The sequence below is a fragment of the Melanerpes formicivorus genome, unplaced genomic scaffold, assembly GCF_026170545.1.
Source record: "Melanerpes formicivorus ecotype bairdi unplaced genomic scaffold, bMelFor1.0.p_v2 SCAF_2, whole genome shotgun sequence".
NCBI lineage: Eukaryota > Metazoa > Chordata > Aves > Piciformes > Picidae > Melanerpes > Melanerpes formicivorus.
Window position 1 is genome coordinate 59,562,707 of NW_027142354.1, and position 141,478 is coordinate 59,704,184.

At 49.4% G+C, this 141,478-nt stretch overlaps 3 protein-coding genes and 1 long non-coding RNA gene across 11 annotated transcripts; 3 read left to right on the forward strand and 1 right to left on the reverse strand.

The window, feature by feature from the left end:
* Positions 1-570: 570 nt before the first annotated feature.
* On the forward strand, positions 571-16,439 carry PPP2CA (protein phosphatase 2 catalytic subunit alpha). The gene is made up of 7 exons (XM_068163513.1): positions 571-898; positions 11,820-12,029; positions 12,497-12,670; positions 12,845-12,934; positions 13,368-13,529; positions 14,505-14,623; positions 15,677-16,439. The coding sequence occupies exons 1-7, from the start codon at positions 797-799 to the stop codon at positions 15,747-15,749; spliced, it is 930 nt and encodes a 309-aa protein (XP_068019614.1). The 5' UTR covers positions 571-796; the 3' UTR covers positions 15,750-16,439.
* A 9,204-nt stretch (positions 16,440-25,643) lies between these two features.
* On the forward strand, positions 25,644-35,310 carry SKP1 (S-phase kinase associated protein 1). Its single transcript, XM_068163586.1, has 6 exons — positions 25,644-25,750; positions 28,325-28,421; positions 31,237-31,310; positions 32,419-32,562; positions 33,182-33,322; positions 34,046-35,310. The coding sequence occupies exons 2-6, from the start codon at positions 28,325-28,327 to the stop codon at positions 34,079-34,081; spliced, it is 492 nt and encodes a 163-aa protein (XP_068019687.1). The 5' UTR covers positions 25,644-25,750; the 3' UTR covers positions 34,082-35,310.
* A 1,591-nt stretch (positions 35,311-36,901) lies between these two features.
* On the reverse strand, positions 36,902-109,997 carry TCF7 (transcription factor 7). 6 transcript variants are annotated; one of them, XM_068163527.1, is made up of 12 exons: positions 109,308-109,997; positions 109,134-109,200; positions 108,684-108,790; positions 60,352-60,484; positions 56,969-57,059; positions 53,082-53,168; positions 51,252-51,362; positions 50,874-51,036; positions 50,264-50,371; positions 47,163-47,211; positions 45,074-45,146; positions 36,902-40,452 (listed from the first exon to the last, which is right to left on the reverse strand). In XM_068163527.1, exons 1-12 carry the CDS (start codon positions 109,521-109,523, stop codon positions 40,152-40,154), a joined length of 1,506 nt encoding a protein of 501 aa, XP_068019628.1. In that variant the 5' UTR covers positions 109,524-109,997; the 3' UTR covers positions 36,902-40,151. The 6 variants fall into 6 exon arrangements, with proteins under 6 accessions (XP_068019628.1, XP_068019638.1, XP_068019647.1 ...); XM_068163555.1 differs by having other exon boundaries at positions 40,204-40,315; XM_068163537.1 differs by lacking the exon at positions 53,082-53,168.
* A 96-nt stretch (positions 109,998-110,093) lies between these two features.
* LOC137453898 (uncharacterized) lies at positions 110,094-115,798 on the forward strand. Of its 3 annotated transcripts, none has more exons than XR_010990481.1 (3): positions 110,094-110,270; positions 112,480-112,622; positions 113,446-115,798. It is a non-coding gene; the product is annotated as an uncharacterized lncRNA (long non-coding RNA). The 3 variants fall into 3 exon arrangements; XR_010990480.1 differs by having other exon boundaries at positions 110,129-110,439; XR_010990479.1 differs by having other exon boundaries at positions 110,129-110,342.
* Positions 115,799-141,478: the final 25,680 nt, after the last annotated feature.

Consider the following 141,478-nt stretch of genomic DNA (forward strand, 5'->3'; position numbering starts at 1 on the left):
GGACTGGACGATCAGGCTCTCCGGGCAGACACGGGGCAGGCTGGGCTCCCTGTCCCCTTGCGGGGGAACGCTCGCACACCGGCCGGTGTCTCTGGGGCAGGGCGCGCCGGTACCGCAGTGCCAGGCCGGCCGCAGGGGCGCCCACGCTGCCGCCTCAGGGCTGGGGGCGGGGCCCAGGAGGGAGGCCCCCGCCCCTCAGCAGCAGCGCCGCTCCCACGCGCCGTAAGCGCAGCGAGCCGCCGAAGCCAACGGGGCCGGTGCCCCGCACAGGGACCGTGACACACACACCCCGGCGGGCGGGAAAGGCCCTTCCCGCCAGCCCCCTTCCCGCGCCTGCGCCGCAGCCCCTCGCTCGCATGGCGCAAGCGCCGCCACTTCACCCGCCCCCCGCCGCTGTGTGCCGCCGTCAGCGGTACAGGCGCAGACGCGTCCGGGCTCCACTCGCCGGCCGGGCCGGTCCTCCTCGTCCCTAGCTGGCGCGCAGGCGCCGTCCCTCCCGGAGCCCGCGCAAGCGCCGCTGCCTCTCCCAGAGCCTCCCTCCCCCTCCCCGTAGTGGAAGCCGAGGCGGTGACGTCAGGCGCGGCGGCCATTACACGGTCTGGTGCGAGGCAGCGGGCGGTAGAGCTGCGGGAGTGGGGAGCGCCGCGCCGGCCGCCGCCACTCGCAGTGCTCCCGGTCGCTTCGCCGCCCGCCGCTCTATCCTGCCGTGTCGCGGCCACCGACGTTGGGAGAGTTGATCGCAGGGGACCTCCGGGGTGGTGTGGCCGCGGCAGCCGGTGAGGTGGGGGAGAGCGGGATGGAGGAGAAGGTCTTCACCAAGGAGCTCGACCAGTGGGTGGAGCAGCTCAACGAGTGCAAGCAGCTGTCGGAGGGGCAGGTGAAGAGCCTCTGCGAGAAGGTGAGGGACCGCGGGGAAGCGGCGGGGGCAGCGGCCCGGTCGCGGCGGGGAGGCGGGCGCTGGAGGAGCCCGCGGGAGCAGCGCGGCCTCTCGGCGGGAAGGCGGGCGGCCGGCAGCCGGGCGAGGCGCCTCTGCGCCGGGTAGGTGGAGCGGAGCGGCGGGTCGACGCCTCGCGGAGGGCTCCGTGGGGGTGGCTGGCGCCGGAGCCGCGGCGGGGCCAGCCGGAGGGCCGGGAGCCGGGCGAGCCGCGGCCCCTGGGCGGGCGGATCCGCGCCCCCTCTCGCCGCTGCGCTGGGAGCCTGGCTCCGCCTCCCGCCTTTTCATCGCCTCCTAAAATGGCGCCGCTGCCGGAGAGACCCCCGAGCGGGGCCGCCCTCCCGGCGGGGAGCCCCGGCCCTCCTCCGCCGCCGTTTCTCTTCCTCAGGCAGCGCTTGGCGCAACCGCCCCTGCCGGGCTCGGCTGCCGGTCCGGCCGCGGCTGGCCCCGGGCCACAGCCTCTCGCGGTGCGGTGCCAGCTGTACGGCGGCCCTGGAGCGGAGGTGCTTGCGCTGATCCGCCGAGAGCTGCACGGGGCGGGGAGCTGTGGCTTGAACGCAGCGGCTTGAGTCTTGGTGTTTGTCGCGATATGTGTGAGAGCAGATGCGGTCATTGAGAGGGAGATTGCACCTGGGACTTTGGCTCTGCTGAATAAGATTGTGGGTTTCGTTAAACTCAGAGAATAGAGAGAATCCTAATCTTCTGATGACGACTGGAAGTGGTGTGATTTGAATGCTGGAGGACTGTGTTGATGGAAGCATGTCTCAAGGGAGGCTGTCTGCCTGCCACAGGAAGGAATCAGATTGCTTTTGAATTGGGCATCCTGCCTACAAATACCACAGCGTGGTGTTTTGGGGTGCTTCTAGAAGACTCTCTGTTGACTTAGTAACTATCTTGCAGTGGTTTTGGCCAGACAGGTTCTTGCCCGAGTACAACTTTCAGTTCACACCTATTCTAGCAAGTTACAAGTGTTGCCCTTTGGTACAGCTTGTGTGTTTCCACGTTGTGAGGCAAGCGAGTGGCAGTGTCACTGCCTGCCTCTTTCTCATGCCTGTGTCTAGTGAGAGCAGTCCAGCTTCTGGTGTTGCTCTGTGGAGAGCTGTGTATTCCCCTTCCCATCCTTTAGAAGCTGATGCTAGTGCAGGATCCTGAATACCCCAGGAGGGGCTCTATTAACCTGAAGAAGGATGGGGAATATAGAGAGAGCTGTCAGTGTGCTGAGTTCTGTTGGTAAGTAAGGAGTAGGCCTAGCATCGGAAGTTGCTTGCAGAAGATACTGTCATCGTCCTTGTGCAAGGCATTTTCACTTATTCCCAGTGAAGAATGGCAGGGAGCTGTGCTTCTGGTTAAATGTGTAATGCTCATCACCAAAATCACAGCAGATGAAGGAAAGGTCACAGCCAGCTGTGTGCTAACTACTGTGCTGTGAGATGGCGACAAGCATGCCCGAGATAGTTCTGCCCGGGTTGCAGCCTGACAGTGCCTGACGCTGGATGGGTGTGAGCCAGCTCCAGACCCGGGGCAGCTTTCTCTGAGTAGCTGCAATTCCCTCTCGGATGGGTTGGCTGTTGTGCAGGGCACAGCCACCACCGGGCTGCTTGTGGTAAGGAGGAGAACTGCAGATGGATTCCTTGGGCATTCCTGCTGGGGTAGTTGTGTTTTTACGTGGTTGGTGTTGCAGAGAACTTGAAGTCTAAGTTTTCCATCAAGTCATCTCTGCCCCTCAAGTGAAAAGGCCTGTGTGTGACAGCAGGGTGTTAGGTGAGTCCTGTGCCCTCTTGCTGAGGGGCAGCATTGGCTCTTACCACTTTCCATTCTTCTGTCACTGATTGCTGTAAGCTTCATGGAGCAGTGCTTCACGTTTGGATTGTCCTGGTAGTTTTGTGGGTGTAATCACACCCAAAGGTTACATGTTTCCCTGAACACCTTGAGGTATGAGCAGTGTCAACTATCCCTGTTGTTTCAAAGGAGAGAGAAAGACCCTGCTGGGTCTGAACTGTCATTCACCCCACTGAGCTGTAGATAGGTCTAGCTGCAAGAAATAAGTCTGTGTGAGGATTTTCCCCCAGAACACTGTTGGATGGGGTGATCTTCCTGGCTGGTACTTCTTGATCTGCTGGGACCTTGTGTGTGCAGACTGGTGCCTGTCTACTAAGAAGAAACCGAAGGGTTATCAATACTGCATTTCAGTATTGATAAAGAGCTGTTTACAAATGTGATAATGACGGCCATCCCTGCACCCCAGTTACTTCCTTAGTGCATCTTACCTTGTGCCTGGTTACCTGGGTGCTGGTAACTGGGCAAAAACATCTTCTAAGCCTGGGAATAGTTTGTAACCATGAATAATACATAATACTTTTACAGATAATTTGAAAACCATGAGCCTCTGAGTGGCAGCTAAGATATCCCAGGCCTGACATGCCGTGTATTGTATGTTCTGTTTTGTGCCCAACTGTGCGTGCTTTGCTCAAGGATTTGATGTTGGGGAGGTGCTGTCAAACCATACACCCTGTGGATGCTGTTGCATACTGGCATTGTTCATCCTGTTTCTTCTCTGCAGTTGCCAGGTGAGGGGTTTCCCCTGGCCCTTTGGAATGGAAGGATGCTGGTTTGGGGTGTGGGTAGAGCCATGGTCTTGTCTCCTCAGTATGGTGTGTGAATGCTCTCAGTCACAGGCAGTGGGGGAGTGGTCCATTGCTCAAGAAGGTGAGATGCCAGTCTGAAGATGCACAAGGGAATGAGTTGAATCTGTGGATAGTCTCCATGGGTTATCTCAGAGGGTGCATAGTGCATGTGGCAGCAGAGTCTCCTCTAGAAACATCAGTTGGTATTTCAGTGAGTTTGAACTGGCACACAGCTTTTAGAGGGTGGCAGTTTGGTCGTACGTGCTGTGTGCAGTGTGGAGGTCTCTTGCTGTGCACTGGAATTACTAGCAGGATGTGTCTGAAGAGACAGAGCTGCAAACCAAATGTTCTGCTGTAAGTGAAGGGCTGGTCCCCTAAAGGCATTCCAGAAACCTTGGTTCCAGGCCTTGTCTCTTTAAGAGTAAGAGTGGTCTTGGTTACATGAGCCTTTTGGTTTGTCACCAGCGCTGCTTTTCTCAGTGCAGATACCTCTCTGGGCCACACTGTTCTACTGTTCTCTGATAGGTGCCTGGACAGTGGCCTACTTTTCTCTCCTTTACATTGTTTTTTTTTTCCTTATTTTTGCAGAACTTCCACCATTGGTTAACATCAAATCTTCCAAGTTAGATTTTCTGAGCCTGGCTGCAGGTGAGGACTAACCATACATGCATGTACTCAGCTGCTTGAACTCCTTCAGCCTAAGTGCCTTAGTTCTGGTAGGGCAGTATGTCACTGAAGCTTTCTCTTGGCTCAGAAAACCCCTCTGTGATCAAAGTTCAGTTCCTCTGATGCACAGGACTGGAAGTGTTGTGGATCTCACTCCTGCCTTTCAAGCTTTTACTTCCCTAAGATGTCTGCCCCACTTTTTTCTCAGAGCGAGGCGCTCAGGTATTCCCTTCAGCCTCCTCTCATTTGGGGCAGTTGCCTTTCTTAGCAGATTATTTTTCACCAGAAGTGGATGTTTCAAGCAGTCCCCAGCTGTGTTTGCAGGGCCCTTTTCTTTAGCTAGCTTTGCATTCCCATATCTTTGTGTGTAACCGTAGCAGTCTTCATACAAAGGTGGTGGTAAACATACTGTTCTGAGTGTGCTGTAACTGAACTGAAGATCCTGCCTCAACAGAATTCCCAGCTAGTCAGAGCTCCCATGCGGTGTGCTGAGTTCCACTAGCTCTGTGTCCCTCCACCTCTAGCCCTAGGAGAACAACATGGGTGTGGAAGGTGCAGCATTTCAGTTCCTCCTTGCTGCTGCGCTGGCTACTGAGTTCCCTAACAGGGAAGCCCCTGAACTCCTCCTGCCCTCTGCAGTGGTTTCAGGGACTGTGGGAAGCCCGGAGATGGCTTAGGACTCCTTTGCTGTGGTTCTGTTGAATGTACCTGGAGATCAAGCCATTGATGGACCCACAGACCTTCCTTCTCTGAAGTTGCAGGTGTATTGTGGAAAGCTCTTTTGGTGACAGTTTAATAACTGTGTTTTAGATGATTCTGGAACACTCGAACAGAAAGAAGAGCCTTTCATTCCCAGTGTTCTGTGGGTGGGAGTATGAAATGGGAATGGCCTCTCCACACACGAGGTGTGGGAAGCGCCAGTCTTGCCAGCCTCCTCACCTGCTCCTGGGGAGGCAGTCCTGCATCTGCCCCTTCCTGCAGCAGTAGCAAGCTGCTGATTTGATGTTTTCTTTCAGTCAAGTTGAGTAGTGTTGGCAGCATGGTGGGGTGGGTTTTGTTGTCCCAGTTGCATTAGTTGTGATCCAGTAGGACAAAAGATGGTTTTGTGTTATTTTAGAAGTTCTTTTGGGCATTGCTTAAGGGAACAGAAGTAAGCATTTGTAAGTCAGAGCAAGCTTCTGTTTGAGTTCTCCTGATTTAAGGCTTGGGACATGGAGGAGGACAGCAGACTACAGGCTCATTCAAACATAGCTGTGGTGTGGTTGTTGCCTTTAAGATGCGATGACGGTGCTGCTCTGTGTCATCTGGGTTGCCTTAAACAGTGCAATAACCTAACCTGTCTGGCAGGAGTCACAGAGTTAAGCCTTGTACAGAAAGCTGTGTGAAGGGATTCAGAGGAGCTGTGAGAGGATTTCCATCCTCACTCAAGGACCCTTCAGCACTACTCCAGTATTCAGTAACACAGTTGTTGGCTTCAATTCCTTTTCTGCAGGCAGTATGTCAAGGTGGAAAACCAGTTTATTGCTGGCTAAAGAAGAAATGTGGAGCTCAACTGCTCAGTAATCAAGGCTTCACTATTTCCATTGGGATTATTGAAGATGCCTTCAAGTGCAGGTGTTGCCTACCTGTTGGTTGATGTTGAGGTACATGTCTTTGGGTTTGAACACTTGGCTACACCAGTTGATATCCTGACCCTCCCTTCAGCATGGCCTTGCCTAGCTGTGGTGGGTGATACTTGAGCCTAAGTGTTGAAAACCATTTGCATTTGCACTGTGTTGGACTTGGGGATATCAGGCACTAGTTTGGGAGTAGCTTTAGGCTCTTTCTTTTTTTAATGACCTGAATAATACCAAATGGATGCAGCTTGTTCTGGAGCAGCCACTGAAGACCCTCTCTGTCAGCTTCATGCGTTACTACCGTCGGTGTGTGTTGTAACCCCTGGAGAGGGGAAGGCAGCTGGATTTCCTGAGCTGCTTCTCCTGTATTTAAAATAACTAAAAATTGTGGCCTTTGTGTTTGTTTTTTAATTCAAAGTTAAGGGCACTAAGATCTGTAATACGAAGCAAAATGACAACATTGAGATCTTTCAGAACATTCCCTTCCTGTCTTCATTTTCCATCTGATCTGGTCAACTCCTAATACTTAAACAGCAGTCTCCCTTCTCCCAAGCTGGCTCTGAGGGCTCTCCTTGCAGTTAGGCTGAGTTGTGAGACTGCTGCTGCGTTTTCCACATTGAAGTATTGAGGGGGCTGCCCGGTCTGGGAGCAGTGTCAGCCCTTTCTAACACAAAGGCGCTGAGGCTTGCTTGGTAAAGGCTTAGTGCCTGCATGCTCCTTTGCAGACCTTCTGCAGTTTCCTGGAGCAAAAGGGAAGTGGTTGTCTTTTTGATCTGGTCTGGCATAGGATTGTGTTCTGTCTGGCTAATGTCTTCTATCGAACTGGTGTTCTGTAGCAACAGAAATGGCTCAAAGAGAAGGGAGCAATTGCAGCTGAGTTGTGGAGCCCTGAAGGGGAAGGGTCCTTGCTGAAGTACAAAACTGATTGAATTTTACCCTCCTTTTGGTTAGTTCATTGCCTGTGCTTGCTCACTGGCAGTCACTGACGCTAAATGAGAAGCTACTAAACGTTATTTTTGTGCACTTCAGTTAAAACTTTTGAGCTGGCTTGTTAGTCCTAAGTGCCCTATCCCGTGGAGATGAAGGGCTGCCAGGGTAGTTACCACGTCGTGACACAGGCATTCCCAGGAGCTGCACCCTGACTCTTAGACCAGGCATGCCTTGCCTTCCTTTCCTGAGCTCTTCACCTGCGGTAGTGAGAGAGGGCAGAAATTGAGGGAAATGTGCTAGTTACAAAACAAGGGAGAAAGCAGAGCAGTTCTCTTCTGTTTCAGCCCTGGGTTTTCCCAAGTATTTTGCTGCTGTGGCTTCTATGTGGCTGCAGATCCTGGTTTTACTTACTTTGGAATACTGAATAATTAAATGTCAGCATGGAGCTTTGTATTCTAATTGTGTTTCTACTGGCACATTCACATTGAACTCCTTAGTGGCTTCCAAAGCTCAGCACGTATCAGTTTCTCATTTGTGTCACATGTAATCCGACTGCAGTCCTACCTCCTTCATAGAGGGTGCTACTGGAGGCCTCATTTCTCCAGTTGGGAGGGGAAGCCCTTCAGTTGAAGTAGACAAAGGCCGGTGCAGAAGACTTGCTGACTTCAATGGATGACTTTGCTTCGAAGGGGAATCTCTTCCAGTCCACAGTGTTTGGCCAGCTAAAACCAGTGTTCATCCCAATTAGCTGATCCTCGTGCCTTTAGTCACATCCTGGGCATCTTGACGACAGGAAATGAGGGGTGTGTTTGAAATCTTGGGCCTTATCAAAGTGTCCGTATGGTAACTACAGATACCTGGGGCTTTTGGTTAGCCTGGATGCTCTTCACCATGCTTTCCTAGACAGCATAGTGGGCTGCAGGGGTAAGCCCTGGTCAGCCAGGAATGACAGGTTGCCATCTGCAACCGGGCTTGGGAGCCCTGTTGTCTAATGAAACCAGTGGCTGTTTGCTTTGCTGAGTTAGCAGCCCTCTTTTGATAAGCACTTTCTAGCAGTGGTTTGCTGCTGTGCAGCACTGCCATGCATTGTCCTGCAAAGCCACAGGAATGGCTCTCAGGATAGATACTTGGTTTGACTTGTCAGAGCTCCTGATAGAATGTATAGCAGGAATAACTGAGAAGTATCTGGTATGTTCTGGAAACACAAAGGAATTTGAGTACAGATGAATTCAGAGGATGTTTCAGAAATGGACCACTTGAAATTAATTTCATGAGGCAAGGCTGATGTTGCTCTGCTGGTGAGGGGAACTCGTCTGTCCTCGGCACGGAGCCAGTTGAGAAGCACAGGCTGCCGTCCATCCGTTCTCTGGCACTGAACTTGGAGGCTTAGCCTGTGACATACAGGATAAAAATACATGCAAGGAAGGGAGGAACAGGAGAGGATACCTCTGCATCCATAACAACCCTTGTGTCTCATTAAATAGAACTGAAGATCTGAACATCATAGGGTAGTAGCTTTAATAGGCTAGTAAGAGGGGTTTTCAAATTCTTATCCCTGGCTGTTCATCACAGAAAGCAGAGTTTACACCTGCATCTTGCATTGTTTTCAAACAGTGAAGCTAATCTTTGCATTTTAAGAGCAGTGTTTTGCATCAAGGATGAGCTTTGTGAATGGAGGCAGCAAAACAGTGCTCAGTGCTCTCTGGCCTGTGGAGGAAGTGCAGCAGTCCAGGAAGAATTGAATCTGAAGTACTAGTTTGTATCTTCATGCAGTGCTGCTTGCCTTACCGTTTGTTGTTTGCTTCTGTGTTTAAATCAATATTGGTTTTATTCCTCTTGTCTTTTGGGATGGTTCAAATTGCCTCTGCCCAGCAAAAGAGCTGAGTAAGGCCACGTTTCAGATACCGGGTGGGAATGAATTGCAGTCAATGTGACTAAGCTGAAGTGTGTTGGATAAGGGCTTGTTGTTTGAACTTTGAGGCTGCTCTGAGTAAAATACGTGACTTCCCACCTCAGCAGCTCTTGCTTAGGACAGCATTTTACTGCTACTTCTGCTCTCATTGTGCAGCTGTCCTACAGCTGTGGGGTTTTTGCGTTAGTCTTATACCTGATTCCTTTACTTCAAAACCCCAGTGACCTATTGTGCTGCTCCAGATCACGCTCATTGTTTTTTCAGCACTACACACTCAGATTTCAGAATCAAGCACAAATGGATACAAATTAAAACTGGAAAAAAACCACAACTATTACTTCAGTTGGTAAATGCTGATTTTGCAGCCGGTACAAAGAAAGACTGATGCAAAATCGTTGTGGGTGTAGTAGTATTTGAGTGTGTAGTGCTGAAAAAGTAATGAGCGTGATTTGGAGCAGCACAACAGGTCACTGGGGTTTTGAAGTAAAGGAATCAGGTATGCATCTCTTCCCTAATTCTCCTTCATCTGGTGGTTTGATCACAGGTACTGTCTGGTGCTGAAGGCTGGTGAAAAATGCTCTGCTGCATCCTCTCCCTGAGGAAGTTTGGGACAGCTGCTGGTGTGAAGCCCAACTGGTTGAGGGGAGGGACAGGGAGGGAGGTGCATGGTGTGGCTGAGCAAGTAGCATCATCATCATGGATCTGGGAGAAAGGTTCAGTAGAGAGGGACTGGAACCAGATGAGGTTGCAGAGGGTGGTGTGTGGTCCAGGACAAAGGCAGGATCTCAGACACACCTCAGTGGTACCCCTGGGAAACGAATTGTGAAACTGTGACATCACAGGTGCAGGCTGTTTGTTGTTTTACCAACTTGAGGGGTTGTTACAGCATTTTTTAATGTCCTTTTAGAAGAATTGATGCAAGGTGGAAGTTTGGGGTGTGGCTGATGGGCCACTGGGTGGCTTGTTCTCAGGGTGGTGTGTTTTCCACCGCCAGCTCTGCTGAAGCTCTTGTGTAGAGGCAAGAGCAGTGCTTAAGCCCTTCACTGTATGCCACTGCTGGTACTATGGGACATTCTGGACTGAATGGATGAAGCAGTTTGTAACACAGAACTTCATGGAACTTGAAAACATAGAAATAGTGAAATCCCTGCAGCAGGGATTTGAATGAAGGTTGCTGTTTTGCAGGCTGACCTGGAACAGTCTCTTTCCATCAGAGCAGCTGCCTGACGTACCTGCGCGCGTGGTTGTGCACGCAGCTGAGCGCAGGATGAAGGAGCAGCAGCACTGGTGCTGAGAGCTCTGCCACTCTCATCTCAGGCAGCATGATGAAAAATGAATGCTGCATTCTTTGTGCACTGCTTTCCATGTGCTCAGAAAAACTGGCAGTGGAGATCATTCTCACTGAGGAGTAGTTTTGACAGCGCAGCACCACAGGGATCTGCAGTGTTCCTGGTCAGGAGAGTTAAGCTGGTAGCAGTGTCTTAGGAGAGGCTAAGGCTGTTAAATCTCCTTCAAAATATCTGGTGAGAGTCAGTGCATTAAAATGAACTTAAGTCAGGCTATCTTAAAATAAACCTACGCTTTTAGCACTTGGCACAAGCCAGCACTGACCTGTCGTTAGCGCTGGGCACAGCACGGGTGGAAACTCTCATGAGATGCACTTAGCTGTGTGCCCTGTGCTGCCGTACCTGCAGCTCTGTCGCGCAGGGTGCTGAATCCCCAGCCCGTCCCTGCACTTCTTTCCAGTGTTGAATTTTCATGAGTCTCCATCCTTCAACGTGGTGGTGTGAGCACTTTTCTTGTTTGCAGTGGTGACTCTGCTGGTTTGCCTGGACAGTGAGACCGCTTCAGGGTGGGGGAGTTGTTGATCGCTGTGCAGCTGGTAACTTCATGAACAGGGTGGGAATTTGGATGCAGCAGCGTGTTCCTTAATAGCTTGGCTTGTGGCAGTCCCCAGCATTCAATGTTTAGATTTTTACTTCAGATCTTTCTTTCCTAACCTTTTAAAATGGCATGCTCTTCAGATTATAATGAATTATTTCTACTGTCAGAAAATATTTCTTTCCCTGGCAGTCCCCCTTTCTCTCCCACCCCCTGGCTTTAGTTGTCAGGTTAGGTTTGAGAAAATGATGAAGATCTCCTGTAAAATGAATGTGATGTCGGGCTTCCTTCTGCCTCCTACACTGGTGTGTGCCTCAGAGCATTTTGGATTCGGTGTAACCCATGCATAGGTGGTATTGGATGCTGTTTCTGCAGGTCTTGTAGACACCTTGTTGTGAAACAGAGTATAGTTTTTGTATGTTCCTTTGTCATTCTGGTCACAGGTAAAGAAGGGATCCTTTTTGCACTGCAGCCATGGTGGCTGAAAGGCACTGAAATCTGGTAGATGTTCACTTACAAACTTGTTACTATTTATATTTCTAATACCCTCTTGATGTAGAAAGCTGCTGTGGCTTGTTTGGGCACTGCTGCAGAACAAACTAACAGCTGGCAGAGGGAGGGTGCAATTAAGGAATTCTTGCCTTATTTCAGTGTTACCTTTCTGATGCTATATTTAACTTGTGCTTCTTCGTACAAATTGGCTTTGTCTGCACCTTCTCTGAGCACAATGTGGTGGGAAAAGTGCAGAGGACAAAAACGTTGCTTTACTTTGGCTGAGGAAGGCACAACTTGCTGTTGCTCCTGTGTGCTTGAGCACAAAACTTGTTCAGAAAGCTTGTGCAGGCTGTCACCAGCCCTGCCGTTGTGAATACCACTGGGTGTTGGTTACGGTCTTGCCTTTGCTTCATGTAGGACTCTGTCTTTGCTTTCAGAGCAGGGTGGATGGATGTCAAGCAAACAGTCCCCTGAAGTGAGACTTTAGAGTGTATGACTCCCTGGGGGCTTGTCTGTGCTCACCTCCCCAGGGGAGAGTGTGGTTTTGGGCCATGCCTGAGTTCAGGATTTTGAAGGGCTGGAGCAAAGATGTTGGCGTGATTTCTAGACTTAGCTTTTCTTTCCTTGAGTGCTTCAGACAAAGAAGGGACAAGACTTGATGAAGAAAGCAGGTAGCAAAGAGCCAGAAGTGGCAGAGCATGCTTTGAATATGTGACTGTTGAAGACACATTCACAGTTCCTGTTTCCCTTTTGTCTGACAGGCTAAAGAAATTTTGACAAAAGAGTCTAACGTGCAGGAAGTCCGATGTCCAGTCACAGTCTGCGGAGATGTCCACGGCCAGTTTCACGACCTCATGGAACTGTTCAGAATTGGAGGCAAATCACCAGACACAAACTATTTGTTTATGGGGGACTATGTTGACAGAGGCTATTACTCAGTCGAAACAGTCACATTGCTTGTAGCTCTTAAGGTAACTCTTTCTTCTCAGCTCTACAGCTCTGTATAAACCCTGGGTAATGACCATGCCGACCACACCTGGTGTGCAGCAGTGAGCTGCACTGCATTGGTGGTACAGTGGTGAAAACACAAGTGGTGCTTCTCAGTTTTCTCAGATGCTCTCTAAAATGAGTGCTCTGTTCATTGTTTTTTTGCTTGCCTAAGCAGCACTCTTAAGAGTTTGCTTGAAGAGGTGAGCATAATGCCCACCTGTAGTGATGTCTTCTAGTAACGATGGATAAAAAAGTCATAATTAAGCTCAAAAATATTTGGCTGCTGAAGATTTGGATGAATTATCCTTCCTTTCCTCAAAGGTAATAATTGAATTTTCATCTCAAAGAAGGGCTTGGGTTTATTGCTTTATGATGGGGGGCAGGGGGTGCAGATTCTCTCTTTTGGGAAGAGAGGTCTTCTGCCTCTAAACTAAGCCCTTCTCTATAGGTCCGTTACCGCGAGCGCATCACGATCCTCCGAGGGAACCACGAAAGCAGGCAAATCACACAAGTATATGGCTTCTATGATGAATGTTTAAGAAAATATGGAAATGCAAATGTTTGGAAATACTTCACAGACCTTTTTGATTACCTGCCTCTAACTGCCTTGGTGGATGGCCAGGTAGGTTGGTATTGACAAAATTAACTGTTGCTGCTAGCGCTGGATTTTGTCATCTCTCAGCTTGAGAGAATCTCTGGCAGATATGCTGAATGTGTATAATAATGTGTATATTAATGCTTGCATTTCTGCTAAACAGAACTGCATGGATCAACTTGATGTCTCTAACTCTTGCAGATTTTCTGCCTACATGGTGGCCTCTCTCCATCAATAGATACACTGGATCACATCAGAGCACTTGATCGCTTGCAGGAAGTTCCCCATGAGGTACTGACAATAACTCTTGAGATCCATGATTCAGCACGTACTTGGTCTTTGAGTAGACAGCTGGAAAGTGAAACTCAAAACAACTTAGCAACATGAAAGTGTCTGGCTTACTGTTGTGGTCTTTTGAAGGAAAGGGTAAGGGAGATGTCTTGCCTGAAGAAACGTGCCGTGTGTGCCTGCAGGCTCATCAGGCATGACTGAATGAGCTCAGAGGGGCGAATTAGTTCTGCTTCAGGTGAACTACCTCTTAGTATTTCATGTGCTGAGTGCACCACCTCTTGCAGCTGACAGGCTTTTTTTAAGTCTTAAAGGGGTGCTGCAGGAAGTTATGCTGCAGGAAGTTGTGCTGCAGGAAGTTGTGCAGGGCTGGTCCATGTGCAGACTTTTCCTGAGGTGGGGATTTTTGCACTCTGAAAGGTCTCATCTCTCGTAGGGTCCCATGTGTGACTTGCTATGGTCAGATCCCGACGATCGTGGTGGCTGGGGCATTTCTCCTCGAGGTGCAGGTTATACATTTGGACAGGACATTTCAGAAACCTTTAACCATGCTAATGGCCTTACGTTGGTTTCCAGAGCTCATCAGTTGGTAATGGAGGTAAGCATGGTGGCTGAGGTGTTAGCTGGTCTGTGAGTGCCGTGCTCTGTGTGTCAGAGATGTGCGTCTGATGCTGTCACAACTCATGGGCCAGATGAGAGTCCTCCAGAAGCTCTACCTGGACAATACTGACGTGCTGCTAAAGGAGTTTCTCAGTTTGACAGTGGAGTAATCTTTACTTTGGCCTTTTTCCAGAAATTGTACAGTAATACCTCAGAACAGACTTCATTAGTAGATGCAAGATGAGAGGTTAATGTCTTCAAACTGGAAGAAGGTGGATTTAAATGAGACATTGGGAGAAAATTCTTCCCTGTGAGGGTGGCGAGGCGCCGGAGCAGGTTGCCCAGAGATGTTGTGGAGGCTCCAAACATGGCAGGTGGGGGGGATGTGGAACTAGATGATCCTTAAGGTTTCTTCCAACCCAACCCCTTCTATTATTCTGTGATAATAGTGTGTGGTATTGTGTTTCTGTGTAGGGAAAAAGGCTCTTAAATGCTGAGTGCCCTGGTAAGAAAACGCACCTCAATGGGTGCTGCTCCTCCTTTCACCTTGAGTGTGTGCTTTTGTTCTTAGTCTCTTGATTTTCCTGGCAGCTGAGATTTTTAAACGTCTCACAGGTAGAAGACCTTTGAATGCCTCTGTATTCTGATTTGATGATCTCAGGTGAAGATTCAGAATAGACTGTGTACTCCACAATTGCTGGCTTAATGATGTTACCCTGATGCAAAGGAGAAACATTTCTGAGGTTTTATTCAGTGTCTCATGCTTACCAGGAAGCAGCAGCACATGAAGGCCAAAATTCCCTTTTACCCTGTTTCTGTCAAGAAGGCAAAGATACAGCCTGAATCTTGTTTAAAGTGAGCCTCCCAATGCCACTTGTGGTTTTGCACACTCCAGAGTCAGTCAGCAGCCAGGTGGTCCTGTGGGGTAGGACAAAGGGGCTGGCTGTCATAGTTGCTGTGTTTCCCTCTGCAGGGGTACAACTGGTGCCATGACCGGAATGTAGTAACAATTTTCAGCGCTCCAAACTACTGCTACCGCTGTGGCAACCAGGCTGCAATTATGGAACTTGACGATACTCTAAAATACTCCTTGTAAGTATGCTTAAAAATGAGAGCTGCAGTGCTTGTGAGGGAGCATAGCTGCTGTAGCAGGGAGCATTGTGTTGTGGTGTGGGTAGCTGTAAGCTTTTGGGAGGTGAAGTGAAACTGGAATTGTTGGGTTAGTTATATGTGAAGTCTTGGAGTCAAGCACCTGGAGCAGTTGTTGGCATCTCATCTGTCAGGTTAAAGTGAGACTCCTCATTTGGGTTCTGTGGAACTGGAATTTAATGAACTATTACACAGAGGTGTGTGAGAGCAGGATTGCACTGTCATGGGTGAGATAATCATCTCCTGTCTAGGGCAAGAGACTTCTGGAAGCTTGAAATTCTTAGGAGGTTGGCTTCTTTAGGGAGGTTTCTAATTATCTACCTCAGCAGCAGCTTGACTAGTGAACAAGGCAAAAACTGTGTAAGCTGCCCCACTTGACAGCTGCTGGCGACCCTTAACTCTCTACAGTCAGACTTCTGTTTGACCACTCTGAGTCTTCAGAACTAAGACTTCCTTCTCTCCAGTCCCTTTGTAATGATCATAAGAGGAGTTCAGGATGTGGGGATTACAAATATGTACTAGTAGGAGGAGTGGAAGGAGCTGAATGCTTGTCCTGGAAGAATCTGGGACCAGAGTAAATGGGCTTAAGTTGTGCCAGGGAGGTTTAGGTTGGATATCGGGAAGATACTTTTCCTACAAGGAACAGGCTGCCCAGGGAGGTGGTGGAGTCACCGTCCTTGGGGGTGTTCAAGGAGCATGTGGATGTGGCCCTCCACTATATAGTGTTGTGGTGGTTGGGTTAGGGTTGGACTTGATCTTAAAGGTCTTTTCCAGCCTTAATGACTCCATGAGTCTATGAAGTCAATTCCTTGCCTCACTGCCGCTGTGAAGCCCTACAGACCACACCTGGTGTCAGCTGAACTCCTGTTCGAATGAGCAGCTCTGCTTTGCAGCGTGCCGTTTGAACTCCTGGTTCAGCGTGCATTGTAGCCCTGCTTCGGGAAGGGGCTGTGTCCCTGCCTGGACGCCCTGCTCCAACCAGGGTCTGTGTTGCAGCTTGCAGTTCGACCCGGCGCCGCGCAGAGGGGAGCCGCACGTCACCCGGCGCACCCCAGACTACTTCCTGTGAGGAGCTGCCGGGCCTGTGGAGCGTCGCCGAGAGCCGCGGCTGGAGCTGGGGAGAGGACGGGCAGAGCAACAGTAACTCCAAAGTGTCAGAGAAATCCCTAACCTTCAAACTCGTTTTTCACATGGACCAAAAGATGTGCCATACAAACACAGAGCCTCTTGTCGACAACTGTGACCACTTAGAATGAACCAGTCCATTGCATGCTGAGCGCCGCTGTCGGCCGGGAGCCCCTCGCTGGCGTCGCGCTGTTTGTAGTTACTTTTGCTTTCTCTGAGAGACTGCAGATGATAAGATGTAGACATTAACACCTCGTGAATACATTTAACTTCCCATTTAGCTATAGCTTTATTCAGCATGACTGTAGATAAGGGTAGCAGCAAACAATCATTGAAGCTTAAACATTTTTGAAGCAAGTACCGAGGCCTCATCCTTGTTCTGAAGCTGTTTCATTTTCAGGGATACTGTTTAATTTAATTGTATGGATTTATTTGTTTTTCATTTTGGTTTTGTTTTGGTTTTTTGTCTGCACTCAGTTCCCTTTTCCACTCTCTGCCCTGCCATATTGTCCCTTGTACTTGTCCAAGGATAGTGAATTACTTTGAACAGAACTGTTTTTTTCTGTAAAACAATGTTGCTGCAGGACAGAGCTGCAGTGTTTTTCATAATAAACTTGTGAACTAAGTATGGAAACCCCGTCAGATTCTACTTGCATCTCAGGTCAGCTTGTTTCACAAACTCGCCTGCTCCTCTGCCCTGTTGAGTTCTGTCCCTGGGAGGTGCCTGGCCAGAGAACAGAGCTCGCTTAGCGCTGCCATCTTGGCCTCTTTCCCCCTGGGTGCTTTGCTGAAGAGCTCCAAAGGGAAGCATCCAGGGGCACTTCGCTGGTGGAGCGTGGCTGTTCTCCCGTGTAAAGTCAAGTCTGAGCCATTGACAATGTGGGTGCTAATACTGAAAATCATTTTCTGAAAAACTAAGAATAAAGCCAGTTTTGTAAGCATGAGAAGAAATCACTTGAGCTTCAGTACAGTGTGTGTGGCCTGGGCTGCCAGTCTGAATCACTGCTGTGTGCTTTATCTTCTCTTCTCTCTTTCACAACTTAGTCCTGGGTAATTTTCTTCAAAACAAATTCTGATTTTTATTTTCCCCCCTTAAGGCTTCTGCTTGAATTCCATTGGGTGTATCTTTAAATGGCATACCTGCTTGTTTTAATGGAAAGCTTAAAGCTTCAGATTCCTTGGGCACAATGTAGATGCTGCAGCACCTCTCCTCCAGAGACAGGCTGGGAGAGTTGGGGTTTTTCAGCCTGGAGAAGAGAAGGCTCTAGGGAGACCTTAGAGCAGCCTTCCAGTATTGGAAGGTGGCTACAACAGGAGAGCTAGAGAGGGGCTCTTTGAAAAGGCCTGGAGTGATAGGACAAGGGATAGTGGCTTCAAACTGGAAGAAGATGGATTTGGATTAGACACTGGGAAGAAACTCTTTCCCCTGAGGGTGGTGAAGCGCTGGAAGAGGTTGCCCAGGGAGGTTGTGGAGGCCTCAGCCCTGGGAGTGTTCAAAACCAGGTTGGACGTGGGCTGGTCTAATGGGGGGTGCCTATGCCCATGGCAGGGGGGTTGGAACTGGATGATCTTTAGGTTCCTTTCCAGCCCAACTCCTTCTATGATTCTTTTATTACTTTTTTTAAATACTGCTTGCTTCTAAGGGGAAGTCCAGAAACTGTCCAGCTTGTTCCAGACAAGGGTTTGGGGCTCTCTTGCTCTTCTGCTGGAGGATTTAGTTCTCTAACGTTGAGGGAAGGTGCTGCATTTCACAGTGCTGCTTCTTCCCTGTTCTGCAGGGCTGGAGTGGTGGTTTGCCTTCAGACCTGTCCTGTAGGTTGGGTGCCAAATGGCTTCTGCAAGGGGCTCAGCCTCCTGCAGTTGGATCTCTTGCAGGAGGAAGTGCAGACTAAAAATGAGTCCATCTGAAGTGTCTTTCTTTAGTACCTACAAACTCCTTTGCTGTGGAGTTCACTCTGAATTCCTTTCCCTTGCCATTCTCTAAGTGCTTCTGTAGACAAAACTCCGTGCCTCAGTCGACAGCCTTCCTTCACCAGTGGTGACTCTGCCCTACTTTGTGTTCCCAGTTGTTAACTGCTGCGGCTCAGCTGCTCTGAGGGAGCAGGCAGCTCACTTCTCTCTGTGCCCAAGCACAAGCAGCTGTCAGTGAAGCACATGGAAAGCGTCCAGAGTCACCTGGGCTGCTGCGCTTTCCTCCCTCCTTGTGCTGTGAATGGAGATCTCACTGAAACACGAGTTGTGAGCACAAAGTGATCGCTCCGGTGGCCCTTGGCCACTGGCAGTGCTAACCAGCCAAAAACGTGGCTGGGAGATTCAAGAAGATAAAAAATCTTCAGCTATTTATTAGCCTGATTTATTGGCAGCCAATTGAAGAGTTTTTTCTCTTCAGAGTGATGGTGCTGGCTGCAGAGGAATGAGCAAAATGAGGGCTGGTGCTTGGTTTGGAGAGGAGTGGGATGTTTGCTACAGGACAGGGAATTCCATGGGCTGTGAAACAGTAGCTGGAAATCCCATCCTGTGGCATTGCAGAGGGGTTTTAGGCAGGACAGTTGTATACAGTGTTCAGGTGAGGAGGGCTGGCATGGGTTGGAGTTGTCAGGAGGCAGGAATGGAACTTGACACTGATCCATCAACTGCTCTAAAAACTTACTTGTTTGTCTCAGAATTTGGGTAGAGTTGGTAGAGTCCTGGTGTTGGACTGGTGGAAGAGAGCTCTGAGCTGTGTGTTGTTTTACCAAAGTTCCACTTAAGGCCACCCCATCCCTTGGCCACCCATCTGAATGTGTGTCTGGCTGAAGCAGGCACCTTCCATTTGTGGGGGCTGGGGGTCATGCAGTCAGACATTTCTGCACCAGAGAATATGCAGCAGCTCTGGTTCTGAAAGGGGAAACCAGAGAGAGCTGAAGTGTCTCTGCTTGCCTGGTGACTGGCAGGTTGTGCTGTGTGCTTAGATGGATCCTGCTGGCCTGTGGCAGATTGTTTCCAGCTGCTGGCATCCACACACATTTCATAGCCCTGCTTTGAATGCTTGGGCAGAGCTCCCTGCTTTAGATCTGATACCCTGGAAGGATACCTGAAGAGGGACACAAGACACTTGCCTTGTTATGCCCTGTGGCTGGACATAACTGCTGCTGAGAGCTTTGGCGTGTCGCCTGCCTGCTTAGTGTCGAGTGTCTCTCTGGAAATGGGAGTGAAGAGAACTCCTTGAGAGTTACTGGTACCAGGGGATTCTTTACAGCAATAAACTCAGAATCCTGGAATGCACTGGGTTATAGGGGGCCTCCAGAGGTCATCTAGTCCAACCCCCCTGCAGTAAGCAGGGACATAGAATACCAGGTTGGAGGGGACCTCAAGGATGATCCAGTCTAACCTTTCAGGGTAAGGGTACAGTTGAAGCAAGATAGCCCAGCACCCTGTCCAGCTGGGCCTTGGGGCACCCACCAGCTCCCTTGGGAGTTGATTCCAGTGTCTGATGGTCTGAATGGTGAAAACACTTTTTTTCTGGCATCCAGTGGGAGTCTCTCCAGCAGCAGCTTGTCCTCATTGCCCTTTGTTGTCACCATGGGCCTCTGTACAAAGGGAGTCTCCCTCCTCACAACAGCCAGCCTTTATGTACTTGTACATGGTTAGGAGGTTTCCCCTAAGCCTTCTGCAGGCTGATACCCAGCTCTCTCAGCCTTCCCTCACGTGGCAGGGCTGCCAGGCCTCAGATCATTCTTGTGGCCTTTCTCTGGATCCTTTCCAGCCTGTTTAGCCTTCGTGTACAGCAGAGACTAAACCTGTGCGCAGTGCTCAAGGCGCAGCCTGCCCAGTACTGAGCAGAGTGCGACAATGACATCTTTATCCCTGCTGGTGACACCCTGATCGATGCAGCCCAGCATCCTGTTGGCTCTCTTTGCTATTGCAGCTCACTGCTCACTCATGCTGAGCCTTCTGTACCCTGAGACGCCCGGCTTCCTCTCCCCAGCGCTGCAAACGTGTGCAAGTGTGGCCAGCGACCGCTGTGCTCTGCTGCCCTGTTTTAGGACGAGAAGGGAGGGCCCTGGAGGAGCCTTGTCTGGGCAGACCCTGCGGCATTCGTTCCATGCTTGACCCGCTTTGCAGGCAGCTCCTAGCCCTTGCCTCTGCTGCCTCTGTCCTCAGGGCAGAGGAATGCAGCTCACTGCTGCTGGAGCAGGGATCTCTGCTCAGGAGAAGTGGTGCCACAGCTCCCTGCCAGCGTGTTGTCCTTTCTGCCCCCTCTCCCTGGAGGTGGGTTCCGTGTTTCTGCTCAGAAGCTCATCCAGCTTTAGTTGAGCCATCTCAAAAAGGAGCTAAACTGACCCTGGCCTCCTGCAGTCTCGCTTAGAAATGCTTTGAGTTAGCCTGGCTGCTTAAGCACGCTGTGCTCATTCCCGTGGACTTTGGAACCTCACAGTAACTGCTCTCTGTCATCTGTGGCACCAGAACCGGCCTGGAATCTGCTTTTTGGACTCTGGACAGCTCGAAGGTTGAAGCCCAGAGCCACAGAGCCTTTTGCAGCCAAGCCTCCTTCGCCGCCCCTCCCGTCTGGCTCTGCAGGGCACTCGCCGTTTCAGACAGTGCTCCTTCCAGTCCTCCTTAGGCCGTTTCTAAAGCAAGTCCCCCCGTCCCCTCCGCCCACGGAGCACGGCTGGGGATGAGCCTTGCTGATCGCTCCCCGGTGCCTCGCAGCGGGCGCCGGCGCCACCGCGTGGCCGTGCCCCGTGCGTCCCGGGCCGTGCCCGCGGGGTCGTCACAAAGGCTCAGCGGCGCTCGCCGAACTGCGCGGCCATAGGGCCAGCAGCCTGAACAGCCTGATAAAAATCATGGAAGCGTTTAAGCTGGAAAGGACCCTTAAGGTCATTGAGTCGAGCTCCTAACCCAGCACTGCTGGGGTGCTGCAGACACACCGACTGTGGCTTGTGTTTCTGGTTGTAACTTTCTGTTTCCTTCCTCTATTTTCAGTCTTTCAAAATACCTTGGATCCCTGTAGTTATGTAAGGGGAACGGGACTTTGCTAGAGGAAGAAAAGCTGTTAAGTAGAAGAGCTGGTGTCTGCTGGACAGGCTCTGGTTGCTGAGCTGGGTCAGTCCGTGGGTGTAGCTGAACTCACCCCAGCAGCAGGCTGTCCCTGCTGGGGCACAGCCTGCATGGAAGGCAGCATCCTCTGACACCTCTTTTGGTCAAGTGGCAATGTAACACGCTGAGAACAGCAATTTCCCCCTCTTCTGCTGTGTTGTGAGATGCTGTGAAGGAGGGGCATGTTGCTGTGAGCTCAGCCCTGTCCTGCCATCAGTCACTGATGTTTTCTGGCTTTACACTGAACCAGTGTACCCCTGCTGAGGGGGTTCCTGTTCCTGTTTTACAACGTCTCACCCCCCTACGTGTGGCTTAGGGTCTGATCCAGACTGGCTTGGTCACACCTTGCCTTCCACCTGGCTCCCTCCTCCAGTAGCTCTGGGATCCTCAAGCTCTTGCTGGCCCCTCTCTCCCTGCAGCTCAGGGAATCCAGGCTGAGTTCTGTGATGCTTATGGTTGGACTCCATGACCTTAAAGGTGTTTTGCAACCTAAATCATACCAAGTTTCTCAACTTGTAAAAGGAGCAAAGCAGAGATCTCTCAAGCCTGGCTCTTGTTAGGCTTTGACAATCTCATGTTTGTGCTGTTGAAAAATAATCAGGGTGTTACCTCCAGAGCTCTAACCACCACTTGCAGAGGAAGTCCCACCAGCTTCTCTGTGGAAGTGGAGGATGTGAGGTGCTCTGAGGGGTGGGAGGGTACAGCAGTTTTGCCTGAGAGAAACCGCCAGGAAGAGACTGCAGGGCTCTGGAGTGGGTGCAGGGCTCTGTGCTGGAGGCTGTGCCCTGGTGCTCAGCCTGCTCCAAGCCCCCTCCCCGGCGGCTGCGTGGCTGCTCAGCTGGCTTCACCTGCAGCCCAGGGACACTGGGAGAATGCAGGTCAGAGCTGATGGATCAGGGAACTGTTCAATCAAGCTTGCACTCATCTCAGGCGCTGCAGCCTTTTCAGGTGTTTGCTTTAGTGCTCAGCTTCCCCCTGCCTCCTCTGGGGGCGGGGGGAACTCCCTGCATTGTACAGTACCTGTGGTTGAGACATGGTGTGATGCTGGGGACAGACTTCTGATCAGGGCCTGCTGGGACAGGACAAGGGCTGATGCTTTGAACTCTAAGAGGGAGATCCAGACTGGATACAAAGAAGAATTTTTTTGCCCTGAGAGTGGTGAGACCCTGGCCCAGGTTGTCCAGGGAGATGCCCCATCCCTGGAGCTATTCCAGGCCAGGTTGTCTGGGGCTCTGAGCAGCCTGCTCCAGTTGCAGCTGTCCCTGCTGAGTGCAGGGGGTTGGAGTGGATGAGCTTCCAAGGGCCCTTCCAACCCGAAGCAGTCCACGGTTCTGTGATTCTCTCTGCAGCTCAGGGTAGCAATGCTTGGGTTCAGGATTATTTGTGCTGCAATCATCACCTCTGTGCCTAGCAATCGAACTGGGCCACCCAGTTTTGGAAACATCCTGTTCTTTGCCCTGCAGGCTCGCTGAAAGATGAGCCTTCTGTGCCTGCCTGACTGGCAGGACTGCAGCTATCAGTGCTGCAGCAGCTGCTGTGCCACCAGATAGCAGACAGCATCTGGGCAGGCTGGGGAGGCTCATGGTACAATATGTAGGGCACAGTGGGAAGTGGCTGTGGTGTGATTATGGTGTATCTCTGACAGCCATCTGCCACTTTCCTGGGGGTGTTGTTGTTATTCTAACCTTTCCAAACTCCAAAGGCAACAGCCAAATTCAAAGTCTGCAGACAGACTCTTCTCCTTTAGAGACCTGTATCAAGTGTAAAGCTCAGCAGTAGTAGCAGGTTGAATTCAATTCACCACAGCCCACGTTAAGCATGAAAGGTAGCCTTCTGCCTGTGCCTAGGCTTTATTAGCTTCAGCTTGTGCAGAGAACAAACCCCATCCCCCTCCTCCGAGCCTGATTTGCAGTCTGAGAGCTTGTGCTCACTGATCACAAGCCAGATCAGAAACCTTGCTCTTTGGCAGCAGCAGGAAAGGGGATTTAAGATTGCAGAGGTGTTTTGTACAGATCACCTCTGTCACGGTTGGATTCCCTAAATCAAGGAGTTTTATTATAAACAGTAAAAAAGAGAGACATTTAAAGAAAATAAGGGCAGTTTCTTTGTGCAGTGCAATGAATGAGCACTGGGGCACAGGATGGAGTGACTGGGGAGGAAAGAGGTCAGTGTGAGGATGGTACAATCAAAAGGTCACTTGAGGCATAGTCTGGAGGCCTCAAACCTCTATGTTTACACACGTATACAGAAAAACAAGCATGGCAACTGGATCCTAATAGATGGTGAACAAGCAGCTTATGTCATTAGTGATGCCATAAGTCTGCAGCAGAAGCATCACCTGACATCTTGGGAAGCTCACTCAGTTGCCATGAAGAGTTCCACTGAAGCTTGTGTTCCAGTAGCATACAGTAATTCAGGCTGCAAGAGACCACTGAGGTCCCCTGGGCCACACATGGAATTCAGACCCACTTTCAAAGCTTGACCAGGTGGCTCAGAGTTTCATAGTTTCATTCAGGGTTGGAAAGGACCACAAGGATCATCTAGTTCCAACCCCCCTGCCATGGGCAGGGACACCCCACACTAGATCAGGCTGGACAGAGCCTCATCCAGACTGGGCTTAAACACCTCCAGGGACGGGGCCTCGACCACCTCCCTGGACAACCCATTCCAGGGTTTCACCACTCCCATGGTGAAGAACCTCCTCCTCACCTCCAGCCTGAATCTCCCCACCTCCAGCTTCATTCCATTCCCCCTAGTCCTATCACTACCTGAGATCCTGAGCAGTCCTTCCCCAACCTTCCTGTAGGCCCCCTTCAGATACTGGAAGGCCACAATGAGGTCACCTGGGAGCCTTCTCTTCTGCAGACTGAACAGCCCCAACTCCTTCAGTCTGTCCTCATAGGAGAGGTGCTCCAGCCCTCTGCTCATCCTTGTGGCCCTTCTCTGGACACCTTCCAGCACCTCCACATCCCTCTACATCCATCTTCGAGCCATCTTCGAGAGTGTTGTAGCTAACAAGCAGCTCAGTATCCTGAAGCCTGAGAAACAAGATTCCCAAGGCAGGCAGTTGGAGAATCCTAGAAAGCTGCAGGTTGGAGAGGAGCTTTGAAAGGCTCGATCCTTCCATGGCTGGGTGCTCTGAAATGAGCGAAGCAAGCTTCTGAACAGAGAGCTTCTGAGTTCTAGGGGTTAGAAGGTTATTTTTAGTGGCTGTGACTCTCATTTGTCCACCAAGGTGTGTGGTGCACAGCCTGGGACCCTCTGGGGCCCCAGGGAAAGCTGTGATTTGTGCTGTACTTGTGCTCTGCTGCTGCAGGTACTGTCTACACTGGAGAGCGGTGGAAATGTGCTCCGGTTCAGAAACATTTGTCAGCAAGATTGGAAGTAAAGCAGAGTCCTAACCACGGACCCTCAGAACACTCTGCTGGTGCAAAACGATGCTCAACAGCATAGTGGGGAACGAATGCTGTGTGTGAGCGTCCAGCATGCATCCTGGGCCTCCCAGTCCTCTGGGGACTCCTTGCTCCACCTTCCTCACTCAGCAAGAACCTTCTCCTCGTCACAGAATGGCAGAGGTTGGCAGGGACCTCTGCAGACCAACTCTAACTCCCATACCAAGGCAGGTCACCTAAGGAAGGTCACACAGGGCACATCCAGGTGGGTTTGGAGTCTCTCCAGAGAGGGAGACTCCACCTCTCCGGGCAGCCTGTTTCAGTGTCCATCACCCTTAGTTTCTTCCTTTGAGAAACTGACAGCTGCTGCCCTCTAGCACGTTCTGGACCTTTCAGACGCAGCCTGTGCTGGGGCACACTGCTCAGGAGGGTGTTGTGCTACAGCAGCAGTGCTTTGGCTGCATTTAGTGGTTCCTAGCTCCTTGCCTGCTCTTCCAACCTGGTGCCCGCCTGTGCAGCTGGAGGTGCTTTCAGGCATGGCTGCAGCCATGCACAGCACTGCAGCTGCCTCGGTGCCTGCCGGGTGGCGTTCGGTGGTTAACGTTAGAGCCAAACCAGGCTCTAGCAGCACCGTGCTCTCTTTCAGCTGCTTCAGCCCATCGCTGCCCAGTGTCCCCTGCAGAGTTCCACTGCCTTGACTTGCAAGATGCTGCCAGAAGAGAACCTGCCTTACCCCGCTTGCAGCTGCCCCCGCCAGTGCCCTGGGCCTTGGCCTTTGTCCCCCTGACACCTCACTGCAGGACAATACCCAGCGTGGGCCTTCTGAGGCCGGCCTGGGCTCGTGCTGCCCACCGCCGAGCTCAAGCGCACACGATGACAGCCGCGCCCGCGGGCCGCTCGTTTCCCGACGAGGGCCCCGGGCCGGCCCCCTGGCACCCCCGGCCGTGATGTCCAGAGGGCTCCTCCTGCACAGGCGGCGGTCCCGGGGCCGCCCCCACGGCCCTGCCCCAGCCCAAGCCTCCCTCCCCGCCCACAGCACCGGGCGCGAGCCGGGGCCGCGGGGGAGGGGCGCCGCGGGGGAGGGGCGCCGCGGCCGTTGGCCCGCGCCACGCGCCCCGCGCCCCCGCCCATTGTGCGAGCCCTGAGGTGGCGGCGGCGCTGCCTGTAGGACCCAAGGGCCGCCGCGCTGCCCTCGCACCGCATTCTGGCTCCACGTCCCCTCTGCCTAGCGCCACAACTGCGGCACAATTCCGGCTGCTCTGTCGCCAGGGGCGCTGTTCGGCCTTTGGTGTCAGGAGCGGTGTTTCGCTTAGGCGTTCGCCGCGGCCAGCCCGGCGGTTGCGAGGCAGCGGGAGGCAGGGTCCTCTCCCCGCTCCCCTCCCCCGCCATATAAAGCCTCCGCCGCAGTTGGGCCCCGAGCGCTGCCGCCGCCAGGTCCAGTCAGCCCCGAGCCGGACGCCGCTGCCTCCTCACGGTGCGGCCTGTGAATTTCGGGGGGAGGGAGCTGGCTAGCGACGGTAACCAGCAGGGCGGGCATCGGCGCCGGAGGCGGCGGGGCCTACTCGCTGCGGGAAGTGGGCCCGGCCTGGCGCAGGCAGAGGGCGGCCGGGTCTGGGAGGGCCGCCGAGGGGGCAGGCCTCAGCCGTTCCTGGGTAATGCGGGGCGAAGACGCCCGTGGGTCCCTTTAAGGGAGGTGTGAGGATCGGGGAGAAGGCGGCTGCTAGGTCTGGTAAATCAGTATCGCTGCCCAGGGAGCTGGGCCCTCCCTCACCTGGAGGGCGCTCAGGCTGCCGTGAGGCGCCGCCGGTGCCTCTGTGGCGAGCGGAGCTGGGAGGCGGCCGCGCGGGCAGAGGGTCTTAGGTGTGACCTCAGTGAGTAGAGGCAGCGGTACCCCAGTGGCAGGAGAGGGGGGGAGTGGGGCTCGGGGAGGGGGGGAGTTGCGGGGGCACTGCTCTGGATGTCTGAGCTCTGCATCTGGAGCTCGTACGTGCAAACGGCTGTTGTAATTCAGGTTTGTCTTTTGAGCAGCGCACAGCCTGTTCTGCAGCTGTTGAACTGAGCTGCTAGCTCTGCTCTGCTTAGTCACCTGGCTGCGTTGCTACCCAGGGCCTGTCTGTTTCCAGAGCTGTGTTACAGTTTTGTTAAAAAGCATGGGTTTGTTTTTAATTTTCTTCCTTCTAGGAGACAGAGCTTAGTGTTATAAAAATCACAGATGAGATCTTTACCCAAATGTCACTGTTGAGGCAGTAAAGTATCTTCCTGCTGCGAGATTCGGGCTCTTCAGGATGACCTCAAGGGCTTGGGTGCTGTGAGGGTCTCGATGCACATGTTCCTGCAGGGGCTGGGCTTGTGGAGGCAGCGGCCCTCTCTTGCTGTCTCTGTTGTGCAGCATTATGTAATCCTAGGCACAGTACAGGAAAGCTGCCATCTGAAGCTGGGTTTGTTCTTGAGTGCTCTTAGACAATCACTGTAAGAGCAGATGCATTCAATCTGAAATTTGTCCCTGGCTAATGCTTTTTTTTCCCCCAGTACGTGGTTCACACTCACAACTCAGTTGTGTTTTGATCCAGATTTTATTGTTGTGGATATCTGTCTCTTTGGAACCATCATGGCTGGGGCCCTCCAGCACACCCATCCTAACTGGCAGTAGTGCTGTCACATCGGGTTACGTGACTCTGTAAACATTAACTAGCTCCTAGCTCTGCCAAATGGAAATTAAAGCAATGAGGACTTCAAGCTGGTGTGAGCTGCTTAATAGCATGCTCTGGCTGGCCTCCATTGGACTGGGGCTGTTGCAGGGCTGGCAGGCTCAGCCATACTGATGAGCTGCAGGAGGCATTCAGAGGGGGATAATGTGAGTTTGCTGAAAGTGCTCCAGCTGATTCAGCCTTGGTAGTTCAGCTGCTGTAAGGAGCTAGCATGTGCAGCTCTTTGGTTTGGTTGGGAAGGAACATTTGAAATGAATTCAGAATTCTTTCCTCCTAGAGCTTCTCTCTCAGTGCTTTGCAGGCTGTGTTTACAAATGCATGCTTTAGAGGGCTAGGAGCAGGTAACCTGAGGGGAAAAACCCACAACTGCTGCAGTGAGCTGATGCTAATAAATATTTTGAGTGGTAGAGGAATTTGTAACCTATCCTGTGGGTTTGAGAACTAATTGACAACTCTGCACCCAGCCTGTTTATCAGGTCTTTGAAGTGCAGCCACACTGGAACAGGTTTTGGGCAGCTTAAAGCTGAGGTTGTAGCCCAGTAGCTGCTGTTTCAAGGACATGGTTATTGGGTTTGAGTTAAGTATCTGGGAAGGTGTGTTCTTGTAAAGTTTGTTAATTTTTCAGCTAGAGAAATCTTTCAAAGTCCACTGCTTCTGTTTATTGTGGGTTTTAGCACAGTGTGTTTGACAAAACCCTCTTGAAATGCATGGTCATCTTTGTCTTTCCTAATGGTACCAAAGTGCTGACCTAACTTCCTACTTTGCAGGAGTGGCATTGAGTGCTGAAAGCCTTTCTTGTAGTAGTCTGTTGCTTTTTAATCCCTTCAGAAAGCCAAAGGCTGTTCTGAAGGACAGCCTGTGTTAACCTGCTCTATTTGAGAGCAAGGGAGGCTGGATTAGACTGTCCAGAGGGCTCCTTCCAACCCCAGTGTGGTGATTCTGTCCTGGAGACTATGGTTTAACAACTGCTTTTGAGGTCTGGCTTGGAGTGGTCAAGGCAGGCAGCAGTTGCCTGGCTGTAAGAGTGGTGCTCTGGGAGCTCTGGGGTTGCTCTGAACCTAATAGCAGCACGATGGAAAATGTTGTCTGTTTTGTGCTGTCAGATAGAAGTGCTCTTAAATTTGTGTTAGTGCTGTTAAAAGGCTGTCAATCCTTGTCTCTTGAGCACGAGGATTAATGAATTGAGGCCTGTGATCCAAGCAGTGAATTACCTAAACACAGTGGCACTGCACTATCTGCTGTTGGTAGGAAGCAATACAAATGGTAAAGGTGCATCTTTGAGCCAGCTGAGCTTGTGACATCTGCTGAACACTGTGTGGAAATAACTCCTTTTCTTGTAGATGCCTTCAATTAAACTGCAGAGCTCAGATGGAGAAATCTTTGAAGTTGATGTTGAAATTGCAAAGCAGTCTGTAACCATCAAGACTATGCTGGAAGGTAAGTGTGGAGCCTTGAGGATCTCCAACTCGTGCAGAAATAATGATGGCTTCAAGAAAGCCTCTTGGAGAGGAGTTGTGACCTAAGGAGGCAGATGGATACAGTGCTGGAACAGGATTCCCAGGCCTGTGAAGCAGCTTGCTGTCTTGTGGCAGAGCAGCTGGAACAATTGCTGCAACTGAAATGGAGTTTGGGGTGGAGGTACTCCTGCAAAAAGCTTCAAGTTTGCTCCTCCTGTTACGAGCGCTTACAGGGAGGCTACTGAAACCTAAACACTCCATTGCCTTGACTACAGCCTGCTTGAGTTTTGTGAAAGTTAAGCAAACAACATCTAATAATACTGAAAATGAAGTTTATCTAATCATACAAACCAGTTTGACAATGTAAATACCTTTTGAACAGGATGGGGGAATCACAAAGCAATGCAATGAAGAGAGAGCTGAAGTGGAACCTGTATTGTGAGCTTATGGATGCAGTTAAATTATTTGGGATAAACAGTTCTGATCTCCTGCTGACATGAATTTGAAACAAAAGGACTGGTGGTGGGGGAGGGGAAGTCAGCCAGATGGCCAGGATACAGAACAAGCTGTGTCTAATCCCTCCACTGCAAATCCTCATTGTTCACTGGTGGGTTTTCCAGTCCTTGGGTGTATTCATGAGTTAGCTGAGGGGGGAGCGAACCCTTTCTGTTGATGTAGCTGAAGTCCTTGGGCATAAATCCTCGTCTGGTGGTGACACCTGGTACATCAGCACAACAAACGTAAGGTTGAAGTAGTCCAGCCATTGAACAGTTTGCAGCCTCTTCAGATTCTGTTGGACATGGCTAGGAACATGAGCAGGAAGCAGCAGTCCGTGGGAATACGTTAAGGAGCCCAACTCTTCCCAGCTTCCTCACGCAGAAGCTGTGTCACTGCCGGTGCTGAGTGACAGTGGGGGTTGGTGAAGGGAGTGACACATGGTAAGTGTAAGGTGGGCACCATAAGCTAGCCCCTTAATAACCTGGGTGAGAACAAGTCTGCAGTACAAGTGAAGTGCATTTGCAGTAGAGCTCATGAAGCATCACTTCGTGTTTTGTGTTGGATGCTGCAGCTGAGAGGGGAGGAGCTGAAAAGTGGAGTTACTTTGAGCATCGTGGGACTAGGAGTGAAGTAGCAGTTTTCTGCTAACATATGAAATGATTTGGGCCTGTTTGGTACAAGTTGAGCAGAGCTGACTAAGCTTGAGATATTGCTGGAATTCTTTCCCCTTCCCAACAATTCTGGACTGGTCACTTCTTGCCACCATGTTCAAAGTGTGCATTGCAGTTCTCATTAACTGCTGACATATGCAGAACCTTTTCATGTCAGTGTTTTAGTTTCTCAGTCTGTAGTTAGTTTATTCCAACCACAAAGCAGTGCTGATTAATATCCCACTACTAACAGGAGTTGACTTGCCTGACTAGAGAAGTGCATACTGTTGGAATAGAATAGTGTAAACCAGGTTGGAAAAGACCTTTGAGTTCATTGAGTCCAACCTATCACCCAACACCATCTAATCAACTCAACCATGGCACCAAGCACCCCATCCAGTCTCCTCTTAAACACCTCCAGGGATGGTGACTGCACCACCTCCCTGGGCAGCACATTCCAATGGCCAGTCTCTCTTGCTGGGAAGAATTTCTTCCTAACATCCAGCCTGAACCTCCCCTGGCACAGCTTGAGACTGTGTCCTCTTGTTCTGCTGCTGCTTGCCTGGGAGAAGAGACCAACCCCCACCTGGCTACAACCTCCCTTCAGGGAGTTGTAGAGAGCAAGGTCTCCCCTGAGGAGCCTCCTCTCCAGGCTAAGCAACCCCAGCTCCCTCAGCCTCTCCTCATAGGGCTGTGCTCCAGACCCCTCCCCAGCCTTGTTGTCCTTCTCTGGGCACGTGCATGGATGTGATGCATAGATGTGGTCAGTGATGATGGAGTGACAGTCATCTGCTCTTGAAGATGAAGTAACTGAATTTGGCTCATCTGTGCAGGTGGTGAGTGGAAGGTCTGTAGTTGCTTAACTGACTACAGGATTGTAGTCCCTGACAGCTAGGGTGTGATCCAACTGCTAGCAATTGTGTAATAAAAAGCATCTTCTCTCCTCAGAGATGGCTAATGTGGCATTTGTTCTGTCAAGTCCAGACTTTAATTGGTTTTGCCCATTTTTACTGGCTTTCTTGGTGGTGTCAAGGGGGCAAAGTGAGACATTTTATCCAGCTCTGCTGGGCACGCCGGCCAGCTTTGAAAGCAAGGAGTATCGCAGGTGTGCTTTGTAAGTGCTGCTTGAGTGAAGGGTTTGTGCTGCTGACTCGCCATGTGACCTTCTTGAGCTGACAGGAGTCAGTACATGTGCCTCAGAGGCCAGGTGACTCTGGTCTCTGGGGCTGCAGTAGAGAGGACAAAACTTTGTCTCCACTTCCACAGTGCATCTGCATCCCAGTTTGATAACTACCAGAGCGGGAGCTCCGAGTTGGAAGGCTTTGGTTTAACTTGGGAGTTGAACTGCTGAAGGTGTGAAATGCATAACTGTTTTCTCATCCTTCAACATGTCCTATCTTCAGGACACTGAATGAGCAAGTTCTACTCTGACAAGGAACTGACCACTTAGCTTACATCAAGTATGTATGATGCAGCCACGGCTCTGCAAAAGCAGCTTCCTGAACACCTCTGACTTCACCACTTAGGTCCTTTGCCACCAATCTGTCTGGCCTCAATGGTGTTACAATAGTGGAGAACTGGTGAAGAGGTCCAGTTCAGAGTAAGAGGTTTTGCCTGCTGCTTGCTTAGTCACCTTTCTGTTTTCAGACTTGGGAATGGATGATGAAGGTGACGATGACCCAGTCCCCCTTCCAAATGTCAATGCAGCTATCTTGAAAAAGGTAAGATGCTGAATGTGGTAGTGTGGCATGGGGTAATGAAAGGTGAAATGGAGGTTGGAGTTGGGTGTTACAAATGACAGCATTAAACAACTGTTTTGTGCTAGCTACAAGCATAGCCATCTTGAGGTGCATGGACATCTAAGGCACGAGAACAGGGGTGAGGCTGGCATGCAGACAATGGCAGAGTACCTACAGAAGTGACTGGAACAGCACCTGGAGCCCAGTCAAGCTTCCTAAGGTGCTGAAGTGGTGCTGGACATGTGTGCATGCTAGTGTTTGATGGTGTTAAAGCACTGGTTCTGAGTTCTGTGAACTCAGGTGACAGAGTCTAAAACACTAGGATGAAGGGGCAGGCAGCAGGGATGCTGTGTGCCCTCAGTGGTGTTGAAGTCAGTATTGGACCAGGACTGTTCAGTCAGCTGAGAGGAGCAAAAGTGTGTTGTTGTTTTCTAGGATGCTTTCTGCTCTGAAGAGCAAACTGAATTGTGCCAGAATAAGTGCCGGACCTGTAAGATTTGGGGGTAAACACGGGGTTAGGAATGACTTCAAACTACAAACCCAGGTCTGTTGGCCTGGCACAATGGAATGGGATTCTGCTTGCAGTAGAGCCTTGCTCCTTGTAATTGTTTGTGTGAGGAGACTGCAAGGTCCCAAGCTGCTGTGCTCTTTTAGAGCAGACTTCTGCCAGGTGGACTTTGCACTGGGGTGAGCACATCCTGCTGGTAGTTGTTACCACTCTGCACTCTTCCCCTGTGTGGTATCTGCTTAATAAAGATTTTCTGCAAACATTGAACACTGGAAGGTGAGGTTTAGGTTTTCTTTGCACAGTCCTGTGTGTATAACCACAGCAGAAGGCTTTGAAGATCCTAAGTGATTAGGTAGCTACTTACCTACTACATTGCTATTTTACCTGGGCTGTTCTACCCCAGGATTGGGAATTGATTGTCCTAAATTGAGGAGAAAAAAAACCACGATATTGGAGCATGTTTGTAGAAGATTGTAATGTTGAGCTAGAGAGAAAAGGGAGATTTCTTGTAAAATGAGGTCATAGTTGGGGCCTAACGGGAGAATCATTTGGATTAAAGTTTGATATCCAAACTGTAATTAGGTGATTCAGTGGTGCACCCATCACAAGGATGATCCACCTCCTCCTGAGGATGATGAGAACAAGGAGAAAAGAACAGATGACATCCCTGTGTGGGATCAGGAGTTTCTGAAAGTAGACCAAGGCACACTTTTTGAACTTATCCTGGTAAGTCTGTTCAGGAAGCATGAAGGCTGTGATCTGCTCGGGGGCTTGGCCAGGCCTCAGTGCTCCTTGAGCTACTTGTTCATTGTGAAGGGGATGTGTTGGGAGGGGAAAGTTGTGGTAGGTTCTGGCTTAAATTAAGGGTGTCAGAAGGCTTGTTAGCAGCATGTTTGACACCAGACTGAAGTTGCTCCTTCATCCATTAATGTGCCGCTCTGAGTGCGGGGTCCTACAGCTGCTTTTATTCTCGCGGCTCCTCAGTCGTGGTCGAGGCCTTGCTACTGGAAATGGAGTCCTGGAGATCTGCAGACAAACCAAAATCCAACTTGGATTTAAAATGTGTGAACCAGCCTTGGCTAGTTCACCCTTCAGGACTGCAAATCTTGGCTCTCTGCAGGCCTTTTTTCAAAGGAAGGAGCAAGGGAATGTTTATTTCATGACACAAGTGAATCCCCTTGTCTGGGAGCAGGTTGGAGGTGCCATTGCTCTGAGCCAGAAGCTTTTTAAAGTGGAGGTGATCTGTTGGCAGCATTCTGTAGTTCCAGTGTCAGCATCACGCTGGTAGTGCATCTCAGAGGCAGAGTATTGATATGGAAGCTTGACATTTGGAATCTTTCTACAGGCTGCAAATTACTTGGACATCAAAGGCTTGCTTGATGTCACATGCAAGACAGTTGCAAACATGATCAAGGGGAAAACTCCAGAAGAGATTCGCAAGACATTCAATATTAAGAACGACTTCACTGAGGAGGAAGAAGCACAGGTACTTGATCTGGGCTTAGTTACACTTCAGCTGGGTGCTTTGTGCTGCATGATTCTGTGGTGCTTGGTAGGTTAATGTGATGCAACTCCCTTGTTCACAAATGTCAGCTGGTGCATCATCTCCCAGCTGGGCCACGACTGGTGCAATACCTCTTGGTGCCTGTGGTGCTTGCAGCCCCTTGGTAACTGAAAAGCTCAACACTGATTCTTAGCTCAAAGGTGCTGGGTAAAGGATGTAGGATTGATTGTGGCAGCCTGAGTTTGCCACTTGGGAGCTGTGGTGGGCATGCTGAAGCTGTATTGATGCATGTGGCTAGAAAGGTAAGAGGTTCAGGTTTCTGTCTTTCATGAGCTTGTTGATCTTGGAACTTGAACAAACCAGCTGCAAAGTGGCAGAGCTGGGAAAGATCAGAGCAAGATGCCTTGTTTAAATACAAAGCAGTGTACGCTTGGGTTTGCCTTTGGTCCTGTGTCCTGAAATGAACAATTTAGTTTCAAGTTAGTCCATTTGCTTAGTGGGGGAAAAAACCCAAGAGTTTCAATCAGATTTAGGCATGAGAAATAAGTTTCTTGGGTTATTGGTTGAAGAGGTCAGTTCTGGAGACTGACCTTCTAATTACAAACTCTGCCTGAAAGATTGAAGCTGCTTCTGGGATGCTTCTGGGAATGTGCACCTCACTCTGGGGAGTTCACTGCAATATTAATACTTGAAATGTTCTTTCAGGTACGTAAAGAGAACCAGTGGTGTGAAGAGAAGTGAAGTCTTGTGCCTGACACTTGAACACTGTAAGGATTGTTCCAAATACTAGTTGCACTGCTCTGTTCATAATTGTTAATATTAGACAAATGCAGCAGCAAATGAAGTTGGTGTTAGCAGGATATCGCTCCCTTTGCATGTGTAGTGGTTTTTAGTACAAACTTAAATCCTCTTGAGTTTTTTTCTGGTGTATTTGGATGTCTTTTTACTGTACTCTGCAATGAATAAAACCGAACCAAGTGTGGATTCTGTATGGAAAATAGCACTTAAGGTTATCATTTTCATTACACTTTGAATTTGTTCAAGTCCAGTTGCAGTGCTAAGGATTGATTCTGTTGTAAATAAAACCACCTGACTTCTTCCTCAAGAACAAAACTCTTGTATTTACAGGGTATTGATAGCTGCAGAAAGGAAAGCTAGAATGTGTCTGGGGGAGCTAGGCAAAGCAAAAATGTTACTGACTTCCAAAGGCACTGTGGGGAAAAATAGTGTCCCTTAAGGTGACTTCCCAGATGGTTCTTGTCCTGCATTTAAACAAAAGAAGAAGACAAAAGGAAAAGAAAGTCTTTGACCACTTGTCTTGTTAGTCTTGCCTTAGGCTGGTGAAAGGTGTGATCTAGAACTCAGCAAGCTGCTGACAGCTCAATTTGAATGCTTCCACCGTGATTTGAAGACCTGCCTCTAGCTGGCAGCAGATGAAGTGTTGCTTTCTGCACAGGATGGGTCTGTGTTTATCCATGTTACTAGGAAATGTGGAGCCCAGATTTGACCAAAAATAACTGTCATTACCAAAGTTAATGTAGTGACCTGTGCATGCCATTAGTGGCTTTTAGGCAATCTTAAACAACCTTTGTGATGTAGCTCTTTAAAACATGATTCAGTGTGTCCACAGGAAATCCTAATGCCTCTGTGTGTGATACTTCAGCTTAGAGAGACTTAATTATTGCATACAAAGTTAATGCAATACCAAGCTTAACTTCTTTGGACAAAACCACTTGCAACTAGTTCAGAAGTAACTGGGGTTCTGAGTTTTTTTTAAGTTTTAATTTTACAGTTCCCTTATAGGGAGTAGGGGATGGGTTTGTGGTAGACTTTTGAGGTGTGCTCTTAGCTTGTACTGCATTCCATTCTCTGTATAAACCTTAGAGTAGAATAAACCTGAATAAACATACTTATCTCACTTGAAATAGCAGTGTTTCACTTCTGAATTAATAAAGGGCTTTTAAACTTTGCTTTGCAAATGGTTCTAGTTATTGGAAACTAGACAGTCATCCTGTCACTGCAGTGTACAAACAGCCTTGAGGCAGTGGTTAACTCCAATAACAACAGATGTATGGCTTTTGAATGACTAATGCAAGCCCTGGGCAACTTCTCGAAAGAAACTGGAAGCTAAAGGAGTGATCCAGGTAGTGTTTGATGGATTACTAGCCATGAGGTAGCATTTGTCACTTCAGGCCTATGCTCTGGAGGTGGCTGCTGACATCTTACTCAGGGTGCTGGTGTTCATATTACATGGACATGGTACAGAAACTGTGTTGGCAGGAGGCAAGAAATAAATACTTCAGGGCTGGATCTGGGCATGCTGAAACCTTTCTAGCCTCTTGTATTGTGAACAGGACATCTCAGTTTAAAACTGCTACTAGAGAAAGTCTTCTAATGGCACTTCTGTAGCTGTATTTGTAGTTTGTTTATTCAGCTTCACCTGGAGTCCTACAGGAAACAAACCTCTTTGCAGTTAGTGCTCCATAACGCACCAGCTCATCCTGGGAGTCTGTGTCTGTGTAGAAGCCTATGCTGTACTTGCAGAGTGGTGGAAACCTGTATAAATTCTTTGAGGTGCTTGTCACCAGACTGGGATCCATGTGTGTCAGCAGGCACTGTCTCAGAGGGTGTCTCACTGAGATGCAGATGTGTTGTTTTGTCTTCCTCCTGACCTTGTTTCTGCTTTGCTTGCCATGCCTGCCTAAAGCACCCCTGTGACCCTGTGTTAAGAGTTACAACAGCTTGCCTAGAACATAACCTTGAGTGGTGGAGCTTCTGTTGAAGCTCTCAGCTGTTGATACTGGTCTAAGTGTGGAGGTACAGCACAGAAGCATGCAGGAAGGGCTAGTCTGGGTGCTCAGAAGTATTACAGCTTTGACAGACTTAACATCCTTAGTGCTCTTGGTAGTTAGGATTCCATGCAACTCATTGTCTCTAATTGAAATTCCCCTCTAGTGCTGTCTTGGATTTCATCCAGCCTCAAATTCTGTAGCTGCCTGACATGTCAGTGTGAGAAAACACCTTTTCTGGGTCTCCCGAGCTACACCCTCTCAGCTGGCTTATCCATTCCAGTCACACTAGTGCTTGCCTGCTCTTTATGAAGGTGATTGAAATAATTGGCTCTACTGCTGCCTCTTGTGGGGACTCTCCTCCTCAGCTTTAGTTGCCTGCTGCTGACACAGAGCCCAGCTGGGTACTCTGAAGTTCTTGCAAGGGAGACAGACTCTCATTCTCAACGGCTAAACTCTCTGTTCAAGTTGTGCAGTGCTGCTTTATTATCTTCTGTTTTTAAGTCAAGTCATGGCATAATCTGGGATAGCTCTTGACTAAAGTGGAGGGGGAGGAGGGAAGGGGAGGAGGGGGAGGAGGGAAGGGTAGGCGTCAGCTGGGACTGCAGAAGTTGTTTTCTCTTAGTCTTGGTTTCCTATTTCAGTCTTAGCCATTGAAGACTAAAACCTATTCACACACAGAAATCCCCAAGGACCAGAAAAAGCAGGAATGCTTGAATCTAAGAAGCAGTTATGGGAGAGTTGGGTAGGATTATCATTTCCCAGGGGCCTGTTTGGAAGAGCCAGTCTGGCAATTACTTTATTTATAAAGCTGTAAACATGTTTTGAACATAAAAGCCAAAAATACCCCAACAAAAAACAACCCCAAAACAACAGTAAATTCAGTGAAGTAAAAAAAGACAACAAATGATGGACTAGTCATTGGACAAACGATAGCACAGCTGCAAGACACTGATCCCTGCTACATCCATACAGTGCTCTCACTTGGTTGAGGGAAGTGGTACTTCCATGGCTTCTGCATTCAGACTGAGTCCAGGAATTCAAATGCTGACTGCAGGAGGAGTTGCAGTTGCTGTGAAAGAAACTTACAAAGAGTAATCCCTGTTGTGACGGAGAGCTGGAGGGCAGAGCTTCCCTTCTGTTACAGAAGTACTGACCCAAGACAGCCACCCTTGGTACAGCATTCCTGGCACGAATAAAACTTTGTTTTGGCATTGGTTATCAGCCCGGGGGAGTGCAACAGAAGCTGGCCCTGCTCACTGTTTTGTCTTGGAACTAGGCACCTTAAAGGTCTCCTGTGTTTTTGGGGGGAGGAAGGGAGAGATAAAGTGTTCTCGGTGACACCACTACCAACTGACTGTGTTGCAGTGTGCCAGGCAGGCAGCCTGAGTTTATCCAGGGGTGGCTGAAAGCCCAGGGGAAGGCTGGCTGTGAGCCTGCACAGTTAGAGCAGAGCACAGGGGCAGAACAAGGGCCTCACTGCTCCAGCTCTGTGCCCATGGAAATGTTTCCTGCTGGGAATGCTCAAGGAAGGGCTCCTGGAGGGGGGCAGTGGGTGTCACCAAGGAGTGGGGTGGGATAAAACGATGAGTGGAGGCTGTGGTGCAGATGATTCTTTTGCTGGTCAGTGTGCCCTGAGCCAAGGCAGGCACCCACACCACCCTTGAGGGGCCCTGAAACACAGAGGTGGAAGTCCTGGTGGGTATTGAAATGGCTCACAGGCTGCTCCTTGGTTAGGACACGCAGTTTAATACCGGTCAGGACCTCCCCCTGGATGTCCTGCTTTTTCTTTTATGCCTGCCTTTGCTTTGCAGCTGCAGAGTCCCAGCTGGGCACTGAGTTATGCCAGCCTACACCCTGGCACGCTGATCTGCCAGCTGTGGCATTCACATTGGCCAACTCTTCAATGGCACCTTACAGCAGAGGCTCTCAGGGCGACAGACTGAGCTGAGACACTGCTATGGAGTTTTTAAACTACTTGGAAAGTTTGTTTTAAATCAAGTGATAAAGAGTCTGGCAGCCGTGGGGAGAGTGCTGTTTGGTCAGCACTGCAGCAGGCTGCTCTCTAAGCTTGCTACCACCCTCTAAAGCTGAGCAGACTGCACACTGATCTAGTGCCACAGAATTAACCCTCTGCAGGTAGGACATAACTCAGTGTAGAGCTGGCAGGCACTTTGGGTAATGCTACTTCTCCAAGGGCTGAATGATCCTTTAGCTCCCTTCAGACTTTTCAGGTCTGTGAGATGGTTTTCAGTGCTTCTGAAGCTGCATTTGCACAGCAGAGGAATAAAGCAATAGGTTTAACTATAACTGGAATTAAACTTACACTGCTATAAGCAAAAGTACCCAAGTAAAGGGAATGAACCCAGCGCTGCCCTGCAGACTAATCCATTTCGGTCGGTCTTTGGGTCCACAGTCTCGGAGGCATCCCCTCGCTCACGCTGGACTGAACACAACTTTCTACTTTAAAAAGCAGGGTTTGTGTGTTAAGAAATACAAAAATACTTTGTGTCTGTAAAGGTCACCTTCAATTTCTTACAGTTCTACAATAATTACTACATGGTTTGTATCCAGTACTCTAAAACCCATTCTGTAAAGTAGAAAAAATGAGGCACCCTCCTCCCCCTGTATGGTGGTGGTTTTCTCTTCAGCAGTCTGGAGCAGATTTCATTAAAGCATGGGGAAAACCTGCACTGGACAAGGTTGTGGTCTCTGGGAGAAGCCTGCAAGCCTGAAGTGATTCAAGAACTTGGGTTAATTTGGGATTTACAGGGGGTCAGGGAGGGCACAGGCTGCCCACAGGGTTTGTTGTACATCAAGCTCAAAATATAAATAAAATGCCAGAAAGTGGCAAAGGCTTCAGGCTGGGGAGAGCACAGCAACATCTGGCACTGTCCTGGGGGTGGAGGGAAGCTGGAGTAAGGCTTTTAAAAAGTTACACACCAAATCATGGGGAAAAAGGCTTCTGATCTCAGAGGGTCCACAGGGACAGATGCCTGAAATGAGGAGCAGGGTAGTGCTGTTCTGATGCCAGCCTGCCCCAGGGAAGGGGAGAGGCGAATCTGAGGGCAGAGTTTGCCCCACTCCTCAACCCTGTGTGCTGGGGCCAGCCTGCCAGGGCTGTGGGCTCCCTTCTGCCACTGCCTTGGTGTAGTTAGGTCAAGGCCCTTGTAGCAAATTGTTTTCTGAGGCTTTTCCCAGCTCATCTGGTGAGATTTGTCTGCAGTGGGCAATTCCTGAACGGCGCCCGGCTGAGGCAGCAAGGGGTTGACCATCAGAGGTTGCAGCGGCCGGCTGGTTCGTGCTCCCTCTGCTCTGCCCTGCCGCAGGCTCCGGAGCAGGCCACGTCTGCACACAGACCTGCTGCTTGTAAGCAAATCCTCCTGTGCTCACAGCAAGAAGTTGCAAGAACTCACCTTGCTGGTTTAAAGGTTTCATTTGTTACCTGGGCAGACCAGAAAGCGAGCGCTGCCACGGTTAGTTCCCAGACATAAGGGCTCTTTAAAACTGCTCCTGTTCCAGCCTTCCCAGCTCGGTGCTGGGGTGAGTGAGTGACTGAACCTGAAAGCAGCTCAGGGGGCAGGGAGTGGAAGCCAGTGTTAGACTGCTAGCATCTACCATCTACTGCAGCAAGCTGGGGACTTTGTCTTTGCTTTCCACCATACTCCAAGGTAATGCAGTGAACAAACCCACCACCAATGCCCCCCAGACAAACAAAAGCAGCACGGGCAGGGACAAAAGGCTTTGTTTACTCATCAGCACTTTAAATTTTGGCAAGTACTTATTTTTAACCTTTTTTTTTTGAGTTATTTTCTATCTTTAGCTCCCACCCTTCCCCCCCCAAAAATATCCAAATGAGTTTTGCAGCATCCTTGACTCAGCCTCCCGCTGCCTAACTCTGCACGTTTTACAGTGGGATGGGGAATTTGGACAGGCCTCTGGTCCTTCCCAACGGACGGTGACACCAGGTGGAGGAGAGCCAAGTGCCCAGCGCCCTGGGCAGCGCGGCAGGGTGCCTGGGACTATGTCCCCGTGGAGGCCATGCTGTACGCTGGGGACTCGCTGGGTGCGGAAGAGGACCTGGCGGTCAGTCTGGAGGAGCAGGTAGTGGTTTGGAGGTGAGCGGAGACGGGGAAGGGGTCAGGCTGTTCACTGTGTGCGCAGTCAGCGGGGGCGGCGAGCTTGTCTGAAGGGAAAGCAGAGGAGATGCATTGGAGTGCGTCCAGGGGAGAGGGAGGGGAGTCTATAGCACTTCCATCGGAAGAAACTGGGCTGGCACAGCGTCCTTCTCCTTGTAAGTACCGAATGCACTTCTTTTTCCTCCTAAGAACAGTGGAGAGAGTGATCTGTGAGTAAAGGTGAGCTCGAGGCACGCAGCCAGCTGCGGACTCGCGGCCTACCCCCGGTCACCACAAACCTCCCCGGCCGGGCCCTGCCCTCCCGGCCGGAGCTTGGCCCTCGCTCGTGGGGCGACAGCGGCCGCGGCCTCGCTGCGCCGCCCTGCCACGCCCGCTAGGCGGCGCCGTAACAGCGGCCCCGCAGCGCGGCGCTGGCGAGGCCCCGTCCGCGCCCCCGCGGCTGGACACGATCGCTGCTGCCGCGGAAGGGGCGCGGTGGTCTGCGAGGGGAACTCGAGTGGGAAGAGCGGGCCCAGGGAGTGAGGTCAGAGAAGGTGAGTAAAAATCAAAGAACCAGGAGCAAAAATGGGAATAAAACCCGGGAATAATAAACCCGAAAAAAAGTCTTAATAATAGCAATTCAAAATCATAATAAAAGCATAAAACCCCCAGTACTAATCCCAACGATAAGAAAACCTAAACCCCCTCAAACTGGTAATGGCAATTGTAAACAATGAAACATAATAAAATAGTTAAAAAAAAATCTTTGTAAAAAAACCAGAAAGGAGGAAATTCCTCAGCAGCCACCCCCCAGGACTCTGCTTCCAGGGGCTGAGCAGCGTGCGTGTGCTCTCCGGGTCTGCGGACCGAAACACTCCCTGCCTGACGCTCAAGGTTGTGCCCGCTGCTGCGGAGCACACACGGACACTGCAGGGGGCACGCACACAGCACACACAGCACACACAGAGCACACACACAGCACACACACAGCACACACACAGCACACACAGCACACACACAGCACACACACAGCACACACAGCACACACACAGCACACACACAGCACACACACAGCACGCACACAGCACGCACACAGCACACACACAGCACACACACAGCACGCACACAGCACGCACACAGGACACACACAGCACGCACACAGCACGCACACAGCACACACAGGACACACACAGCACACACACAGCACACACACAGCACACACAGCACACACACAGGACACACACAGGACACACACAGCACACACACAGCACACACACAGGACACACACAGGACACACACAGCACACACACAGCACACACACAGCACACACACAGGACACACACAGGACACACACAGCACACACACAGCACGCACACAGCACGCACACAGCACACACACAGGACACACACAGCACACACACAGCACACACAGAGCACACACACAGCACACACACAGGACACACACAGCACACACACAGCACACACACAGCACACACAGCACACACACAGGACACACAGCACACACACAGCACACACACAGGACACACACAGCACGCACACAGCACACACAGGACACACACAGCACACACACAGCACACACACAGCACACACAGCACACACACAGGACACACACAGCACACACACAGCACACACACAGGACACACACAGCACGCACACAGCACACACAGGACACACACAGGACACACACAGCACACACACAGGACACACAGCACACACACAGCACACACAGCACGCACACAGCACACACACAGCACACACAGCACACACACAGGACACACACAGCACACACACAGGACACACACAGCACACACACAGCACACACACAGCACACACAGGACACACACAGCACGCACACAGCACGCACACAGCACACACAGGACACACACAGGACACAGGACACACAAAGGACACTCTGCCCAGGGGCTGGGGCAGGGCTCTGGGCGTACGGTGCTGGGCTGTGCTGCTGGCACGGCCAGGGTGGCACCTGGCACTGGGCTCAGCAGTGCCCGGACTGCCCTCCACACCGCTTGTGGCTTTTCTCCTCAGGGGCCTCAGCACAGTGCTCTGCTTTGCTCTTCTTTCTGCAGCAGAAGCTCTGCTCAGGCACCTCTGCATGCCAAAACGCTCCACAGCCAGTGCCCAGGAACACAAACTACAGAGCTGCAGAAAGAAATGACCTGGGACTGGCTGGAGGAAAACATGGTCCAAGGCTGCCCAAGGTCCAGCTTTGGATAGAATCACAGGGTTGGAAGGGACCTTTGAAGCTCATCCAGTCCAACTCCCTGCACTCAGCAGGGACAGCTGCACCTACAGCAGGTTGCTCAGAGCCCCAACCAACCTGACCTGGAATGGTGCCAGGGATGGGACATCCCCCACCTCTCTGGACACCCTGGGCGAGGGTCTCACCGCCTTCTGTAAGCGTCCCAGCTCCTCATTTGAGGAAAACTGATCCAATGGAGAAGCTGCTAATGTGGGCACACACCTCACTAATGAAACACTAGGCACAGTTAAGGTAGGTATGAACTGGCCCAGGGTCAGACATGTCTTTGCCCTGGTGGAGAGCAAGAGAGGAGCTGTTGCTGCCAGTGTCATCATCACCAGCCAGGGTGACCCAGTTACAGGGTCAGGGGACACAGCAGCCCTGCTGCACTGAGCATTTCACTCGCAGGCTGCAATCCCCAGAGCAAAGAAACCTGAGGAGAAGTCCTGTCTGCCACAGGTGTCTCAGGAGCAGCCGTGGGATGGAGTTTCAGTGCCTTGTTTGAGGTGGCAGAAGTCTCTCCAGCTGATTTGGAGCTCACAGATTTAAAATGCAGGGTGGAAAGGGCAGGTCTGACACTGCAGACTGCTGCTGCTGAACCAGCTGGTGGCTAGCACACAGCTACAGGGATTTATCCTTCTGCCTATATGAACTGTAGCTCCCTGAAGCAGTTTGCTGGGGTAACAAGCAGAAGGGTGAAAGCTCTAGAGCAGGAACACCCCATTTTAACCAGTTAACCTCTTCTGGAGTGGAAATCCTCCAGTGGGAGCTGCTCTCCACAGGTGACCTGGAGCCCTTGAGTTGCAGCAGCATGTTAGTAAGGGGAAGTGCAGAGCAGCTGGGACTGACAGGGGGTGGAGAGGCAGAGGCTGCACACTTAGAGCATGCTAAGGTCTCTGACCACTCCAGCAGCCTGGGTTAATCGGGAAGCAGAGGAGAAGCTGAATTAAGAGAGGTCAAATGAAGGCAGAGTGAAGTTGGAGGAACACTGCAGAGCTGCAGCCTTGCCTGTGCTGTGCTGCCAGGCTGTCAGCCTGCTGGCACTGCTGTGTGAGTGATTTGTGTCCTAAAAATCCCTCCTTGGACATTTAAGGTGAATGGGACATTATGGGAGCTCCTTCATCAGCTGCTCCCTGATAATGTCACCAGGTGTGTAGCAGGTGTGTGGGGAAGCTGGGAGTAGCCCAGCACCCCAAGGTGGCTGCAGGGAGGGGAGCCACAGGGAGCTGAGCTCAGGCTGCCAGCAAGGTCAGTGGCCAAGGATACTGCACAGCTCCTCTTCAGGGTTCAGATTTGGGTAGACCAAGTGATTTTAGTCACTTGAAGCTGCAGTAAGCATGTGAAGTGATACTCAAGCTTCTGCTAGAGTCCTCAGTGCACTGGCATAAACATGTGCTGTGGGTCAGAGAATCATTTGGGTTGGAAGAGACCTTTAAGGTCATCCAGTCCAACTGTTAGCCTGGCACTGCCAGGGCACCTCTGAACCACGGCCCTCAGCACCACATCTTCATAACTTTGCAACCCCTCCAGGGCTGGGGACTCCACCCTGGGCCAGGCCTTGACAACCCTTTTGGGGAATAAATTGTTCCTCACGTGCAACCTAAACATCCCCTGGCACAACTTGAGCCCATTTCCTCTTGTCCTGTCACTTGTTCCTTGGCAGAAAAGACCAACCTTAGACCTCTCTCCAGGCTGGAGCCTCTCCTATGCTTCACTGACCAGCTCCAGAAGCTCCCCAGGAGCTTTTCCTGCCTGCAGACCCTCTGAGCCAGGTAGCACTTGGTTTATGCACTATGCTTTACTGTCACTATCACCTGGCCATGCCTATTCCCTAGAAGCTTGAGGCACAGGGCACTTGCAAACTGTCTCACTGCTTGAGGCTGTGCCCCCATGGTAGTACTGCACAATTTCAGTGTCAAGAAAAGCTGAATCTTGAAATACATGGCCAGGAAAAATAAACCCCTTAACTACTCACTGCTGGCCCTGGGGTGCTGCTTATGCAAGAGGAAATATCTAACAGGGGAAGAAAGCTCCACATCAGAGGTCTCTACCCTGGAAATAAGCTTTGAAGACCAAGGAAGTCCATCAGCCAAGGAACTTGTACAGCATTACATCAGCATTGCCCTAGGGAGCCGGGTGAGGAGCCCAGAGTGCAGCCTATCCCCTGCAGCTTGGCCAACAGCTCCTGAGGATGCCCAGATTTGACCCCATAGAATCACAGAATGCTTCCAGCTGGCAAAGATCTTTAAGATCATGGAGCCTGACTACTCTCTAACACTGCCAAGCCTGGAGCTAAGCCCTGGCCCTCAGCAACAAGTCTCTGCGTTTCTTAAACACCTCTAGGGACAGGGATTCAACCACCTCCCTGGGGAGCCTGTTAGTGTTTGGGTGCCCTTTCAGTGAAGAAATGTCTTCTAATCCAGCCTCAACCTCCCATCCCCACCTGGCTCAGGCTGGGATGGCTGCAGGACACAGGGAGCCAAACCCCCTTGCCCAGGAGCACCCCAGGAGCACCCCAGGAGCAGCCAGGGGCCGCTGATACACACCTGCACGGGCCGCACCAGTCCGTTTGTTGGTTGAGGCCAAAGCGAGCTCTGCATTTCTTAGGAGAGGCAGGATCTGAACACAGAAGCATGCGTGGGGCAAGGCAGAGGCACAAAGCAGGAGGAGCAGGAGGAAGAAAAGAGGCAACATCATTTTAGCCACTTTAACACATGACTAACAGACTACACGCTGGCTTTGTCTGGCACCACCTCTCCTGGAAAAAAGGGAAGGTTAGCAAACATCAGTGATCACTGCTGGCAGCTGCAGCAGGAACTCTGGGAAACATGGGCAGTTGTGGGGAAATTCATGGCTCTGTGAATTCCTGAAGTTTGGAAAAGCTGCCAAATCCCAGAGGTGCTGCCTGCCTGCTGTGTCTGCATCCTTCCCTGCCCCCTGCCTTCCCGCCAGCGACTACAGGGGGCTGCCAGCAAGCTGGGACTGCGCACGGAGAAGAAGAGGAGGAAACGCTGCAGAAGCAGGCTGAAAGCAGAGTTAGCACCGAGGGTACCCAGGCTTGGGTTGTTCTGCTCTGTCCCTACCATTCCCCTTCCTGGCTGAATGGAAATCTCTTCTCCACAGCCCTTCCCACAGTGCTGCAGCTTTACTGTGCTATTACAGGGCTCCTTGGGCTGAAGCCCTATTTGCTCTTGGGCACATCCTGGGTTTTCTTCAGTGCTGCAAATGGGATCTGAGCAGCACACTTCTGTGCTGGATCCATGCCCCCTCTTTCAACCACCACCAGTGTCTCCTGATGTGTATGACCAGCAGTTGGTTTTTGGTCTATAAGGGGTGATGTAATAATCTTTGTACCACAGACAAGGCACAGCTATAGATATATAAATATGAATACATTCATCATATAGGCCTGAAAGCTTCTCCTCCCCTCAGTCTAGACACTGAATGAGAGAAACAGTGTTAGTTAAACTGACAAAATTGCCAGGACAGAGGCATGGAATTGCTTTTGGTGGATGATCCAAAGAGTGTCATCCGGTAGCGATTCCTTCCATCTATCAGAGAATCTGCATTAGAAGAATGCAGGCTGTGGTTGAATGGACATGGAATCCACAGCACTAACCCCAGAGCTGGGCTTCTGTGTCCTAACCAACAACTGAACCACCCAGACGCAGCCAGCTGTGCACCTTGGGGTACCCAGCTCAGGTGGGACAGCTCTTTGTGGGGTGTGCAAAGTCAGGAGAGCAACAAGCTGACCTGGCACCCTCCCCAGGGAGCATTTCTGGGCAGGGGGGCAGAGCTGTGTCCTGCTCAGAAAGCCAACAGCCTCTCAGCTGGCTGGCTGCACTTCATCCTGAGGTGCAGTCAGCATTAATGAACTGGTGGGCTGCATAGGGGGAAAGCTCTTTGTGTGCCTACAGGCAATCCCAGAATGGTCACACTGGGAGAGAGGCTGTCTGACTTTGTCTGTGATACCACAGGCAGCAAGGACAGTCCCTTGATGTTCCATGCTGGATGTTCAGTGGTACAGACATTATTTACTACTGCCATGGCAGAGCTACTACAGAAACCAGCACAGGAATAGCCTTGGATGATGGAAATGTGTGTTCCAAGAGCTGAAAGCTGTCCAAAGGCTCTTTTCTAGCAAACAAGGTGGTGCAGGGAGGCAGCTGGTGCTGGGCTTCAGCCTGGTTTTGCTTGATATCTAGCTTACTCTGAACTACACTCTCATGGGTGACCTTCAGTCCTGTTCCTGCCTTTAGTCCCACAGGCAGGATTGGTGCATGGGAGAGGAAATGTCTTGAGTTAGTGGTGTCTGTAGTGCTGCTGGGGACATTCACTCTGGATGTTTTCAGTAGATTTAGTGATAGTTTCTATGCAGTTACCCACTTGCCAGAACCAAATCTCTTCAGTTTTCACCCACTGCCCGCGTTCTAATTCAAACACAGCCATGAAACAGCCACAGAAATGTTCATTTCCTCTGGCTTTAAAAGTGAAGAAATGCCTATTTCTGTAGTCCAGCTTAGATGATTGAAACCCCCAACCATCTGAGAAGAATAACAAAGCCAACAAGGTCAAACATGGTAATTGATGTGGACTACCCCTCTGAGCAGAGAGAAGAGGCAGCCAGGCTTTTACCTGAGCTGGAATCTTGCTGCTTCTCCCGCGTCCGTCTCTTCTTTTTGCCCTGGGGAGCCAAGGGAGAGGCCATTAGTCCATGTTCCTGGGAGACCAAGGGTGCTGCACAGGGTTCTGGGGGTGGATGGGGTTGTTGGGGAAGGCTGCTGCTGCTCAGGGGAGTGACCAGGTCCAGCAGCGGCTCCAAAAATGCTGAGGGGCCTGGAGCAGCTCTGGGAGGTGCAAAGGCTGAGAGCCCTGAGGCTGAGAGCCTGCAGCAGAGCAGCCCCAGAGGGGAGCTGAGCAATGCTCAGCAAGAGCTGAAGGACCTGTGGGGGGCAAGAAGCTGGGGCCAGACCCTGCTCAGTGGTGCCCAGGGACAGGACAAGGGGCAGTGGGCACAAACTGGACCCCAGGAAGTGCCACATGAGCAGGAGGGAAAACTTCTTTGGTGTGACAGTGCTGAGCCCTGGAGCAGGCTGCCCAGAGAGGTTGTGGAGTCTCCTTCTCTGGAGAGCTTCCACCCCCTCCCTGCCCATTGTGCTCCTGGGCAAGCTGCTGTGGGGGCCCTGCTGGTTGGGCTGGATGATCCCCAGAAGTCCCTTCCCACTCCACCATGCTGGGATTCTGTGGCTCCCTATTTCCAGAAGGTGCTCATGTTTTGGTGTTTGGTGTTTTACCCTGTGGTGCCTTACACCTGAGCAGAAAGGGCTCCAGAAGGTGTGACCAGGAGGAGCCTCTCTGATTTCAGAAAGGAAACACAGTTTCAGGAACTCCACAGACAGTTCCTCCTCCACTCACAGTCTTTGGATAGTCATTGTCTCTACTGCAGTTCTTTCACAGCTCTGGACCCATCTCTCATTCTGTTTTCTGCCCTTGCCCACCAGAAAATCCAACTTTGTCCCCAAACTGCCTCTCTGACTCACAACTGCCCCCATCTCCTAACAAGCTTATTAATGAGGGCACAGCAGTGCAGAGGCATATTTGGCCTGTGTGGAGCTGGTAGCTCACAGGGCTGCCTCTGACCCATGACTTTTGATATGACTTCTTGTGGTTTGAGTGAAGGTGGAAAGCTCTGAGCTATGGTAAGCTCTTCAGTGTGGGAGCAACTGTATTTCCTGCCTGCTCTCTGCATCACATGTCACAGAAGTGGCCTACATTTATAGAGCCACAGAAAAGTCTGGGCTGGAAGGGACCTCCAAAAGTCATCTAGCCCAACCCCTGGAGAAAAAGAAGCATCTCTTGCAATGACTGCAAGACCTGATGCAGCTGCTTGCTGGTGCTGGGAGAGCCAATGTTCACCTTTGGAGCAATGTCCACCATCTTCTGGAGCAAGGAACCAGCCCTTGCTAAGGTGAAGGATGCTATGGTTTGGGATTTCCCTGGAGGACGTGCTTGGTCTTGGAGGGGGATGGTGCCTTGCTCTCCAGATGCTGATGCCCTCCAGATATGTGCCTGTATATGCTTCCAGAGCTGACCTTGGAGACACCAGGGCAGCACATTGGTGCTCCAGGGTCAGCTCTGGAGGGTGATTCTGCAAAGCTGCATATGGATGCTGAGCTCCTGCTCTGTGCTTGCAAGCAGCCAGGGATATCTGCACTGCTGCTTGGAAACACAGGCTGGGGGCTTCCTGCAACCTCTGCTTTTTCTGCATCCTCTCTGCCCTCTCTTTTTTTGGGGTTGGGGTGGTTTGGATCTGTTTAAGGGTGCTTACACCCCTGGCTGAGCTTGGGCTTTCTGGAAGGAGGGCTGGGGTCAGGGTGGGTTGGATGGGTGCTCACTGTGCATCTCCCAGGCGAAAGAAAGTGCCTGTGGGGGGAACAATGGCGCCCGAGATCAAAGGGCAGAGCCCTGGAGTGGATGGATGGACATCTGAAGACTCAGGTGTGCTTTGCTTCAGGGCTCTAACGAGCTCGTTAGGCATGGAAGATCAAACAGCTGAGAAAGCCACTAGAAAAGACCTGGAGTGTATCTGCTGCTTCTGGAGCACCACTGCACCCCTGCAGCCTCACTCAGCACACTGCTGCTGAAGTCATTCAGGAGCTAAGAGCAAATGATGTGGGGCTGTAGTAAGAGGCTTTCCAAGTGCTGGCCCGACCACCACAAACAGCTTTGTCCCTCCAGCCAGCCCAGAAGCTGCTGCTGCTTCTCCCTGGGGAACCAGAGAGCACGGGCACCCTGGCTGTGCTCATGTGGGCAGTGCCCTGCAGCCCCCTCCCAGAAAAGCCCCCACTGCAGATGCAGAGTCAAAATGGAAGTGCACTTTCGTCTCTGCTCAGCCTCAGGGGCCAGCTCAACATCGATGGCTGCAGCAGCAGCCCTCACCCAGCCACACCTGGGGAAGATCGAAGCTGGAGCTTCCCTGCTCTCACCTGGACACAGGGAAAGACTTTCTGGCTCTGGGAACACAGGATCCCAACTCTCATCATGATTCAGGCTTCTCTGCACTAGCTAGTTTTTACTGGTGAGCACCACCACCACTTGCAGCATGGCTGAGCAGCTCTCCTCAGCAGCCACTGCCTGCTTTGGGGGATTGCTTTTTCCTTTTGTTCAGTATGGAAAACTGGCTTTTTTTCTTCTTCCCCTAACAGGAGCTTTGGTTGGGAACCAGGCTCAGCCAAGAGCAAGCAGGGCCAGCAGTACTGCCATCTATGTTTGCTCAGACTGCACTTGAACACTTTGAATGTGGTCTGCTTGATTTCATCAGGGTCCTCTCATACTGATCAGTAAGGGTGGGATCAGCATCCTGAAGGAAGGTGGAGACTCAGTGACTGCCCTCCTGTGAGCACCACCCATGTGCAACCTGAGCCCATTTCCCTGTACTTCCCAAGACCATCCACATCATTTGAGAGCTCCTCGTCCTTTCTGCTTGTATTTACTTGGACACTAAGTGCAGGAAAGGCTGTGGAAGCTGGGGAGCTGTAACATTTCTGCTACAGATGGGCAACGAGCCAAGAGGACGTGCAAACTCCTCTTGAAGTGTGAATTCCTGCACCTCTCATGCCCTCAGAAACGGCAGGCAGGGACAGGCAGGTCGTTTGGCCAGCAGCAGTTTCAGCCCACCCCTGGGTCGCTGCCGGCCGCGCCAGAAGGAGGGGGCCCCAGCCAGCAGAGCCACTCACGTAGTTGTCTCTGGCAGACCAGCCTGGGTAGAGCTGCATGTGGAGCTGCCGTTCCTTGCGAGCCAGTTCGTAGTACTTGGCCTGCTCCTCCCGGGACAGCGCGTGCCACTGCGGGGACAAGGGAGGTGGTGAGGCGTGGCCAGGCTCTCCCCTTCCCCACAGCCCCCCACAGCTGCCCCAAGCTGCGGCACACAGAACCATGGACCTACCTTTGAGCTCGTCCAGTCCACCCCCTCACCCAGAGCTCACAGCCCCACTGCTGTTGCTAAGCCACTGTCACCGAATCACTCCCTCAGCACCACATCCACACCTCTTCCATACACCTCCAGGGATGGGGACTCCACCACCTCCCTGGGCAGCCTGGGCCAGTGCCTCAGAACCCTTGATGGGGAGGAACTGCTCCTAACATCATCTGACTCCATGTGTCGTATCATAGAATCATTATGGTTGGAAAGACCTCTGAGGTCATCAAGTCCAACCATCAGTCCAACATCACCATGCCCACTAAACCATGTCCCAGAGCAGTATGTGAGGGGCTCTGAAAGCAGATTGCCTGTCACACGCAGCCGACAGGGCTGGGGTGATGGCCCTGAGCCCTGCATGCTCTTACCCTCCTGCCCAGGATCTGGTTGATTGCAGCACTCTCCTTCAGGGTGCACTCGGCGATGACTTTTGCTCGCATTTCTTTCATATACAACATGAAAGCATTCAGAGGCTTCTTGATAGTGGGCTTCTTGGCTTCCTTCTCTCTCTTTGGTTCTGCTTGAGGTTTCCTTGATGGGACCAAGAGAGGAGCCGTCAGCATCAAAGCTGCCCTCCAGCCCAGCTGTCTGGTGGCACCGAGCCTAGCAGAAGCCTTGACATCCAACCCAGCCAGTGGGTGGAGGGGCCGAGATCTGCACCTCAGTGTTCATCCACCCTCCCCCTGCCCAGCACAAGCACTGCCAGGAGCACGGAGAGGTGCTGCTCCACAGCTCCCCCAACTTACATATTCCGCTCATAGTGCTCCAGCTCTTGCTTGCCGGAGTGGGGCACGATGGCAGGGTGCGGGATGCCGGTGGTGTGCACGCCAGAGCCCAGCATCAGAGGGTGAGTGAACCTGCAACAGAGAGGGGCTGAGCCACGCCAGGAGGGCCTGCAGCAGGAGCCAGCCCACCAAGATCAAGGTGCTTTCAACCAGCGGTTTCAGCTACTCAGATCTCTGTTGTTGGAACACCTTATTAGTGCTGCAGAAAGGAACAACAACCTTTGGCTTTGGATGGGAGAGGTTAGGACCACCCCACACCTCTCTTTTAACAGAAACAGCTTCAGTCTGGACACGAACCCAGCTGCAACTCTAGGAGGTGCCCCTTGCCTAAGCAATGCCCTCCATCAACGTGGGATGAGATCACCAGAGGTCTCACTGGCTTTCAGGCTTCATTAGCTTGCTCTCTCCAGTCTCAGAGGGGAAAGCCAGCACAGGCAGCTCTGCCAAGCTTGCCACTTTATGACTGCAGCTTGAGATGGCAGAATTGCCCATGGGAGATGAACTGTTCATTAGATATGCTGGCATGGAAAGAAAAGCTGTTTAATTGAATCCACCAGCACAGGCTGATCCTTATCTGACCAGGTGTACTGCTGCAAAATCCACCCCAAAATCCTGCAAGCAGGAGCTCCTGTGCTAGTCTCCAGGAGGCTGCTGGACCTCTGTGGAGAACCATAAGCCTCTTTCTCATCTTTGAGGCCTGGAAAGGTGGTGTCTCAGGGAGAAAGGAGGGCTGGCAGAGCTCCCTCACCTCTGCTGCTGCATTAAGGGCATGCATGGATGGAAGGTTGCATGGATCAAAGGCTGCTTGGATGGAGGGCTACATGAATGGAAGGCTGCATGGGTGGAGTGCTGTATGGATCCAGGGTTGCATGGTTGGAGGTTTTTGCATGGCTAAAGGCTTGCATGGGAAAGGGTTTTCATGTTGGAAACCTCTGCCAAAGGCTCTTCAGGACAACACAAAGCATCCCCATGGCACTGCCATCCTCACTGGAGCCACCAGCTTGTCTGGAGCGGCTGGGCTCTGTGACTTCCATCCACAGCAGATGTATTTTGCTCACTAGGACATCACTGGGGTCTGGGTTTATTCAGAGAGGACAAATTAAATCCTGAGTGTCCATAAACTTGCAGTGCAAATGATTCTGGGGCTGGGATACGTGGCTCAACCCCCTTGATATTTAAGGCTGGTTGTGCTACAGGGCCAGTTCCTGGTGGGGGGAAGCAGGACAAAGATGCAGCCAGCTCCTGCTGACCCCTTCCCATCTGCAGGGTCTGGCCCCACACTGCCCAGTGATGGGACAGGGGAGGCAAAAGCTGTTCTTACATCTCTGTATGCTGTGCTGTGCTGGTGGGGCATCAGCAAGCCCCTGCCTGCTGCCTGTCCTGCTTTTCAGGCTAAGACCAAGTAGCCCAGACCAGTCTCTTCAGAGCAAAACTCAGTGGGAGTGGTGGCAGGGATGTATTCAGGATTAGGGTTAGCAACCAGGAGCAAATTCCTGAGTGATGGATTTCACCCTGCTGTCCCAACACTGAGCTGAAGCCAGGGCTTTCTGGCTTGGATTTGACCTCTGCTGGTTAAAACCCCATCGCTGTGCATCCTCCTGGGATGCTCCGTGCTGCCCAGAGCACACTTCGGACCAGACACTGCCTACCAAGCACCTTTTCTTCCCATGGCCACCCTGGGGAAGGTGTGTGGCCATCCCTGGGTGGCCGTGGTCTGCTGCAAGCTCCTAGCACACAAAGTGCAAGCTGCAAGGGCAGCTGAGCTGCTGGCCTGTCTCAGCTGATACTCACCTGGAGAGAGAAGCCCCAGCAGCCAGCGCCGACGAGTACGGCTGCCTAAATCCACATGACGGGAGCGGATAGACAGACTGGCTCTGCCTGGGAGCGGGAAGAAAGAGGCTATAAAGCATCCACAGCTACGGGGGGGTCCTAAGCATCCCCTTTGCTAAGGGGATTCAGCACCAGCGCCCCAGGAGCTCTGCCTGGGGGGATGCTTGGGCGTGTTCCCTGGGCTTACAGGAACTACAGGACTTTATTTGGCCTCTCTACAAAGGTTGGATCCAACTCTGACCCCTGCTTCATTCCCAGTGTTGAGGAACCTTGCTGTTTTATCCTCTTGCAGTGCAAAAGGTGTGCTGAAAAATTAGGAGTTGCTACTGCACAGAAGTTGTTGCCTAAAAGAACACAATCTGACCAAAAGACCCTGAAATCCTGGTCAGAGTCTCTCTGTGCAGCGCACCTGAGGCTGCACAGTTGCAGGGTGCACCAGGAGGATGCCCAAGCATGGGAACCTCCCAAGGTCTGGTCAGAGAGCACCTGCTCTCTCCTGCCTGCTTCAGAGATGCTCTGATTGTCCCAGAACATCTTGTAAGGATGCCTGTCATTGTTCAATAAGCCAAGGCTTATTGGAAGCTGTATCACACTGGGGATTGGGTCTGTACCAGACCTGGAGCTGGAAATTGGGTTTTGAGAGAGTGAAATAATGATGCAGAAAGTTCCTTGTTCCCAGCAAGGGGAACTCCCATTTTCATAGGGAGAGAGTTCCAAAGCACCTTGGCTTGCTCTGCACACCCACCAAAAGATGCTTCCCACCTAAAATGTCTTGACACAGAGATGTGGTGCTGAGAGGCAGGGTTCAGCACCAGCCTTGGTAGAGCTAGGGAATGCTCAGGGTTTCTCAGCCAAAATGATTCTGTGATTCTAAAACTGCCAGTGGAAAGGAAGAGATGCCTGAGGAGGACATGGCAGGATGCTTAACCCCACACTGCTGCTCACACTGCTCCAGCCAGGCTGCACAGAGCCATGGCCAAGCCCAGCACCAGCTATCTGCAGCGCTAATAAGTCAAAAAATGAGCCCATTCTCAGTGAGTGCCCAGGATGAGGATCCACCCTGGATGCCAGGGAGTTTTCAGGGCTGAAGACAGTTTCTGCCCTGAAGAGGAATAACAAGTCAGGCCCTTGAGCTGTGCCGGGGGCAGAAGCAGGCTTCTCTCGTTGCTGTGTCTCGGACTGATGGAACTGTGCAGGATCTGCCAGGAGGAAAAGCAGCCCAGGCAGCAGGGCTCTGTTTACACCCTGCCAGGCAGCAGCCCTCTCCCACCTCTCAGATGTTGGTGGCTATAAACACACCAGCAAACAGCCAAGTGCTGCTGCGCACCGGGGAACCCAAACAGCCTTTGAAGCTAAAGGAGGCTGCCCCAGGCCCGAGCAAACACTCGGAGCTAATCCAGGAGTGACACCAGTTACTGGGGATAGTGGGAGAGAGAAAGAGCTGGGCACTCACAGCTCCCTCCAGGGAGACACTGGTGTGCCCATCAGTGCAGCTGCACCATCACACCATCGATGCCTGATGCTGGGAACTGCAGTCCCTATCACCTGCTGATGAGAGGGCACTTGGCAAGAGGTGGATGGCAGGCAGGGGCTGCCGTGGCACTGCCACTGCTCAGGTGAGGGGCACGGATCGCAGGCTGCCAGCTGCCGGCTGCTGCCAGACTCCTGTGAGCAAAACTCACTCGACTGGACTCTTGCAGGCTTTCATCCAGCTGTCGTCCCAGCTAATTACAGAGGGCGACTGCAGCTCCTCCTCCCGAAATGCTCGGCGAGAACAAAGCCTCTTTTCTGCCCAGCTCCTGGAGGAAAAGCTGCTTCCTGCATCGGCTGCCCTGGCTCCCTGCCACCTAGACCAGCATGGCCAGCATGACCACCCCCAGCATGTGCCCACTGTGCCCTGCACTGGGGCCAACGCTGCCACGAACCCGCTGAGTCTTGGTGCCTCTGCACCGCTTGCACCGGCGTGCTGAGCCTTGGCTGAGGACTGAGCATTTTGGAAGTGGTTTTGGGGCTTCTTCCATACAGTTTGGGCAGGATGTGCAAAGGCTGTGCTATAGACAGGCGCTTTGAGGTGCTCCTCTCTGCTGACCCACAAGTTTGTTGCTCTCCTGTATCTGCTCTGAGTCACTAAGGAAGGTGTCTGCTGAGGCTGCTTGAGGATGCCAAAGCTGCCAGATGCTGCAGCAGCTCTCAGGGCAAACTTCTTCAGCCGCCAGCCACCGGCAAACTTTCTACACAAACTGGATTTCTTTCCCTCCACCCATTCAGGGCTGTCCTTAGCAGCATCCCACCCCAAAAAGGGGACCTTGCCCTTGGCAAGCAGGCTCCTTTCTCAGCCCCAACGATGGCTGTTGTGTTACAGCACAGCCACCCCACTACTTGTTTTTCCTGAGGATGAATCATATCAATGTGGAGTTAAATCATCACCCAAGAGTAGCAGATTTAGCACAGAAGGCACAATGTAATCTCTTGGAAGCCAGACTGCATCAAAGACTTCAGCCTCTGTTTCCTGGTGGTTAAATATCATAAACACAACCAAAGGAAAGGTGAATACTTTACTTTGAATATGCTTGGCCTCTCCTGTTTTACAACACATCCTTGTACCTGGAAGTCTCCACTGGGCTCTGCTGGGGTTTGATCAGCTGGGACCACAGGGTCCTGGCTTCTTGCTTCCATGACTGCCCTCACTGCTCTCTCCCCCAACCCCAGCCATCACAACCTGCAGCCTCTGGCCTCCCTGTGAGCCTCTGCAAGGTCCCTGCCTCACCAGCCAAGATTAAAAATTAACCCAGGGAGTGGCAATGCCCACAGGGCACTGCCTGCCAGACCTGCTCCCTCCCTGTCTCTAGTGGGAGGTGTCACAGCCACAGCCAGGCTGCAGTTTCTGGGATCCTTCAGCATGGGCAGGTCTCTGCTAGGATGGATTTTTACCCTGCTTCAGACCCCAGGAAGCACCATGGCCCCATGGTTATGCCATGCTGGTGGCACACTCAGGAAACCCCTTTGTGCTGAACCCCAGGAGAGTGCCATAGGAAGCTCTCCCTGGGTTTCCTAACCCACACAGGAAGCTGGATACAAGGCAGGAGATGGTTTTGAAGCAGGCAGGTTGTAACCCTGCTCCAGGGGTGTCCTGGCTGGGGCAAAGCCTTCAGCCTCTCACAGAATGACAGTGGTTGGAAGGGACCTCTGCAGATCACCCAGTCCAATCCCCCTGCTTTAGCAGGGTCACCCAGAGCAGGTTGCACAGGATGGTGCCCAGGTGCATTTTGAATGACTCCAGAGATGGAGACTCCACCACCTCTCTGGGCAGCCTGTTCCAGTGCTCCACCCCCCTTAAATTACAGAAGTTTCTCTTTGGATGGAGCTTTGGATGGAGCTTTCTGTGCTCAGTTTTGTGCTCATTACCTCTTGTCCTGTCACTGGGCACCACTGAATAAAGCCTGGCCCCATCCTTGAAGTATTTATAAGCATTGATGAGCTCCCCCCTCAGTCTTCTCCTCTCCAGTCCTGAAAGCCCCCGGTTCCCTCAGCCCTTCCTCTTAAGACAGATGTTCCTGTGCCCTCATCATCTTCACAGCCCTTTGCTGTACCCTGTCAAGCAGTTCACTGTCCTCCTGGAACTGGGGAGCCAGTTCAAGAAGGGGCAGGATCTCTCCCCAGATCTGCTCCCCATCTCTAGAGCAGACCTAAATCCCCCTCCCCATGACACAGCAGCAGGAGGGATGAAGCCGGGGTGAAAGCACCATGGGGTGAGGGAGGACTGCAGGTGGCAAGATCAGGGAAGCACCCTGCAGGGAGCAGCAGGGGAGCCTCCCCTCCAGGCTCACATCCCACCCCTCCACACTCACCATCCCATGGGCGGCGTGATCTGCCCGACCCCGGCCGGAGGCAGCGGGTAGAATCCCGGGATGTCTGAGGTCTGGGACGGGCGGTGCACTCCTAGGAGGAGGGAGATGAGTTAGACACAGCTCTGCACTCCCTGGCTGGCCCAGCCCTCTCCTGACCCCCAGGGTGCTCTGTCTACAGGCACTTGTGGGCAGGGGGAAGGCTGTAAGCTGGCTGCCTGCGGGTGCAGGGTGTTCCAGCTGCCTCTTGTGTTGCTGTGGCTCTCTGCGGGCATGGGGTGGGCTGTCCACACTGCTGCAGAGCCCTGCCACCTGTGTAATGGGTGCGGGAGGCAGCTCTCCTGCAGTCATCATCTCTGCTCTGTGCCACACAGCACTTGCTTTGGTAAGGGTCTGATGGACTCTGGACTTCCCTCTACCCTTCCCAGAGTGCCTGCTCAGGTGCACAACTGATGGCCAAAGCCATTCCTGCACCCCCTTCGCATCAGCCATCCTTGGGACCCCCCGTGAGGGGCCAGCAGGGATGCTCCAGCAGGCATCACTTCCATCTTGATGGTAAACAACTCGAGTCCCCACTCAAAGCAACTGTTTTGTGGGTTCTGTGGGTACCAAGGAATGGTGGAGGTGGGCATGGTGCCAGCTGGGAATTCACCCTTTGCAGGGGAATCCCTGTGTGATCTTCAAAGAGGCTGGCATGGGCGGCATGGCCAGGGGAGACAGCCAGAGCATCCATCCCTTCTATCTGGGCTTGGAAACAGCCTGTGGAGCCTGGGGCTGCAGGTGAGACTCAGGCAGCCATGGTGCTGCTGGAAAAAGCAGCCTCCAGCTGACCCCAGGACTGGAAAACTGGAGAACTGGAGGGGAGCTGAGGCCGAGATCTGCTGCAGCATCATCTGATGTTGACTGCTGATGAGCCTCAGACAAAAACTGATGTACAGAGCTTGTCCAGCAGCTGTCCTGGGCAATAAATACATTGAAGAAATCAGTGATGAGTTGCAAGCAACCTCAGAGTTGTTCTCCCAGGTGATAAATTATTAATTAGGAATAACACCAGCAGATGCCAAGCATCTGATTAGGAATTCCCTGAGCGAACAGAGAGCTGAACTGAAAGGAACAAATCACCTGGTGTGGGCTTCACCTGCAGCTGTGCTCGAGCAGCCCACTGCAGGCTGAGCACACCCAGCATCTGTGCCAGGCAGCTGCCAGGATTTCTCCAACAAGTTTTGCAAGGCAGAGCACAAGTTACTCTGGCTGGTCCAGGGACTGGGCACCAGACATTGACTCAGAAGATCCTATGAGCACTTCCTTGTCTGTATGTCCTTGGGCTGCTGTGAAATACTTTAAAGGGAAGCTGTGAGAATGACCACGATGGTGACTCTCAAGATCTTAGATTCAATCATTTCAGTTGGAGAAGACCTCTAAGATCACCGAGTCCAACTGTCAACCTGACACCACCATGGCCATTAAACCATGTCCTGGAAGGCCATGTCAATACATTTTTTGATCCCCTCCAGGGATGGGGACTCCACCACCTCCCTGTGCAGCCTGTTCCAATGCCTGACCACTCTTGCAGCAAAGAAATTTTTCCTAATATCCAAAGTAAACCTCCCCCAGGGCAACTTGAGGCCATTTCCTCTCCTCCTATCACTTGATAGCAGGGAGAAGAGACCAACTTCCTCTCAGGTAGCTGTAGACAGCCAAGGCAGCTGTGGAGAGCTCTCACAAAGTGATAATGGAGATATTTCAGAGATGAAAGCAGAGATGGGACACATCCAGAAAGAATGGGAAGGAAACCCTCATACCAGCAGTGTGAGGATGGGAGAGGCACCATGGAGGCAGGTCCCAACCGAGGACGATGATCTGACCCTCTCCATCAGTAGCAACTGGGGGTCTCTGGGAAGGACAGACTCCCTGTGCCTCAAGCTGGGGGGATAAGGGGACAGTGGGCAGTGCCTGCACTGATGGTGCAGGTGGGGTGCAGCCAGAGAACAGCTTCCCAGAGCTACCTAACCAGGGCTGAGATGAATGCTTGGGGACTACTCCAGTACCATCTGGAGCCTCCACGGAGGGACATAACCAGCTCATCCCCTGGGGGAGCTTCTCCTGTCTTGCTTAAGGCTACCTAAACTTTTTCAGGCTAATGGCAAGTCCCTGGAGGCAGCTCACAGCCAGGGGCTTTTGTGCTCGGCAAGGCCTCAGCAAAGGCAGTGTGGTGAAAGGTGTTGGGTTGCCTTCCTGGGAGACTGAGGCAGCTGCACACTTCCCCTTGAGATTCCAAAATCTGCCATAGCTGAGCTTTTAATTGGTTTATTTTGTGTTAACTCTTCCTGGCTTTCTGCTTAGTTTATTTTGCTCTGGTGGCTGACAAGCAAAATGCTGGCTGGAAGAAAAGCAGGATGTGCCTGGGTGTCTTTACATAGGACCTAAATGCTTCATATCTGTGAACCTAGAGTCCAGAACATGGTTCAGAGCAGGGATACTTCAGCGTGGTCTCCAGCTAAGGGCACCCTGAATACCACATCAGTGGTGGTGACTTGGAGAAGTCAATGTCTCTGGGACAGTTTGGATCACTCTTGGGTTTGCCCAAATCAGAACAGCTGGGTTTGTGCCTCCTTTTTTTTCCACACTGATGGGCTCTGAGTCTCTTCCCAAATGCCATTCCACACAAAAATTTGATTTTGCTTTGCTTTCACATGAAATCAAGGCCAAAACAAAGCCCAGGCAATGTGAACAGGTGTTGGAAGACTCTGCTGCACTGTGGTAGGGGTGAGAACAGTTTGATCCTAACCCAGCTTGTCAGTAACCCACCGAGGATGATGGGCTGGGGTTAACTCCTGTGCACCTACCTGTATTTGACAGATGAGAGTTTAACCTCTACCTACTGCACCTTCCTCAGCAGCTCATGGATGTGTGCTGTGCTCAGCCGGGACCCCGGAGAGCCGAAGCGTGTGCCAAGCACACAGCTGGTGCTGTGGGCACCGGCAGGCAGCAGTCCTGCCAGCTCTCAGACACCACTCCTGCTTAGTCAAAATATTTCCTGTTTCAAGCATTTATTTTCTCAAAATGACAACCTGACAACAGTCTGGGTATGAGTCAAAGGAAAGATTACTTTCCATTTTCTGGCTGACATCACCTTGCGGGCTCTGGTCTGGCCCTGAGCTAGAGGCCATCTTGTACAGCGCTGGGCATGCTCCACCAGCAGGGCTGGCACTTGGGATGCCAAGCTCCTCTTGGTCAGGAGTACAAAGCATTGCCAATGAGCTAAATAAACTCCTGCTGCTCTTCACCTTTCCAGCTGATGTGGCACCAGGGAGGTGCCAGCCTTGACCTCGGTGGTCTCCAGCCCCCTGCCCCTCCCAGCAGGCAGGCCCCAGCGGTGCCATTACCTTGTTTCTGGCTGATGTCAGCAGGCAGGTGGGGTGAGTGGGAGCCGTGGCTGAAATGGTCGTTGCTGTAAGGGATGAGGGGGGTGAGTGGGTGGACTCCATGGGACGGCTGCACCACGGGAACTTTGTTGGACTGCAAGACACAAGGAGGGAGAGGGCTCAGAAGTCGGTGAGCTCCGTGAGCAAGGAGGCTTGGTGCCCTTGGCAGTCCTGCCACTGCAAGCAAGGCTGGAAATTACTAAGAGTCCCCAGAGACTCTCAAGGACAAGCAGAAAATGTTCTTGGCTACTTAAATAAACACTACAGCATCCTTCAAGGAAAATCATAAAGCCAGAGAATGGTTTGGGTTGCAAGGGACCTTGAAGATCATGTAGTTCCAACTCTTCTGCTGTGGGGCACCTACTAGACCAGGTTGCTGAAGGCTGTGTCTAACATGGCTTTGAACCATAACCCATAATCCATAATCCAAGCAGTGACACCAGCTGATGGCACAGGCAGGTGGAAACCAGCCCAAACCAAATGAAGCTTTCAAAATTCAGAGCTTTTTTATTCCAGGATGGATGCTACAAGCCTGTGACCCAATGCATTGCTCTTGCTTTCTGCTACCACAGGGTCTAAATCTGGACTTTCACATCCTGCACTTTCCTAAGTGGGGCCCTCAAGCAGGGACAGCCATGAACAGCTTTGGGGCAATGCCTTTGAAACTGTGACATGGTCACCAGCAAGCCCTGAGGATGCAACCCACCTCAGTCCCAGCTCCAGCGCTGGGAGAAGGACCAGAGAGAGCTCAAGCAGTGCTGGGGATGCAGCAACCCCAAACTTGGCAAAGAAAAATCCCTCTCCTCTTGCAGCTACTCCTGGTTCCACGTGGCAAGGCCATCAGAGCCCAACATCTTTGTGGAAGGTGCTTTTCTGTGAAGCCTTCTGCGTGTTGGAGCAGGGCGAGGGGAGCCTGCTGCAAAGAGCCTGAGGAAAGCAGGCAGAGGCTGCCGTCTGCAGCCAGCCTCCCGCCGCCAGCACCGCAGCCTGCTCCATACATGCCTGGTTTCGCCCATGGCTGCCTTTAAACCCAAACATGACTTTGCCTTGGTGGTGGAATGTTAGGATTTGTCCCAGATAAATCCAGGAATTAAAACAGGACTGAGGGCACTCCAAAATGGGGAGAAAATGAGAACAGACCAGGTAAGACAGCTCTCTAGGCATAGAAGCTGGGCACTGGTACCCAAGCCTCCAGGTGATTTGCTGCCTGGCTTTGGACAAGTCATGTGAAGTCTCTGGGCTTGATTCACTGGTACCTTCCACTGTGGGACTGATGTTGCTCAGGCAGAATGAGTACAATGCTGGTTTTGGTGGTGGTGGCACAGTCAGAGCCGATGGCTCTGGAGGACCTATCCTGGAGCTCTCCCTGCCACTCCGAGCTGCTGGCACAGCAGCCCAAGAGCCCTGGGCAAGTCCTGCATCTTGCATCCCTGCTCCAAAGGAGGAAACCCATGGTGTGGAGAGGAAAACAAGGAAAACAAACCAATGGAGATGCTGCTTTGCATGTGTCTTTCCCACTAAGGTTTGCTCATGCAAATAAAACCCAGGAGACATGCAGGTTCACAGAATCACAGAATCAGCCAGGGTGGAAGAGACCTCCAAGATCATTTGCTTCTCAGAATTCAGGGATTCCCTAAGTCCTGATGCTTACCAAATGTAGAGTTACTGTGCACAGCAGGCAGCTGGCAATGTACCCCTTCTGCCCAGCACACAGTGGCGTGGCACAGGCAGCAGGCTCAGGGACTGTGTGGTGCTGGGCTGGCTCCTGCTCAGTTAAAAAGGCATGGAGCTCTGAGCTTTTGCTATCCCTGCCCATGAAATGAAATGTCCCCATCACCCCAGGTCATGCTGGACCCCCATGACTGCCCCCAGGCAAGGGGAAGCTGGAAGCATCCTGAGGAGTGCAGAGGCCTGGTGCAGGAGGGAGCATCTCACTTTCAAACTGTCCCACACTGGTGGCCATCAGGACAGGTTGGTCACCTCACTTTTGGACTGTCCCATGTTGGTGGCCCCAAAGAGAGGCAAGAAAAGAAAAGGCCAGGGCCAGCTTGCTGGTGGCCAGTCTGGGGAGAGGAGCCTGCCCAAGGGACCATGGTCATGCCAGGTTGCTGGTTGTCACCACCAAGGCAGAGGGGTTTTGGCAGGCCAAGAGCCCTGTGCCATCCACTCTGCCATGTGTCCAGCTGCTGGGAGGAGCCACCCTGGCTGGTCCTGGAAGATGAATGGGTTGAGCTCCGAGAACATTCCCAAGCTCCTCTGACCTGCTTGGGTGCCTCCAGGATGAAAGCCCTGGGTGCAGCTCATGCGCTGCAGGGTGCAGCTCATGCGCTGCAGGCTGCAGCCTGACCCCAAGCTGCCCCAAATGTGTTTGCTTTGACATCACTTTTCAGAGAGGGCAAGATGAGTTGACACATCAGCCATGAAAAACAAAACCTGTGAAGTTTTGATGTTGCTGCTTTGGTGAGGAATCAATTCCTTTTCACTGCAGAGTTAGTCATCATGCCATGGAAAGAAAAGCCTGAGGTCAGCATGCTCCACTGCTGGGGAAGGTGGCTGTAACAGGCATGAATGTGCATTTTGCTCTTTACCCAAACACCAGTCCCAATGAGCAGATTATTAGGGACCAATGATTAGGGGCATTGTTAGGTACACAGAATCACAGACTAGAATCATAAAGTTTGGAAAAGCACTCTAAGATCATCAAGTCCAAGAGTCAACCCAACCCCAGCATGCCCACTGACCCGTGGTCTGAACAAGTGTCACGTCCGTATGGCTTTTGAACCCCTCCAGGGACGGTGACTCCACCACCTCCCTCCCTGGGCAGCCTGTGCCAGTGCCTGACCACTCTTTCAGGAAAGACATTTTTCCTAATGTCCAATCTGTCTGCTCCTGGTAGAGCCTGAGGGTAATGGTGTCACTTGGGGTGCTCTGAGACCTGAAGCCCATGGCTCAACACAGCTCTGCAGAGTGGCACCTCCAAGTTCAGATAAATCTCCCATCCCAGGGCCCCAGGCTGTGTCAGCAGACACCTTCACCCCTCTTCTCCCCACGGTGTTGCAGCAGGAGCTGCTGTGACAAAAGATCACCCCAGTAGCTGCTGCAGACCGCTTTGGGTGCTGCCTGCAAGTGCTGGGGCTGGAGCCCTCGTCAGCAGCAACTCATTTCTCATCTCCAGACACTTGTTTCTCTTTTCTCACTTTTGCTGCAGTCACAGCACAAAGGAAGCAGGGAAAGTTAAAGCCACCCACGCTCAGGCTGCCCTCACCCAGTCATGCAAAGCCAGGCTGCAGCAGCAACAACAGCAGCAGCAGCATCTCCCTGGTTCAAGGCCAAGTCACCCAGTGTGGCTGCAGCCTGGAGCTGCTGCTGGCCTTTACCCTCAGCATCACCAAGAGTTCCTCCAGGCACCAAGAGACCACATCTCCCATGACCAGAAGAGCCCTGCTGCCCTGTGTACCCCAGAACTGCTTATGAGCAGCAGTCAAACCAAGGGAAATAATGATTTGCAGCTATTAATTCTTGCACTAATTCTGCATGGGCAATGCAGCAAGGAGCTGATGGGGTTAGGATGCATAACAAGCAAATATTGCCCTTGCTAAAGCTTTCATCCATTGTCCTTGCTCAGATTTTTATCCAATATTGCCCTTGCTCAGGATTTTCATAGACTCACAGAACTGCTTGGGCTGGAAAAGCCCCAGGTGCCATGGCCATGCTTTTCCTGAACACCTCCAGGGATGGAGACTCCACCGCATCCCTGGGCAGCCTGTGCCAAACCCTGGCCACCTTTTGAGTATTCTTCCCCCCCTAATAACCAACCTAAACTTTTCCTGGTACTACCTGAGGCATTTTCTCACATTCTATCCCCTGGTACTAGAGAGAAGAGATTGACCTCAACCTGGCTCAAACTTCCTCTCAGGCAGCTGTAGAGAGTGAGAGCGTGAGAGTCCAGACCAAACAGCCCCAGGTCCCTCAGCTGCTCCTCCTCCAGTGCCCATACAGAGGGAAGATCACTTCCCTACTCCTGCTCTGTGCACCACTGATGCTGTTGGCCTTCTTGGCCACCTGGGGACACACTGCCTCATGGTCAGCTGCTGTCATCCAGCATCCCCAGGTCCTTGTCTGCTGGGCATTTCTCCAGTCTCTCTCCCCCAGGCCTGTAGTCTATTTATCCAACACTGTCCTTGCTCTGTTTCTATTCAATATTGTCCTTGCCCAGGTTTTTATCCCTGCACTCTACATTTTGTGGCTGATGGAGAGTTTATTCCCTCAGCTCTTTCCCTTGCCCTCTGATTTCTTTCAGTGTCTTTAAAATCCAGCTCTGCTTGGAAGATGCAAAGCAGGCACTGGAGCAGCCCTGCCCATTTTTGCACATTGGAGTTTTGCCTTAAGTGACAAAACTCAGCTCCTAGGATGCTGACTGTCCCCTGTGGCTCTGATGAGTGTCACAGCACCAAGCATCACTTGGGCACCAGGGGACAAGCTCCCTGGCATAAAACACCTGCTGTGCCCCAGCAGTCAGAGGTCACCTCTTTCCAGACATGATGGGGCCAAACACAGGGAAGGAACTTCAAAACCTTTCAAAAGTTCTCTGTGACTTTCTGTGCTGGTGCCAGTTTCTGTTTGAAAGCAGTGATGGTTATTGTTGTGAAGTTAAACCTCTGCAGGGGAAAGCTGAGCTTTTCATTGTTCACGGGCACAGGAAGAGCTGTTTCACTTCACAAGTATTTATCTGCTAAGAGAAAGATGTAGGTGGTTCTTCATGAAGACAAAAAAAGAGAAAGAGACAAGGAAAAAACAAGCTCCAACATCCCTCCCGAGGCTGCTCATGGAGACAGGAGGCAGCTACACCCCGTGTCTTGCTTAGCCTGGAGAAGAGGAGGCTCAGGGGAGACCTTACTGCTCTCTACAACTACCTGAAGGGAGGTTGTAGCCAGGGGGGGGTTGGTGTCTTCTCCCAGGCACCCAGCACCAGAACAAGAGGACACAGTCTCAGGCTGTGCCAGGGGAGGTTCAGACTGGATGTTAGGAAGAAGTTCTACACAGAGAGAGTGATTGCCCATTGGAATGGGCTGCCTGGGGAGGTGGTGGAGTCACCATCACTGGAGGTGTTCAGGAGGAGACTTGACAGGGTGCTTGGTGCCATGGGTTAGTTGATTAGGTGGTGTTGGGTGATAGGTTGGACACAATGATCTTGAAGGTCTCTTCCAACCTGGTCTATTCTATTCTATTCTATTCTATTCTATTCTATTCTATTCTATTCTTTCTCTATCAGACAGGTGAAAGCCCCTAAAAAGTGAAACTGAAAAGTGAAACTTCTGGCATCGTTGCCCTCATCTTTACAGTGACATTCAGCAGAAGAACCACCTCACTCCAGAAGCCTTCTCAACCATGCAGGAATCTCTCTGGCTCACCTTGTTTGGAAAATGCTGCCGCTGTGATGCCAAACAGAGCTTTCTGTGAAAGAGAGGTCAGGGATTGGCACAGGAAGGTGGTGGAGTCCCCATGCCTGGAGGTGTTCCAGAAGCCTATGACCATGGCACCTGTGGCCACGGTGGTCTTAGATTGATGGTTGAGACTTGATGATCTGAGAGGCCTTTTCCAACCAAAACAATACTATGATTCTGTGGTGCTGCATCTGCTCAGGAGGGGACAAAACCATCTTCTAGTCCCATTGTGCTGGCTGCCACAAAGGGCAACACTGACATTTGGCTTTATGAAAACCAATGCTGGGGTGACATAACCCAGGGGCTGCACCACACCACCAACCCCCTGCTGTCACTCCCCAACACTGGGGCAATATAACACTGGGGCTGCCACCCCCCGGCTACGTCCCCTCCTCTACAACATTTGGTTATTGATTCTCTTGCCTTGTGGGCAATGGAGAACCCCCCCACACACTACCTCTGTTTCGTGGGGGGTTCTGGGACATTGAATCAGAAGCTGCAAGGCCTGCAGTTACTGGTAAGTCTTGAGGCTTCAAGTGAGGAGGCACCTCCTTGACCCACAGAGGCTGATAGTATCTGACCTCCTTTATTTCGCTGCTTCTCAGAGACCAGCAGTTGGTCAGATACCCAGAATTAACCAAACCAGGGAAATGTCCAAGAGGGGAAGGGAGGAAAACAAAATAGAAGTGTGCCACAGAGCCAAGGCTCACCCTTGGGCAAGGCTCCAAAGAGAGCAGACGTGACCCTCATGGGCAGCCCTGCACCAGCCAGAACTTACGGTGCAAGGCTTGGTGCAAGAGGGTTTGCACCGTGAGAGCCACATCCCACTCTCACACACCAGCAGCCTGGGGGCTTTGCACAACCATTTGTAACCCCCAGCCCTACCTGGGCCCTGGATCTGAACAGAGATGGCTCAGGTGCTGGGCTGTCACAGCCCCTGGGATTTCTGGGTGCAGCAGCCCAGCACCAACCCTGCAGGTGTCAGTGCTGCCCAGTTTTCTGGAGGCAAATGTTGGCTTCCACATCCCCTGGGCATCAGGAGATGGCTCTGACAGCTCAGATGGGTTTTTCTCGTCTACTAAAACAAAATGAAACCAGCCCAGGTATCTGAAAGGGCACAGGGGACTTGATAACACCACCCAAAACCCCTGCTCTGACTTAAGGTGTTTCAATTCTCCAAACATCAGAGAGGGTGAAACCTGCCCTCTTGTGCTGCAGCAGTGCCAGGGGGCATAGCCACCATGGGTACTGCTGGTGTCACCATGGCGCCTGGACAGACCTGTCACAGGACTTTTGTCCCTCTCTCTAGGCTTGGGACGGGACAGATGCAGGCACTACACTCTCTATTTATTTTATTCCATTTTTTGTTTGTGTATCTTATTTATTTTTTCCTGTCCTGTCCTGTCAAGGCCTGGCCCAGGCTGCCCAGGGCAGTGGTGGAGTCTCCATCCCTGGAGGGGTTTAAAAGCTGTGTATGATGTGGTGCTGAGGGACATGGATTAGTGGTGACCTGGCAGTGCCGGGTTAATGGTTGGACCTGACGGTCTTAAAGTTCTCTTCTAATCAAAATAATTAACAGTTGGACTTGATGATCTTTAAGGTCCTTTCCAGCCAAAATGATTCTATGATTCTATTCTGTTTCTCTTTGACGTGTGAGCCTCAGGGGAGATCTCACTATGTGAGAACATCACTACAAAAAGAAGACAACAAATCAAAAATGTCTCACCTCATCTGAAAGGCTTAGTGACTGTGCTGAGAACAAAAGTGTAATAATAACAATGATGATGATGATGATACTGCTGTTCAGAGAGAGCTGTGACCACCAAGGCCATGCACAAGTACAGCATCAGGTGACACCAAAAGATCTTTTAGCATGTTGGAGGTGGCCATGCCTAAGCACATGCCACTAGCACTTAACAGGTAAGGGGATGCAGCCAGGGATGATAACTGGCAGCAGTTATCTTTGTTCAGGGGCATGTATGTCCCTGCCAGGGTGGAACCCTTTGCTGTTTGCACAGATGGCAAGAGCATTTCCACCATGGCTGGCCATGAATGAATGCACTGTGGCTGCTCCCAGTCTCCAGGGTCTCTCCCGGATCTTTGCACTGCATTGCTGCTGGGACAGCATGGGGATGGACAGCTGTGGCTTGGAATGTCACTCACACTAACATTCATTCTTCCAACCAGCTGTGAAGCCCAAGGGGCAAGGGCTGTGGTGAGGGACATCTCTGCCCACTGCGAGCCCCCAGACCCATCAGAGACCCTTGGACAGGACTGGGGAGAGCTGCCTTGTGCCCAGCCCAGAGCCACCCCTGCCTTATCCTAATCTGTGCTCACACTCATTTCCCAGTTTCTCTGCTAAACATCTCTCTGGAGGACACGGTGGGAGGATAATTCCCCCCAGAGATGGGGGCTGCTGCATTGGCCCCCTGCAGCTGTAAGGAGATAGCAGCTTTCCTTCTGGCTCACTTTCGAGGGTGACATTTACAAAGAATGCTACAGCCACTAATCCTGGATGATACCCTGTGTCTGCCTGGGAGAAATCCTAACGTTCCTGATAGGAGGAATTAGCTCCTTTAATGCTTAATACCGTTCCCCCCCTCTGAAAGCAAGCGTTATTGTGCAGAGAGGAATAAACATTTTAATTAAAAGGTGGAATTTATCTCCCCTCCGGAGCTGACGGAGCCCCCAGCAGGCTGCCAAGCCCTGCTTCCCCCTCTGGATCTCGCTCTGATCTCTTCATGCAAGGGCTGCATTAAAACCTGGCCTTGTTGGATTTGCATATCTTTAAAGCACAAGGGAAATGAGCAGGGAATGGAATGGTTTTCTCCTCTGCCCATCCCATGGTTGTTCCCAGATTAAAAAAGGTCCATTTTGTTTAATGGCTGTAAAAATGCATTAAATATTATTTAATATTTTTTGTTGTTGCTTATTGTTGGGGGGAGGGAAGCAGACAGCCTAAGGAACCCAACTTACACGTATGGTAATGCACACCTCCTGTCGTGGGAAGCAAATACCATTGTAATTAGGATTAGAAAGGAATCCAAATTAATCTTGTCCTGCCACTTGACTTCTAGAAGTTCCTTACATGTTACTGCCAATGAGATGCAGAACAAGGAGCAGTTTAAAGGCTCCCCAGCTAATCCCTGCAGACAGAGGTGAGGAGCTGCTGCGGCCACTGGCAGCATGGAGTGAAAGGTCCTCGAGACTCCTGTGTGAGATTTAGAGCTGAGTGGTCTGATCCCAGAATGTGAGATGGATTTGGACTGCAGGGGGATGTGGCAGCTCTGCTACCTGAATATCCTAATTCCCCACCATGAACTGCAGCATCTCTATGAGAGCAAAGGCTGAGAGCTCTGGGGCTGTCAAGCCTTGAGAAGAGCAGCCCCAGAGGGGATCTGAGCAATGCTCAGCAAGAGCTGAAGGACCTGTGCGGGGCAAGAGGCTGGGGCCAGACTCTTCTCAGTGGCGCCCAGGGACAGGACAAGGAGCAGTGGGCACAAACTGGAACCCAGGAGGTTCCATCTTTACTTAGGGAAAAGCTTCTTTGCTGTGAGGGTGCGGAGCCCTGGAGCAGGCTGCCCAGAGAGGTTATGGAGTCTCCTTCTCTGCAGAGATTCCAAACCCCCAGCCACTGTGATCCTGGGCAAGCTGCTGTGGGTGCCCTGCTTTAGCAGGGGGTTGGACTGGATGATGCCCATAGGTCCCTTCCAACCCCATTTGTGCTGGGATTCTGTAATGAATCAGGAGAGATGGGATGTACCAAGTACCACAGCATTCCCTGACTCTATCCAGCCAGCTTTTCAGATCCTCTATCCTGTTTTTATTTGGGCTCATTTGCAGAATGAGACTCAAGGTAAGGGATGGGAATAAAGGAGGAAACTCCAGCCCAGTGCCATCCCCACCCCATGCCTTGATTTCATCTCCTCTGCACTCACTTTGCTGAAGATTACCTACCCTGCTGGTATTAAGTCATACATATTTTAACCTGGCTCTTGTCATGTGTCATCAAATCCTGTTTTTCAGGTATTGAGATTCACAGGTTTAATTGCATAAGATTTTACTACAGGAGTGGATGGTCATGAGATTGTTTTCATCTCTGGGTCTTGGTATGGAAAGCAGCTTCTAGAGAGCTGGTTCCACAGTTCAGCCCCTGGCTGAAGGGCTCAGTTTCTAGATACAACTAATCATGGTGCAAGGAGGTGTCACAACCCTGTCTAGAGGTGAAACAGCCTGCTACAGCTAGGCTGGCTTCTCAGCCAGAGCTCCAGGAAGGTTTTGGCTTACAAAAGTGACTGAAGAACAGCTCGGGAACAGCAGGGTCAGTACAGATGTGAAGCATTCTCCCTTCTGGAGCAGAGACCACACAAACTGTGCCTGGGCTTGGGTTTCATTTCAACCCAAGCAGATGAAACTTCACAAGGCAGGACTGATCAAAGGCTTCATGTCAAAAAAAAAGGAGAAACCTGCAATTTTATATGGTTTGGATGAGAAACATAATTGATGACACTTTGCTCTTTCCACTTTGTTTTGCTTTGACTTTGGGGATCCAGGCAGGGCTCAGGGTTGCTGAAATGCAAGCAGGCAGCTATGTCCCAGCACATTCCAGTACAACAAAGCTCTCTGCAGGATCTGCCTAGACTTGCCTGCACTGTGAGACCCCAATGATGACATTGATCTCGAAGGTCTTTTCCAACCTGGTTAATTCTATCTTACTGACATCACATGGGATGGTGGTGCCACCAGAGGTGACCTCAAGGGATGGTGATTCTTTTCCTTTAGGTCATTTTTGGGGAAATTTGGTGAGAGGTGGAGAGCGGTCGCTTAGCTCCTCACAGGGTCACCTCAGGACAACGTGGAGGGCTTCAGCTCTCTGACATCAGAAAATAATTGGAGTTTCTGTGGGGGCATTTGTTGAACTTGCTGATTTGAGTCCTGTTCTGTGTCTGCTGTTGCCAGGAAGTACAAACTGATTCACCCCAGCAGCATTCTCACCCAATTAGATGGAAAGGAGCTGGAGAAGGAGTTGGAGATGATCATCCAAGCTACCAGCAGTTTATCAGGCTTCTGGCAGAGGCTCTTTTGCCCTAACCAGACAATCAACTAACCTAACCCACTCCAAAGGAGCAGCTATTTCACTCCACTGCTGGAGGTAATTTTAGAGCACAGGTTAGTATTTTTTTTAACTTCCTTGCAGTGCCCTCTGATCTGCTACAAAAAATGGCAGCTCCATTTGCTGAGTGATGAAACTGAGGTTACACAGAACATCAATTAAAGTAAAAAAATCCATCCACATGCACACAACCTCCACATGCCTGCAGTGCAGTTTTTCAGCCTAGGTGTTACTTAGGGCCTGAGCTAGAAGTCCACACGTCCCACATCTGCTTTCTGAAAAGCTGGGAATGCAAAACCTCTCCTGCTATCAGGACAATGATTCATAGGCCAAAAAAACCCAAAAAATCCTTGTTTCAGGACATTAAAGTCAAATCCTCTACAGGTATTTCATGTTTTAAAGTAGAAGTACTCATCATAATCAGTGGATTGTACATTGGCTGAAAAAAACCCAATTAAACCACGATTTTCAGTGGGCAGGAATTACATTTTTCCCTACTGCAAAGGGTAAAACCCATATAGATTATAAAGGATTATGGGTTTTGCACACCACTCTGGGGTTAAACTGAGGTGCTACACAGAGAAAGCAATTTCTCCTTAAAAAAACTCTTGAGCAAGATCAAGCTCAGCAGGCTCACTGCTGGCTCTGATCTTCAGCACAGGAGATTTTATAGAAGATATTTCCACACACTGTATACAAGAGTGTAACAACAATTGCCAGTTACCAACCAAGCTCCCACATCAGCTCAGTGGCATTTCTCTGCCTGGTGACCCCAGAGAAAGCATCAGAGAATCACAGAATTGCAGAATGAAGGAATCATAGAGTCACAGAATTAGAGCATCAAAAAAATCACAGAATCATAAAACCACAGACTCAGAATCACAGAAAAAAACCTTTAAGATCATTGAGCCCAACCAGCATCTAACTTACCAAGGCCAGCAGAGGAGAGGGAAAGTTACTGAGGAATAGAGGTTATTGAGCATTTTGCCCTCATTTTGTCTTTATGATAGTGAACTTTCCCACTGATTCCAACAAGAGCATTGTCTGGCTCTCTACTAACATTAGCAAGAACATTTAGGAGGACCAGAAATTGGTTAGCAAGAGCAGGAACACAGAGCACAGCAAAGGCCTTGATGCGCTGCTGGGCATGCCCCACACACTGTGCCCTGCTCCAGCAAGAGCTGAGGGACACTGCCAGACGTTTTGTGCAGTGAAGTCTTATCCACTGCCATCTAGGTGCTGCAGAGGCTGTGATGTTGGCACTGAGCTCCTCAGCTGAACAGTTCAGTGAGCTGTTTTCCACGTGTCTGCAGCACTGCAGTATGCTGGGGACATTTACCATGCTGACAGAAAATGTACAGTGGCGCAGCCTCTGTCCTCCTCAGCCATCCCAGAGCTGCTGCACAGTGTGTCTGTGAGGTGTCTGCACCAAGGCAGCCTGGAATTATTTGGAAGTGATGAGAAAACGGCAACAAACCACCTGGCAAGGTGCTTAAGGACAAAGCATGGTGACCCCCAGCAGCACAGCTCCAGCACGACACTAACACTGACCCTGCCATACCAGGAGGTGACACAAAGGCAAAGTCTCAGTGGCATGGTATGAGAGAAGATGGTACCCAGGCAGGTTTTGGGTGCAGGGGCGAGGCACAGCCCACAGGCTGGCCAGGCTCTGGGAATGGTGCAGCCAGGGAGTGATTTACTACTGCTGAGGTTACAGCAACAGTGACACAACTGCAACACAAGCTACCAGGTCCTGGAGACACAAGGAGAAAACAAAGGATGGACGCCAAGATAACATGTTCCAGCACTGAGTCACTCCTCTGATCAACACCCAGCTCCTGGCACATCCCTGAGGCCCCCACAAGCCCCTCACTCACCTCAGGGGGGCCAGGGTGGGAGGGAGCACTGAGCACAGAGTGTGATCCAGGAACATCCCACAGGCTCCCAGTGGGGAGGGACAAAAAGGTTCCTTGCATTCCTAAAGAGCCCAAATGTTACTGAGAAGGGGGAACCCCTCTCCAGCCCTCTTCATTAATCCTCAGGCTTGCTGAGGCTATCAGGACCAAACCATCCCCACCAGACACAATCCACCTGCCTGCTCCTTTTTCTTAAAGGAAAAAAATATGAATCTTTTAAATTACTCTAAGTTGCACTTGGGACTAATAAATCATAATTATTCACCAAAAAACAAATTGTAGTGCAGGATTTAATCCCTCATATCTACTCTACCTACTGTAAACTAGCTACCAGTGATGTAAGAGTGAGCCACCTGGCAACCAGAGATTACCTGATGTATTTTTTTATTCTCACTCTCCACCAGGTATTATCTCAATGAACACCTGCAGTACCTCTACTCTTAATGAGTCCTAGGCTGTGCTGGCTGCAATGACATCTGCTGGTGGTTACAACCCTTCTCAGCTGGCCCAGGTGTTACTCACCATGGGAAAGCAGCAGCTTTGTGCTCCTGCACTGTTGGGTTTGTTTCCTGGGTTGTTTGGTTTGGGTTTTTTTCCCTCTCCCAGCTCAGTGCGGAGCTATGGCAGAGTATTTCTGTGAAAGGGAGAATTATGCTACCTCTGAACAAACTCCCTGACCTCCCCCAGCAGTCCATGGAGCACAACACTGCTCTGAAAACACCTGGGTGGTTTCTCTGCAAGGCCCTTGTGCTGTGGATGAGAAGGGAAGGGCAGGTTCCACCATGAAGGAAGAGTTGGAATGGTTATGAGTTACGGGATCGGGCAAAATCCAGAGAAATGAAAGGCATTTCCAGTGGCAGATCTCCAGCAGCTTCTAGGAAAGAAAACCTCAGCTCTGTCTGGGTGGTAAAGGCACATGTTGGACACAAGGACAACCATAGGGCCTGGGGCTGTGCAGGATTCCTGAGCTCACAGACAAGAACTTCATAGGGTTTGGGTCTCACTGCAACCTTCATGCTAAATTCACCAGGGTTCCTGCTCCTGCAAAGAACACAGGAGAGGAGACCCCACCAAAGCCACTGCATGTAGGCATCTAGAGGCACACTGAGTATTCCTTCACAATACATGAAGGAATTTGTCATAAACAACCCTGGGGTGGTGCTGGATGGTGGTGTTCTGCTTGGACAGACTTCCTCATGCTTCTGCACCACAGACTCTGACTGCAATAGCCCTGCCTGGCCAGGGCAAGACAGCTGGCAGCCAGGCAGGGCTTGGAAGGAAGCATTCACAGCCTTCCCTGTGGCTTGGGGTCTTTGGCCAGAAGGTGTCCTACGAGAAGAAAACAACTGGAATATCATTGAACTAACTTCCACAGAAAGAGTCCCCAGAGTAGAAAGAAGGGAACACAGTCTGGTATCTCTACACCTGGGAAACACTTCTCATTATCACTCTGTCACAGAATCACTAAGGTTGGAAAAGGCCTCTAAGAACATCGAATCCAGCCATGGACCAAACACCACCATGGCCACTAAACCATGTCCCAGAGTGCCATGGCCACACATTTCTTGAACACCTCCAGGGAAGGTGACCCCACCACCTCCCTGGGCAGCCTGTTCCAGTCCCTGACTATTCTTTCATCACATCCTCTGGTGCACCCTGAGGACATTTCCTCTCATTCTGCCCCTTGTTGCTAGGGAGAAGAGACCAGCCCTCACCTCACTACAGCCTCTTCTCAGGTAGCTGTAGGGAGGAAGCGATGTGGCCTCCCCCCCAGGGTACCTCGCTAAGTTCAGAGTCACTTCATGATTTTAACATGAGGGGGCTGCAATCAGATTTCTTGCAGGGAGAAACTCCTAAGTCTAGCAGTCATCCCACACCATGATGTGACCCAGCCACAATCTGTGGCCTTCCAGGTGGGGCCAGATGGGTGGGATCAGGGCGGAATGGGAGACCCAGGGAGGCAAAAGGACTTTGTTGAATTTTGCATGGCACTGAAGACTGCCAGCCTGTGAGCTCGGGAGCTTTGAAGAGCCTGATTTGTAACATTGAAAGAAATGAAAAGAAAAGAATTAAATAACTCAGACTGCTCACCTAGCATTTTCCCACCTCAGGCAGGAGCTATGATTAATGCTAATTAGCTTATCTCCACGTTAGATCCTGATGATTCATCACTTACTACCCCAGGAATTATGATGCACCGGGGAGAGATATATTTGTAGATTCCATGGGTGTAAGCCATGTCTGGAACACTTAAATGAATTTGGCATGAAAAGGGACCAACCACAAGGCCAGCTAATCAAACCAGCATTTCTCAACCTACACCTTCCAGTAGTTACAACAAAGATTCAGAGCAAAGACAAGACTATGGCACTGAAGACAAATTTATCTGCCCCATCGGTGCTGTAGAATCTGTGCAGAACAAAGGGCTCTGGAGGCAACCTGCCAGGAGCCTGTGGCTGCTCCTCCTTTGCATATAAATTTAAAAAGAATTTTAATAAGTGTTAAAGGCAAATGATTATTCCTTATTTATAGCTGAAAGTAGGAGTAAGCAGTGCTTTATAAACCAGAGAGAAGGGGCAGGGAAAAGAAAGAAATCCCTTTGGAAGTCTGAATGGAAATCACGGGAAAAACCTGCGCCTGCTTTCTCTGAACTAACTGCTGGGTCCGTGGCTTTATTCTCCTGTGGCCATGGGCACAGTGGGGCTGGGTTGGAGGCTGAGCCTCCTCCCTTTCAGACACAACGCATCAAATCAGACAGGAGGTGCTCACAGAGGTGTGCAGCTCCTGGCAGAGGTGTGCAGATGGGCGGCCTCCACCCAGTGCCCTGCTGACTGCCTCTTGACACTGCTTTGGAAATGGAGTAGAGCATCCTCATGCAGCTTTGATCAAGGGGGTCTACAGCATGGGGACATGCAGCCTGTGGGGGGGCTTGGCCTTGAGTTTCTTTGCATCAAGCATGCAAACAGCCTGGAACTTTTCTTCTGATAGTTTGCAACTGTTGGTTACATAAATCCCATATGCAGTACTGGAGCAGATGTCACACAGCCAGAACTGAGACCTGGAGGTGCTGATCAACATCTGGCTGAATGTCAGTCAGCATGTGTGCAGGCCCAAGAAGGCCAACAGCATTGGTATCAGAGAGAGTGTGCCCAGAAGGACCAGGATAGGCATTGCCCCTCTGTACTCAATGCTGCTGAGGCTGCACCTTGAGTACTGGGGTCACTGCTGGGCCCCTGACTGCAAGAAGGACATTGAGGTGCTGGAGTGTGTCCAGAGAAGGGCAACAAAGCTGGGGAAGGGTGTGGAGAACAGGGTTAGTGAGTAGCAGCTGAGGGAGCTGGGGTTATTCAGCCTGAAGAAAAGGAGGCTGAAAGGGCACCTTCTGGTTCTCTGCAACTGCCTGAAAGGAGGTGGGAGTCAGGCGGGGCTTGGTCTCTTCTCCCTAGTAATAAGCGGTAGGATGAGAGGAAGTGGCCTCGAGTTGCACCAGGGGAGGTTTAGGTTGGACATTAGAAGAACGTTCTTCCCTGAAAGGGTTCTCAAATGCTGGACCAGGCTGCCCAGGGAGGTGGTGGAGTCACCATCCTTGGAGGTGTTCAAAAGATGCTGAGATGTGGTGCTGAGGTACATGGCTTAGCACCAAACCTGGTCGAGTTAGAGAATGCTTGGACTGGAGGATATTAAAGGTCTTTTCCAACTGAAATGTTTCATGGTCTAGTCATGAGGTCTGTGGTGACAGGTTGGACTCTATCTTTGAGGTCTCTTCCAACCTTAGTGATACTGTAATCCTATCCACTCCATTCCATTCTGTTCTGTTCCATTCCTATTTCTCAAGCCCTTGTCACCAAGCTGCAAGGAAGGGAAGGTCATTCCCTCACACATCACAGCCCCAGGACCTGCCCCCTCCCTGCCTGTGTTTGCTGTAAGCAGGAGAAAAGAAGAAAAGCTGCTGCTCTCTTGTGTGGGGGCTGAGGACTCTGCTGCCTTTCAGAAGTGCTGTAGAGTCATGAAACAGGAGAGATCAAAGACTTGTTTGTGAACTTGAGGGCTATTATTGAACACAGCACCTTCTCAGTGAAGGCGTCTGTACCTCTGCTGGAATTCAGATGAACTTCCTCAGAAATAGATCCCTGTGCCACTGCTGCACTCGCAGTCCATCAAAGCACCTTATTTACAGGAGGTTAATTAAGGAAACCGTCCTAGCCCGGTCACCTTGTGGTGGTGACAGCAGACACCCTTCCCTGAACCTTGCTTATTCCCAAAAAGACATTTATCAGACCATGCACCCAGGCTATACATTTTTATTTGACCCTGTGACACCAGGCAGGGAAATCTGGGACAGGAGGGTCCCCTCATTCAGAGGCAGCACAGGTGACACTCCACACCAGCAGCACTCACCCAGTTTTTCCCTATCTTACGGCTGCTGTGAGACGTGAGCCTAAACCACAACACAGCCTGGACATGGAGAGTGATGTTAACCCCACAGCCAGCCCTCCTAGTCCCATCTCACGAGATTCTTGATTTTAGTGTGGTTTCTAACAAATAATAAATCATTCCAGCAGCTCCACCTGAATCCTGCCTCAAGGCAGGTAGGCTATAGCATGCATCTTTCTGGCTCAGGTGAGTTTTGGTTAGGGTTAGTATTTGACATGGGGAAAGTGATGGTGTTGTGGATGGAGAAGGCGGCAGGACTGTAATGCAGGCCAGGATGAAGTCAGGTCAAGAGAAGGCTCAGTGCAGCCTGATGAGCAAAGTTGGAGCAGAGTACACAGAGCTCTCTGAGACCATTTTCTTTTGAGATTTGTGATGCCTGCAAGAGTCTGGGAAGGTCCAGAATGAAGGCTTTATCAGAAGAAGCCAAAGGGCTAGGATAACAAAGGATTTGGGTGAGACAGCACCAAGACTGGAAGCTTATGTTGAGTGAATCACAGAATGCTTTGGGTTGGAAAGGACCTTCAAAGGTCAGCTAGTCCAACCCTCCTGCAATCACCAGAGACATCTGCAACTAGAGCAGGTTGTTCAGAGCCCCAAACCTGCAATGGTTCCAGGAATGGGGCATCTACCAACTCTCTGGGCAGCCTGGGCCAGTGTCTCACCACCCTCTGTGGAAAAAAATGTCTTCTTTATATCTAGTCTAAATCTACCCTCAATCTGTTATTCCTTTGAAATCTGGGGTCACCAGGAGTCATCAGAGCAGTGACAGGGCCGAGGTTGAGGTCAGGTCTAGAGGTGAGTTCAGTAAATTATGTGGTGGACTCTGAATGTGCCACCAGATCTGGAGCCATTATATTTGCATTGGTAACTGGGAGATGTTCCTGGGCCTGAGCTGACATTGAGTGTAGGAATTAGGGTTTGAACCAGGGGAAACCACTGAGAGCACACAACACAGCAAAGCAATAAAGCAATGTGAGAGCTGCAGAGTGCCCCTGGACCTTGCTTCCAATCGTGGCCAGCAAGGCAATAATGACCAAGACTCAAGGTAGCAGGTAAAGCACCACCTAGATACTGTGTTATGGGAGCAGAAGCAGCTACACTGCCTCATGGCTTTTCTCAGCCGAATCTTAATCCTAAAAATCTACTTTCCTATCCATTGTCTTCTAGGAACCCTAAGGTGAGCATGCTGTCCTGGTGCCCAGGCGCATAGGTCTCTACCAGCCACAAACCCTCACCCTAACACATGCATTATCCTAACCCAGACCCAGTGTTTTTGGTTTGGTGGGGTTTTTTTGTAGTTTTTTTTGGTTGGTTGGTTGTTTTTTGGTGTTTTTTGTTTGTTTGTTTGTTTTTGTTGTTGTTAAATTGTATATTCAAGCCAAATCCTCACAAAATTGTTCCTCTGTGAAAAATTATCATGTCTTGGTCTTCCCAGTGGCAGCTGATGTTCTAAGTTCAGAGAGCTGTGGGTCTCTGCACCAATGAAGGACAGCAGTGAATGAGAATGAGAACCTACACATGAAACCTGTCTTCTGCAGTGCAGGTGGACTGGCCTGTGAAACCCACAGGGGCTGAGTTAGACTGCAAAGCTTCACTGCTGTGGTGAAGTGAAAGCAGTCCTGAGTGTGGAAGGCAATTCTCTCGCCCACCGCATCAGTGCACAGTGATAAACACATCCATGTGACCTTTGCATAGAGTCTGTTCTGAGAGATTTGTCTTTTTTCCCAGTCCCAAGGTAGAAACTTTCCATTCCAGTTGATGCACTTAAGGTCTGGTCAGTCACACTTCCTCCCCTGACTTTCTGAGTAACAAATGGTATCAGTGCTGAGACTTTCATCCCGTCCTTTCTTTCACAGGCACAAGTCACTGGAAAACAAGCAGCACCTCTAACTATGCTGCTGTGAGACAAAACAGGAAGGACTTGTAGCCTCCTTGTATTTTGGGCTGTAATCCCTGTATCTTGGTCCTCACCATGTTTGGAAGCAGAGCAGAGACAGCCTAGATGAGTCCTGAGCACAAGTAACTCTTCCCACCTCACTTAGCTCCAGCAGAATGGCCATTCCCTACCTTTCCTCTGTCACCACCAAGGTGGGGAGAGCCTGTCACCCGTGTGCAATGATTAAGTGTATAGGTCTTGCACAAGCTGAAGCAAGGAAGATTTTCAGGCCTTATTTCTGGGACAGTACTTAAAAATTTACTGTGTCCAGTTCTGGGCCCCTAAATTTAAGAAGAACATTGAGACTCTTGAACATGTCCAGAGAAGGGCAAAAAGGCTGGGGAAAGGCCTTGAGCACAGCCCTGTGAGGAGAGGCTGAGGGAGCTGGGGTTGCTTAGCCTGGAGAAGAGGAGGCTCAGGGGAGACCTTCTTGCTCTCTACAACTACCTGATGGGAGGCTGTAGCCAGGTGGGGGTTGGTCTCTTCTCCCAGGCAACCAGCACCAGAACAAGAGGACACAGTCTCAAGCTACTCCAGGGGAGTTTTAAGCTGGAGGTGAGGAGAAAGTTCTTCACAGAGAGAGTTGTTGGCCATTGGAATGTGCTGCCCAGGGAGGTGTTCAAGAGAGGATTGGATGTGGCGCTTGGAGCCATGGTTTAGTAGTCATGAGGTCTTGGGTGACAGGTTGGACTTGATGATCTTTGAGGTCTCTTCCAACCTTATTGATTCTATGATTCTATGAATTAAAGACTTACAAAGAGATTTAAAGAGGATGTTTATGTTTGTACAAAACATGACTAAGGTCGTCTGGGAGTTGGACTAGATGACCTTTTCAAGTGCCTTCCAACCCAATGCATTCTGTGATTCTAGGATCTCCATGACTGCTGACCCTTTTCCATCACCCTAGTGAGCTCCTGCCCTGCAGAACCTTCCTTCGATGGCTAGAGGGGTTGGAGCTCCACTCACCAATGCTCCAAGGGTTGCTGCTCACTCCCCACCCAACTGCTCTGCAAACAATACCAGTAGGAGGAAATCACCCTGCAGCAGCATGTGTGTGTGTTTATCTGCACTGGTCTCCACACACACACGAAGGAAGCTAATTTTAGCTCCACATCCGAAATTCTTCACCGCTCGAGCTGCACGCGGGGTCCTCTGCCTGCAGTCTGCGTGTAGCGAAGCTCAGGTGAAAAACACCCTTCCTGTATTTTCCATGGTAAACCGCAAGGGGTTTGAATTCACATCACTGTATTTGCAAACAAGCATCTTCTGCATGCACAGAGTCCTGCCCCACGCCTGCCTGATCTTAGCGCGCGGCAGAAAGAAGAAAGTTCAAATTCTCGACCACAGGCAACGAAACCTCACGCTGGCCCCACTGCATCCTGTGCACCATTAGTGGAACAGGAGCCTGTGTTTTGATTTCCATGCCATGTTGTCTTTCTGGTTTGGCTGGGCTTGGTCTAGACTGTATTCTGAACAGAAGAATTTAATCCTTCATCTCCCTCCCCCTGTGCATCTCTGCGATACGATGAGCCCAGGCATTCTCAGGCACAGGAGCAGGAATAATCACCCTGCAGGACCACACATTAATTTGTTCTGCTCTCTTCCTAAATTCTGTCTCTCTGCTTCAATTATCATTCTTGTTTTCCACCCAACCCACAGCATGAGATTTGCAGGCTGGATATTTCAGGCTCTAGGGCCCAACATCCTAATTCCCCATCTCTGCTCCTGCCCTCCCATGCTATGAGAGTCTTTTCTTTGCTCTATACATTGGCTGAAGAATGGGAATCAAAATCAGGGCTCTAAACCCCTTCTTTACCACCCAGACAGTTCATTCTACCACTCCCTTTTTTAGCAGGTGCTTTAACCAGAAAGAGCTGACTGAGGGAAGAAAAGATGAATCCATTTGCCCATGACCAGATACTCTCATCAGCACTGGCTGCTTAGTCTTTTCTTCAGAAAGTTGCACCACTGCACCTGGCTTGCCTGCATTCTTCGTAGGTGAGGTAATCCTCATTTAAAAGAGAGCTTGTGGCTGTCCAACACCACTTGTTACCTCCTGTTCACAAACAGCAGTGGGAGGCAGGAGATGCAGAAATGAGACTTTTATTGTTGGCTTGCACTCTATGGCAAGGTTGAGGGTTCAGTTTATCTTGACAGAACTGAACTAAAAAACGGGGACAAATAAGCTGAATTCCCAATCCCAGCTCCTGCATCATCAGCTCCAGGCACTGATGCCCAACATCCAGGGACAGGATGGATCTAGGATACACCCGGCCCTTGCCACAGCTCCAAGTACCTCCCTGTGAGTAATGAGCATCATACCCTGCCAGCTCACCCATGACTCATGAGTAAATCCCTGGGTGCTGGCTTGGAAATGAAACACAGGAACAGATTTGTACGTAAGGATCTATCCAAACGTGTTGCTGAGGCCACGAGCCGGACTGAAACAGAAAGTCCTGTGCAAGGCCATGCATTTGCCAGGAGGGCACAGGAGTTGTTACTCCTGCTGGGTTCAAGGAGTGTTCCACTGCTTGCTGAGGGATCGTTTCCATGCATTTTCACTCCTACTTGCAATTACAGCATCTCAAGCTTCTCCCTGCCCCCCCTCCCAGGTGTGTTTTAGGGTGATCCAGCAGTAGCGTGGATCTTCACAGCTGGTGGTGACCCCAGAACTTGAGGAACACACCTCACTTGTGCTCAGCAGAGCTGACTCCTCCTCCTTGCCTGGATTTTGCCCTTACTCAAAATTTCTGTGAAGCTGCTGTTTAAGGAAGCAGGAGAGCAGAGACCAAGACCCAGCAGCTCACAGCGTGCTCTGCTCATCACTTAAGAAGCAGGGGCTTAAAAAATACATCAGAGTAGCAGCAATTTGCTCCTTCTCTGCTCTCTCTTGGTCTGATGCTCACAGAACATGTCAAGTCTTAACCAAAGGCACCAGCAGGCAGAGTGATGCAAGCTGGTGAATCACCACACCGAGCACATTGCATCCTGCAGCCCAAGGTACAAACCCCACAGCTGTCCCTGCTGCCTGTGGAAGTCAGGACATGCCACGTGCATGACACTCGGAGATTGAAACAGCTGATAAACAAAATATGCTACACTACAAGGCAGGGCAACAGCAGAACCCCAGCGTGGCACCTGAGGATGCTACCGTCCTTGGGGAACAGCCCCATGGGCATCCCTGGCGTGTTGATACCTGGGACACTGCTGTCACTGCATTAATTTTCTGTTTCATAAGCACCACCATGCTGCTGCACCTCCTCCCTTCATGTGTGGTCTACTTGCTGTCACCATGCAGGGAATGGGTAAATGCAGAGGACAGAGTGGTCTGGGGATGCAGCCAGGGAGTGAGGCTCAGCTGGAGGATGAGCTGGAGACAAAGTCCTTTGCCCCAGTAATATACCCACTGTCACCCTCCCCTGTGTCTTTCCCCAACAGGAGAACTCCTCTGAGGATTGGGGAAACCCCACTCCATCACCAGATTTTCTGCAAATGCTGGAAGACATAAAAGGCACCTGCCTCCATTTCAGCCTCATAAAACCTTAGAGACCTCTCTGCCAAGTGGAACATCAATGCAACAATACGGAGTTGTTTGTGGGATTGGGATAATTTGACGTAGGGGTATTTTGAAGAAGCAGAATCACCACCACCTGGCAACAGGGTTACATGGGAAATTCTCTTCAGCAGCAGAAGAGGTGCCCTTCACAAAGCAAAGTGGGTAAAAGTAGATACACATTTATAGGCACTCTCCACAAGAAAAAAGTTAACTCTCTGTTTTTTAATTTGGCTGGATGAACATCGGTAACCTGCTCCAAAGAATGCCCACATTGGGTTCCATGGTTTTCTGCCTGCGATTGCATGATGCAATTCCAAGACTGAAATTAAATGGCTGTTTTCTTATGTCAGTCATGCAACCTTCCTCTGGAATCTGAATGTCAAGCTGGGCCAAGCTCTCTCCTTGCACACGGTCACCCATTCTGAGGAATATATAGGTCAAATTCTGCACAGACACTCCTGTAAAGCTATAATTTCAAATTATACATCAATTATGGACGTTGAATTTAGCAACTCTTCCTTTTAAATGCAGGTTTGCTTGAGGACTTTAAAACTCTTGGTATCTGCAGTTAAAATATTTTGCCTTAGAGTTGTCCTGAATCCAGACAAGACAAGCAGAGAACAAGCTTGGCTTCTCCAAGGAGCTGTGTGGTGGCCCTTTGAAACTCATTTCTGAGGGTCACAAAAACTTAGCCAGCATAAAAGTTCAGCACCACAATTACTCCCAATAGCAATGGCAAGAACCTTTACTTTCAACCACGTAGAAAACTTGTGGAGTGAGGAAAATTGTGTTGACATGTAACTCAGGTGGAGCTGGGGAGGCTGGATTAGAGCTAGGATCTAAAGAAAACATTAAAGAATCATATTCCTTGCTTTGCATAGGGCAGTACACATGAAAAAAACACCTAAAGCACAGAAATAAGCATAATTCATTTTCTTTCCCCTAATCTGGTCATCAGCAATGAGCCCTGGATAGCATTACACACACGGCAAACCAAAAATGTCAGAAGTCGAGCACAGCCCAGGATTTCAACAATTAAATGAAGAAAGTCAAGCAGAAGGAGATGAAGATGAAAGGGAATTTCTGAATGATGCTGTCCGGAGTCGCTCTGCAGCCCTTTGCTGCACCATGGGCTGGTTGGCTCCAACAGCAGGACACCAGGCCTTGGATTTTTCTGTTCTTGTACTTTTCCTTCATACTCTAGAGATTATAGATTTGTGAGTTAATTAACCAGAACTAATTCTCTTTTATTGTTGAAGAACAGTACTGACAGAAATGACAGAAGTCTGTGATGGATCAAGCAAGAAAAATTCCACTTGAAATGTGGACAGAGGCCCACTGGGGAGCAAAGGTACCCCCAGACTTCTCAAGCAAGGTTTCACTCAGTTTGACAGTCTCGCTGCCCGACACTCACAGCACAGCAGATTGCAGGCTCCTGGTGAATCTGGAGAATGCAGCCTAGCCCCTGCCAGCTCCCAGACCACATCAATCATGCTTCGGATTCTCAAACTCAAAACATGCAAGATCCCTTCTGATACCACAGAGGGCCTAAAATGTCTGCAGGACTGGGATTTAGCTTTCACAGTCTGTAGATGAAGTCTACCAATGCCAATGCAAGATCTGGAAGAGCCTTGGCCTGCTGCAGCGCTGAGGTGCACCAGGGATGACACCTGGGAATGTCTGGGATAAAGAAAACTATGGCATTTAGGGCAGGGTTTTTCCACATCTGTCAGAGCTGGAGGTGTTGGGCATGTGGAGTTATACTGTGATACTGTGATACTGTGAGAGTTCATGAGCTAATTTAACAAAGAAAAGGAAGTTTGATGACTCTGAGGTAAAGTCAGTTAAAGCAGTGGTGTAGTACTGAGGTAAATAACCAAAGACATGAACCCTTCATCACCCTGAAGTCTGTTGAGTCAATTCCACTGAATGAGGCTGAGGAAAAAAGTGTGCACTTCATTCTGCCAAAAATACACATTTTTGGAATCCAGACTGCTGTAAACACATCGCTTGAACTGCTGCATCCTACAGGGAACTGACCAGCTGAATGTCATTTGGTTTCTCATAAATGTTAAGATGTGTGTGCTTGGGGCAGAGGAGTGGTTGCTGGTGAAATCCACCAGGACTTACGCAGCAGAGACCCCTGATGCCCACCAACAAAGCTCTTATGGCCCAAACCAGAACAATGTCCAAACTAAGTCCTTGACCTTGCCTGCATAAATCCAACACTTGCAAACACAAACACACACAAATGCTTCTCTGCACAAGATGCTGGGCTGGGTTTGACAAGACTATTGTCTGCGGGAAATCGTCTCCTGCCTGAGCATCTGCAGGCCTGAGCCCCACATACAGCAAGGGCTGTGGGAATTCTGCCCACGGAAGAGGCAGCAACCATGGATTTATCAAGACAAGACAGTCATGGCCATAAATCTTCAGTGTCCACAGGGATCAGACAAGGCCTCAGTTTTTAGTAAATAATACATAAGTGATGCTGCTCGGACTGTGGTGTCCTCTCCTTGGGGCCCTTACCCACAGACGGCAAAGCTGCACCAGTTCAAATCTCTCCTGTAGACAGGTTGCTCAGGGTAAGCCACAGCTAGTACCACAAGCTTATCTCAGAGAGCCTGCATCCATTATTTAAGAGAATTGCAGAAGTGAAAAGGGGATTAAACCAATAAAACATGAAGATATTCAACAACCATCTTCAAATTTTATCTAACCCCCATCGCTGTCTTTAGAGGATGATGTCTGTTGTGATGAGCACATTAACCGTGGGGGGGAAAGAAGTGAAGAGTTCTGTCTCTGGATCGATTAGGGAATTTCACCTTCCCCCACAGAAATCCATATGCTAGGGGAAAAAAAAAAGGCATAACAACACAAGAAAGGATGACCTTAGGTCCCCTGGGAGCCCTGCACATGGGCACATTCTATCTGGAAGTGAGCTTCCTGGGAATCAGAGGGCACAGCTCATTCTGGGAATAATTCCTAAGTAACAAGAAGAGTCAGAAAGTAGGAAGAGATGATGCTGGAGCAGAACAGCGAAAGTGGATCACACAAACTAGGGGAAAATGAAGAGCTCTGGCATAATGAGGTCTCTTCTCCCATGTAACAAGCACTTGGTTGAGAAGAAATGGCCTCAAGTTGTACCAGAGGAGGTTTAGGTTGGATATTAGGAACCTTTTTTTTACTGACAGAGTGGTCAGGCACTGGAGCAGGCTGCCCAGGGAAGTGGTTGGGTAACTATCTCTGGAAGTGTTCAAACACCATTTAGACACATACTTTGGAACATGGTTTATTGGGCATGGTGGTGTTGAGTTGACGGTTGGACCCCATGATCTTAGAGGTCTTTTTCAACCTTAAGGATTCTATGAAAGCTTCAGAGTTTTCCCAACTGCTCTCAAGTACTCGGATCATGTCCATGCCAATCCACATTCTGTACAGATAGGTATCCAGGGATGTCACATTCCACCTTTGGAGCTAAAAGGAACAGATTCCCCACCAGCAGAGATGATTAACATGGTTTGCAGGCCTGGGCTGCAGCACTCCCAGCTCTGCCTGTACTCTTCACTTTGTGCAGAAGGTAGCACATCCCAGTCTTTCCTGGTGAGATAAAGCATGGTGCTTGTACTACTGGCAGATTGTAGAGGCAGGCTTATAATTCATTTATGTGCATTAGAAACCAGCTAATTTGCACTAGTGACTTGATACCCTATTGGAGGGTGTCGTGTTTTATGAATCAGCAAGCGAGTTAATGAAGAAACAATTAAGGAGCAAACAAAGAAATGTACTTTGTTACATTTAGTGAGCCCTAATAATGTATTATATTAGCAAATTCATTGGATTGAAGCGATGCAGACTAGACAGCAACCCACCCCAGGTACTGAGAGATTTGACAGAAGTGAAATGTCTGTGCAGGGTGTGATAATGAGAAGCCAGCGAGTCAGGTAGGGCTGCTGAGGACTTGCATATGAATACAGTGATGATGGGTGAGAGCAACAAGCAGGCAGGGAATTTCTGCCTGAAGGGATGAGCAGATGAGTGAAAAAGAAGAATGTTACAGAATTGCCTGGTTGGAAAAGACCTTACGATCATCAAGTCCAACCATAACAACCATTGCCTTGAAAAATCTGGGTTCAGATCCTGAAATACAGCTGGGGGTCAGCAAGCATGCAGCTGTCACTTGCACAGAGCAAACTGATGCATTTAGAGGAGGCAGAGATTCAACTGATCTGTGCAGGCTGCTGCTGCACTGCCTGGGTACGTCTGGATGCTGCTGTCAGTCGATGATATGTGGCTGGTGGGAGGGCTGCAACTCTCAGCTCTCAGAAAAGAGGAGACAGGAGGTGCTCCAGCAGTGTGTCCCCCTCTGCTTGGTGCTCCTCCCCCCCAGCAGGAAGCATGGCACATCTGCACCCCACCATGCACCCCTGGCCAAGGAATCCTGCCTTCTGCTACTGGGCATGCAGGCTTCACACGAGATGTGCCCCGCAGCTCTGGGCTGGCAGGTGATGAGGGAACCCTAGCCCTGCTTCCAAAAGCTGGGGACACATCTATGTACTGGCAGCTCCAGGGTGGCTGGTGATGGGGGCACTCCAACCGTGCTGCCAAAAGATGAGGCCATGGCTGCACACCAGTAGCTCTGCTCTGTTTCCAGCCCCCATGCATGAAACATCCCATCCAGCAAAGGAGCCCAGCAGCTCCACTAGCCACCAGCAGCTCCACTAGCCACCAGCAGCTCCACTGGCCACCAGCAGCTCCACTGGCCACCAGCAGCTCCAGCTGGTTGGCTCTTTTTAGGCCAGCTATAAAGCTGGTAAACACTCGGCCTTGTCTGACAAACATTTGAGAAGGAGGAAATGGGGTGTGTGCAGCAATACTCCATTATATATTGTAATGGCAGACATTAATTCAATGTTAATAACACTTTGCACTTTTCAATCACATATTCTAAAACCCTTTAGATAGGTGGGGAAGCATTTGGGTGATGATTACTGGGCAGAGCCCAGAGGTGTATTCTTCCCTTAGGCATGAGGAGATGAAGTGACTTGTCAGAGTGGCAGAGCTGGGAAGAGAATCTACATCTCCCCATTTCCAGACCTACATTCCCAACGAGCTGCCAGAAAGAGGAGTCGATTTAAATATCACCGTTTGCTGACCTACTTACAACGCTACCGGCAAAACCTGGGAGCCGTGCTCAGGTCTCTTCCCTCCACACTTGGGCTTTTCCAGGATAATGCTATCTTTGAAGTGTGCCTTTCAGCTGCATTGCACAGATGGATCATTATTATTTGCTCCACTTTCTTAACGACTCTCTGTTTGCTGCAGAATTTGGATAGACTCTAGCTCAGCCTCACAACCCTGAAGAACACCTTTCCAGCACAGCAACTTCTGGTTGTCATTAGCACCCCATGGCCATCGTCACACCTTGCCCAGGAGCCAGCCCAAAGACATTGAGCCTGTGCAGTCCGAGCAGAAAGTGTGTGACAGTGCCTGTACCTCCTCCTGCTTCTCCTCTTCCCCTTGGTTTTCCTCCTAAACAATGACCTTCTCCTCCCTCAGCCAGCCCATCTTTGGTATTGAGTGGGCCACTTTGTCCCCCTTTATTACAGTATCACAGTATCACTGTGTCAGCCTTCCTCACCTCCACCAAAACACCAAACCCTTTCCTGCTTGCTGAGAAAACTACAGGCACAACCCCATGTCAGCAACCACAGTGTGCAAGGTGAAAGACACATTCAGAAGACACTGTCTCCTTCCCAGTGGCCAGCATCACCCACTGTAGCTCTCCTCCTGTGGCTTCTTGGGTCCTGAACCCTCACAGTTTGTCTGGCAGAGCAAAGCCCCACCGGAGGTTGAAGCCACTGCACTAGATCAACGAGCTGATAGTGACAATCTGTCAGAAGACAGAGGAAATGGTCAATGCTGTGCCCAGTCTTGAGGCTGGCTGGCCATCCCTAAGTAGGTCACACCACATGGAGGCAAAAATCACTGTTGTCTGACCCTGAGCTGAGCTGGCCAAAAAGTGCCTCCTTGGGGATGGGTGCTGACCGTGCTCTGCTCCTCCTACACACTGCACAGTTGAACTCAATGATCTTACAGGACTTTTCCAGCCTGAGTGGTTCTATGATTCTGTGAAAGTTAGCCCACAGAATCTCAGAATCCCAAGTGTACAGCAAGGCACTGCTTCTAACCCAGAATCCCAGGATCCCACCTCTGCAGAGAAGGAGACTCCACAACCTCTCTGGGCTGCCTGCTCCAGGGCTCAGCACCCTCACACCCAACAAGTTTCTCCTCCTGTTCAGATGGAACCTCCTGGGGTCCAGTTTGTGCCCACTGCCCCTTGTCCTGTCCCTGGGCACCACTGAGCAGAGTCTGGCCCCAGCCTCTTGCTCCCCACAGCTCCTTTAGCTCTTGCTGAGCACTACTCAGATCCCCTCAGGGGCTGCTCTTCTCCAGGCTCTCAGCACCAGGGCTCTCAGCCTTTGCTCCTCACAGAGCTACTCCAGGCTCTCAGCATCTTCGTAGCCTCTACTGTACTCTCTCCAGTAGTTCCCTCTCTCTCTTGAACTTGGGCTCCCAGAACTGGACACAGTTCTCCAGATGTGGGTAGAGGGGGAGAAGGACGTTCCTTGACCTGCTGGTCACACTCTCCTGAATGCACTCCAGGACGCTACTGGCCTTCTTGGCCATGAGGGCACATTCCTGGCTCATGGGGATCACCTGGCAGGGTATAACCACGGGAAGGGTGAATTCCCAGTGTTAATTGCCAGGGTGATTCCATGCTGACAGAAACACCATCCTCAAATTCTGTGTTTCACTGCACACACTTGCCCAGGTCCCCAGGAGCCGTTAGGCAGCCTCAGCCTGCCTGTAACCTCCCTCTCTACAAACTGTTTACAGACATCCTGAGGTGCCCCAGGTGTGGATGCGGTTAGCAGCTCTGTGACTGTTTCCCTCACCCTCCTCTCCGCATCACCCTGTCACAGACTGTACACAGCATCAGATAAGGATGGCCCTGCACTCCCAGCCAGCTCAGCTGCTGCACACTCCACTCACGCATGCACTGGAGGATGCGCTGCAGCTACCATCCTTGCAGCAAACCACACACCATCTGCTGCAATCAAGTATCTGCTTTATCTCTTTTTTTCCTTTTTCTGGAGTAAATTACGCTGAATTCCTCCCCCCCCCCCCCCTTTTTTTTTTCAAAGCTAATACACAAATGACAGGATGTTGTTGAAGGAAAATATGAGCTTTCATAAGCTATTATTATTAGCACATGCGCACCTCTGGGCTGCTTTGATCTCACTGTAGGTTCATGTTTATTCCTCCTGACTCTGTACCAGCTGAACTCAAACCTGATGTCTGCTCTGACAGATATCACCAACAATTAAAAGTTGGATTTGTTAGCCACACCATCAGGGAGCCAGAGCTGCAGGGCTAATGGCAAGGGTGACATTCAGCTGAACACACTCTGTACAGTTTTCCCTAAGTCTCCAGGCTGTGCCGAGGTGTTTGCTGCAGGACGGAAGGGTGGTGATGTGTACTGTGCCAGAGCTCTTTGATATGTCACATGTAAGCTAGAGCACATTCAGGTTTTGTTTGCAGCACAACTCTGCTTCTTCCGTTGTTTTCTGAGCAGACAAAAAACACCCCAACTTTTAGAAAAGACATTACAGCCTGCCTTAAAGATGGTGTGAAGGCTTCACAGCCATCTCAGGGCTTTTCAGCAGCCACAGTAAGTTCAGATATATTCAGAGATTCATAGAATGGTTTGGGATGGAAGGAACCTTAAAGATCATCCAGTTCCAACCCCCTGCCATGGGGAGGGACACCTCCTCCAGCCCAGATTGCTCAAGGCCTCATCGAACCTGGCCCTGAACACCTCCAGGAAGGGGGCATCCACAGCATCCCAGGGAAGCCTATTCCAGAGTCTCCCTGCTCTCAGTGTCAGGAATATATGACATATAGAATAGAATAGAATAGACCAGACCAGACCAGACCAGACCAGACCAGACCAGACCAGGTTGGAAGAGACCTTCAAGATCATCGTGTCCAACCTATCATCCAACATCACCTAATCAACTAACCCATGGCACCAAGCACCCTATTAAGTCTCCTCGTGAACAACTCCAGTGATGGTGACTCCACCACCTCCCTGGGCAGCCCATCCCAATAGCCAATCTCTCTCTCTGTGAAGAATTTCTTCCTCACCTCCAGCCTAAACCTCCCCTGGCACAGCTTGGGACTGTGTCCTCTTGCTCTGGTGCTGGGTGCCTGGGAGAAGAGACCAACCCCCCCTGGCTACAACCTCCCTTCAGGGAGTTGTAGAGAGCAATAAGGTCTCCCCTGAGCCTCCTCTTCTCCAGGCTAAGCAACCCCAGCTCCCTCAGCCTCTCCTCACAGGGCTGTGTTCCAAGCCCCTCACCAACTTTGTTGCCCTTCTCTGGACTCGCTCCAGCAAGTCACCCTCCTTCCTAAACTGAGGGGCCCAGAACTGGACACAGAACTCAAGGTGTGGGGGTTAGCACTTGTGCTGGCAGCACAGCCAGTCCTGCTGTAGAAAAGTACTTCCCAGGGTATTTCTTTGTCATCAGGGCGATGGTTTGCTGAGCTCAAATCAGTTACACATCCGGGACCTCACCGAAGGCAGGGGAGCTGTACAGGCAATACCCAGGGCATGACTTGATGGTGATGCACATAAAGAAAAACCTCTCTTGGCTCTGGACTGCTGGACTGAACGTGTGAAGACAGCAATTAGAAACAAGCAACTGGCTTCTCAGTGAGCAAATAGGACTCAGTTATGAGTTAAGTCCTAGAGACTCCAGTACCTGGCAGGGTTCATTTGTGCTTAGTGCTGCGCAGGCTCAGAGGATCAGAGCCCTTCAACTGCAAAGCCAGCTGAGAACAACCCCTTTAACCAAGGTAAAGGGAGAGAATGAGTCAAAGGGAATAAGCCAACAGTAATGGGACAGGTGATTCTACCAGGTGGCTTCATGCACAACAATTTTAGAGCCCAGCCATGCTCTAACATATCAACAGGCCACCAAGGGCAGCATGGAGGCAGGAAGTGCTGCAGTGGTGGGAGACTCACATCTGGAGGGGGCACTTGTCTCTCCCTGTGTCTGCTGCTGCTGCTACAGCTTGTGTGCCCCAGCTCACAGAACCATAGAATCACGGAATGGTTTGGGTTGAAGAGACCCTGAAAGCTCATCTAACCCAAACGCCAGCACCCAGCAGGGACAGCTGCACCTAGAGGAGGTTGCTCAGAACCCCAGACAACTTGGCCTGGAGCAGTTCCAGGGATGGGGCATCTCCCACCTCTCTGGGCAACCTGGGCCAGGGTCTCATCACCCTCACTAGAAAAAAACCCAACAATCTACTTACATAAAGTCTAAATCTCCATCATTTAGCTTCACTCCATCACCTCCTGTCCTGTCCCAACAGGCCCTGCTAAGAAGTCTGTCCCTGGCTTTCTGCTCAGCCCTTGAAGCACTGAAATGTCACCAGAAGGTCTCCTGGAACCTTCTCCTCTGCAAGGCTACTCAACCCCAACTCTCTCAGCCTGGCCTCACAGCAGAGGGCTTCCACCCTCCCAGCACTGCTGTGGCCTCCTCTGGCCCAGCTCCAACAGGGGAGCTCCCCCCACTTTTATCACCATGAAAGTCACCAGGTTTGAAGGTGACAGACAGGGTGGCAGGTGGCTTCCAGCGATGGCGCAGATCCTCTGCAAATCCAGATGCTCTGTACATGGAAGGGTGATGGGAGGCAGTGTGACAGGAGCACTGGGAGGGTGCAGAGCTATGGGAAAAATACATCAGGGAAAAAAGTACATAGGGGAAAAAAGGGATTTTGGATGAATGGATCTGTGACTATTCTGAACTCCTGAGAGATGTTACCTATTCAGTGGTGGAAAGCAACATCAGCCCAGCATGGGCAGCCTTTGAAAAATGCCAAAGACAAGACTTTTGCAGGAGTCTGGAAATTCCCCATGTGCCCTAACGACTGTGGAAAGGGAACTGGGAATGGCAGCAATCACAGGAGACAGCAGCTGGCAGCGCTGCTGAGTGATATTTCCATCAATGTCCTGCCAACAACGCCATTACTGGATTATCAGGGTGGATTAAGCCTTTAGCCAATTACCCCGACTGGCAAATTGTGGACTGTCTAGACTCCTGCATGTTCAACAACATGCATGAAGCTTCTCTTTATCGCTGCAGCATCACACCATGCTCTTGTGGGATCTAATCCTGCCCTTCCCCGGGAGGTTGAGGTGAGCTGTGCCTGCAGCTCTGGGCTGCCTTAGCGTGGCCCTGCACACAGACAGATTTATTTCAGATGGGATTCTCATAAATTCAGAACGACTTCCAAATTTCTTGACTAGGAGATCAAAGAGGCAAACATTTGCTTCATGCCATCTGTGGAGCTGCTCGACAGGGCAACGCAGTCTGGGGAGGGGAGAGGAGAAGGAAAAAAGAAAGTCTTGGAGATTATGCCCTCAAAAACAAGCTCAAATGCCACCCTCACATTAAAAAGCACTGGTTGGCAGTAACAATTAATTTCTTAACTGAAACCCGCCCAACTGTGTCCAAGTGTTTTAATTTGCCTATTGCTACAATATGCAAGGGAGCTGGCAGTAATGGATTTGCAATTAAAACTAAAACTGGCAAAGAAATCGCAAAGCTGGCAAAAGAGCTAATCTGCAAGCCATGATCACAAGATTACAAAGTGTTTATGCACATGCTAATTACCCGAGCACATCGCTGGGAATGACTCGCAGGAGAGAACGCTGCCTCTGCCTGAGCTAAAGCCCTCGATCCACATGGCCAGCCCAGCCAGCACCCTACCTGCTTCCCACAGCTGGGGAATGCAGGGGGAAGAGTAGTGGTCCCTGCGTGGAAGCAGGGAGAGAGACAAGGGACAAGCAGGCTGAGTCCCCCCAGTGCCATCCCATGTGGCACTTAGGACAGGGTGGCGACTGCTCCTCCAGCAGCTCAACACCAGTGGTCAGCAGGTGCCATGGCCTCCACAGCAGTATGGACCCACCAATGTGAAAGGAGAATCACCCCAAATAAACTAGCACCCAGCTATTCACCCTATTTGCTTTCATCCTGCTGCTTCTTGGCTCTAAAAATAATTCTCCCAGCAGACGGAGTCCCTGGAGATTGGTGGGATGCACATGGCCCCAAGCTGCAACCACCAAGGACAAGCGTGCTGCCACAAGCACAAACCTTACAAATTACCTGCAAAGGACGGGATGGCAGGGGAAAAGGGCTTACAAATGATCAAACACCTGTGCAAATAGCTCATAGCAGAAAGCAACAGTGGTCATGGGCACCATGAAGGGCAATTTTGAACCACACGAGAGAATTTCAAGGAGAAAACAGAGTGAAAGAGTTGTCCCAGAATAGAAGGCTGCTGGGAAAACTGAAATTCTTTAATATATAGGATTAAGGATTGCCAGTATCCTCAGGGAGGAAATGCAAATGGGGTTCAGACCATTTTTTCCATAAAAATTAGGAAGGAGAAAGAAGAGACTTTGAAGTTCAACATGTTAGTAAATGAAAGCACCAGCAAAGGAGACACAAAGAGAAAGCAAGCCCTGGACGCCTAGAATTATGTCTTAAACACTCAGTACTGAAAGACAGAACCTGAGGTGATGAGGAGACTTCCCTTCATGCCACGCACAGATCCCAGAAAATCTCTAGCTTAGAAACTGCCTGAGAAAACAGCATTGCATAACAAGGGCAGGATGGAGTGCAGCCTTCAAATGGGATTCTTCAGCCTCCTCCAGCCAGCCCAGGATGACGAGGCTACAAGCGGAACGTCAGTGAGGACCTGGTGCAGATGCCAAGCTGCTCGCAAATTCATAGAGCAGAGAAAGAACTTCTGGATGGTGCTCTGAGCTGTATGAAATGGTGGTTGGAGTTGGTGTGGCAGGAGGTGACAGCTAATGAACACCTATGGAGATAGAAATCCAACAGGCACCCCCGGAGATTTGCAGGCTTGGCTGCACTGACAGAGGTTGATCATTCCCAACACCCTCAGGAAAGCCAGATGGTTAGTCCAGGCTGCATAGAGGTGGTGAAGGACCAGAAGGACCTTGTAAGGATGCACAGCAATAGTCAGTGCTGTGTCGGGCAGGGGGCTGGATGGTCTTTGAGGTGACTTCCCAGGGATAGCAATGGCCTTCCTCAGTTCTGGCAATTTGTGTTTGGCTGATGGTCATTCCATCACGTACCTGAGTAAGGCAATTACAGAGTGAGTTCAACCCATCGCTGCCGGTGCCCGTGCAACACCATAGGTCAGGAAATGGCACCCCACCATCCTTGATGCAGATAAGCACCATGGAGTTAATTACCACTACAAAAGGGTGGTTGAAGCGAGAAGTGCTTCAAAACTTGGCTTAGAAATTAATTTATCCATCCCTGCCTGTCAAGCAGTTAATGACATGTCCAGCTGTTGGAGTAACTGAATAAAATCCAGGAGCCCACGGGGCAGAGGAGATGATACAGCATGATAAAGATGAGAGAACAGAATGTTGGGTCCTTCAGACTACAAATGCTAAGCCTCTACAGCAGTTGCTTGCTCCAAGTGAGATGTGTGGACTTAAGAGTGTAAGGAACTGAACACAGCCACAAAGTTGTTGTTTGGTTTGGTTTTGGTTTTTTGCATGCACTTGAGAGATTTTTCCCCTTATGTTCAGAGATTGAGTTATCTTCTCCGTACTTGCTAGCCAACACCTAAACCAGGCTCTGGCTGGGGTCTGCCATTCTGCCTCTTGCAAGGAAAGCCCCAACTGTTGCCTACTTCAAGACTTCTACAAACCAGTTTAATAAAAGCTGACTGCATCTGCTTCCATGTTATTAGTTCTGCCCCAAAACTCTGTTCCTGGCAACACAATGTTCCACACTAATGAGCCAAATCTTCCCCTCCCATGGCAGAACTCCTAAACCTCCACACCATTCAGTTCACAAAGTTACCACCCTGTTTTTCCCTCGGGGGAGGGAAGGATTGCAGCTGCAGAGGGGGTTCTTCAAATAATATGAAGGCCAAAGATCTGTGGGAAAATCTGTTCTCAGACAAATAGCACTTGGGGGCATCTGCAGAGAGAACCAGCCCCTCTTTACTTCTGTCTGGGTCCCACGTCCTTCTGGCAGCAGAGTTTTTATGAACCAGGCTGCCATTAATCCCCTGCCAGCTCCTACACCCTGCCATCCTCTGTGGGCAGACAGCACGGAGTGGGAGATGCTGCTGCAGGGAAGTGGTGTTCCCTTCAGCCGGGTTCTGCGGCTTCATGAGGAGAGCTTCTACCCGGGGCAGTTATTTCTCACCCCCTCCTGCTGCAAGGAGGCATTTGGTGTGTACTGGCACAACTTTGCTCAGCTCCTCCAGACTTTTTCACCCATTCTTGCCACTTTTCTCCCTCCAGCACTGAGCATGAGATAAAGAGTGGCTGGAGGTTATCATACTGCAGTGCTGCTGCTCAGATTAAAGAGCAATCAGACAACCCCCCAGTACCTGACTGAGACTCACTGCTAGACCTTGAGAGAGAAATGGCAAAGTCTGGGAGCTGAGGACCTGCTGCCCTGGCAAACACCCCAGGGCATCCCAGATGACCTGGGAGACTGCGCCTTGTCCCTGGGATGTAAGGATGCCTGGGGTGCAGAGACATCAAGGATCCAGAGATAATCAGGGTGCAGAGATGCCTGGGGTGCTGAGATGCCCAGGATGCAGAAATGCTTAGAGTGCAGAGATCCCCAAGATGCAGAGATGCCTGGGGTGCAAGGCAGAGCCCAAGCCACCAAAAAAAATGGTATGGTTTTGGCCTCCATGCACTCACACCCTGAGCCTCCAGTAAGGAAAACTGAGGCTTAGAATTTGACATGGGCACAGCTGATAGTTTTAATATTTTATAGATAGCTGAGCTATCAAAATGGTTGTCCCTACCTCACTGTGCTGAGTTTCCTCATGTTTCTAGAAACTGGTCTGAACTCATCTGCCTGCCTCCTCTAGCGCTTTCTGTTCCAAACCTTTCTGCACCCCATGTGACAGCAGCATCTCCCTGGAAAGGATTTCACTGGCTTCTGACTTCGCCTGAAGCCATTAACAGACAAACTGGCAACTAACTGCTGTTAACAGGTTATTTCCTAGAGATTTTTGTTTAAGGAAAGAAGGTTCCAAGATAAATAGACTCATTCTTCATGACATGGAATGTGAATTATGCATCCAGCTTTGCTGCATGTGTCCAAAAAGGATTCCATGGGATCCTGGGAGTTGTTGTCATCAGCATATTCCAAGTAGGTACATAAGAAATGACATTTTGTTTAATAGCCTCACACAGGAGTTGTGAGGAGTGTGCTGGACCATCCCTCCAGGGATGGGGACTCCACCACCTTTTTGTTCAGTGTCTAGCAGCAAATGGTCTAACAAGCAGCACAACTGAATGTTTTTTTGGCCAGTCCTCTGATAGCTTCTGCAATGTCCCCTCCTGCAGCAGCCTGTCCTACATGGTATGCATGGACACAGCCTCCCCTGCAGTGCCCTCCAAAGGGTGCTGAGACATGAAAAGATAAAGCTCCACAATGCTCCTGGGGAAAACTGAGTGACAGAAAAACAAGTTCCTGGGGGACTGGGAGCAGAAGCTGGGATAAAACCACACTTCCTCCACCACAGCCCTGCATGGCAGTTACAAGACTATCCAGTTCCTCTGCTATAAAAGTTGGTAACATGCCTCACGTCTCACCTGATTTTGAGAACATCCTGTGTTAACACACAAACAACTGGTGCTGCTAAAATATGGTTCTTCGGCTATTTGCACACGTCTGACACAGCACCTGGTGCTCTCCAGTAAGGGGATCACTCAGCTCACAAGGGCTCCCACCCACGGCACAGAGAAAATGCACCCTCCTGGGAGCCAGCCATTCACAGCACTGTTTGGAGGAGAGCATCTGAATGAAGTGATGCTTTTGAATACAGGAGCTGATCTTTCAGGGAGCCCAAGCCTGGAGTGTTCAAAGGCAGGCTGGCCATGGGGCATTGAGCAAGTCTAGTAGGAGGTGTCCCTGTGCACGGCAGGGTGGTTGGAACTGGATGATCTTTAAGGTCCCTTCCAACCCAACCCATTCTATGACTCACTGCTGCCTGCCTCTCTCTTCCATATGCTTTTATACACAGGTCCACTGGATCAGCACAAGCAGTGCACTACCATTTACCAACATTTCACACCACGTCTAAATACATGCAGGTAGTGATAAGCTATTTCCACTGAATGCTAACAACCAAGCAACTGGCACTGATGATGGATCAGGTCATTTCCTGTCCTCAAGAAATGAAATCTCTCCAATCTCTCTTGTGCTCAAGTGCTGTCAGAAGTCCCAGCAGCACACATTCAGTATTTTTGCCTAAATTCTGCTCCTAGAAGGAAAAGCAGAGCTCACTGGCAGAGCGGAAAATGTGTATTGCCAGCTACAACCCTGCTTTCAGATCCACAATAACAAAAAGGTGCTGGAGCCACCGTCCCTGGAGCCATCCACACAAGAGTTTAGGTACACTGTTAACTTCGCACCCGAAGTGTCCAGGAGCTTTCTGGCTTTTTCTACACACCTGGCATCTGTTGGGTTACACAGAGCATGCTGCCAACAGGAGCCAGTATTTCTTTACACTCAGGTGGAAATGCACCCTTAACCTACTGCTGCCTGTGTGTAGAAATGAATGCACTTCCTCTAGGACATCCAGATAAATCTGTTGCTTTTTCAAGGTGTTCCCACGTTCCCCTGTCCAGCTGTTTTAGGGAACTAAAAGAGTAACAGCAAACAGATTTCTGTGATGTTATTTGTAAGATTTGATTCTTCAGAGTAGTCAAGGATTCAACAGATTGATCCAAAAACCTGACAGCCAGCTTCCACCAGAAAGGGACTCCAGAGCTGGACAAGGGAGAGAAGCTGCTCTTTAAGCTAAAGCAAGGCAGAGAACAACTGTACAGAATGAATCCCTCTGAGCTGTTTTGCTTGAAGAGTTTGTGTCCTGTCCCATTGCAACCACAGCTACATCTGATTTGTATAAAACTTCAGACTTAATGATTTTCTTGCCAGCTATTTAAGAAGCAATGTCATTTTCTTCAACACCCTATTATCTCATTCACCATCTCCCAAGATTTTGCTCCAATCCCAAAAGAAAACTTATTTTGAGGAAACAGACTGTTTCCAAGTGGCTTTAGAGGGGGCATGCACTTCAAACCCTGGGCAGGCTTAAACCACAACCTTCAGATACCCTTATGTCAGAGGGTGCACGTCTCTATCATCCTCAGCTCTGCTTGGAAGAGAAAAATGCAAACATGAGAGCAGCCCTGCAGATTCAAGAGCTATCCCTATAGTAATGATTTCAAACAAGTAACAAGCTACAACCAAACACACCAGGAATAAAATCAGATCTGATGAGCTCTTCAAAAAGATCCCAAGCGCTATCAGTTGGCAGGACTGTGTTGTCTGTCCCAGAGCTATCCAGGGCTTTGCTGCAAACCCACCAAAGGCAGGAGGCTGCATCCTTTCATATCTCAAAACAAAATCCAAGTTCTGAGGATGAGGACATTTTTTTTTTTGTTTTGGATACATTACTGTATAATTACTGCAGATTTTATTTACTTTCTTTGGAATACTACAGCAGATACAGAGGCTGTGTAGATGTGGTAGCTCCTCGTGCTATCATCTAACGCGCTGGGTTTGTATCTGACAGTTACCCCTCCAAAACATCAGGGAGGTATATGTGTGTTGAGGGCAAAGAAAGTACTTCCATTGCTAGGAGATAGGGAAACACAACTGCACTGTCAACTGCTGTGCAACTGACACCCAGCAGAGAGTCCTTTGCAAAATAAATAACACAAATTCATTTACCCCAAACCAGGGTTAAGGGAAAATAAGAAAGGAACACCACTGAGCAAGGGGTGGGAGCAGAATGTAGAAAATTCCACGAAGCACAAATGTTGCTAAGAATATTCAAAAGTCAAAGCTTTCTGTGGGTGTGCAGGCATAGAGATGTCAACACAAGCATTTCATGATCACCCAAATTGCTACTAGCCTGCATCCTCTCTCAATGGCTATTTTTAGGACCCAGCCTTTCATGTGGTATAATGATGTGGATTTTACAAGAGCATTTATAATGTGTTTCATATGGTGCTCAGTCCTGGAGAAATTGCTTTGTATCAGAGAAAGTTAAACAAGAAGGTTGGGGTGGGTTAGGTTGGGGTTTGTTTTTATTATTGTTGGTTTATTCCTCATTTTATATTATTGCTTCTGGTTTGGATTTAGAGTTCAGATGGGTATTTTAGTCCCAAAGGAACACTCAGGACAGCAGGATGTGATCCCACAAGACATCACCTGGCTTTCTGAATCCATGTGTCCCTTTGGAGGGTCGGATCAAAGCTGGCACCGGCACAGTCTGTGAGCGATTGCAGGAAGCCGAAGCGCAAAGGCCATATTCTGGCTGGTGTCGGGGGCTGTGCCCTGTCTCTCACGTCAGAATCAGCCTTTCCTCTCTCGGGGCACCAACTCCTCAGCCTCTCCACACTATGGACAAGTTTTCATGGAGTAGATCTAACAATGGCTTATTTCCAACACTTGAAAGCAATCTCCACAGGGCCATCTCCTCAGCCTCAGGAGCCTCACATTTCTGATCCTTTGTGAGCATTTTGCTGGGAAGACCTCCCCAGTGCTTCTTCCATGAGTGTTTGAAATTGCACCCCCTCTGCGCTGAGTCACTTTGTGATCTCGGGCTTTCACAGACCAGATGATCCCTAAGGCACCTTCCAACCCAAACCATTCCTTGATTCTATGATTTAGCTTTTGTGCAAATCCCATCAGAGGAGAGCCTCTGCTTACCCTCGTGTGTGCTATTCCCCAGAGCAAACCACACCAGCAAACAAATGCAACATGCAGCGCTCGAGCTGAATCACTTTTAAAAAACTGGGGTTTCTTTTGGGTCAGTGCATGATTAGCACAGAGCTCTTGAAGGCAGAGGTGTTCCAGATTCTCCATGAACAAAGGAGACACCGTTGAGACATTTTCGCCTATCATTTAATCAGATGTAAAGTTGTTATAACCCAAGGGGAAAAGTGCTCCAGATTCTAGGATCCAGCTTCACTTTGGTTTCAAAAACTCACCACAGCATTGTTGAGTTTATTGTTTTGTTTAACAAAATGCTGATTCTGGGACCCCATGCAACACAATGAACTTGATTCTCCTCCTTGCAATTGTGCTGTGTTTGGCACAGAAGCAGCAGATGAGAGAGGAACGGTGGTTTAAAACCACTTTGGTGACCTCTTGACCAACGCTTCCAGCCAGTGGGATGCTTCTGCACACTGCTCATCCCGCCAGGCTCTGCTAACCCTCCCTATCCTCAGTACTGACCAAACATCTCGCTTTCTCCGTGAAACCACCTCACAGAGGCTGCGGTAGTGGAATAGTCCTTCATGACTTTGGGAAGGGTCATAAATTCTAAAGACCCAAAGGTAAAACTCTAGAGGAAATGCCATAGGACAGAACAGTGACAGCTTGCTCTGTAAGGGGGTGAAGGCAAGAGCTCTTTGTCCGAGATCACTAAGAGGTGACCAAGAAACAGATCCTGCTGTGATCAAGGCTCAGAGGCACACATGTTGCAATCACTTCCTTTAAGAACTGAGGTAGGTAGGTTTGTGAGCCAGCAGCATGTGCTGAACTGGCAGTCCCAAGGTGAGAACGAAGATCTCAGCCAACAGTTGCAGAGGGCTTGGTACAGACTTTGCAGGTTCCCAGGACATCTCATCACTCACACCAAGGTACTCGCCCTGCCTGAGGGCTGGAGGAAGCCATGCCCTCCTGGACAGACCGCTTGACAAGCCAGCAGAGGCAACTGGTGTTCAGTCTTTACTGATTCAGCTGAATTAAAACTGGAAAGTAGGAAATGACCATCTCTGTATCCTGTTAGCAACCCTCTGAGTCATGGGTCCAGCTCCCCAACCTTTGCTTCATCCCTCAGACACACAGACTGATGAGCATGTATCACATCAAAGACTGCCTTTTAAGGGGAGGTCTGGAGGAACAGCCCATGAGAGAGCCTGTGGAGGGGACTCACAAGTCCCATCTTGGCACCAACCTGGGATGTAGCCAGGCTCTGAAGTTCTCCCTGCCACAGTGGCTCTGCAAAGAGTTCAGGAAGCAACTTGTGCCTCCTCTCCAAATTCTGTGCCCTCCACCCACCCCTGGTAAATGATGAGGTAAGAGCCCATCGGCCCGGAGAGATGCTGACATCAGCCATCTCCTGGCACTACGAGCAGTGAGCTGAAGCAGCAGAGGCACGAGAAACCAAGGAAATGAGCAGTAAATGACCTTATGTGATAGCTGTGGACAGCCCAACATCTCAGAGGGGTGAGAGAGACAATGCCACGGTGTCCTCTCCAAGAGGACAGTGCTGTAGATCTCTGGCAACATTCTCAAATCAATGCAACAGATGGTAAAAGACAATCCTTGAGGATTTCAGGAGGGATCTGCGACTTGCACATGGGGCAGGAGATTTTAGTGACTGAACTGCTTTTATCACACATGCCTGACCAAAACCCACCCTGCCCAGCACAGCCTCCTTGTGAGCACCTGTGATGTTCACAGGTCCTTCCTTCACCTTCTCTGTGGGGAATTAGTGAGGGGGCTGTACAAAATGAAGACTAAATTTGATGTTGCTGAATGGCCAAAGGGCAGCCAAAGAAGTGTGGGTCTGAAACAAATGACCAGCTGTAGACATTTCCTCAAGACTGTTGATATTTCTCAGCATCTGATGGTGCTCTACCAATAACCATCATGTCCTGCACACCCAGACACACAGTCCGGAGCAGGCTGCAATCTTAGGTGTGCAGTGCACACCACCCATGTCCTGAAACCCTGCTTCCCCTGCAGATCATGCTAGAGATGAGAGAGGGGTTCAGCCTGTGATAGGATCTGGCCCTTCACAGATGATCCATGAGAGCAGCCAACAGCCATCCCTGCATCTCAGCAATGTCTGCTTAGTCACAGGCACACACACGGCACTCAAACAGCAAATACCAGCACACCCAATCATATGCACTACTCAGTATCCACTCAGATGCAGGAATTCAATGGTGAATGGAGAGTTACTACAGGGGAGGGACTGCAGCTGCAAGAGGACACATATCCTGCTGGTGAGCAGCAAGAGCACGTTGCAGAACTCCTCATCACCCTCCCACCACTGCCTGCTTCTCTGCATTAAAGCTTTGGATCCCAGACCAGCTCTGTTCTTTCATCTCTGACTTGTTGGGTGCTGCTAGACCCAAATAATTTTGCTCTCCACAGTTAAAATCTTAAAACTATCAATCATTAATATAGATGAGCTCTGGGAGCTTGAGTTGATGTTAGGCTTTTGATTTCCTCTTCAAATTCTCAACTGTCTGAGCTAAAAATATTTCACAAGCAGCACCAGTTGGCAGCCTGCAAGAACTGCTGCCCTCACCGTACAGGAACTCAGCAACTCCCCCCCCAGCATCCCATGCCTGGGAAGCCAGTCCCAGGGTAGCCTGAGAAAGAATCCCAGTGGGAGAGGAGATATTGTTTGGCTGTCTGAATCACGTGCAGGCTCATTCACATCCACAGATTTACATAAAACTTGCTTTTGTTTCCCTGTGACATTTTTTCCCCCCCTCTTTTTGTTTTTTTTCATTCCCAACAGTTTTCAAACCCAGGCTCTCCTAGGACCACACACAGGCAGTGCTGTATCATGTCACTCCTGCTTAGGTAGAACGCTCTAATTTATTTCAAAGGGAGGTTCTGCTTCAAAACTGAGGGTGTGATATGAACTCACAAATTAACACAAGAATTTTCCTTGGGGGGGGAACCAAGCCTGAATGAGACATGCAAGAAATTACCTTGGAAACCCTGTGCCTGGGTACATCCACCTAGCTAATATTATGCTTTAAAATGTCTATATCTATCTACATATATATAAAAAAAATTGTTTTCATCATTATCCTGTTTCAAGCTAGGTGGAAGAGCTGGAAGAAGCATATTTGCTCTGCTCAGGAGGGAACAAATTGCTCATCTCTCTGTCTGACAGGATGTCCATCAGCAGCCACCACGTTCCTCATGCTTTCTGCCAGGAAGATAAGAATTTACGGGGACAGACTAACATGCTGGCAAGTCCCAGAGCTGCCAGGGGGCCTGACAGGGATGCTGCCCTCACACTGCTGGGAACACACGGAGCTACTATTTGCTTGCAGCTGCCCTCCTTCCATGCACAGCATCTGGAGAGGGATGAAACAGCCCAAGTCCCCATCACAAGGTGACTCCGAGGATTAGAACAGGATTAGGACATGACACAGGAAAAAGCAAAAGCTATTGTCCTGACAGTGTGAGCTAGGACAGAAAGACCTCTCCACTGAAACAGCCAAGCTGCAGATTTCCTTCCACCAATTGCTGCAGGGTCACCAGCCTCTCCCTGCAAAAGGATAGAGCAGCCTGGAGGGAAGAGGGCTACAGCAGCAGAAGCCAGGTCCCAGGGCTTCTTGAGTGCTTCTGCTGCTGCCTGAGCTTGTGTCTGGTGCAGGGCAGCAGGAGGCTTAGCTCCACGCTTTCTGACCATGTTAGACATCTGGGACCTGTGGCCCCAGAACAGCAGTAACTGTGCTTTCATCATGCCCTGCCCAAGGGGGCATTTCAAATCTAACCACCAGGAACCAAGCTCAAGGAGCCAAGTGGACCACGGGGACCAGGCTCTGGACACGTGCACTATTTCCCAGGCCTGAGCTTGGGAGTGCAGCATCACCCTTCTGCTCCTACCTGAGCTCCAGTTAGGCAACAATTAAGAAAATGAGGCAGTGTCTGTTTTCCAGAGCCCCAGAGCCCCTGGGAGCTCTGTTTCTGACAGGGACAGATGGTTGATCTGTGTTACAGGACATCTGAATTCTGCCTGCACACCTCACACACCACAGAGGTGCAGAGGAGGTACAAGGAGCTCTCCCAGGAGCTCTTCCATCAACTGGAGTAGGAAGGCTTCTGCCCCACACACAGCACACCACAGCACAGCACACCACATTCCCCTCTTTTCCAAACCTATTTACAAAAGGAAGGTAAAGGAACTTCTTGAAGGCTCCTGCTACCACTTAACTGCCGCATGGTACAAGATATAACAACGTTCAGAAAACCCCCTCGGGTCTAAACTCAATTATACAGCTGTAGTAAGAAAAATATTTCAATCTGATCAAAGTGTTAACATGTTTGACCATGTCTGACCTCTCATCCTTGTAACCACCTGAAAGGCTGATGTTCTTACGAAGGATGTACCTTAATTTGATTTGAAGTCATTTGTACTATTTAAGAGAGGATATACTTTTACGATTTTCTGTTTCATTTAGAGAAAGTTTCTCAACTTGCTAATATGCTTTGAGAGTTTCCTGCAGATTTTTAACCTACAGATTCCCCTGAACTCTGCAAGAGTCAGGGGAGTCAAAGGGAAGTCATGAGACAGCACATGTGACACCTGGAAGTCGGGGTACTGCTGGAGGTTTCGGATGAATGCAGACTACCCTGGGATGCTCCGAAACACACTGGACCTTGAACACGGCCACCTCAGCCCAGCCAGCTGATGGGGGCTCACTGGACCCTCCCAAAACACCAGACACTTGGGTTCAGCTTGCTGCCTTCTTCCCAGCTCCAGGAGCAAATGAATGTCCAGTCCACACCTCAGTCCTGCTTTCCCTCTTCGATAGTTCCACTGACTACTCACTAAACTCAGCATCACTCCAACTGAACTTCTTCACTGAAGGGGTTCTCAAACCCTGGGAAAGGCTCCCAAGGGAGGTGGTTGTACCTCCATTCCCGGAGGTGTTTAAAAGACACAGAGATGTGGTGCTGAGGGACATGGTTTAGTGGCAGATTTGGCAGAGTTAGAGAATGGTTGGAGTCAATGATCTTAAGGGCATTGTCAGACCAAATTACTCTATGAATTACTCTAAACCAGTGTTTGCAGCAAAGGTGGCTCACCAAGTTCAACACCCAGGATCTGCTTGCTGTGGGAAGGCTATTGCTACGTCCCACTGCTTGCTGGGGACATCATCTGGGCTTGGTATTGCTACTTATGTCAGGTACCTGGACACAGAATCACAGAATTGTTTCAGTTGGAAAAAGACCTCTAAGATCATTGAGTCCAACCACTGACCCAACACCCCCATGCCCACTAAACTGTGTGCCTAAGTGCTACGGCCACATGTCTCTGGAACACCTCTAGGGATGGAGACCACCACCTCCAACAGGTTAAGTTGCTCACTCCGGAGCAACACCAGAGCATGTACATAACACAGGTGGGTGTGTTTTGCTACAGAAAAGAGACCATTTGGGCTGGGGACATGTGGGCAGCTTAGCAGGATGCTGGGGGAGCAGAGAACAGTTAGCAGGCTCCAACCACCTCAAGGGAAACAAAACAATAGTGCTGCTGCTGAGCAAATCAGACAAAAAGGAAAGCAGCACGGCAGTAACGCTGGTAGCAGCACATCCACCTGGGCAGGTGCTCCGGACCGGCTCCAGCATCCCTTGCAGCACCCCAATGGGGCTAGGGGTGAGCCCATGGAAAGAAAACGTGGTTTTATGGGGTGTCACAGGGTGGGGGTTCCACCCACAGCCTTGGTGCTGCCCCTCCTTTGCCTCTCAGGGAGCTGCATGAGAGTTTTCAGGCAGGCAGATGTAAAGCCCTGACTGTTTGCCAAAATACTCCTGGGTTAATAATTTTACATTTTTAATTTTGTGAAGATTCTGCAGTTAATCCCAGCTGCAAACAACCATTCCAGGAAGCCTCATTAAGCAAAACACAATCATCACTATCAAGCGCACGCATGACGGCGATACGTAATCCCATTCACTCGCTCCAGCCCTCCTCCCTGACTCTGCCTCTGCTCAAGTGTTAATTAAACACACTTTTATGGCTGGTTAAGTATCTGCAATCTTCAGGCACAGATCTGACCTCCTCAATTATTGGAAGCAGCCACCAGATTATAGCCCACACTTCCCCTGACATACACAGCAGCAATAAATCTATATGGGAGCAATACATCATTTGCCACGATAAACTTTGCACAGTCAACAAAGACACGAGACAGAATTGCCCAGAAAGATACATCAGAACGAGCTGTTGTGCCAAATCAAGGCAGAAATCTTCCAGTTTTCTCTTAAGTAGCTGGGTTTTAGCTAAAAACATCAAACCAGCTTTTCAATTCACACAACACAAACCAGGCCTGTCAGCAGGACCTGAAAAGGCCTAAGAGAAGCTGGCCAAGGGGGCGAGTGCTCTCTGTGGCTCTCAAGGGGATGGGACTTTTCCTTCTCTGCTACTCAGCCTTCTCTTCTTTAAGTTCTGAACAGTCTGTGTACTCCAGTCTGTGGCTCCAAGAGCAGCCTCTTGGGTTTTTATCACATTATTGAAGGGAAAGGCAACCCACAAACCACGATCTACTTTTCTGCTTAATTGCTAATAAACAGGCTTTTGCACTTCATTGCCCATCTGGTAAGGTCTTGAGATTAAAAGAACTATCCCACTGCAGCAAGTGGTTGCTGGGCTGGTATAACTCTGGATTTACCCGGATTCTACACCAGGGAACAAAGTACCTGCACTCAGATTTGATAAGCTCAATATAGTAATTTAAAATTTATCCAGAAAAGGTTACTATTTTATGGGGATACCTGATACAGGGAGGAAGGGACATGAGGGAAGAAGCGAGAGATTGTTTGGATTATAATCACGTACATTGGCCCTGCCTTGCAAACACATCTTTTCTTGCTGAAGGAAGATTTAATTTAGGGACTGATCCTCAATATCTGCAAACCAATCTCAGCAAAATTACAACAATCTGAAGCCAGGAACTCAGCCCTCCAAGAAGGGTGGGCCGTGCTGGGGCACGACCAGGATCACGGAGGGACGCATCTCCTGCCATCCAAGCTGGCAAGGACAGCTGGGAGGACCAGGCAGTGATTCCAGTGAACAGTATTTCATCACAGTTTGAGTTTCATCCATCCATTTTTAATCACTCCAGTTTAACATCCTACCCCTCCAGTGAGCAAAGTGTTTGAATCAATAAGATCATATATTCTTTTAAACCTTCTCCCTTTACAGCTTAACAGCTGAAGGTGAAATAAAGTGAATGATGTTCTGTTCTCATTTACCAACTGCAAATGCAGAATAAGGCCCAAAAGGATGGCAGCAATGCCAGCTTCCCAGGAGCGACACAGGCAGTGACTATCTGCTGCGATACTGTGGCATTATTTTCCAAAGTTCTGATAACTCTGTTTTGTAGAGAAGCCTTTCATTTAATTATCCAGATAGAAAAACTTACATACAAGACATAGAATCACTGAAGCTGATTTGACCCCAGAGGGTAAAACTTTACAGGAAGAAGACAGGAATATTCAGCAGTATTAAGGCTTTTCCTAAAAAACCTCAACTGCTGTTTTTGAAGTATGAAATCCACCTTCTGGCCCACAGCACCTGGCTGGTTTACGAGCTGATACACCACACTGCGATTAAGCTGCAGGACAGATCCCTGAACACAAACACCAGAAGCTGCTTGCCTCCAAACCCTGTGGCTCAGTGAAAGGAAGGGATGTTCTTCCACTAGACATTAGGGTAAAGGAAAACCCAGATGATGGGCAGGTTGAAAAAGAAACTCCTCCAGCAAATTTGGAGTGAAGCAGGTGTTTGCTGCTGAGAATCTTTCCCCCTTCCCACTCCTTCTCCCTCTGGTTTGGACAGCACAGCACTGGGCCATCTTAGAAACCAGGATAAAAAGCACATGCAGGCTCTTGCAGATACCTGTGACACACTTCAGCAGTTAGAGAGACCATGGAACCTCCCCGTGAGGAGAGGCTGCACTCACCAGGGGTGACATAGATCCGTTCGGCAGGTAAGGGTCTGAGAGCATGAGGAAAGGGTAGCCAGAATACGCAGATCCTTTGTACATCCCTGGGTCCTGATGCTTAATACCTGTGAAAAGTTGATTTTTCCATCAAGATTCACCTTAGGACAGGCGATTCCTTTGCTCGCTGGGGGACCCTAGAGAAGTTACAGCACATTTTGGGACTTTGCACCCTACACTCCTTGGGGAGGGTGATGGGGGAGTACCAGGGTGCCCTAGGATGCTTGGTCCCCCATGCAGGGCACTGGGGTGGTTCGTTGCTGCCGGAACAGTTGTCCCCAGGTGGGCTCTGTCCGGCAAGCTGGCAGCCCTCATGGGTCATGGGGCAGTGGGTTAGGAACTGAGGGGCTGGATGGGGTGGCCAGGGGTGGTGACGGGTGGCATACAGACCCAGGGGTGACCATGACTAACCGTCATCCATGTGGTCCGGGAGCTTTTCCTGATAAACCCTCTGTGGATCCTGCACACGCCTGATGGCCTGCATTGGGGGGAGAGAGAAAAAGAGAGGGGCAGAGCGGTGGGTGACGGGGTGCAGGGCGCGGAGCCGGGGCGGGGGATGGCTGGCTCGTCCCGGACCCGGCTCACCTCGGGATCGGCGGCGGCCACCACAGCGGCGGCGGCGGTGGCCGGGCTACCGCTGCCTTCCGACTCGTTCACCAGCGAGGACTTGAGGTCGGCCAGGTCGCGTTCCGTGAAGGCATTCTCGGGGATCTTCTCCTCCTGCTCGCCCTCGTCCTTGAAAGCCAGCATCTCGTCGGTGGCCCCCAGGTCGTCCCCGCCGCCGCTGCCCAGCTGAGGCATCTTCCCCCCGCCCCGCGCAGCAACTTCCCCGGCGATTGCTGTTGTTCTGCGCCGCCCGGACCGAGACCTTCCCAATTATTCTGGTTTGGGTTGATGTTTGGTTTTTGTTGTTGTTTTGTTTTTTTCTTGGTTGTTTTGGTTGTTGTTTTCTTTTAACCTCCCTGATTTTTTTTCTCGCTTAAAAACAAAAAAGGCAAATTTTCTCTCTCCTTTTTTCTCTTTTCGAAGTTTTTTTTTCCTTTCCACTTTCGACTTTTAAACTTTTCCCAATTTCCCCCCCTCTTCAAACTCCTTTTTAAATGTTCAGATTAACTCGAATGACTTTTTCCTCCCTAAATCTCTTCCTTCCTTCCTTCCTCCTCCCCACCCCTCCTTCCCCGGCCGCTGGCGGGGGGCTCGGCAGGCTTGCGGGCGGGCAGGCGTTGCGGGATGCCGGGTAGCGACAAGCCACCCCCCCACTACCACCCCCCGCCCCGGTGCCGCTGCCGCCGCCCCCTCACCCCCCTTCTTTTTCGTCTTCCTTCTCCTTCTCTCCGAGCCCCGGAAAGTTTCCCCGGGAGCAGCGGGAGGCGGCGGCAGCCGAAGGCACGGAGCGGCCGGTGCCTGTGTGCGAACGCGGCGGCGCGGCGGCCAAGGGCTGCGACATCAAAGCGGCCGCCGGTGATTGGCAGCGGCGGGGCGGGACCGGGGGCGGGACAGACGGACACACCGACACATACACGGACAGACGCACACGGACACACGCACGTATGTACACACCGCGCACGGCAGCCTGCCTTAAAGTGACAGACGGATCGACTCGGTGGCCCCCGCGCTGAGGTAGTGTGGTGGGGTGAGCCCCGCACCCTGGCTCGGCTCCGTGCGGGGAGGTGGGGTCTCGCTGGCCGCCGCTGCTGTAGCCTGGACTGGTTGCACGGTGAGAGGTGGTGTGATGGGGCTGGTGATTTTGGGGACTCGTTGCGGCCCCAGGATGTGTGCGCTCCGCTGTATCCACAGACGTACTCACGCGTGCACATCTGAGCACACATCTCTACACACGTACACACGTGTGCACATCAGGGCTGCACATGCAGCTGTGTGAGCGCACATCGGTGCACACTCATGTCATGGAGCTCATGGAGGTGTTGGGTTAGGGTTAGTTTAGATTAGGACTTGATGACCTTAGCAGTCTTTTCCAGCCTTGATGGTTCTGTGACGTGTGCAGATGTGTACACATCATGCCAGCACATCCAGCTGTTCAGCACACATCTGTACTCATGTATGCACACACATCTGTCTAGACACACGTGCACACACATGCCTACACACACATCTGTGCGCACACAGTCATCTGCATGCACTCATCTACCTGTATATCTTCACCCGCCCATATCTGTACAAGAATCTGCATATGTGTGTGCTTCCATGCACACACACCTCATAAGTGTCTGCACATAGCTCTGTGTTCTCCTCTGCGTGTGGAGTTGTACATGTGCATGGACACACGACCACACCTTCATGGCCACACATGTGGCTCTGCAGGTGTCTGTGTGTGCATCTACACATCTGTACACATCAGTAGGCACAGCTCCACATCTGGCACGTATGAGCAGTCATCCACACTCATCTGTGTGCATCTCCTAACACATCGGCACAGGCCAGCACGCAACAGCACGCAACAGCAGGCAGAAACACATCTGCACACACAAAAACATCTGCACTCCCACATTGGCCTGTGACTACAAGCACAGATCAGTACACAACTAAACAGATGGGGCTGCAGAAACACATTAAGGCACTTGTGCACACACGCATCAGTATATGCAGAGGTGCACACACAAATCATCACATATGTGTGTGCACACACACACACGTGTGCCCCCAACGACCGTGTCATTGTGGCCACAGGTGGCACATGCACATAGGGCTGCAGATGCCCACGGAACCCCGGGATGATATTCATGGAGTCATGGAATGGCTTGAGTTGGAAGGGCCCTGAACTGGGGTTCAGCCACCTGCTGTGGGTAGGGATGCCTCCCACTAGCCCAGGTTGCCCAAAGCCTCCTCCAGCCTGGTTTTAACACATGTAGGGATGAGGCATCCACAATGCCTCTAGGCAACTCCCCACCATCGCTCCCTCATCCCTGGCCCCATTGCCGGCACAGACATGACATTGGATGGCAGAAAATTGCTAGTTTTCCTGAGTGGCCCAGAGGGTCAGGAAATGTGAAATTACCAACTGCAGCCCATTTCCAAGGCACTAGACACTTGTGTGTTTGCCTCGGAGTTTGTTCTGAAGCAGTTCCCATGGAAAAGGAAACTCCCCATCTCTTCTGATCACATACGACAGGCCCTGTGCATGTCTCCGGTAGCTTAAAACAACACCCCGATATTTGTTTTCCTTAATTAAGATTGCATAAGATAGCCCTGGGTCCTGGAGGCTTTGGTACAGACTGTAATGACGCCATGTAAATTGTTTTTTCTGACCCAATATACTACATATTGTCTCATTCAGCCCTTGAATAGGAAGCTAAAGATCATGGTCCCTATTTTTCTTGTTAATTAGGGTATTATTACTAGGGATATAATCTTATTACTTTTTGGGGAGGAGAAGAACTAGTTGCAGCCTCTTTGAAAAGCAGTGACTATATTTAAATGAAGCAGAATCTCTCTTTCTGCTAGTTGCTGATTTTGCATGACATAGAATTATTGTTCTGATTTACGAGGGGGGAACACAGTTTAGGCTGGGCTGAAGGAGGTGGGAGAGGAAAGAGATGCTCTTGACTGTTTTTTTTTCCCCCTGCTTTACTCTCCCATCCAGATGAAGAAGTGGGTTACTCCATAGGAAACTCCATCTGCACATTTCCATTCTTCTCAATACTACCAAAGTAAAACAAGCTGCAGCCACTTTGAGCAATAAACATTTGAATTAAATATTTGCGACTTTAAGATTTATATTTCCCCCCTCTTCTTTCAGATGATCCTCTTGTTTTGCATGTGAAAAAAATCGTCTGAGATTTACAGCCCTCCCAAATGGAGATAAAGCCTTGGCAATGAGTTGGAAACCTGTTGTAATCTGTGATCCAGGAAACAAAGAGCCTCATTAATGCAGAGACTTTGGTGAGCCTTTGATGTTAGCTAGCATAGCATTCACTCTCAGTTCCATTTGCATTTAAACATTCATAAAAACATCATCTCTGCTTCCTTTGCCTTAAGCAATTTAGGAGTAAAGTATAGCTTCTATTTAAAGAAACCCACTGTGGTGAGGCTTAGAATACAAATATCACATAAGCTTCAAGCAGAGCAAATATTTTATCCTACATTTCTGGTGGGCACATTTAACAACATTATATTTAAGGGCCAAAATAAAAGATCCATCTTATTTTTGTTACCCTGACACCACGTATTCGAGGGGAAAAGAAAAAAAGGGGCTCTGTTAGCTCTAAATATGCAAGGTACCAATTTGTGGGAAGTAAAGAGAATCCAGAATATTTTACATTATTCACAGGAGATGAATCTTTGAGAGCAGGGTGCCTGCAGCAAGGTGTCTAAATATGCGTGGAGAAACGCAACAGGGAGAATTTGGAACAAGCTTACTTTTATAGATTTACTATATATGTAGTTTTCTGAAGTGCAGCATCTTCATCCCAGCTTTAGAATGGAGCAACAAAAAATTAAACCCAAATTTATTTATTTTTTAACAAGCAGAAGAAGAAAAGTAAACCACAAAAAATATCAGAATAAGGAAAACACAAAAAATCAGAATAGGGAAAACACCCAAAATCAGGATAACTAAACCACAACAATCAGAATAAGTGAAACACACAAAAAAAACCACCCCTGAGAATAAGTAAAGCAGAAAGCCACAAACCAAACCAAAACAGAATGAGTAAAACACACCAAAAAAATCAGAATAAGCCTAACGTCGAGGTTTTCTTCCCAGGGAAGGCACTGTTGCTTCCAGACAGTGTCCTGAGGGAACGGCAGCAGGGACTCCTTCAGAAAACAAAGACCCAGTGACCTTCTTCCACCAGCACACCTAGGAGTGGGGCAGCACTGAGAATGTTGGAGGTGACCTGACTTGATGCTTGGAAATCTTCGGCTCTGGTTTTGCACGTCCACTGCGCCACTAAAACTACCCAAGCCAGCTGAAATGGTATAAATGAAAGGAAATCTTCATGTTTGGTGCCATGAGTCAGTTCAGCCAGACCCATGTTAGAAGCATTCTAAGCAACTTTCTTATGTGATGAATATCCAAAATTAAAAACTCAAATGGAAAACACTTAAAAAACAACTTTACCTTGGATAAAATATTTCTGGAGCTGGATCAAAGCAAACCCAGAAGCCTGGCTGACTTGTCAGATCATATCTGCACTGAACTTCAAGGTTTGATTTGTACTATTTACATGGAAAAGGTCCCGAGAAACTGATTTGGCACTGAGGATTCTTCATTACAGTTTTTTGCTTGTATGGGTGATTAAATCAATCCAGGGTTCCTATTTGAATTTTTGGGGAAAGGTGCAGCCATCTGTGAACTGAGGAACTTTTCTGATGTCATCTTTGTGCTTCAGACTTCTTTCCTCCCTCTTTTTTTATTTTTTTTAATGAAAAGACTTGTAAAGGAGCTGCCTCTGCTGCTAGAGTCTCTATTTGCCCTTCCAGTGGCTGTTGAGAACTAAAGCTCTATAAGAACTTTTCAGAACATCTTAACTGTAACACCTACAGATAACAGTAAACCAGATTAAATTATAACCCAGTCTGCCTGCCAGTCAGTCTGTCTGTCCCTCCACCTGCATTTATCAGCATGTTCTCTGAATACTCTGTGCGAAATTCAGCACATGTATTCCTCTGCTGCATTATGTGGCTTCTCCATACACATTAGGTTAAGTGAAGCCTCTCTCTTAAACTCAATGTAAATGTTGCCACTAACTTCTCTCAGGCTAAAGTTTCACCTTCTGGTCTTTAAAAAGGGCTTCAGAGTGAAGCACTTGGATTTATTTCATTTAGCTGGTTTGTTTGTTTGGGTTTTTTGTTCATTTACTAGAGGAGTAGCTCCCCTTTTACTCCACCTTCTCTCACAGGGGTTCATATAATGTGGGTGAAGAATGCATCTGTCCCTGGCAGAGGTCAACCGTCCTACATCTGTCTTCCCATTTGTAGCCAATCCGTTTCCCTGACACGCTTTAGTTTAAAACCAGAATTATTTCAAGATGGTTTTTTTTTTTGTACCCAGCTAATCAACTCTCTACTAAACAGTCTCCATTCTTTTGGAGGAGAACATTTGACTGATCATCCTGTAAGGGTGGCTTGATTGATAGATGGACAGTGCCAACGTTTCAGATGAGAGGGATGAAAAGCCCTGTGTGGGGTTCCAGCTGGGGGTAGGATCTCCTGGAGGACTGGCTTCTACCAGCTGAACTAAGCCTGGCAAAGCACCAGTGTAAATCAGGCCACTGAAAGCTCTGTTTTGCCCAAAGGGGTTTACAGTGGTGCAATTACCTCAGCACAGTCATAGCAGCAACATTTCCTTAGTCTAGACAAGCTCTAATAGGTAAAATAGATCTATCGTTTGCAGCTGAAGCATCTCAACCCAGCAAAGCCTGGCGTTCTTTCCACTTGGCCTTTCCTTTACTCCTGTATGCCTGAGTGCAGCAGGATTTTGTGCTGGTTTGGAGCATCCCCCAGCTTTGTTAGTCTGCAACAACAACAAAAAAAAGGGTCAAAGAGTTGCTCAGCTGCTTCCCTACTTGACTCACTCTTGCAGGATATTAAGTGTTTATTTGATTTCATGCATTGATCTAAACATACTTAAAGGGTTCACTGGCAACAGACAGAAGATTGCTTCTAAAATCTCAACAGAAAATTTACTCCCTGACATTGCAATATTTGGGCTGCTTTCAGATGTCTACACTCTTTCCTGACAATGTTTCCAGCTGTTAGGACCGCAGACTCCTGTTTTCCCCCTTGGGAGGCAAGGAGCAAAGGCACTGCAGCCTGCTGACTGGGGCCAGCATCCTGCTTTCTCCAGAAAAAAGAGGACAATCTCTCACAAAGGACTTCATCAGATGTCAAAAGCTGTAATGAGAGATCCAGTTTGGAGATAGCCCTTCGGAGAACTCCCTGCATGTACAGCACAACATGGCATAAGCCACCATCAGGTCTCCCAACATCTCTCCTTTTGGCTGTTCCTTGGTTTAGAGGATATGGGTTTGATTTTGTCAGATTTTAGTTTTAAGCCTGTCTCTTTAGGGCAATTTTCACTCAACAAGCCTTTTCTTTCTTCCTGATACAAATAACACTTCAGATTATTAAAGGATTTTAAAAGACTTGTCTATTTTTCACCCCATGTGTTTTGTTCACCTCCTGCTGTTGGAACTGGACCAAGCAACTGGCATCGTGGTGATAATATTTCTGGTGACTTTCACTGACAGGTTCTCTGGGGCTTGCCCAGTGCTGAAAGATCTGAGTTTCAAACAGGAAGAAGCATGTTTATTTGTTTACAAAAACACTTTTCCAGAGCTGCATCCTGTGGTCATGCAAGCATCCCAATAGTCCCCACTGTGATGAGTCATGGCTCTCAATTAAAGGGACCCATGCAGACGGATTTGCAGAATCACACTCACTGCTTCCACAGCCGTTTTTCCTGTAAACTAAAGGGCAAAACACGTTGATTTTCAGGTCTGTAAAACCTTATTTTCACCTACCCAAAGTACTGTGTTTCTTTTTTCTCTGCCAGGGTCCTTTGCAGTTTAACAAAATCCTTACAAGGCAATCGAGGACTATGGAGATGCTGAGGGGCCTAGAGCATATCTGTGAAGAGGAAAAGCTGACAGCCCTGGGCCTGTTGAGCCTGGAAAAGAGCAGCCCCAGAGGGGATCTGAGCAATGCCCAGCAAGAGCTAAAGGATCTGGGGCAAGAGGCTGGGGCCAGACTCTGCTCAGTGGTGCCCAGGGACAGGACAATGGGCACAAACTGGAACCCAGGAGGTTCCACATGAGGAGGAGGAGAAACTTGTATGGTATGAGGGTGCTGAGCCCTGGAGCAGGCTGCCCAGAGAGGTTGTGGAGTCCCCTTCACTGGAGAGATTCCAAACCCACCTGGACATTGTGCTCCTGGGCAAGCTGCTGTGGGTGCCCTGCTTTAGCAGGAGGGTTGGACTGGATGATCGCAAGAGGGCTCTTCCATTACCCACCATGATGGGCTTCTGGGATAGAAGCAGTCCCTTGCTGCACATATGGTACAGTTCACATGAAGTACACTTTGTTCCGGGATTCCTGTTTGTACACAGGATGGAACAAAGTACAGGAGAAATCCAAATATTGTTCTTTTAACTCAGGCTCTGCTCAGACATACTGCCCTGGCTGCAGCTGAGCCTGTTCAGGAGGTTGCTACCCAGAGCCATCTTCCATGTGCTTCTTGCCTTCTTAGACTTTGCGGGAGCTCCATCAGATGGGGCAGCATAATTTCACAGGTAGGCACTGCCCAGTCTGCTTCTGTCCAGATAACTAACTTCCAGAAGAAGACTATTTCTAGAAACCCATTTATGACAAGAATAATTTCTAGACCCCTGTCTTAGATAGATCTGAATGAGGAAAATTGCTGACCTAGGGGCTGGACATTGGCAATGAAGTGCTGAACTGAATGGCAGACAGTGAAATGGGTTTTGGCTGTTGTGACTTGGGACACCTGAATGAAGCACTGCTGTGCCTGGATGCTCGAGAGAGCAATGAGAGGAATAAGGCTCAAACTAAAGAGTTTTTGGGTTTGGAACGTACCTTTCAGATCATCGACTCCAACCATCCTGCAGCTCTGCCAAGGCTGGTGCTATGTCCCTCAGCACCATGTCTCTGCCTCTTTTAAACACTTCCACAGATGGCATTCAACCACCTCCCTGGGCAGCCTGTTCCACTATTTGAGAACCCTTTGATTGAGGAAGTTCCTTCTAATATTCAATTTAAACCTCCCCTGGTGCAATTTGAGGGAATTTCTTCTTGTCCTATTGCTTGTAACGTGGGAGAAGAGACCTAACCCCACCTTGCTCCAACCTCCTTTCATGGAGTTGTACACAGCAATAAGGTCTTCTCTCAGCCTCCTCTTCTCCAGACTAAAAAACGCCAGTTCCCTCAGCCACTCCTCATAATTCTTGTTCCAGACCCTTCACCAGCTTCACTGCTCTTCTCCAGAACCTCAGTGTCCTTCTTACAGGGAGGTTCCCAAAATTGAACACAGAGGCTGCTTTGCTGCGAAGTCGCTGCAGGGAATGGTGCTGCTGGGGGAAAGTGAAGAGTTTGGGATTGTTATGACAACCTTGGCTGCAGGTCTTCCTGTGATCCCCACATTAGCACATCAAACTCCTGCTGAGCAGAGCTGGAGGCTTTGGCAGTCTCCTGCCTTACACCAACATGCATCTGAGTCCCACTGCAGGAAGCCCTCCCCAAGTCTCTGCAATCTGATCACCCCCATTCCAGTGCTGGAGCAATGCAGGAAGAAAGGAGGAAAGAAATGGAAACAACTGGTAGGAAGTGAGACTAAAAGGAAGTTGTCAGGGTAATGGTTGTGGGATAGGGCACCCAGGTTGGAAGCCAAAGGAAAATTATTCTAATGTCTAAAAGCCACCCATGTCCTGTGGAGTGTATTGATCCCTTCTGATGCATCCAGCACCACTCAGGCCCACTGCAAATATCTCTCTCTGCACTTCCCAGTGTTTCAGTGGTTTTTAATCCATTGGTTTGAGTCTGTGATTGCTGCCTGCTGTGAGAAAGAGGAAAAATAATTGAAGAGATGAGGGGGAAAATAAAACGAGAAGAGAAGGTGGAACTGGGGGGGCACACGTGACACATGCTGCGTTTATACATGTTCCCAGCAAAATTACTGAAGAGAAAAGGAGGAAAGAGCTGAACCCATCTACAAATCTGACTTCAGCAAGGCAGAGCATCTTGCTAACGAATGCAGAACACTTCATTTACTACTGGGAATAGGATTTTATTTATTTTGCAGATCTTTGCTGATGGCTTTCTCCAGACACACTGACAACGAGCTGGGATGAGCTTGTCAGCATCATCCTTCTCTGTGCTTCAGACTGAAAAATGAAAGTAGGGAAAGGTAAAAGCAGAAGGTGGCCTGTATTGCTGCATTGTTTATGCCACTCCCTTTCCATCCTTGCCATGTCCCTCTTGCCAACAGTTCCATCATTTCCCCAGGTTCAAATGGATGTAGGGTGACCTCATGCCAAGCACAGCCTGGCTGCTCCTACCTACTTCTCTTCACTTCTGAATTGACTACAGAAAAAGCAGATTAAAGCAGCCTTAAAAGCTGTCCTACAACCCCCACTGAGACAGTTCTTCCAGCTGTTTGGGGCTAAGTGAAGAGCAGGGGTGCCTTGGAGCTGAACTGCATGTTTCAGCAGTTTGTTGTTCTGAAAGGTGTTGTGTATGTGCCGACATCCGCTGCTGGCAAGTGTACAGACCCAAGCTTGCCAGCTCCTCCTAATCTGGAAGGAGGAGACAGGCAGTGTTAAACACATGTGTCATCACCAGTCATTCCACCACCCCCCCATCCCAATTTTATCATTTGGTTGTGCAATAGATTTGAACAAAGTCAGTCTGTTTATTTCAGATGAACCTAGGCCAAATAACTGTGCTGGGACTGACCTGAGAGGCTTGAGAGTAGTTGCTGCAGTAGCTCTTCCATAAGTAAATGCAAACTCTGTTATGCTCCTTATTCTGCTCCTTAGACAAAGGCTTTGGTAGGGTTGCAGCTGGAGGGAGGGAGATCCCCACAAGAAAAGAAACAAACTATGCAACTCATTGCACCGTGACTCCCATCATGTTAAATCCAGGCAAAACAGGGCCAGGCCTAAGCAGGGCTTATAAAGTGGACTCCAAGGAAACCCATGCTGCAAGGGATGGTTGTGGTGACTCAGTAGGTGACAAGGGTTCTTCTAAGTCAGGACTGAAACAGTGCTTCTCCATGATGCTAGCACACCTGATCTTAAGATATTTTTTAGACTGAAAGCCTGACTAGTGCCAGTAAGGGTCCTGAAAGACTTTTACACTCATACAGATGGTGGTTCCAGTCTCCTGGCCAAAGCATGGCTGTATTAACTGTGTTTTCCCTCAGTAACTGCTCCAGATGGTACTAATTGTTGCCTCCTCTAAGACTGTGACCCTAGCTCTAAAGTATGACAGTAGCTGATTGTGATGCACCTCTAACTAGTTAGTGGGAGACAGCACCTGGGCATTGACATCATCAGCTGCTCAGCATTTAGGCAGGGAGCTCAGGGCCCCCTTTTCCTCTTCCTGATGATGGCTGCAGCACTGGTGGTGTGTGAGTTCATTCATCTAAACCAAGCTTGTGTATGTCTCTTGGGGGCTGTAGGCGCACTGTGGGTTTCTGAGGTGTCTTGTGTGGCTCTGCCCTGTGCCACCAGCACTTCACTGATCATGGGGTATGCTCGGGAATTACCCACAGATTCTTCTGTCTTTCTGAAGTGGCTTTGGTGCTCCTTATCTTGTCCAACAAGTGGGCTGATAACAGAAGCTCCGAACACAGTCAGCACTGTGGGGTATGCCTTGGTGAATCTCGGTCCAGACTGTAGCTTCTGAGACCCTCAGTTTTGGACTTGTGTCTCTGGGAGTTTGTGTCCTTAATTCTGTCGTGAATCTGTTAGCTGTCTGTATGTGACATGTGTGATCCAGGAATGATGCAGTGGTATCATGTGATGCATTTCTGAGGGCTGCGGAGATGTGGAAGGTGTGCAGTTGAAATAAGCAGCTTGGTAATAGACAAAGGAGAAGTTGCTAAATGTTTTGGTGGCTTGAGAAGAAAGCAAAGAAGCAGCAACTTTAGAAGGACAGGAAGAAAAAGTATGTAAAAATGTGCTCACCCATTTTAATGGCTAAAGATGAATTATGTTATGAGATGCTTTCATCTTGGTACAGGATGGCATTCCCCAGCTTGTTATATTTGTATATAAACATTTTTCTTGAAGTGAAGTCAGCCTAATTGGGAGTAAGAGCTATTCTATGTCGTTTATTTTAATACTTTAATATATTTCCCCTAGTTAATAATTGCTATTTCTAAATATAAATTTCCTTTCCTTTTCTTTCAAGTCACTTAAAATGAAAGGGCTTGCTTTACTCTTTGACCTTGTCTTATAAGCAGACCCTTGAAATGCAGCGTTTCCAGAAAGCAAGCTGTAGGAACAGCAGATGGATTTAGTAAATTACAGCCTGCAGATGAATTGTATGAGGACTCAGTTTAGGATGGAGGCTGAAAGCACACAGAAATTTTCTATGCTCTAGCTTATTTCTTGCTGTCAAACACTGCCTGGTAAATGTGTAGCTTGTGTGATGCTGGGTTTCTGAAGTGATTGATTTGTGGAGGCAGTTCCATCCCAAATTACCAGCTGTTTGGGTCTCAGCCTGCCCTCCTACTCAGCCAGGAGACTCTGTCCTCTAGGTACATTTCAGTGTTTTGCATTTCTTTTACTTGCTAAAGCTGCTCTGACAGACGGCTTACACCGATCAGCAGATTCCAGACCCTGTTTGTGTTTTCCCAGGGATTCCTTAGACAAATCAGCACCTCAGTGTTTGCAGGACAGGTGACTCTCAAATGATAGAAATGTAGTTTATAATCAAAGTGCCTTTTTGGTAACAATCTTGAGCTAGGTATTTGTTTGTCTTCCAACACATTAATCCTGAGAAGGATTAACAACTCATTCCTCAAAAGCCTAGTCTTGCTTCTGCAGACCTCGCTGACATAACTAAATCTTATGGTTCCTGGGGTGCTACTGTGTGCAAGGACTGCAGGAATGGAGATGTACCTCAATATCCTCCTCATGATTTAGCTTTAGCTCTGAGGTTTGAAGCTCTGTAATGTGCTTGCTGCAGAGCAGCAGCAGTAAGTTGTCATTGTGATCAAACACAGAGCTTCTGTGGGGAAGAATAAATTATTTGCATGGGTGTGATGAATGCTTGAAGGGAATTTGATACGTTGCATGTTGAGCACTGGGAAAATTTTTGAAAGTGATCCACGTTGTTCTCCATGGTGTCAGGAACCTGGCATTGAAAAGAGACCATCACTGCCTCTGGTTATGGCATATCGTTATTGCAGCCCTTCTGAAATGAATGCGTCTGAGAGAGTGTGGCAATCAAGACTCAGTCAAGCAGACTCAGGACTTTTTACATAAATAAGGATGTATTTCTACTCTTCTATTCATAGGATGGTCCACATCTTTTGCAGCAGTTTGCTGGGCTGTGTGTGAGCTTGCAGTCCTTGAAGTCACGTACATTTACATCAGTTGTGTGACAGACTTCGGGCAATCTCCACGTTAGGGTTTTAGAATCGTGGAATCCTAGGCTGCTTTGAGTTGGAAGGGACCTTTAAAGGTTTAGTCCTATACCTCTGCAGTCAGCAGGGACATCTTCAACTAGAGCAGGTCACTAAGAACCCCAAACAAACTGACCTGGAATGGTTCCAGGGATGAGGCAAACCAAGTTCAGTACAGGACTCCCAGGGATTGCCTGCTTTAGCTAAAACATGTAAGGAAAAGATGCACGTGGCAGTAATGAGGATGGCAGCAACAACGAACTCGTTAACTTTCGGGACACTTGTGTTAAATACTGTGTTACTTTCTGCTTGCCCTCTGAACACAGTCTGCAGCATCAGCACTTCTGCTGCCCACTGCCCTGCTCTCCAGAGTGTACCCCCTGGGGACCTCTTAGTGTGCAGCTCAGCTCCCACCCCCAGGCATGCCCTGGCTTGCTTACAGAGGAGAGTAGTGCGTGTGGGGGGGCAGCTGTGCAGGCAAATCTGCTCCGGAAAAGGAGACGGTGTGGAGTGAGGGTGTGCACCCAGGGACACGGACTGCAGGGAGCCTGTGCCCAGCAGTGTAGATACTGCCTCTGGGGAGTCTTCCTTCAGAAGAGTGTCTGCAATTGTAAATGCTCTGCTTGCAGAGCAGGTCTCAGCGCTGCAAGACTTTGTGTTGGTAGCATTCAGTGGCCAGGCTGTGAATGTGATGCCTACACTTCGAAGTGGCGTCACAAGACTGTAAAATTTCCCCTAACTCTCAGATCCAAGCAGGATTATCTCGGTAACGAAACTGTTACAGAATGCAAACTTTAACAATTAACCACAGCAATCCAGCAACCCTAGCCTCTGCCTGTGAGTTTCCTCCAAGGCAGGCAGTGTGAGTGAAAATGCAATTGTTTTTTCCCTTTGCCCACCAGTTACCTGCTCAGTAATTTTCACTGCATTCCTAGGGCTACTCGTGTGCAAAAGGGCTGCAGCAACACGCGATACCAGGAACAGTGTTTCTGTGGTGTGGTTTCTGCTCCCAGGCTTGCAGATCCATACCAGGAGTTGTCAGTGCAGGGCATCTGAGCTGTCACAGTGATCGAGCAAAGTCCCTTGTAAGCCGCTCATAGCAAGGCTGTGTAACAGTTTAGGATCTGAAATGTCCAGTTGAAACCCTACAGAGAACTACTTAGGAAGGCAGAATGTAATTAGCCCCGTTGAAGTCTGGCCGGCTTTCCAAGGTTAACACCTTTCATCTTGACATCAAATCTTTAATGACCACACGTGGCAAAGACGTTTGTTCCACAACTCGTCTGGGAATATTGCATGCCCAGAGTTACTCTGCCTCTGCTGCCATGCTGCAGCATTGGTTCAGTATTGGTCTAAAGGAAAAGTGTTCTCAAAACTGCCAGCACTACTCCACAGACAGCCTCATGTTTCCTCTGGGGACTCCAATTTGAGGACAACCAGAACCTACTGGTCTGGTTTTTAATTTTTTTTTTTCCTTCTTTCCTGCAAATGATTTCACAGTACAGTACAATAAATGATCTGATCCTCTGTTCTTACAAGCTAATAGCAAACGCTGCAATTACACTTATTTCCAGGTTGCCAAGTAAAATAATTAGAGATGTAGGCATTGTGATTTTGGAAAGATACATTAGAAAATGAAGGGGAGCGATGACAGCATGTTCTGGCAGTGCCAGTTCAAACACTGTTGAGGAGATTCAATGCTGCTTCCTGAGGACCCAGGCAGACAAAAGAGGTTCACAGGGACTGATTCAAACAGAAAGATCACAAGAAGGCTCCTTTCTGCTTCTGAGCATGTGGTGTATGGAAATGCAGCCAGGGGAGGAACCTATAGACTGACTTTCTTGAGCAGTATGTACCATTTAGGAAGCAGATGGCAAAGAGGATACTTCTTGTGATATGTGAGATGCTGTAGCAAAGAATCATTTGTTGCATTTACTTACAAGTCTGGTTTAGACTCTAACAGACTTCGCTTTATGACCATTAAGCACATTAAACTATCTACTCTATTAATGTCTGCTTAACTGTAAACTTTGCTTAAATCTAGGTTATGAGGGCTTGAGGCACATTGAATAAAGGCACAAAAAGAATGTGTGCACAAGGGCAGAGGAGACTTTGAATGCAAAGTGTATCCAGACTGTAATTCTTAATGGACACAGACGAATCTCTCTTGGATTATTCAGTATTCCGAAGGTTGGAAGGGACCTCAAAGATCATAGAGTCCAACCTGTCACCACAGACCTCATGACTAGAGTAGGGAGGACACTACTGCCCACTGCAGGCTTGAACTCAAGACCTTCCCATTAACGGTCTTATGTGCTACCAACTGAGCCACCACTTCAAGTGCTTTCAATTGCTGTATGAACAACCATATTCCAGTTTATCTCATAATGAACTCTGATCCTCTCCATGTGCCAAGGTGGTGTAGGGGGCTTCCATCTAAATCTTGGAGTTTTCCTCCTTGATTGCAAATCCATGATATGAAGGTCTAGTCCAGCACTTCACCCCCATTGCTCATTAGTTACTTTGCAGTAAAGGTAAGCAAGTACTTTAATTTTATATTGGGAAAATGAGGCTTAGATGTTGCTTGTGCAGTTAGTCACAAAATAAGCTTCTTAGCTTGCCTTTCAATACTGATACTGGAGTACACCGCTGTGAAAGCAAGGAGAAGTTGGGCTTGTCCACTTCCAATAGCACAGCCACTCCTGAGCTCGGTGTGAACCTTCCTGGCTTCCGTATAAAATGTTTTGGTTCATATCAAGTCGCATTGAAAATGCGATAGAATTCTGACTTATGAACTGAATCATGGAAGGGCTAAACTTGAGTTAACTTGAGATGGTTGGAGGTCTTTTCCACCCTTAATGATTGTATGATAAATTCTCCCTTTCCAAAGGCCATTTTTTTTTTCAGATTATCAACATGTATCTATTTCTTATCAGTTCAATTTATAATCTGCTAAACAAGTCAGTCCCATTTCTGCCTAGCATGTGTCCCATTCAAATGTGTATCAGCTACCCAGAGCTCAAAGGCTCATAGGTGTTAATGTCACTAGCTGTGCAATTTTGCTGTGCTCCTCTTTGGCTTTCTCTGGACTCCATCCGTGGTGGTGTCTCTCCTCAGTGGGTTTTGTAAAGCAGCAGGAGTTGGGTGTTTCCTTGTGCAGTGTGACCATGCACTGTGGCAGTTTTCTTAGGAAGAAGTGTTGCAAGCCAGGACAAGGAAGAGGTTTGTAAAAACTGTTTTCCCTTGAGGTGTGCACATCTCGGAGAGTGGCAAGGAGAAGCTACAGTGGTTACTAACAGCAGTTGTAACCACCTCATGCCTCACCTTTTGGTGTGCCATATTCTTGTTGGAGAAGAGCAAGAAGACCTCCATGATCTGTGCAAGTCTTGCTGAGGATATCAGCATCTTTTCAGTCTTGATGGTGGTATTTTGTAGCAAGATAGCATTCTTTAACAAAAGACGAGCACAAAGACTCTCAGGAAGTAAATACAGAGGTGGAAATAACAGACTGGAGCATCCATGGCAATATGAGGATGCATACAGAGCTGACCATGTAGAGATGACATCAAGATAAAAGTATCTGTTGCAATAGAAGTATCTGCTAGAAGTTTTCCTTCATCATGGTTAAACAAATGCATGCCTGTCCATTTGGGATGTGGTCCTTTTCAACCTCCACTAGAATCTGGCCATGCACTTTGCCTCAGCATTTCAAACTGCCTGGATTGCTACACTTTGGCCTTCTTAAAGAAGCAGTAACAAAAAGAAGCAGATGCTCTTCTTCAACTGGTGCTGCTGCTGCAGCTCAGTATGATCTCATAAGCATCCTTTTCATGGCACGAACAGCGGTGAGGCAAACCTGCCACAACTACTTTAAGTCCCCAGGGAAGGGGAATAGTCTTGTTAGCCTTATTAAGATAGTGGAAAGCACAAAGTTTCCACCTGATTCACATTCCTAATGCTGCAAGCCTATTGGCAATGGGGAGGCAGTTGGTATGCCAAGACCTATGATGGGTCTGAGCCAGGACTGTGCTGCTCCCCTTCACTCCTTGCTCTGCTGACCCAATCCTGTCCATCAAGCACGGAGTCTGTTTGTTCTTTTGTTAGTGTCCTTATGGATTAGGAGACCCCTGATAGAACTTGGGGCAAGCCTCATGCTAGCTGTTGTAGCAGCCCTCAGCCATTTCCAGGCAGGTGTTGTGGTGGGGCTTGAGCACCTGGTGGTTAACCTGCCTCAGACCAGTTGCCTGAATCTGTGCAGACTCCAGCTGGGTTACTGCCACCTCACAGGGCCGTGTGTAGGGCCGAGGCTGGCAAAACGTCCAGCCTTCCCCTCCAGCCCAGGGCCTGCCACCTCCAGAGCAGGAGGACAAAATTGCTGACAGCCAGTTTGGAAGGAAAGCTACAAATATATACAGGTCTGCACTCATCATGGCCTTGTTTCTTCAAACCTGGGAAGGTTAAATGCAGAAAAGTGAGGTGCCACTTGCTGGTTTTGATGCTGTGGGCTTGGCAGGACTATGGATGCTCATTGGGTGGCCAGCGCTTGCCAAGGAGCCACCTGTCCCTGCGTGTCTGGCAGAGGAGGCTTGGGGACAGCCATGCTCATCCATCCTGCTGTGGGATGAGTTGAGCCGGCCTTCCCCTCTCCTCCTGCCCTCATGGTGCTTCTGTTGACCGCCCTCCACATCCAGACAGCTGCTAGACTGCAAAGCTGGTCTGGGGACACCATATGCCTCAGCAGCCATCCTGCCTTGCTCCTGCATTGACCTCCATCATCCTGTGCTGCTCCTGCACTTCAAATATTACTGAGTCTTGTGGGAATCTGTGAAGTCCTCACTCCTGCAGTCCTAGGGCTTGGCTTTCTGTCTTGCTAAAGAAAAAATAATCATACTTAAACCTCTAGTTTTCATGACTCTACAGAAAAGCTTGGAGAAAACAACCCTGATGTCCCAGCCAGAAAGGAAGAGAAAGCTTGAACATCTTCATTAGTTTTGGGACATTTTTAGTCTCATGATTATTTTTTAAAATCAAAACACCCCTTCTCTTTTTTTCTCCCTTTATTTCTGTGTGCAGTCTGACTAATGACTTTTGGAAAATTGTGTTGGCAGAACTAACAACAGCTTAAATACAATGACTAATTGTTTTCATTCATCAGCTATTCATTGCAAGAGCAATTAGTTTCAGCGTTCTGCCCCCAAATGAGGGCTGAATCCTGCAGTCATGTATTATTTATGTTACCTGTCTCCCTATTTACATTCTCTAGCACACAGATGACTGTTCCATGTCCAGGCCCTTTTATGTAAAGTCTGTTTGCCTCAGAATTGGGTTGGAATTTAGGCAGTCCAGCATACCCGCTGCTGCTTTTGATTTCAGACAAGGAATAAATTGTAATCTATCCCTGCAGCTCGATTTGTTCACATGGGTGTAGGTGGCTACTGAAACTGTTAAGCTGAAATTCAGCACCCAAGGCAAGTTGTCGTATCACCAAGACACCAAGTTCATGTTGTGAAGCTTATTAAATATTTCCAACTTAATAATTTATTTTCCCACATATAAGAGTTAAGAAAAAAAAAATACCAGTAGCAAACCTGAGGCTTCCTTGGTGAGGCAAAGAACCAGAGATAGTTCCATTTGAAATGCTTAGAGAAAAGACAGCTCTTTCACCTGCCTTTTTGACACCAGTTGCAGGACAGTCTGAGTAAGCTGCTGTGGGATTGGAGCTGGTGTTCCCTGGTGCCCTGGGTAAGGGTGAAGGATGACTCTCTAAAAGGTCTCATTGTCGGGGATTTTGTCGTAGCTGTGTGGTTAGAAATCATACCAGGAGGGAACAGCTCAGCAGGGATCCAAGTCCTCTCTCCTCCGAAGGTCCACTTGTGGTCACGTAAGCTGCCTGGAGCACAGGGAGTGTTCAGCCTGTGTGAGCAGTGGGAGAGATGTGTAGGAATGGAGTCACGTTGCTATAGGCACCTTCACCTGTGAATCTTTATTGCATTTTGTGCCACTTCACTGAAGCATGGAAGAGGCACAGAAATTACATGCTTTGGCTCTCTTAGAGCTGCACTTAACCCACAAGCTCAAGGAAAGACAGCTTTTCTGGATTCTGTTGAGTTCGGGACATGGACTGAAAGTTTTTAATGTTCCCTTAGCTTTCTAGCAGGCAGATGGAAACTGAGGCTTTAAAAATAGTTGAAGTCTACACAGGGAATTTCTCATCTAACCTGAGATTCGTGGCTTAATTCTATTTCTGCCACTGCAAACTATATTTGTGTGTGATACCCTGAAAGGTACAGTGTTCATTCCTAAAGCCCTTATCTGCCTCTTGCCCACAAAGCACCTGTAGTTAATAGCAAGTAATTTGGGGTGGAGGGTGTCAAAGTGAAAATGTAATCTTAACACTATTTTGTACTTGGCAGATCTCAAACCACTTTGCTGAGTGAAGGTGCTTAGTTTTAAATCCTTCAGCCACCCAATGTGCTGGTTAAGGGAAGGGAGGAGAAGCATTCATTTGTAACTGAGCCATTAAATGTGGGATTTGTGTCTTGTACAGTGTCAGTGTTACTTTCCAAGGCTGATTGGGAAGGGCACATAGACTTGTATCCTATAGCCCTTGAAATGAACGCAAAACTCACCCCACTTCAATGGGCAAAGGATAGAGAAAGCTGTTCCTATTCTAGTATCCTCCCCTGTGACTGTCATGAGCAGCATTGTCCTGAATTGCACTGATATTGTACCTAGGTATTCTGGAAGTAATCCTTAATGCTAATGGGCATCAAGGTGATACAAGAAACAGGGATCTTCTAAAAATTTAAACACTGCATCTGACAGCAATGCAATTCTATTGCAACATCAAAACTACTTTGCATATATATATATATATATATTTCTTTTTCAAGGCTCTCAATATGATTTATGAGCAGCAATTAAGTAAACCTTTTAACACCATGTGACAGGTTTTTGCTGGCCCCACATATGAACTTGGCAAGGTGAGCCACAGAGGTGGCAGCAATGGTACTGCAAAATGAAGAGCAGAACCCCCAAATCCTGAAGATCATTACATTCCACTGGACTTGTATGGCAGACTGGAAACTTATATGCAGAGGGATCACCTTTATTAAATCATAGAATCCTAGAATGGCTCAGGCTGGAAGGGACTTCAGAGATCGTATACTCAAATCTCCCTACTGTGGGCAGGGACACCTCTTAGCTGCTCAAGGCCTCATCCAGCCTGGCCCTGAACACCTCCAGGGAGGAGGCAGTCACAGCCTCCCTGGGCAGCCTGTGCCAGAGTCTCACCGCTCTTACAGTGAAGAACTTCTTCCTCAACTCCAGTCTAACCCTGCTCTCCCTCAGCTTCAAACCATTCCCCCTTGTCCTGTCTCTAGACACCCTCATGAAAAGTCGCTCATCAGCCCTACTGCAGGATCCCTTCAGGTACTGGAAGGCAGCTAACGATGAATATAAATTGATTTTAACATAATGCTGAAGAAACACATCTAAACCATGATGGAATGAGAATCAGTGTAGGTTGTTACCAAACAGACCATTCCTGTCAATCAGTAATGCTTGTTTTCTGTGCTCTGTTGTAGGATACTGTCCTTCAGTGCTTCCTTCTACCTCTAGTCAGCAAGACTGAGACCGTTTGTATCATAGTCTTCAGTGTAAGGTACCTCCAGCTGAGGTAGACTTTACCCCTTCTTAGATGAGACCACAGCAGAACACATAGCTTGCATTGTTCCCCCTCTAATGCACCACTGCTGACATGGCTGTGATGCTGCTGAGGTAGAGCTGGAATTTAGTAGGAATATGTTTGCAGTCATGGTCCCAGGAGGGTCTACAGGGTGTTCTAGATTGATAGAAGAGGTGTACCAATTATCACCTAGTGCTGAAATTTGGGTATGATTGGGTGTTTTGGGGGGGAGGTGGGAAAGGTTTATGAACATCTTGAGAGTAAGAGTAATGAGACTCTGGCACAGGCTGCCCAGGGAGGCTGTGGCTGTCCTCTCCCTGGAGGTGTTCAAGGCCAGGCTGGATGAGGCCTTGAGCAACCTGGGCTGGTGGAAGGCGTCCTTGCCCATGGCAGAGGGTTGGAACTGCATGATCTTTAAGGTCCCTTCCAATCCAAACCATTCTGTGAATCTATTTTGCTGCGCTATGTGTAAAGAAAAAAAAGAAAGTAATTTATAACATAGCTTGTACTTTATTACCTGTAAATACATTTATATTAGTAACAGGGTGAGAATTCCAGAAGATCTTGTTGTTTGTGGAAGGACAGAAAATGTGAAACCTTGAGAAATATGGCATGGGGAATTGCCATGTGTTTGTATCTTGGGAAGGGAAATGTTTTACTCGCATCTGAAACAAATGGCTGCATAGCACTGAAAATAGTACTTTTGCTGTACAGAGGTTGCTGCTGCATGGCAGATGACTTAATCAGGGGATTTCTTTTTTGTAATAAAAAAGGAAAAGTGGGCTACAGATGTGGGTAATTAAATATAGGAGCTCCTAGTTCTGTTTTTAGTGTGAATGCATTTCTTATTGTGAACTTGACTCATTTGTAAAGACATGCACACAAATAATGGGGACACATTCAGAATTATCCCAGTCCTTGTATGAGTGTGAACAGCACTTCATGAGCTGGTATCAAGATGTTCCCCAGCAATGGGTCTGGGCTACCAGTACAATTATTGCTGTCACTGATTTACATCTTTGGTATTCTTATATTCACATGCAGATGTATTAAAACACTGGGCAGTATTCTACCCTTTGCAGATAAGTACTTTAAAGAGAATCAAATAAGCAGATCACTTTGGGAAATGGTTTAATGGCCATGGTGGTGTTAGGCTTGTGGCTGGACTCTATCTTAGAGGGTTTTTCCAACCAAGACAATTCTGATTCTATGATAATGTTGCTGAAAATAAACTCAAAGATATAAACCTCATTCTCAAAATCCAAACCTAAACAAGTAACCTCTTAGGGCTCTCTAGTCCCATAGAAACTGTGCAATCCATAGGCCTGGACAGTGTGGCGTTCCTCATATTGCTCTGGGCACCTGATTCAACTCAAAATCCTGGAAAATTGTAAGGCAATCCCTGCCTGTTGTTTGTTTGGTGCATTTTGTTTTCTTCCTTTGGCTGAAGGTGTAAAGCAAAATAGGTCTGTGGTCTTGCTCCCATTACAGCCTGTGAGAGTTTGCTTACACTGAAGTCACAGACAAAACCCTCAATAGCTTTAATGGGGCAAGAAGAGGCTCACCATGATTTAGTCTAAAGTGTTCAGCTCAAGGCAGAGGAACAGGGGCTCTTTGAAAATGACAACTCGTGGGTTTTGGAGAGGTCATTAGCATATTCGTCGCAGGAGAGAGAGGGCAAATAAGGAACTTGAAAAGAAAAACAGATATTAGTTATGCTTCAGACAACATTGCTGTGTGCTGATGACATGCTGGAGCTCTCTAGACGACTATAATTTGCAAGTGAACCCAAGGAGCATGAGACTCTACAGCAAGCTGAGCAATTAGCTCTTCCTGAGTTGCAAGAGTGACATCATGTGTGCAAAACCTGCCTTCGCCTTCAGCAACCAGCACATACTCATTTATTCTTCCTGGAGGGTCATGGTTTGCTGTGAAGGCCACTAAATCACACTTCTGATGGATGTGCTAACTTGGAGCCTAGTGGGTAAGAGTCCCTGAAGTGTCCATAGCACCAGCCCTCAGCAAAAGCAACTCCAGAACCTGATTTAATGCCCTGTAGCTGGCCTACAAAATTATTGTATTCTTCTAAATTCCTTATTTTTCCAAGCCCTTGGAAACTTGTTCCTCCTGAAGGGATCTGCCCCAATAAGTGTTGGTGGGTTAATTTTTTTTCCAATTATTTTTTTGGGCCTGAACCTTGTCAAGACATTGTTGGAAAAGGGGAGGGGCTACTCTTATGAGCTGTTTATGTCGAGTTCTGAAGAAAGCAAGGATTTTATGTAACTCAGGAAACACAATAGAAACACTTGGGCAGTGATGTCAGCAGGTGCCTGGGTGCTGACTGCCAGTACTGTGCATGGTTTTGTACCTTGGCCATTTAATGTTTTGTATTCAAGACATTACCAGAGACTGTAAGGATCCATCTGATAATCTAGGAGGAATACATTCTGGCATTGATCTCTAAAGACAGTTAGTTTATTCTTTAGTTGATATATAGTCCAACTGGAGCCACAGACTACTTGCCCACAGAAAATTAAGCTCCTGCTTAAGTGCTTTGTAGAATCCAGGACCAAGAAGATCTCATGAAGACTTTTCAGCTCCTTTGTCTGTTAGATCTTGTCATGTAGTGTTTGATATTTTGTGCTGGATTAGTATAAAAGAAAAATGGGATGTGAATATGCTTGACTTCAGAGATTTCAGTGTGAGAAAAGCTGCTTTATTTTGTGACTGGAGCTGCTGCCACAAAAGGAAAGTGAACATTTCAGCACTACGTTGGTTTTTATTTTTCCTAAACATAGCAGTGGGCACAAAGATTTGGCAGAGCACATGCAGAATGAGGCCACAGCTGAGGAGTCTTGCTTCAGTTGGGAGCAAGTTTCTCCTGCTGTGGTGGGGTGCCAGACAGGGCTGTACGCACATCCTTGGTGCCTTTCTCCAGTCCTGACAACGTTTTGTGCTTGGCCTTGGTTGCTCTCAGTACTTCTCTGTCTCCCAGTGAAGCAGGTGGCAAAGTTCCTCTTTTCAGCAGCAGCCCAGTCAGACCTGTGCTGCTCCAGTGCTGCACTCTGTTCTGCAACTCTGTGGAAGTCCAGGGCAGTGACTTCAGTCTAGCAGGGTATTGGGATCTGATCACACCCCCCAAGCTCCCAGCAAGTACTCTGCATAGTTCTTTGGTTTGTTTCTAGCTCACATGTTTACAGAGGCCCCAGAAGCTTCTAAAATTAGAACCCAAGGAAAATAGAAACCTGTTCTCTGAAGCCTGCAGGACGTTTTAATAGGAGCTGTTATTGCTATTAAAAAGAATGTTAATCATCTATTGTTAACCAACGGCAGGAATGAATCTTCTGCTGGACTGTGCCTGGGATGTGTGACACGTCTGTATGTACTTGCAAAGCTGTGGCAAAACACATCCAGGAGAAATGGTTACGGTGATGGTGACTCTTACAGCACGGAGGTGTACAGCTTTTTAGTCCTTGTCAGTGCTGAAGTATCTTGATATTTCTTCTGTTTGTGACAGCTCACCCCAGCATAGAGGGACAGACTGAGTACAGCATTCAGTTCTCTGCAGTGAAGTTCCTGTTTTGATCACAGCAATGAAGAAAGGTAGATGTCTGAGAGTGTGATTGTAAAAGTGCCAAGCAGAGCCCAAAGGGGGTAAAGAAATTCAGAATTCTGTGAAAAAGCATGAACCCTGCTCCTCAGCTTCAAGTGCAGGGACTTCCCTCTTAACTGAAACCTGAGGATGAGCCCATTCAGGGAAGTTCTTTATCTGTAGCTGCCAGCATGGCCACAGATGCAATAGGGGAAACCATTGGTTTTGGTGGTGTGGTCAGAAGAGCAGTCAGGCATGTGTGCATGAACTGCCTTTCTGGCTAACAAGCTCTGCACAGCCCGAACCTCCCACTGAGCCAGAATCTGCCTGCTTTCTGGGCTAATCTGGTTGAATTATTCCTCCTGGCAGTGCACCCTACTGAGCTCCAGTTTAGTCATGTAAAGCTGGTAACAGGCTGGTTTAGGTTTTAAGTGCCTGGTTTTGATAAATCCACTACATTTCTAGGGCAAAACAATGTATAGACTTGGGGTTTTTTTTGTGTGAATACTACACCATTTTCCATGTGATGTTGAACTATCAAAATTGGACTTATCAAAATTTGCCTTTCTGACATGGTTCTTCACGTACTTCAGAGAGAGACAGAGCTGGGACACTCCACATTTAAATCAGTATTTTATCTACTTGCAGTATCACAGGAAAACAGAGGTTGTGTAAGAATTATGCTGGAATCAATCTCAAAATAGTTGCAACTTTCTGCTCATGCACTCATTCCAAAACATAGATCCACGTCTTCACCTTGCCTTATGGACACATGATATACAGAAGGGGTGAAAATTGTCTCTCTTCTACATACACACGTCTGCCTGTGTGCTCCTGGACATCCCACCAAGCCCCCAGAGCAGCATGCAAGAGAGAATCTGCTCTCTGGTTTTAAGGAAAATGCAGTTTCAGAGCTCCTAAGGCTCAACAGCAGGGACAATGTGTGCAGCTCCTCTTCCTCTCTAGAGTTATTTGGAAGAAGTTTGATTTGTGTTGTGGCTTTATTGGGTGGCTGTCCTGGTGGACTTGATTTCTTCGAAGACTGTAGTGGTTACCACAGAAACATGCTAGCTGCAAAACAAGGAATAATTAGTTTATGTTTGTTCCTTTGTGTCTCCTAATTTCTTCCATTCAGGATTTTTAAGCATGTAATTAAAGGGATTATTCAGCTTTGACTTCCCCCTCACCCCCTCTATAAATTCATTAAAGACAAAACTCTGATGTCTGTAGAGCATAAATAATGATGATTATGTGTGGTAATTAGTCCAACCTGTTTGTCCACATAGCAGAAACCAATGCGTTTTCTGTTGGAAGCCTGCGATGCTGACTAGTGGTCGCTCTCAGCCTGCCCTCTGCCATTCCCAGTTATCTCTCTTCCCTTCTCCTTCCTTCGACTGGTTGCATGTTTGGAAGGGGGCACCACAGGACACCTTCTTGTGTCATTCACATTCCAGAGCAAGCTAAATTTGCCAGGAAAGCCATTAACAGGCTCCAGAAGTGTCTGAGGTTAGGTGGCAATTCAGCAAGAACCAAGATTATTGTGACACTGGAGTTCAAGGTAGTTATTTAACTCCTCTGTCCCAGCAGGATTTGCTGAGTAGGCAAAGTTCTGCCTGTCTGTGCAGAAGGGCTGAAACTTGTAGGACTTCTCCAGCAACACTTGTGCACTGGGCTTTGTGCAAAATGGTAGCTGTCCCCAAATGCAGGAAACGGTGTTGGAGCCCTTCAGAGGTAAAATCACTTTGCAGTGATTCTCCACTGGGAGAAATACTTTTTCTTAAAAGCTCCAAGATGAATTAACCAAATAAAGGTCTTGTCCCAGAGCTGCACGCCCCTGCTCCTTTTCTCCAGCCCTATCAGCCTGGGACTGTTTCGCGCTAGGTCAGGGTAAAACATCAGGAGCAGGATTGCATTGTCAACAGACCTGTGATTTGGTGCCTGCAGACCTCATGAACATGAAAGTTATGGCTCTGTCCTCCTGGCATCACAAAACAATGTCCTGACCTCTGAATTCTTTTATGGAAGAGATGAATACTGCCAGTACCTGATCTAGAATTATATTCCAATGACTATTCTGGATCAAGCCTTTCAGGAAAAAATAGTAGCAATCAGTATTATATGGCTCCATTACAGGGCTCATACTGAGCTAGATACTGAAATGTTTCAGCCTGAACAGGGCTTTGTGTGCGTGTCAATGTAGTCAGCTTGAAACAAATGGGAACTTTGAGTGTTCCTGTGTTGGCTGTTGGGCTTCGTCTATATTAGCTCCACTTTATGCATCTTGTTCCCTGTTTGACCACAAAATTTAAGCCTCTCTATCAAGCATCTGATACCCTTCATATCACTGAGAACAAGAACATTTGAGAAGTTCTGCATGTCTTGAAAGAGATTTTACATCTGATTTTTGGTGGTGAAGTCACCACCCCTGGAGGCGTTAAAATATATGTAGAGACGGCCCTCTGGAACATGGTTTAATGGCCATGGTGGACCTAGGTTGACAGCTGGACTTGGTGGTCTTGGAGCTCTTTGCCAAGTGAAATGATTCTATGTATCCGGTTTTACATTTCATTTTATGTTTCTGTATCACCTGGGAATGGAAACAAGTTCATCTGAATGTCCTGAACCACGTTTTCCTCTCAGCTCACTCTGAATGCCCCCTGCCCTTCATCTCTAAACACAACTATTTATTTATTTAAGGGTGTAAACATGATTCCACTTTGTTAAAGAAACCAGTTTAACACTTGACCTACTCTGGCAGGTGTGGAAGACCATGCTGGGACCTGCCCAAAGGCCATGACCACTATGAGTGCCACCACCTCCTCCAGGAGTGCTCTCTGGTTGCTTTTTGGGGGGGCTGTGAATCCCTTTGACGGGCGCAGACTCAGTGAGACACGTGGGAATTGCGGCGCCCTCTGGCGGCCGGGCTCGTTCCTGCCTCAGCTACTGGAGGAAATGGGAGGATGCAGGACTCTGGGAGGTGCTGGGGGTTAGGAAGGAGTTTAAAGATACGGGTCAATGGTGCACATTCCCTGGCACCAGCTGTGTCCTGGGCTGGTCCCTAGACCATGGACTGCAGGTGAAAGCAGGGAATTCTGCCACTCTGCTGAGACCCCACCTGCAGCGGTGTGCCCAGCTCTGGAGTCCTCAGCATAGACAGGGACCTATTGGAGTGAGGCCAGAGGAGGCCACAGCAATGCTGGGAAGCCAGGCTGAGAGAGTTGGGCTTGGTCAGCCTGGGGAGGAGAAGGCTTCATGGAGACCTGCTGGTGGGTTTTCATTGATCAGAAAGCTGGGGACAGACTTTTGAGCAGGTCCTGTTGTGACAGAACAAGAGGGCGTAGTTTAAACTAAAAGAGGGAGGTTTAAGACTGGAGAGAAGGAAGAAATTTTTTACACTGAGGGTGGTGAGACACTGGCCCAGGGTGCCCAGAAAGGTGGGAGGTACTCCATCCCTGGAACCATTTCAGGCCAGGTTTGGGGCTCTGAGCAGCCTGCCCTAGCTGCAGATGTTCCTGCTGACTGTAGAGGTTGGACTAGATGACCTTTAAAGTTCCCTTTCAACCCAAATAATTCAGTAATTCTATCAGTATGACTTCCTACTGCTTCTCACAGCTTGTTTCCCACAGCCAGGATTTAGGACAAGCATGTCCTAGTCTGTCTTGATGGAGAGGGCTCAAGGTCCAGACCATTTCAGGAACACTGATACTGGCTGAGTGCTCTGCTCAGTGCCTGCCTCAAGGGATGAAGGGACAAAGCACAAATCTCTAGTTCTGGTGATGACTTCAAAAAGTTCTGATCCTGTGGAAACTCAATTTGCACTTTGACTTGGCCTTTGATATTCAACACATAATTTCCAGTGTTTGTTTTAATGTCTCACATGCATGAACTGTCTGCTTTAGCTTCTTAAAATTAACTTCCTAATGCATGGATGACTTTTGGTAATAGAATATAATATCCAGGAATGGGCACTCAGGATAGAGCATTCCACTTAGTGTAATTCTTGCACAATTATGAGTTGTTTACCTTAAACATTATTCTGAGGAGTAATAAAAGAAAAAAAAAAGGTAAAGAAAATTCTGGTTAATAACCTGGGCAAAACAATTATCTTCTAAGACTCTATATTGAATTATGTATGCAAAACACAGAAGGTTTTCATAACAGATGTATTTAATCTTGATGCAATACTTGGTTTTAACCCCACAGTGTCTCACAATTAAGTCAGAGCTAGGCTGGTTCTGGTATGCTTGAATAGAAGAGACTGAGCCAGAAGCCTCTGGCACCAGCACCAAGCCTGTGCTGTTGTGGAAGCCCCTCAAAGTCTTGTTCTCATCCAAGAGTAACCATGATAATGAACCTCAGTAGATCATTTATGTAGCAGTTGGATGGCTTGGTTAGTTTTCATAACTGTCTGCAGGAGCTCTTTGGCAGCTCTCCCAGTGTGTGTTGGAGTAAATGTCAGGGTGAGACTATTGTGTTGTTTGTGTCCTGGACGTAAACTCTGGCAACAGGAGAATGACCTCGTGGCGTGTGTTGCTCCAGAGCTTTGCCCTTCTAGGGAGAAGCAGCATCTGGCAGCTCTCTCTCTCTCTTTGGTTCTGTTGAGTGGAACACTGCTTGTACTTGGCTCCTGCTGTCGCTAGTAGCAGTGGTCAAGGGTCCTAGAGCACATGGAAAGCTTCAATCTGTGGAGCTGCAGCAAAGCCTGACCACGTGGAAGTTCAGCTGTCATGAAAGACTCCCCTAAGAGCGAGGGGGTGACTTCACTGCATCGTATCCCACAGATCCCAGGTATCAATAGGAGGCTAGAGCTTAGAGCTGGCAAAGCACTGGTGGGTCACCAGTCTGTTTCCCTGCTTCACAAAGGCTGATTTTTGTGACTGAATATTTATTAGGGCTTTACTGTGTTTGATACTTGAACTCTCCAGTGAAGAAGTTTTCTACAAGTGACCTTTTTGCTCCCAAACTATTTTATATTCTAATTTTCTTCTTTAATTTTCTTCCCTTGTATTGAACCTAAATTTCTATTTATTCATTTTCTTCTAATTGCTCCCAGTTATCCATCCTGTCCCATCCCAAATGCTTCCCTCCCCTCTCTGAAGCTGATACTTGTCAGATACCTCTGGATTGTTTCCTTTGGTCAAAGATGTATACAAATGCAGCTTCTCTAATTTTCCCTCTACCATGCATTCCCTCAGCATCTTCATTATTTTCTAGCCCTGTTCTGAGCTGCTTCCCATTTAACAATCTGGTCTAGTCGAGGGGGTCCCTGCCCATGGCAGAGAGATTGGAACTAGATGATCTTCAAGCTCCCTTCCAAGCCAAACCAGTCTATGAGTACTATTTTATGATGATTTCTCAACTGCTCACACTGCCTCCCTCACATTTTTCTCTCCCCTGCCACAGACACACAACCGACAAATGTCCTGGTTTCTGTACAGCTCTGGCTGATCTCCCTTTCTCAACCAAGGAAGCTTTCACATCCAGAGAATACCCCATCTCACCATGTGATCGTGTGCTCTGCAAACAGGACTATGGCGTGTAATGACTTGCAGTTAAATATTTACCCAGAATAAGGTGTTGGTGAGCATGGCTGATGAGGGACCACTTAATCCTTGGGTTCCTCTAGTGTCTGAGATCTTTGCTTGCCTGAATTTTTTCAGGCAGGAGCAATTGCTGAGACAAAGGGATAACTCAAGCAACTTGCTTTTTAAGTCACTATTTTCTGTCAATGCTGTCATCTGGCTGCAGAAAACCTGCTTTCAATGTGTCTGTCTCCTATGTGCTGGGACTCCAGCCACCATGGCATTTCTTGTGACAATGAGGGAATGTGATACATCTCTGGTGGGGTGTGGGGTGTGTGCCTGTGGGGTTGGTTTAAGGGCTTTGAAAATTATCGGGGAAAATAAGCAGTTAGAGGCTGCAAGTGATGTTGGTTTGGAGTAGGAACATTTTGAGACTTGACTTTGCTCTGGTCTCTGATATAACCTTCAGGTTTCACTCTGTAATGGACAAGGACAATTGGGGAAATATATGTTTAGGAGTCTTTTTATAGTAAAGAAATATGTTAATATGCAGAACAGAAAACAACTTTTAAAACCACTAAGTGCTAGTAGTGAAAGGCAGTGACCACCAAGTATTTCATCTCTGAAAATAGACCACCAGAGAATTATCTCTCAAGATGTCTTGCTGGCTGAACATCTTCCTAAAAAAAGTTAACCTCTACAAGAACAGGAGAGAAGGCTTGGGCAGTAAGTTCACATGAAATAATTGGGTGAGTAAACATCAAGCTAGTTAAGGGAGCAGAACTTGAGTGAGCCTCATGCACACTGTGCTGTGTGAATAAAGAACCAGGCCTTGCCTGAAAGAGGTGGCTGGACCCTCCTTTGGGGTTGCCAGAACATGAGGATTTGGCCCAGGGTTTGTGATTGCGAGGTCTTGCTCTTTGTTGAAGTGCAGGGTGTTCTTTTGGTTGTTTGACTTTGCCTTGACTGATGCTGAGAAGGATCTTGGCAGGAGCTCCTGGGACAGCAGTTGCTTTGCTCACAGAATGTGCAATTCTGCTGCCTCTTTGACAGTTATTGTCACTCGAGTCCTTGCTTCTTAATTTCTTCTTTTCTCGTAGCACTTGGAAAGGCTGACCTCAGAAATTACCTCTCTATGATGGACAAAGTCTTATAATCCTTTTCAGTGCTCTTGACTTGCAGTTAAATATTTACCCAGAAAAAGGTGTTGGTGAGCACAGCTGATGAGGGACCACACTGATGGAGGAGCTCTGAAGGCGGTGGGAGAGCATAAGGGACAGCCAGCTGGTGGGTGGGAATGGAAACAGGATGACATAAGATGTAAGAGAGCTGTCCATGCTTTTTGTTACTGTTAGGCTCAGACTAAGAAAGAAAACCTGTGCTGAAGATCCTTCTGTGGAAAAGTGATTTGTCACTGGAGCTCCATCCTTCTCGATCAAGCCAAGACAGTTCTTGGCAAATTTGAGTCTAGAAGTGAAAAGCAATCAAGGTGAACTCTTCCCTGTTCCCACCATAGAACTGTCAGCAGAGTGGAATTGCATCATCTCTGTGGACCTTCAAGGCAAGGTTGGCCCCTAACTGTTGTTGAGGGTTTAAAAATCCAGAAAATAGTGTCATTGCACCACCCGAGAACCTGCTGTTGCATCGTGCTTGCTTAAGTGTTCACTTTGATCTTCCTGGAGAACCTAACCAGAGCTAACTGTTTAATAAGCAAGAAAAGAACTTCTCAAGTCTTCTGACCCATCCCCTGAACCACTACAGGGGATTACCTTTGTCATTTTAGTGAAAAACTTTTCGATCTGTTCTTAGCCTTCCCAGGATGCTCTACAGCTTCTCCAACCAGCCTTTTCCACTGCTCTCTCACTAGAGGTTTTTCTTGAAGCCTAACCTGAGTTTTTCCTGCTAAAGTCTGTCCTCCTCATTGTATCATCTGTAGATGTGCCCAATGAACTAGTGGCTTGTTTGGATGCCTTACAGGGTCTGTGATCATGTTGTTCCCTAGCTGCTGAGCAGGGGATCACTGTGAGGATGCCAAGTCCTGGAGCAGGCTGCCCAGAGAGGTTGTGGAATCTCCTTCTCTGGAGAACTTTCAAACCCCCCTGGCTGTTGTGATCCTGGGCAAGCTGCTGTGGGTGCCCTGCTTTAGCAGGGGTTTGGTCTGGATGGTTTCCAGAGGTTTCTTCCAACCTCTACCATGCTGGGATTCTGTGGCTGAGCTCAGCAACCTCAATTTTTCTCAGTCCTCTGGCCATGGGCTGTATCTTCAGCTTCTGATCATTCCTCTCTTTAACCCTCACACCCTCTCCAACTTCTCCTCTCCATATTTCTTGAAGTTGCATCCCCAAAGTGACTTAATTGTCCATGTGGGACCACATTGATTCTGAACACAGATGATGAATCATTTCATTGTGTGTCCTACAGGAAAGATTGCATCACGATCCTGCGATCCCAGTCTGCCATCCACCTTTTTTGAAACAACCTGCAACAAATTACTGCAGTTCACTGCAACCCTCTCACAAAAGGGCATCTGCAGATGTCTGTTAGCACTTGCTCCTTTCACTTGTGCCTGTCACCTACCCATAATCCAAAAACCATCCTTTTTTCTTTGTTTCTGTTGTAAAGATTGTGTTGAACATCAGCTTTGCTCTCTGATGTGTTTGCAGTGGCTTCCACATTTGCATCATCCACAATTCTGAGTGTGATCTTTTTGTCCCTGATTTTAGTGAAAACAGTGAGCAGAGCTGAATCTGAGATTGTTTCCTGCAGTTCTTTGATAAATCAGCTCGCTAATGAGTCGTTGCCATTCACCCTCCAGGTATGACTGGATACCCAGGTACCTGGGAAC

Bases quoted from the DNA above. Each gene is read 5' to 3' on its own strand.
- SKP1 (XM_068163586.1), top strand. From the start codon at position 28,325: ATGCCTTCAATTAAACTGCAGAGCTCAGATGGAGAAATCTTTGAAGTT. The intron at 32,563-33,181 runs GTAAGTCTGTTC...ATCTTTCTACAG, and splicing joins CACTTTTTGAACTTATCCTG to GCTGCAAATTACTTGGACAT. The intron at 33,323-34,045 runs GTACTTGATCTG...ATGTTCTTTCAG, and splicing joins CTGAGGAGGAAGAAGCACAG to GTACGTAAAGAGAACCAGTG.
- TCF7 (XM_068163527.1), bottom strand. From the start codon at position 109,523: ATGCCTCAGCTGGGCAGCGGCGGCGGGGACGACCTGGGGGCCACCGAC. The intron at 57,060-60,351 runs GTAATGGCACCG...CCCTCCTCCTAG, and splicing joins TGACATCAGCCAGAAACAAG to GAGTGCACCGCCCGTCCCAG. The intron at 47,212-50,263 runs GTGAGTGGCTCT...TTGGCTCCCCAG, and splicing joins GGTCTGCCAGAGACAACTAC to GGCAAAAAGAAGAGACGGAC.
- PPP2CA (XM_068163513.1), top strand. From the start codon at position 797: ATGGAGGAGAAGGTCTTCACCAAGGAGCTCGACCAGTGGGTGGAGCAG. The intron at 899-11,819 runs GTGAGGGACCGC...TTTGTCTGACAG, and splicing joins TGAAGAGCCTCTGCGAGAAG to GCTAAAGAAATTTTGACAAA. The intron at 14,624-15,676 runs GTAAGTATGCTT...TCTGTGTTGCAG, and splicing joins GATACTCTAAAATACTCCTT to CTTGCAGTTCGACCCGGCGC.